Source organism: Nyctereutes procyonoides, unplaced genomic scaffold (genome assembly GCF_905146905.1).
Source record: "Nyctereutes procyonoides isolate TBG_1078 unplaced genomic scaffold, NYPRO_anot_genome, whole genome shotgun sequence".
Classification (NCBI taxonomy): Eukaryota; Metazoa; Chordata; class Mammalia; order Carnivora; family Canidae; genus Nyctereutes; species Nyctereutes procyonoides.
In genome coordinates, this window is record NW_026575139.1 from 8,138,560 (window position 1) to 8,280,802 (window position 142,243).

The following is a 142,243-nucleotide window of genomic DNA, read 5'->3' on the forward strand; positions in this document are numbered from 1 at the left end:
ATAGTAGGTGCTCAGGAAATGTCTGAATAGCTGTATACCAGAATCTGGTATATAGCTGGTCGTGATCGCGCTCTGCCCAGAACAGCTCACGTGAGCGGGGTGCTCACGCTACCAGGCGCAAAACCATTTAAGATGGACTCTTACGATGAGGCCCCCTTAACAGAAGAGGAAACCAAGGATTAGTAATGAGCAGAAAGTCGCCAACTCGGGCAGTTTGGCGCCAGAGCTCGAGCTCTTTACCCCAACTGTGCCAAACCATCTCACTCCAGGAAGTGGACTTCTGGTGGCCCGCTTCTCCATCTTTCCAGCAGTGCCAAAGGGACCATCTGAATCCTTGAGCCAAGCACCTGACCTGTGTGCCTTAGTTTCCATCCTAAGACAGAACTAATTAAACTTTTCCTAACCAGCTGGAAAACCTTGGCAGAGAGGTAATGAGGAGATCCTTGTGAAAGCGTCTGGAAAGGCAAAGAGCATTATCCAAGTGCCAAGTATCATAATGGTTCATTGCTGTCTGTACCTTCAGCTTGGCTAATGTGACCCCTGCGACAGGTGACCCCTGCGACAGCCCCTCAGATGGAGTCTGGGTGATAATGAGAAACACAATAGGACATATAGAACAGGTCAAGGGGAAGCATGGGAAAGGCCCTTTGTGGGCCTCTCCTATGACCCTGTGAATAATTATAGCTTAATGAACAGAGAGTTCTGAGTTAGGGGGTGTGGCTGACACTGGCATTCTAGCCCCAGCTAGGTCTACAGTGTGACTTCTGGGCTGTGGCTGCTTCTGCTTTGCTCTCAGCTGGGAAAAGACACACACACACACCTCCACACCTCAACCGCCCCCCCCATGCACACCCCAGTACTATCTGGCCCTGTTTGACAATTTAATCTTTGTCTTAGGACACTGATTGATTCCACAAATATGGGTGGAGCACCTGCCAACAGCTCTAAGAAACAAAAGCGGAAGACTCCCCCTTGGAAGCAGTAGATCTGGGCCAGCTCCCTAATTCCTCAAGCTCAGCCTCCATGGTCTCATCTGCAAAATGGGTGAAACCACGCCTGAACTGCGAAGCCTGGAGTCCCCGCAGGTACACAGCTCCACGAACTGTGTCCTTAGCGGCTCTCATCGCCGTTCAAAGGAGACAACCAATCAGGCAAACCTGTAATTACTCTGACAAAGATCAGGGCTGGGGTGGAGGGACAGTTCAAAGGGCCCCAGTCCGCTGGGAGCCAAAGGCACGTTCGCAGATAAGATTCAGACATTCTGCTGCAAGGTTTAAGAGTTGGTGGAGCCTCGGATCAGGGTGAGAAGGAGAAGGGTGAGAAGATGCGTCTTTTGGGTGGGAGTGTGGCGCTGGGAGACTTTCCTGGGCCTTGCGTTGGTGGGAGGTCCAGATGATGCTTAGAATTCACGTTGCTTGTGGCTCACGTACCCTGGCATCCTGGGAGGTGGGGGGTGGGGGGCTCCCACCTGAGCCCGGCCCGGAGATGGCGTGGCGGCTGCAGCACTGTGGGGTGGGAGGGACCGGATGGGGCGCCCCCACTGTCAGGCCAGCTGATAGGTGTCACTTCCTTCTTGGATTTCGCGCCTCCGGGAGGAGCGCCCTTGCATTTGGCCCCACCTTGGCTCTCCAGGGGGGGCAAGACCTGGGGCCCCCCCTAGCCTTCTCCCCAAGTCCGGACGCCAGAGAAACTCGCTCCAGACCCAGCTTTCCCCGCGGAGGGGGGGAGGCAGCTCTGCGCCATCCCCAAGGATGAGACCCAGGCGGAGGCGGGCAGGGGTCCGGGGATCCGGGCGCTCCCGGGGGGCGGGGGGGAGAGGGCAGCGGTGGGCGCGGGGCCGCGGGGAGGAGGGGCAGCCCCAGGGCACCCCGTCCTCCCCGGGAGGGGTCTGCGATGGGCGCCCCGCGGGGCGGGAGGGGCGCGCCGGGAACCTCGGGGGCGCGCGGAGCAGGGCGCGTCCTCCTCCGGCCCCGGGGGCAGGGCTCCGGGGCGGGACCCCGAGGGGACTGGGCGGGGCTGGGGGCGAGTGTCCGGCCCCGCCCCGGAGCCGCCCGGGACGCAGGGAGGAGGGAGCGGGGCCGAGCTGCCCGCGGCGCCGAGCTCCTGCACGCTCCGGGCCGGTGAGTGGCGCGGGGCCGGGCCGGGGCCGGGGCCGGGGCCGGGGCCGGGGGCAGGGCCGGGGGCAGGGCCGGGGGCAGGGCCGGGGCCGGGAGGCTCGGGGTCGCCGAGAGTCGGGGGGCCCCGGGGAGGCGCGCCCGGCGCGGGGCGGGGGCCCTGGCTGACAGCTGCGGGCGGGCGGGTATTTTTAGTTTAAACCCAACGGTTCCCTGCAGCCCGCGAAGTCCTCGAACCTTTCGGGTCCCCGAGCCTGGAGGCCCCCTAGAGAAAGCCCCTAAATCCCGGGCAGCGTGTCCCCTCCAGGCGTGGCTCCGCCTGCAGCCTCCGCTGGGGGCCGGCGACCTGTCACCGCGGGCCGGGGCCCAGGACGGTCCTCCCGGGCCGGGGCACCCCCACCCCCCCGCCCTGGCCCCGCGGTGCCTGGGACAGCCCGGAGCCTCCCGCTGTGCAGCTTTGGGCAAACCCCTCGGCCTCTCTGAGCCTCATCCCTCTAGGCGGCTGTAGGGGGCCAAAGATCTCTTGCAGGGCCCACCAGCGAGCCCCAAATGATTGCCCACTCCCCTTAGGGCCTTCAGATCTTGACTCCAGGCAGCAGACCCGGTGGGTGTAACCCGATGGTCAACTCAGAAGTAGTGAGTGTGCCCGGCGCAGGGCCGCTGACCTCTGCCTCAGAACTATAGGGCTGCTGCTGCCCGGTGATGATGAGTCTTGTTATTTGGTCACCTTGGCCCCCGAGCTCTGGCCCAAGGCTGCCCTGGGACCCTCTCCTAGGTTCCTGGTCTCTTTCACCTCTGAAGGGTCAACTTCCCCCTGGCACCAATGAGGGACCTGCTACAGCTCAGGGATGCCAGTGGGGAAGCCTGCCCCATCCCAGGTGAGTGAGGGCAGGAGGAGGCAGTGGGGCAAAGGGGCTGTCCTCCTGGGAAAGGGAGCCTGTCACAAAATCACTGCCCTCCTGAGCTTGGCGGGACAGCCTCCTTCATCCACCACAAAAAGAGAAAACAGGCCCAGAGGTGGGGAGGGACTTGCCCGGAGCTGGACGAGAACAGAAGCTGGCTCTCTCAAAGGGTCGGGCCCTGCCTCCTGCTGCACAGCCAGCAGCCCGCCCCCCCCCCCCAGGGGTCAGGAGCTGGGAGGCGGGAGGGCAGAGTTGATGCCAATGGGTTGTTTTGCTCTGTTTCCTGTAACCGTGCCCCAGCGGGGCTCCCTGACACGTGTGGGTCTGCACATTCCTCAGGCAGGGACCAGGCTGGGCTGCCCGACAGCCACAGCTGTGCCAAGCCTGCTGGCCCCCGGGCGCTGTTTTCAGCTAGAGAGGCCCCTCTGAGGGCAGCTGGAGGGGGAGTGGGCTGGGAAGGCTTATTTCTGGAACTCCTGTCTTGCTGGGGGTCCTGAGGAGGCCTGAGGATTTGCCGACGGCACTGAGGGGAGGGGAGAGAATCCAGGCTCTGGTTTCTGCTTCAGGGTGCAGGCTGGCCCCCTGCAGGCACCCTTCAGGGTGAGGCTGAGCTCCTGTCTCCATGGGAACAACCCTCTAGGACAGCTGCTTTGCATGTTCTATAGCTGCCGTGAACCTGTCCATGCCTGGGTGGCCGCTGCGCCTTGTAATGCCAAAACCTGGGGCCTGGACAGCTGGGGGATCCTGGCTTGGCTGCAGGGTGACTTCCGCTCTGGGGAGGTAAGACTGGACAGGTCCAACACAACCCCCTAAACTCCCGGGGGCCCCCGAGAGCCAAGAAGGCGGCGGGGCCTTCCGTGTTGCCCAGCTGTTAAGAATGGGGGTGAGCATGTTAGACCACCTGGGTCCAGTCCAGCCTTGGCCATGAAAAAGTCACTGCACCTTTCTGAGCTTGGATTTTCTTCTCCAGGAGACAGGGGTAGTGTCCCCATCTGGGGGGCTGTGAGCATTCAATGAGGTGCTCCATGAACAGCGTTTTGTATGGAGCCAGACACAGCATATACAAGCGGCTGTCACAGTTTATGATGATGGGGCCTGGCAGGGACACCTGAGTACCCCCTGCCCACCTCAGCTCTGCCCTTTCCTCTCCACCTTGAATCCCCATGTCTGTCCAGTGGCACGTGGCTGTGCACTCCTGAAAGCTGGTCTTTGACCCAGGCAGAGAGATTTGAGAGGGGCCTGCCATGGGACCCCATGTGTCTGTGGGCTCTTAGAAAGCATTTCCTGTCTCTCCTATGGCCCTGACAGCAGCCAAGGCCACCACTGCTGGCCCATTTACAGATGAGACAGATTCAGAGGCCAGGAGTTGAACTCTGGGCTCTTGACTTGGTGCTCTTGCTTACACCCCGCAAGCGTGTCTCAGACAATAGCAGCATCATGATCATTAGGAGAACAGTATTGACGAGGCAAGATTTTGGTCACCAATAAGACATTGGTATTTGCTGGGAAAGAGTGGATTTTGAACTTTTTCTCTCCGTAATGTTGAATAAGTAGCTCAACAGGGTCACCAAGAGAGGACCCTGGGAAGAGGAGATGGAGGTTTTGGAATTGTCAGCTGACCCTCTCCACCCCCAGGGAATCATTGCCTCTGGATGTGGGGAGGGCGTTCTGGGGGCTGAGCAGCTAATGAGCAGGTAAAAAGGGGTGGGCGTGGGGGATGACAGTCCCAGCAGCTAAAACCTCAGTTTTGTCATCTCTAAAATAGAGAGAAGAGGCCCCAATGCCTCCGTGTGGGGTTGCTGTGGGGATAAATGAGACAATTGGGGGCAAGGCTCAGCAGAATGCCCTACAGGGTGGGAACACATCATAGGAGGAGTCACCCTGGTTTTATTATTAGTAATCCTCCTAATGTAACTCTAACAATGTACTGCCGCCTGCACCTCTTGCCTGGATTTCTAGGCTGCAGCCTCTGGCTGGGCAGGGAATCCCAGCATCTCCGAAAGGCTTTGAAAGGCCGGGCAGAGAGGTGCTAATTACGAAGCTCAAAACACAAACACTAACTGCGAGTTGTTTAGCGATGAGTACACGAGAAGTAAAGCAGTGGCAAAATGTGAGAAGTGATCACCTTTAATGAGTCAAAGATGACCACTGAGCGGGGTGGTAAGAGGAGACTGGGGGGGGGGGGGCATGGATCTGTGACAAAGGATTCTCCTTGTAACTATTTGTCAGGACACGTGTGTTTTATGTACAGTTCTCTATGTAGATCCTGTTCCATAGATTTAAGTAGTTTTTTTTTTAATTTTTATTTATTTATGATAGTCACACAGAGAGAGAGAGAGAGAGAGAGAGAGGGGGGGGCAGAGACACAGGCAGAGGGAGAAGCAGGCTCCATGCACTGGGAGCCCGACGTGGGATTCGATCCCGGGTCTCCAGGATCGCGCCCTGGGCCAAAGGCAGGCGCCAAACCGCTGCGCCACCCAGGGATCCCAATTTAAGTAGTTTTTATAAAAGGCAGGGGAATAGTGACCCCAAGTCAGGGTGGTTATCTTTGATGGGGAAGAGGGCACAGGGTCAGGAAGGAGCCAGCTCCACCCTTGGTGGCATCCATTATGCTGTTTCTTCTGTCGAGTGGCACGCTCGTGGGTGCTATTTAAAAATATTTTTTATGCTTCATCATTTACAAATAAATATTTGTTTCTATATACACATACACACACATACATATATTCCATTGTCTATATCAAATCTTACACGCAAATAAAATTAGACGTAGCGTGAAACATTTCACAAAGCCCTCTTAGGAAATCACACTCTTCCCATGGATTCAAATATGAATCCACCTGGATTTAGAAAATAAAACACAAATCCTATTGTGTGACAGACACCTGACTTCTAATTCTGGAGAAATGACTCCCTCTTCTGAAGTCACACAGCTGGAAGACGGTGTGAATACGGCAATCTCAGATTATCAACAGGAGTTTCTAAAGTCTTGGGGTGATGATTTATGCTGATGAATCAGAAAATCCTGAAATGTTTGAGCTGGGAGGAACCTCGGGTCACCTGGACCAACCTGCTGGTTTTACAGCTAATGGAAGTGCCCCGGCCAAGGTCAACATTAGGCACATGGGCAGGAAGGACAGCTCACTCTGGGCTGCCACACCTGTGTGACTCTCACGGACACCACCTGCCACACCCAGGCCACCACTGTGACAAGGGCCATGGCCTCTTACAGGTGTCATATCTGAGATTATACACGTGTGATCATTTTAATTTTGAAGAGTCAGAAGAAAGCTACGATGTGCCGTGACCCCACACTTCTAGAACTTAACACCAACACAAGCATCATCAAAGGACATCCGTAAGCAGTGCCCACACTTTCCTTTTGCTGGAAAACTCTCTTAGGACAGCCACTCACATCCTTCCTGTTCTCTGTGGGGCACACTTGATATATTCATCAGTTATCAGAACAACCTACTGCCGTGGGTATGGCTCCTTGCATTTTTTTCAGTTGGGGAAACAGGTTCAGAGAGGTTGAAAGCCTTGCCCCAAATCCTGGGGCAGGTAAGTGATGGAGCGTGAGTCCCACCAGAGGAAGAACTGAAAAGATGAGACACTTTCGCGTGTGCTGTGTCACGAACGCATCCTTCACTCCCCAGAAGCTGCAATCCCCGGTGGCCCAGCCCAGCTGGCAGGTCGTGGGGACATGCCCTCTGCGAGCTTGGTTGGGTGGCGTCCGCCAACCGTCAGATCACAGAAGGCTCTGGAGGCTGATGGCTCTCACTGCCAGGCCTTCCTCCTTCTGATCGAGCAGGGCAGCAGTGTGCTGGGATTTGGGGAATCCATCCCACTTTTGGCCCTGGTGCTTTGAACGCTCACTTCAGTTCCGGGCCACCTTCCTTCTGCACAAATCTAAAGTCTTCTTCGGGCCTTCCTGGTGCAGAGCGATCTATCATGACCAGTGGGGCTCAGGACGCCAGGGGCCCCAGGACTGACATGTTAGGTGGTGGTTCTCCTGATGTGCAGCGGGTGTAGAGGCAGCTGTTGTGTCAGCACATGTGCCCACCTGCGCAGTGGAGACCTGGGGCCGTACCCCCCTCCCCTGCTCTGTGTCCTGGGGCCAGTTGCAGCACTGTGACCCCATTCATCATGGGCCTGGCAGGGCTGGTGGTGCCTGCCCACAGGGCAGGGCTGATGTGAGACGGAACTACGCAAGTCAGGCAGCTTTCAGAGGCTGGGGAACAAGCCCTCCCTGTATGTGCCTGCGGAGATTGTGTGTGTTTAGAAGTGACAGCTGCAGTGGAGAATGAGAGACTGCCACAGCCAGCCAGAGCCTTGGGTTCATCTCCCCCGAGCCTCTAACATTACCCATGGGGAAACAGTCTCTGCGAGTGGAAGTGACTGGCCAAGTCCCTCTGGTGCCTTGGGGCCGATCCAGGATCTGAGATGGTGTCTTCTGGCCCCTGGACACCCTTCCCAGCTCCCGTGAACATCTTTTTGTCTGCATTCTTGCTGTAACCCAACGTGGGCTGGTCGTGCGATGTAAACAGGGAGGCTTGTCTTTGGGCTTAGGCCCTCCGGCTCATCACCGAGGCCTGCACAGAATAGGTGGGCTCCTGGGCTCACTGGCTGGACTCTAATTAAGCCAAGAGTTTTATTTGAGGGTCTGAAAAGGGCTGAGCCCCTCCCAAGTGACATTTGCTGAAATAATACAGCAGGCTGACTCACTGGGGTCACCTTTTCCCTTGTTTCAAAGCGCTGGCCCTACTCTGATGATGGGTGGCACCGGCCGGACCCCAGGCACGTTGACCTTCACTTGGGCCAGTTCTTCGAAGGGCCCTTCCTGCCCTTCGGAATGGGAGGCTGAAGTTAGGAGAGCTCGAAGGGGCCTTGAAGTCTGGCTGTCCTCTCATCCAAGGATCGCGCCCCCCCCCATTGGGTGTCGGGGGACTCGAAGTCATATCACAATCTGCCACCTATTCCCTGCCAGTGGCACCCCTTGCTCGGAGGACTAAGTCCCAGGCCTCCAGGCTGCCCGGCTGGCATTTCAGGCTTTCTACCATCTGGGCTACCTCCTAGTCCCCCAAGGCTGAAAACCCATCCTAGACTTTCCCACCTCCTGACTTGCACTCCCCCTGTGACCTCTGCCCCCACCCTGCCCCCTCGGGGTCCTCCCCATCAACACTTGCTAGATACCTCCTCCTCCTCCTGGAAGCCTTCTTCAGGCCACCCAGTGGGGTTGGTGATTTTGTTCACCTGTTCCCAGTGCACTTTCCATTTGGTATTTAAATTTCAGCTCCCGTGTTCATTCCCTGAGGATTGTGACCTCCTTGAGGGCAGAGATATAGGGGTTTTTCCTTGGCTCGTTATTATGATTTAATTAAGAGACTTTACACTTTAAAATCAGATCTTTTTTTTTTTTAAATCAGATCTTTCAAACTGTAGGCGGGCTGATGCCACCCTAATGAGCACCCCCAAATGAAGTGGACGGGGCAGATCCTAGTGATTTCCAGAGCACTTAAGAGAATGGTGGGCTCCAGGGTCCACACCTGCCTTTGTGGCCCTGTTTGGAGATTGGCCACTTGGAGAGCTGTCCATTTTCCTGGGCTCTCCGGGGCCGGCGCTGGACCTGGAGCCTATCTGGGATCTGACATCTCTTGGCCCCTCTGGAACTCACGTCTGACGTCCATTCCTTCTCTGAGTATCTTGCACTTGCACTTATCACTACCTGAAATCATCTTTCATATTTGCTCTTGGGCTTATCGTCCATCTCCTCTGCTAGCACATCAACTGCATGAGGGCAAGGATTTTTTTTTTCTGTCCCCAGGGCCTAGGCATAGGAGTAGCTGCTCAATCCCTATTTATGAAATGGAAGAAGGAATGAATGGAAATACAAACTGACAAGGGGCGCTGGCTGCCAACCCGAGGGGCCTTGCACTCTTGATCCTGATGGCTGGCATCTGCCCAACACTTCAGAGTGGCCACGTAGCTCTGAGTGCTCTCTGCCTTTTCCCCCTCTCTATCCTCCCAGCAGCCCAAGAGGCAGGCTCTGAGGGTCCCATTTTACAGAGACGTTAGAGGACCTGCCCTCAGCTGCTTTGCAGCGGAGTTAGAATTTAGGTCCAATTATCAGACCCCACGGCTCATGCAGGTAACCCCCAGCCTTCACTGGCCTTTCCATGTTCCCTGCTGGGAGTGCCCTGGGCAGGACGTGGTGAGTCACATCTAGAACTTGGGGCCTCCTCCCGGAGCATCTAGTTCTTTCTCTGCAACCCGCAGTGGCTCGCACGCTGACTGGCCATTCCTCAGAGGAAATCCTTTCTGTGTGGCCAGTATCACGTGGGTTCAGGAATGCCACAGGTTTTCCAGAGTGGGGGCCCACCCTGGAGCACCCCACCCTGACCACCCCGACCACACCCTTTCTCCCTTGGTCCCAGGGAGCTCCGCCTGAGGCTTGCTCACTCGCTGTTGAGAACTTGGTGACCACAAGCCGGCGGTTGTAGGTTGGACATGAGCCAGGTGGGGGTGCCAGGTTAAATTCCTTTATTAGGGACTGGGTGGCGGTGGAGTCTGGCTTATGTAATTTGCCTGCTGATTTCAAATTAAAGTTGGCTCAGAAATAATTTTAGAAAATAGATTTATAAAAGTTCCATTGGTGGCATCTCTTGTCCCCACTTCCTTCTGGGTAAAACCACCTGATGGGGTTGGGGGGTGGGGAGCAGATGCTCCCAGCAGGCTTTGCTTATTGATGTGCTCCTTTGGCGAGGTGAGAGGGTGGGCCCGTACATCCCCACATACATCCTGTCCCCTATAGGTAGCAGCGGGGTTGGTCATGCAGCTCCTCGCTGGAGCCACTTTGGTTTGGGAGCCAGAGAGGCACAGGTTTGTGGCTGGGATGTAGCCCCTTTGCTCTGGAAGCCATGTGCCTTGGGAACCGCCTTCCTTCAACATGCTGATGTCAACTGAGCTGGACGGGGAAGGAGTGCTCCAGAGGCACATCTGTGCCCTGTGGTTGGAAGCAATGTGGTGGGTAAGGTGGGCCCTTAAACAGAATGTTCAATCCTGGAGTGGGGGGGTGGGCACAGCTCAGAGACAGGGAAGCCCTGGAGCTGCAGGTGCACCAGCAGGGACCCTTTTATTTTGTTGGAGGGCAAGGTCATTTGAGACCTCAGCTCCCTTCTTTGTGAGGTCTGGGGACACACGCTATACTCTTCGCCATGCTGAGTATGTCTGGGCATGTGTTGCAAACTGAAACCCCCCACTTGGAGTAACGGGTCATTAATATTGCCAGTTTAGACCACAGATCAAAATGTCACTGTCGTCTGCGCCCAAAGACAGACCTCCTGCTTAGACCTCGTATACGAGGAATTACTTCCCAGCTCCCAGGGAGTGCTTGGTCCCAGCGGCTCTGGCTCTTCCATTTCCAGCTTCTCTGTGCACTCCCTGTTTCCTGGGGTGCTCACTAGCTGGGGAAGTGACTTTGGTGGCAGTGTGGATCACGTGCGAGGGAGCTGGCCACTTCCGCCTGCCTCTGGCCCGGCACTCACGGTGGTTGGATCCGCACAGCTGCTGGTGAGTCAGCCCTTGGCTCAGGTGTCCTTGGCGGAGGCCCTTGCTCTGGCTGGTCCCAGGGGTGTGCTGGGCAGAGCCTGCCCCACGTTGGAAGACTCTTCTTGGGGCATACCAGGTGCAGGCCACATATGTACCTTGATCACTCATTTCCCTCCCAGGGTCCCCGCCATCCCTAATGGCCAGTGTGACATCTTTCTTTTATAGAACCGACTATAGGAAAAAAGTCACCTCACTAGGCCCTCTAGTCTCATCCCAGCGCTGAGCCTCGAGGTCCTCAGTACAGTACAGGTGTGTAAACCAGGTCTGAGCTTGGACTGAGTTTGGACGGGTCACAGAGAGGATGAATGTGGTGGCATGTCCTCAGAGCAGAGTGACAATAATTCCCTTCTTATCTTCCTCTCTCAATACTCTTTGATTTTTTCCTTTTATCCTTCTGATTATGCAATGTTTTTCTAATCACCTGGGCTTCACAGTAGGCCAAGGTACAAATCTCTGGACCCAGGGCTACTTATCTCTGTTTTTTAAAGGCTCCCTGGGTGATCTTGCTGCGAGGGGCTGGTTGAGAACCACTGGATTTTGGGTGGTGCCAGTCTGGCTCTAATGCTTGCCCATCCCTAACTACAAACAGGCCTCAGGCACAAGCCAGCAACAGCTTCAGATGGAGTTAAAGAAATGGTGTTGATGTGCACTGTATTTATCCCTTAGGATGTTCTGTACGTGGTGACCGATCCTCATTCTGGTTTTCTATTTGATGTCAAGATAAACAATTCTCCTTTTGAAAGAAATTTAACTTTAAATGGGTAGAATTAAAAAAAAAAACTAATGAGAAAAAAAATAATGAGAGCGGGCATCCCTAGCTGTGGCCAAAATCATAGGTGTGATGCACAGGTGGCCGAAGAATGTAAAAGCTGTAACTGGGTGACCTCAAAGGGCCCCTCCGGACCCCACATCCTGATGGATCTGAGGGGTGCTCACTGTGGACGGCCTGATAAAATGGACAGGTAGCCCAGACTGTTCACACCAGCTGCCTGGACCCAGGGGAGCCCTGGTTAGCAGATTCAGGGTTGATTGCGTATAAGGTCTCTCCATCTCGCTTTACGCAGTGACCGCCCCACCAAACAGGCCAGCTGGTTCTCTCCATTGCAGTGGGTCTCTACCCCTCCTGCATCGTAGTGGCATCTCGGGAATCCTCTTGTGCAGCACTTGGGGCTTCCCCCAACCCCTCCGGAGACATTGCTGCATAAACCTGGTGAAGGCAGAGTCACCAAGATGTGACTGCACAGGGCCCTGGCACCCCCATTGGCACACGGGTGAACCAGGTCATGGAGCAAAGTGAGCAATCCACTGCCCCAGCAATGCTGACCCCAGGCCCTGACTTTGCAGATGGAGAAGGGCTCTCACTCCTGCCCCCCACTGCTTAAACTATCCAGGAGGGACGTAGCAACCCAACTTCAGGTGAACCAACCTAGCCTGGCCCCAGCCCGTGTTTTCTGCTTGTGTCTGGTGGCAGCCACCTGTTACTACTGGCAAACTGGCCTGAGTGCCTTTCTTTTAGGATTGCATGAAGTTCTTGTTGTCTTTTAACTGGTCAGCCCATTCTGGATATCGTGGATTGCATACTTGTTGCTGAAAGGAATGGTATGGAGTCTTCTAGATTTCCAGACGTCTCAGGAATGCTCTGCTGATAGGTGGGGGTGGGTGAAGTATTTCTCTTGAGCGGATAAGTAGCATCGGCAAACCTTTTCTGTGAAGGCACAGATCCGAACTCTCTTTGCCTTGTGGGCCACACCGACTCTTGTCATTATTCAGTTCTTCTGTTGTAGCTAATGCTGCCGTGGCTGTGTGCCTATAAAACTTCGCTTAGGCACACTGGAATTAGAATTTCAGGTCATTTTTACCTATCATGAAGTATTGCTCTTTCAATTTTCTTTTTTTCCCCAACCATTTAAAAACAGAAACATCGTTCTTAGCCGGAAAGCTGTATACTGAAACCGGCAATAGGTCACGGTTTGCAGGCACCTGTTCTAGAAGCCCCCTCTGCAAGGCTGAGCGGGTCTTGCAGATTTGAGCTAAGTCACTGTTCTAATCATTTCAGTTCTGAAAACTAGTTCGGAAACAGGTCTCGATCTTTTAAGCCTACTGGTTAGTAGGAACTAAGCCATGACTTAGGTCCGGCACTCAGCTAAACCTTAAGCCTAGTGGCGAGGAGGAGAGGCAACTGGAGGGAGAACATTTGTCCTCTGCTGGCTGTGCAACCTTAGGCAGGTGGCTCAGCCTCTCTGAGCCTCCCTTCTTCCATCTTGAGAGGCAAGAATAATGGGGCCTGCCACATCAGTGAAATGATCAAGGCATTTGATCACGTACCAGGGACCCTCTCCAGGAAGGCCAGCTATGTCCTCTCTCCTCCTTCAGGAGTGCAGGTGGATGGGAGTACCTTTTCCCTGCAGCCAGCAGCTCGGCACAGCAGCACTTTACAGAGAAGGAGGCCCAGAGAAGTTACAGAGTTTGTCCAAGGTCACAGCTGATAATACATAGTAGATCTAGAGGGCTGTGTAACTTGAAGGACCTAGCTCTTTCCATGCAATGCCCTTGCAGGGCACCAGAGTGGGGATTAAATCTAATTTAGCTGGGGTGCCTGGGTGGCTCTGTCGGTTAAGCATCTGCCTTCAGCTCAGGTCATGATCCCAGGGTTCTGGGATTCAGCCCTATATCGGGCTGCCCACTCAGCAGAGAGCCTGCTTCTCTCTCTCTCTCTCTCTCTCTCTCAAATAAGTAAATAAAATCTTTAAGAAAAAAAATAGGATTCAGCTATATACTTGCTAAGGGGTTAATGTAGTCAGCATCTTTCCCTTTACAGCCAGGCTCTTGTAACTCCTCTATAGTCTGCCTTAAATTCTTTGGGGGAGGAGCATCATTTGGGGGACCTCACAGACTTCCAGCAGTTATAGGGGGCTCCAGGCTGAGGGTTTTTGTAAATATCTTAAGGAGAACTTTGTCACTCTACAGGGAGCCCTGGTATAGAAGCCCCAGCCTGGAAGCAGGCATCTGGGGAAGTCTTTTAAGTTTACCTGGCTCCCCATGAGTGAGAACATCTGTGGTGTCTGAGTCTCTGCGGGGTTTGTGGGGAAGGCTCTAGAAGATTCTAGAAGACTAGATTCAGGGTAGCTGCATGTGAAGAATGGAATCATCAGGGTCTTAGGAAACAAATACCGGCAGTGAGTTCCTAATTGGTGTTAGGCCTTGGCTTTCCCTTCTGTAAAGTGGGGATGGAAATGTCATAATTAGTGGCCTGTAGCCTGAGCACGTGTTTGTCAGGCACCCGCAGTGGGCCTTGCTCTGAATGCACAGAGGAGGGCTGGGGAGGAAGCCTGGCCTTGGACTGTGGAGGCCTCTGGAGATAAAGCCCAGACAAGGGAAGCAGAGAAGAGATGGGTGCAGTGGGCCAGCTGCCATCAGGCTCCGAGATGGCGAAGGAGGGCCGAGCCAGGGTCTCCTGCACCCCTTGCACTTGTCTGAAGGTTTCATCAGAGAAGTGAGGACGCACTGACGTTAGACTCGCCAATCAGCTGGCCTGTCTGTAACCTGGAGCATCTCCCTCTCCCTTGTGGTTACCTGAAGACGAGGGGCCTGGACCTGGACGCGGGCTGCTGGGAACTCAGCCCCCCACCTGTGAATGGCTGAGAGGTTGGGGTGGGGACAGCGGTGTCAGGAGTTGGAGGGGGTGGCCTTGGGAGAGAAAAAAAGGTGGATGCACTTTGCCCTGGATTGAAGGATTTTCTGGGATACACGACTTTCAGGGCAAAGGCAGGGAAAGTCCTGGGCAAACCAGGATGCTTGGTCTCCCTGGATCAGCCAGTCACGCAGCCCTGACTGTGGCCTGGGGCAGTCTGCGTCTCGGTGGGGCAGTGAAAGAGGCGTCTACCCTCCCCTGAGCCCCATGTCTGCTCAGAGCCCATGCATGCGGGGAATCCCTGGCTCTGCTGTGCCCTGGGCTGTGGGTGCAGGATGGGAGAAACCAGCCCTGTGGGTCCTCTGTGGGTCCCGGGCACACAGCATTTTGTAAATGCTGGAGGGTGAATGGCGGAGGGCTGAGGGTCTCCACCACACTGCGACACGGGACTCAGTGCTCATTCATGCTTTGCCACCCTGCGTGTGCTGTTCCCCGTCCCTTGGCCACCTCCTCTGTGACACATCCCTTGCCTTCTCACCACAAGCCCTGTCTGCCACCCACACCATGTCCCTCTGAGCTAAACCCTACCCAGCTCCCTACCTGGGCTCCTGTATTTCTGCATCTTTCTCCCCATACACTGTGAGTCCCTCAAGGGGAGGTCCCCCCCACCGTAGTGTGTCCTCTGCTGCACTTGGCACCTGTAAGTCCTGTAAAGGTTTCTTGAAGGAATGAATGGCACTGAACACGCAGAGCAGAGAGTCATTCACTCCTTGCTGAGGACCTACTGTGTGCCAGGCACTGTGCCAGGGAGTGGGATGGGAGCAGTGGCAGGTCCTCTGCTCTGATGGAACTTCCTTTCTAGAAGGCTCTAGGATCCTCTAGTTTCAACAAGCAGGTAGTAACTGCACAGACCATATTAGAAGGTCACGTAGGTTCAGAAGAAAATGCAAAGGAGGAGGGAGGTCACGGAGCCCCTGTCGATTGCCAACAGGCTGGGGACAGAGGCCACTGCTCAGTGTGGGGAGGTGGGAGGTGGGTGTTGGCTCAGGCCTGGCCCACGCGGCGCCTTCCCACGGAGGCAGCAAGAAGGCACCTTCCCCTGGGGGTGGAGGCAGCCCTGCTGTTCAGTGTGGTCAGCTCGGGGTTGGTGGCATGCAGGCCATTGGCCCCTTCAAGGGAATCTGTGAAAGCCACCATTGTGTGAGGGGGGTGGCGGGAAACACAGTTTGGAAAGTCAGATGGTGTCCTGTGCCTCGCGTGGGAGCTGAGGGTGTGTCTGTCCCTCCCGAGAGAGAACAAAGTACCAGGTCACGTGCTGGCCGCCCTTCTCCGCCCGCGCTGGGTGGTGGCCTTGCCAGGGCAACGGCGAGAAGGGACCCGGGCTTGTGAAGGCTCTGGGGGCAAGAGCCCGGGAGCCCAGGCTTGTCCACTAGGAAAGGGGTTGGACTCGCTCCAGCCCCAGGCAGGGCGCTGCCGGGGAGAGGGCCAAGGGGGATCACGAGGGTGGCTGACAGCTTCATCACCTTCCGTGGGTTGCATGTGACAGTGGAGTATGTCCCCTGGGACTGATGGGGAGCTCAAGCCCAGACACAGGTCCCCCTCCAGGAGGGGCGCAGGGCCACAGCACCCTGAGATTGGGAAACATACCGCTCGCCTGCGATGGCTTCCCAGGGGATGGCTTCCACCTGCTGCCTGGTGTGGGAAGCCCCTGGTGCTGAGGTCCGGGTAATTCGGGTGGCACCTCAGAGTCCACGAGGATGTCACTCACCTCTGTGGGTGGCACCCTCATGCTGAGAGGTAAGAGAGGAACAGAAGCCAGTCCACAAGCAGGGGCCCTTGGCCTCCCAAAGACACATCTTCAACCTGGCGTCTTGAAGTCCTGGCAGGAACAGGCATGTGCTAATTATAATCTGCACAGCCTGTTAACAGTTGACCTTGGACTCCAGGGAGGTGAAGGTTCCCCCGGGGGAATGTCTCCAGGGTGCTGTGAGGCTTGCAGATATCAGGCCGGGGTTAGGGAAACAAGGGTGGGCTCTTCTGGATAGCCCAGTGGGTTTCACCTTGCAGCCTCAGCAGAACGTAAAACCTCTTGGGCTCTGCCAAGAGGAGAGAGGAAGACAGCGGGATTGCTTGCTCTGTGACCTTGGGCAGGTTATGTAACCCCTCTGAATCTTGATTTCTTTATAAAAAAGCAGTCATTCCTATTCAACGGTGGCGGGGAGACCCCACCGAGCTGGTGTGCATAAACACCAAATACAGTGCCTGGCACGGGTAGGTGTTTACCAATGGTAGTTCCCAGCCCTCTGCCCCTGAAAACTCCTGGAGGGCTTCCTGGAGGCAGCAATGGGTATGGTAGGGTAGCCAGGGAAAGAAGAGCATCGAGGGGAGAAGCCCCAGGGAGCTCCTGCTGCAGGGAGAGGAAGTGGGAAGTAGTGGGAGGTAAGGCTGCAGAGGTACGTGGAGAAGGACCTCAGCTGTGCTGTTAAGCCTTGAGGATTTTCTCAGCTGGGGGCTATGGAGCTCTGGAGGTTTTAGTCAAAAAGGCCTTGACCGTGAGCCCTTAAATGCCCCTTTTTGCCAAGGAGAGAGGAGTCTGGTCCCTCTGCCTCCTGCAAGCCTGGCAGGCTTCTGGTGCAGGAGTGGAAGCACCCTGATGCCTAACGCTCAGGGACCGGGCATGGCTTTGGCTCTGCAGGGCTGTGGGTCTCCCCAGGGTTCACTGAGCACAGCCTCCAGGGCTCCCTCCCTCCGAGAACTCCCATCTGGAATGAACAATTCAAGTTATCCTGTTTTCTTTTTCTTTCTTTTTTTTTTTTCTTGTTTTTTAAGATTTTATTTGTTAATGAGAGAGAGAGAGAGGCAGAGACACAGGCAGAGGGAAAAGCAGGCTCCCTGCAGGGAGCCTGATGTGGGACTGGATCCTGGGACTCCAGGATCACACCCTGGACTGAAGGCAGGCGCTAAACCGCTGAGCCACCCAGGGATCCCCATTATTAGGGATCCCCATTATTCTGTTTCCTAAATGAAACCTGAAGACCATGGGAGAGCATCTTTTCTTACCTTGAAAGAATGCTGGGCTTTCTCATCTGCCTTGTTCTTGGTGATGCCACAGGCCCGGGCAGCAGGATCTGGCCCATGTGGGTCCCTGTGGGTCTGAGAGGCAAGCCCTGCTGTGCCCCACGCTCAGTTTCAGGCTGTTGTGTGCTTGTTGGTACCCTTGCCATCCTCGCTTTTCAAACAAGGAAACTGAGGAACAGAGAGGTCAATAAACTTGCCCAAGGTCACACGATAACAGCTGGAAACAGCCTGATTCAGTCCGATACTGGCTTTACTTCAAAGTCTCTATCTTTTCTGTGCAGCCTAACGTGACTGCTGGGCTTAATATTTATCTGAACTTATTTGGAAAATCTAACAGAACAGCAAAATTTCTTATTATGTTGTTACAATATGTTACTTTAAATAAAGCCCTTTAATATATATATATTTTTAAGCAGTAAAGAAATTGGAATTTCAACAACGTACCCATGATTCCACTGCTCTAAGAGAACCTCTTGTCTTTTTCCGTATCCCTTTTTATCTTTCTCTTTTTTTTTGACACAGCTTTTGCAAAATTTACCAGCAGGAGTTGGCAAGCGACACAGCCCACTGGCCAGATGCCACTTGTTTTTATAAACAAAGCTGCTGGAACTGAGCCATGCTCGTGGTTTGCATATTGCCCCTGACTGTTTTTCACACCACAACAGATCTGAGTAGTTGTGACAGGCACCATCTGGCCTGCAAAACCTGGGATACTCCCGATCCTTTCCAGAAAAAAGTTTGCCGACCCCTGGTCTAGAATGCATGGAGTCTTTTTTTTTTTTTTGTTAGCTGCAACCTCATGCCAACGTGTTAGCCGTCACATTTTTTTCATCGTAAATGGCCCAGAATATTCCATGAAATGATCTCACAAACTTTTCCTGATCATTGCCTTTTTCCTGGACGGTTATTTCACATCTTTGCTTTTGTTTTGTGTTTTTCCCTCTTTGTAAACTTATTATTTATTTAGGGCACTTACGTAACACCTGCTGCTTCCCTGCGCTGTTCTAAGCACTTTGCCAATAGAACTGCCTTTCTTCTCAGGTCAGTGATAGGAAGATCGTATTATTATGATCCCCATTTTAAAGCTTTTATTGGGGGAAGTCCGGGGGGCTCAGCGGTTTAGTGCCATCTTCAGCCCAGGGTATGATCCTGGAGACTCAGGATCGAGTCCCACGTCGGGCTCCCTGCATGGAGCCTGCTTCTCCCTCTGCCTGTGTCTGCCTCTCTCTCTCTCTCTCTCTCTCTCTCTCTCTGTCTCTCATGAATAAATAAATAAAAATTTTTAAAAAATGTTATTGATTTATTTGAGAGAGAGAGACAAGCAGGGGGAGGAGGAGAGGGGTACAGGGTTAGCAGAGTCTGTGCTGAGTGCAGAGCGCATCGCCAGGCTCGATCTCATGACCCTGAGACCATGACCTGAGATGAAATCAAGAGTCAGGGGCTTAACCGACTGAGCCACCCAGGTTGCCCCTATTACTCCCATTTTACAGACGAGAAAGTAAAGTCAGAGGAGTTAACTTGATTTAGGTCTCAATCTGCTAAGCAGGCTAGCTCTGGAGGCTTAGCAGCTTTTAGGAAGTTTCCAGAAGAGGCGGGCCTTTGTGACCGGCTGTGAGGGGCTCCAGGGCACTGACTCACCAGGATGAACCCTGCCCTGTACTCCCCTGCCCTGCCTCCACACATCACCCAGATTTGGCTATTCTATGGTCTTCCTTGTCCCCAGCCAGGCAGCTAGGGCCCTGTGACCACAAACTTTGTTTCTTTGTAGAAAAGAGGGTTGGCCGCCGATGCTGAAGAGAAAGAATGTGAAGGGCCAAGAAAATGATGTGTCCTGGTCAGAAAAATACCATGTGGGTGGAACCAGCAAGAGTTGATCGGGGGTCTGGGCTTGCTTTGTGGCCAGAGGGGTCTGGGCTTTGTGGCCAGAGGGGTCTGGGCTTGCTCACTTGTTCAATTAAGCGATAAATTTGCAAATTCTCTAGTCACACCGAGAACAACGACGACAAAAACGCCATGTGAAATGTCCAGCAACACAGAAATGGTCGAGGATGGTTCCACCCGTGGGTCACTTATTCTGGGTCACTTATAACTGTTGATGGTTAATACCATGGGTGGCATGTGACAGGCTCAGTGTTAGTCTTTCCCGAGTCAGGGGGCCTCGTGACACCTGCAGACCTCACCAGGAGGACCAGGCGACCCAAAATGCAGCAGAAGATTCCAGGCTCAAGGAGCCCTTGTGGCCCATCCAGGGGCCCTCCCACAGGGCCACGGGGGACAGATGAAAATCCCTGGTCCATAGAGATGTTCTGAAAGGTGGATTCAGTGAGTGCTTCCCACAGGACACGTGAACTGGTGGATTATAGAAGGTCTCCGGTTGAGAAGGGCCGTGCTTTGGAGATCGGGCTGGGAGGGAGGCCGTGGGAACGCTGATCGCCGTGCCCATCTTCCAGAAAAGGGAGACTGGGCTGTCAGGCCACCCCGAGGTGCAGGACACGGTCAGTTCTCTTCCCCTCTGTGATCTTCACACCCACCGACCACCACGCAGAGTAGGAGTTGAAACAAGATTTGCCATTAAAGGCACCAGGCCTCTCCCCACCTTTGGAACGAGGGAAACCAGGCCCCATGTGGTTCTCGCTTAGAGGATGAGGTGAGCCCCACCCAAGCCTCTGCCTTCTTGCTCGGGGTCCTTTGAGAGCATCCCCTTCATCTTTCCCTGGCCTGTCTGGGTGGAATGAGAAGTTGCAAAGAGCGAGAAGGAAGAGCTGGGTTTTTCTCAGCCTCCAGCTTCTGGAACCAACCCTAGGCCCGAGGCCCCTGCAGCTGGGATTGGTGTCCCCCTCCGGCCTGGTTCGTTTTGAGCCACACACCCAGGAGGCCCCCTGGCAAGGCGTCACCAGGCCTCATCAGTGGTGACCTCAAGCCTGTCTCGGGCTTGTCCCCATCTCAGCCACGCTCGCTGTGCTGGGCGCCTAGTCGGTCTCAGCCGCCGGGGTTCGCCCCCCAGCTCGTCTGCCTCTGCAGGCAGCCTGGTGTGTGATGGGAAATCCTGTTCTGACTCAAAAAAAGGAACTCCCCTTTTTTTGCCTTTCTGACTCACTTCCTCAGTTTGCTGACCATTTTTGCAGCCTGGCATGGGGGCTGGAGCCAGACAGGCGTGTGCCTCAGCGGCTCTCTGATCCGAGCAGGATGGTTGGCCCTACTGAGCCTCAGTTTCCCCATCTGTAAAGTGGCGTAGTCATTCCTGCCTTGATGTCTGTGGGTCACGGATGCACGGCGTCTGTCCGGCGCCTGGCACACAGCAGGTGGCCTCCCATGTAGGAACTTTTGCTCACATTCTCCCCAACCCACATGAGCCCCCTCTGGCATCCAAAGGTCAAGATCCATGGTGAACTTGACAACCACCCAGGGCATTTGTAGGTGACAGATGAGCCCGGGGTGGGGACAGTAGAGGAGGCGGGACACCTGTTACCCACCAAACAGCCTTGGCCACAGTGCGTTGCCGGGTGCGTCGCTGGCTGAGGGCCCAGCTATGAGGACAGGCTTCAGGCACAGACACTGGTGGGGGGCTGGAGGCTGCTCTCCACAGCTCGTCAGATGTTCACACCTTCAGCCAGTTGTCCAGAAGAGATCTGTAGACTTGAACCCTTGCCCTTGTGTTGGAAGAGCAGGTTTGTGATGAGAAGGCTGCCTTAGGGAAATGACACTTTACGAGGCATTTCCCAGCATGTGGCCCGAGGTGCCAGGTTGCAAGGAGCCCGTTCGCTCCCACGTTGTTTTCAGATGACTGGGCGGATGCTGTCTGGCCGCTTGTAGGTCTCTCACTGATCAGACGATGCTACTCCCTTGCTCACGGACCCTCACTGGCTCCCTTTTGCCTGCAGACGGAAGTCCGTGCACCCCTTTGAATCCCCTGCCATTCAGACCCCACTTCCTTCTGTCACCCTTCCAGTGACCCAAGCCCACTCTGCAGCCAGAACTTGGCCTTGCATTTTTTCACCTCCCGGCTTTTGCTCACACTGGTCCATCCACTTGTCATGCTCTTGGCCGCTTTGCATCTTATCCAGATCCTGCTTATCCTCCACGTCTCAGCCAGGGTGTCCCTTTCTCTGCAGACCCCTCCCTGGGTCTCCTGGTCAGCCTCATGACTTCTGGTGTGCTTCTCCACTTGGGCACCTGGAACACCTTCATTGAGAGTTCGTGGTCACGCAGACCATGAGCCTTGTAACCTGCAGGCCGCACCAGGCTCCCTCTGCTGACATCTGGATGCTAAAGTCACATGATCTTGGATTTGACTCCTCATCTTCCAGCTACTAGCTCTGGGACCCTGGGCAGGCCATGCAACTTTCCCATCTCAATGTCTTCATCTATAAGGTGGAACTGAATATTGAGACCTGACTGTCGAGTACAACAAAATATTTTTATGATTAACTCAGCAAAAGCTGTTGAATCGGGTAGCTTCTCCCAGGGAGGGTTTGCTCCTCATGGGAATTCCCAGTACCAGATGATGCATCCTTGAGTTGAAAACCCTGGCAAACTCATTGGAACATTTCCCAGGGCTTCATTTTGCTCCTCTGAGACTGCGCAGTGTCAGCGGGCTTGTCATGGTGATACGGTCCTGGCCACTGGCCCCACCTCCTGCTCCCAGGCTAGCACTTTGCTCAGCCCATTGGGCTGCCTCCAGCCCCTCTTTGGAGTGTCAGAGTTTGCTTTCTGTTTGTTCCAGTGTGTGATTTGAAAGCTTTAGGCCACTCATATAATGCCTGCAAGCCTGGTGTGGATGCTGACATGGTGTCAGGCTCTCAGAAGCAGTCTGGCCCAAGTGGCTGGCTGGGCTGCAGCTCTCGAGTCCAACAGACCCAGGTTCAAATCGCAGATGTGCCTCTTAGGCGACAATTGCGACCAGTTCTGAGATTTATTTTATTTTATTTTATTTTATTTTATTTTATTTTATTTTATTTTATTGAGAGAGATTGCAGGAGAGCTAGTTGGGGGAGGGGCAGAGGGAGAGAGAAAATCTTAACCAGGCTCCATGCTTAGCAGGGAGCCCAACGTGGGGCCCTATCTCCCGACCCTGAGATCATGACCTGAACCAAAATCAAGTCAGATGCTTAACTGACTGAGCCACCCAGGCGCCCCTAAGATTTTAAAGTGAAGTTATTTCAACTCTCAGAGACTCAGTTTCCTTATCTTTAAAGAAGGGACTATCATAACAACCTTCAAAGTTATCTTAAGGGTCGGGTGAGGTGATGCATGCCTACAGAGGGAGGAGTATGTTGGCTGGCACTTAATACATGCCCAGTGGATGGAAGGTACAGGTTCATCATTTTGAAAAAGATCTCAACTAGCCCCTTAGCTCCTTATATATGGGCACACCACTGGTAAGATGCAGGGTTTGGATCCCCAGAGGGAAGAACTTCCTTATCCCCTGAGTTATGTAAAAAGAAGATGGGCTGCCTGGAAAAGGTAGTGAGCCCCACCCATCACTAGAGGTGTGCAAGGGTCTTGGAGGCCTTTTGGTGGGTGTATATATATACATATATGTGTGTATATATGGGTATATTTTTAAGGAAATTCAAGCAAAGATGAGTACTTAATCTAGGTCTTTTTGAATGACCCTCTTAGTTTTCAAATTCTGATTGTTTCTTTAAAAAACAGCTTTATTCGGAGAAAAGGGAACACTCTTACACTGTTGGTGGGAATGTGAACTGGTGCAGCCACTCTGGAAAACTGTGTGGAGGTTCCTCAAAGAATTAAAAATAGACCTGCCCTACGACCCAGCAATTGCACTGTTAGGGATTTACCCCGAAGATTCAGATGCAATGAAACCCCGGGGCACCTGCACCCCGATGTTTCTAGCAGCCATGTCCACAATAGCCAAACTGTGGAAGGAGCCTCGGTGTCCATCGAAAGATGAATGGATAAAGAAGATGTGGTTTATGTATACAATGGAATATTCCTCAGCCATTAGAAATGACAAATACCCACCATTTGCTTCAACGTGGATGGAACTGGAGGGTATTATGCTGAGTGAAGTAAGTCAATCGGAGAAGGACAAACAGTGTATGTTCTCACTCATTTGGGGAATATGAATAATAAATAGTGAAGGGGAATATAAGGGAAGGGAGAAGAAATGTGTGGGAGATATCAGAAAGGGACACAGAACATAAAGACTCCTAACTCTGGGAAACGAACTAGGGGTGGTGGAAGGGGAGGAGGGCGGGGGGTGGGGGTGAATGGGTGACGGGCACGGAGGGGGACACTTGACGGGATGAGCACTGGGTGTTATTCTGTATGTTGGTAAGTTGAACACCAATAAAAATTAATTTATTAAAAAAACAGCTTTATTGAGATATAATTCATATCATATAATTCACCCATTTAAAGTATACGGTTTGATGCCTTTTAGTATGTTCACAGAGTCGTACAAGCATTACTGTGATCATTTTTAAAAGATTTTTATTACCCCAAGGGGAAAACTGTACCACCCACATCCTCCCCCCAATCCTCCCCTTAGGCAGCACTAACCTACTTTCCATATATTTTTTTTAAGATTTTATTTATTTATTTATTTATTTATTTATTTATTTGAGACACAGAAAGAGACAGAGGCAGAGACACAGGCAGAAGGAGAAACAGGCTCCAGGCAGGGAGCCTGGATGTGGGACTCGATCCCGGGATTCCAGGGTCACTCCCTGGGCCGAAAGCAGGCACTCAACCGCTGAGCAACCCAGGGATCCCACGTACTTTCCATTTCTATAGATTTGCCTGTTCTACACGTTTCACGTAAGTGGAATCATGCAGTATGTGGCCCTTTGGGATTGGCGTCTTTCATTAGCATCATATTTCAGGGGCATTTATATCATGGCATCATGGATCGCTTCATTCCTTTTTCTTACTGAATAATATTCCATGGTAAGGATATAACATTTTACTTACCCATTCATAAGTTGGGTAAATTGGTTGTTTCCACTTTTTCGGCTATCATGAACATTTGTGTACAAGTTTTCGTGTGGGGACATATTGTAATTTCTCGAGTAGATACCTAGGGATTGCTGGATCCTCTGGTAACAGCTATATGTTCAGTCATTTGAGGAATTGCCAGGCTGTTTTTCAAAGTGGCTGCACCATCATATATTCTCACCCGCAGTTTATGAGGTTTCCACTTTTTCGACATCTTTGCACATACTTTGTTATTGTTTGTCTTTTTCATTCTAAGCATCCTAATGAGTATGAAGTGGTATCTTATTTTGGTTTTAATTTCCATTTCCCCGATAGCTAATGATGTTGAACATCCTTTGATGTACTTATTGGCTATTTGTACGCACATCTTCTTTGAAGAAATGCCGTTCAGATCCTTTGCCCATTGTATAATTGGGTTTTTGTCTTTCTAGATAGAAGTACCTTATCAGGTAAATAATTAGCAAAATTTCTTTCATTCACTGGGTTTTCCCTTCACTTTCTTGATGGTGCCCTTTGAAGCACAAAAGTTTATAAGTTTGATAAAGTCCAATTTTTCTAGTTTTCCTTTGTTGCTTGTGCTTTTGGTGTCACATCTAAGATATCAGTGCCTAGTCCTAGGCCAGGAAGATTTATGGTCATGTTTCCCTCTAAGAGTTTTATAGTCTGGCTTTTTATAACTTGACCTTTGATCTATTTTGAGTTACTCTTAAAGAATTTTTTTTTAAAGATTGTATTTATTTATTTGACAGAGAAAGAGAGAGACAAGCAGGGGAGGGGCAGAGGGAGAGGGAGAAACAGATTCTCTGCTGATCAGGAAGTCTAATCTGGGACTTGATCCCAGAACCCCAGGATCATGACCTGAGCCAGAGGCACATGTTTAACTGACTGAGCCACCCAGTCTCCCCTATTTTGAGTTACTTTTTGTCTATGGTGTGAGGTAGGGGTCCAAGTTCTATCTTTTGCATGGGATTATCAAGTTGTCCCAACAACATTTGTTGAAAAGACTCTTCTTATTGAATTTTCTTGGCACCCTTGTTGAAATTTAACTGTCTGTTAATATGATTGCTCATTGTTTCTTTATCAGTGGGTCAATTTGAAATGTGCATTACATAGGATGTATTTATACCAAGATAAATCCTGGTCATAGCTCTACCACTGAGCGAGATCTTGGGTGGGTCTCTTTCTTTCTGTAAGCCTCAGTCTTCCCATTCATAAAATGGCACAGCTAGCTAAGAGGATTCCTCAGAAGTGGCCCGATTGTTATATGCTGAGACTCAGGGAGGTCTCTGCAGAATCTTTCATTGGCTCCTTGGGGTATCCCATCATCCTGTGAGACCGGCCCTGCAGCCTGAGATCTGGAGCCATTCTCAAATCTGGAGGCAGTGTTGGTGACTCCCTAGCCCAGACTGGCCCCATGAAAGCCAGCCCTGTTTTTCCAAGAACAGCGACATTGCGCTCAATTAGTAAGCAGCACCGCTGACCTCTTCCATGCCACATATGCTCTGTGTATACAGAGCAGATGAGACATGGCCTCCGCCCTCAAGGGTGACAGTCTATTGGGAAGGTAGACACATCCACCAGCAGTCATGGAGCTAAGTGGGGCATGTTGATTGGTGCACCAGGAGCTTTAGGTGCAAGGGGGGAATGGCAAAACATAGCTTTGCTGATAAGGCCATAGGCCTGGCCCAAATGCTCTAGGAAGTATCTGGAGAACGTTAGTTGAGCTGTACCAGACCTTCACAGATCTTTCACCCACCACCTACCTGTGGCTGTTACTTAACTGACACCTTTGGCTTTCCAGCCATCCCTAACACGCCAACCAGGTAGTACTGACCACTTGCCACAGGTAAAGTGATAAGGGGATAAGGAGAAGAAGCCTCTGGAGCCAGACTGTCAAAGTTTCAATTCTAGCTTTGCATGCTTGGAGGAAAGTCATTTAAGATCTCTGTGATTTGTTGCCTTATCTGTAACATGGAGCTAATAAAACACCTCCTTTGTAGGGTATGGCACAGAGAGCTAGTATGAAGGTCTCCAGCTGTGACAGGTTGGAGTTGTGGGTTAGAGCAGTGTAGCATTTCCTCCAGCATTTACTCCCACCTGCTTCACAATGGCTGGTGATAGCCCATGGCCATTGGGGGCTGTGACCTGGTAACACAGTAGTTAGTCTTTCTGCCCCCAGCAGAGAAGATGATCATTACAGTCCTGGGCATTTGGATAGAGTGGGGCTTCTTGGCCACATAGAATTCCCTTACTAAGAGTGACTGTGTTAGAAAAAGTCCCGAGGTGAATTGGATATGCTCTTTCCCTGCGAGACAACTTTCCGATTTAAATCTCAGAGAGGGGACACCTGGCTGGGTCAGGGGTTGAGCATCTGCCTTCGGCTCAGGGTGTGATCTTGGGGTCCCAGGATCGAGTCCTGCATTGGGCTCCCCATGGGGAGCCTGCTTCTTCCTCTGCTCGTGTCTCTGCCTCTTTCTCTGTGTCTCTCATGAATAAATAAAATCTTTAACACAAATAAAATAAAGTTCAGAGAGGATGGAAGTCAGGTGGCAACTCTTGCTTCCACTTTACCAACCAGGAGACATCGGAGCCAGTGTTCCCTAATCCCATGCCGGGGCCCACATGCCCTGCAGGAAGGCTCTGATACTGGGTTAGCAGAGTTGCTGTTGTCTATCCTTCCCATCCCTGCCTTTCTCCGGTTTTTCCCTGAACCCACAGCCTGTGTATATCAAGGACCAGTAAGACCAGAGAGATGCAAAAAAAAAAAAAAAGACCAGAGAGATGCTCCTTCTGGTTCCATACTTCTTCCTTTTAGTAAAAAAAAAAAAAAAAAAGCATCAAGCTAATAATTATCAAGTACCTACTACTAAGTGCCAATGGGAGTAAATATTATTCGTTTTTTTTTTAAAGACTTTATATATTTATTCATGAGAGGCACATAGAGAGAGGCAGAGACACAGGCAGAGGGAGAAGCAGGCTCACAATGGGGAGCCTGATGTGGGAATTGATCCCAGGACCTCAGGATCATGACCTGAGCCAAAGGCAGGTGCTCAACCACTGAGCCACCCAGGCATCCCCGTAAATATTATTCTTCCATCCAAGTACTAACCAGGCCCGACCCTGCTTAGCTTCCGAGATCAGACGAGATCCGGTGCATTACAGGGGTGTGGCCATAGACAGTAAATATTATTCTGTATAATTTCCAGATTTACCTATCTCTTGGCAAGTATTTGTAGTACCTACTATATGTCAGTTCTGTCCCAGGCACCTTGATCAAGACAGGCAAGGGCCGGGTTCAGGTGCAAGTTTGAGTTCAAACAAGAATAGGCCGAGATCAGCACAGTTGGGGAAATTGTTGATCTCCACCCCTGGTGCGAGGAGACCCTGTGGCAGACATTGAATTGTTAATTCAGTTCAATTAATTCAGTGCAATTATTTAGTTAATTAATTATTGTGCAGCCATGCACGTCGCTTTCGAACCCTGGGAGCTGAGGGAGCACAGAATAGGACCCCTGCAGAAGCCCTGTTTTAGAGCTTAGAGAGACCAATGCACATTACATGCTTCTGGCTGTTGGTTCAAGGGTTTTGGCCTCAGAGAACCACCTGTTCAAGGAGCCGGCTGGCAGGCCCTTGGAATTGGAGCGGATTCCTGTTGGCTGTGTATCCCTGTCACTCAGCTACTCACTCCTCTGGCCTTCAGCCCTTGGGGCCAGGAGATGAGCCACCTGCACCCTTCAAGGACGGGGTGGGGGGGGGGGCTGGGAAGTGCTCTTCAAAGCTCGGCAGCTTAGTAAGGCAGCTCTAGGTACCGTGGCAAGTCCATCAGGTGGTTGGCCTTGGGGACTGCAGATTAAAACCGTGTTGAGCCCTCGCTGCCCACCTGTTAGAAGAGCTAAGATTGGAACACCTCGCCTTGGGAGGATGTGCGGGAACCAGAACCCTCGCACCCTGCTGGTGGGAACAGACGGGGGTGCGGCCGCTTTGGAGAACAGTCTAGCAGTTTCTAAAAAATGTAAACATAACACCTACCGTGTGAGCCAGCCACTCCACGCCGAGGTGTTTCTGCAAGAGAAAGGAAAGCAAATGCCTGCGCACAAGTGTTCAGAAAAGCTGAAGACTGCCCCTCCGGGGGAGGGCTGCAGAAACAACCTACGGTCTGCACAGACCGGGGGATATTATTACTCAGCACGGAGAGGAATGAGCCATCCATACCAGGCATCGGCAGGGAGGTATCTCAGAGTAGTTGTGCCGGGTGAACGGAGCCAGGCCCAAAATACGTACGTACATATATACATAGTGCATCATTCACTTTATGTGAAATCCTCCGGAAAAAGGCAAAGTCATCTCTATGGACGGTGCACATGTCAGCGGTTGCCTGGGACGGGGTGTGGGCAGAGGGGGGAAGGAATCGGGAACCTGGGATGGACGTGTTCTTTATCTTGAATGGGGTGATGGTTTTATGGCTGTACCTGCCCGGACCTACAAATGGTACAACGTGACCATGTGTTTATTCATCAATTATGCTCCCAGGAAAGCTATTAAAAAGGAAGGCAACCCCACCTCCAGTCAGTGGGTCAACCAGAGGAGTCCGACCCTGGCCTTCTTCAGAGAAGTCTAGAAACAGGAACGGTGAAACACCAACAGCGCAGTCCAGCTGCGGGCTCCCATGCTGGGTCGGTGGCTTACTAGCCAGGCCGTGCCTCCCAAAGGCCCAGTTTTCTTTCCGTGAGATGGAACCAGTAGGGATCGTAACTGCCTCCCAGGTCGGGAGGAGAATGTGGGGAAAATCCATGGAAAGTGCTTACTAAACCTGCAATAAATGGCAGCATGCACAGGGTCCCTGGGCTCCAGGGTTAGGACAGGGCCGTCGTGTGGGGTAGGTGGGGAGAGAGCCTGGAAGGTCTCCCCCTCTGGGTGGCTGTTAAGGGGATCTTGGAAAAGAGAACAGGGAAGAGTCTGTGGGAAGCAGGTGTGGAGGGGTGTGGCAGGGGAGGGCTTCCCTGTGCAGAACCAAGCTGGAGGGAGAGGGAGGGGGAGCACCCAGGCTCTAAGCTTCTGGAAACATTCCCCGTGTGGTGCAGCGAGGTGGGACTCTGGTTAGGTGGGAGCTCCATCCTTGAGGGTGGAGAGGAGCTCTCATTTCATCAGCCCATGCAGGGTTTCTCAAACTGGGATCTGAGGAAGACGTCTTTCCAGAGGCCACAGGTTCTATGAGAAGTTTTACAACTTGTCCCCTAAGAACAAATAAAAAGTTAAAAACTGTACACATCGGTGCGATGCTTTCGAACTGCAAGACATTTTCATCTAGCAGAAAGCTCTCATGTCTTTAGGATTTTATTTATTTATTCATGAGAGACACAGAGAGAGAGGCAGAGACGCAGGCAGAGAGAGAAGCAGGCTCCATGCAGGGAGCCTGATGTGGGACTTGACCCCAGGACCTGGGATCATGACCTGAGCCAAAGGCAGACGCTCAACCACTGAGCCACCCAGGGGCCCCAGAAAGCTCTCGTTTCTAAAGTCCGAGTTGCTCAGAGTGGGTTCTGAGAATGTGTTACTGTGCAGCCCTGATTTTTCCTTTGAAGCGGTTTGCCTACGTGTTCTTGGATCCGGGAGCTGCAGGAGGTGTGTGGCAAGGTGTGCGCAGTGGCTGTGGCCAAACTGGCCCCCATGGGCTACCATGTGGATAATCCAGTCTAAAGAGGGGGCGTTGGTGGGGGGGGTGCCAAGGAAGGTCAGGCTGGAAGGCCAGGCAGGTCTGGTGGGTTCAGGAGCGACTACTGGAATAGCCCCTCTCTGGAGAAGATTCCTCCCTGAGAGAAGTTGTGAGGCCTGGAGGAGGGGCAGGGGACCGACCTCTGTCACTGCCATTGCTGTCACAGATGCTGCCTGCCGTAGATCACGTGGGGAGGGAAGGAGGTCAGGGCAGCTGCAGGGACTAAGAAGGGCTGACATCCCATCCTGGCTTCCATCCTGTTGGGCTAGATCTTAGGGAGGGGCCTTGGGGCCTGGGCAGTGACGGAGCACTGTCCTCCAGGCCCAGAGCCTTGGTGATGTCATCCCCGGGGTCCTTGGGAGTGCGAGTAGGTTTTTACTGACCAGGCAGGGGATTGAGTCACGGCCCATTGTGTGAAAAACCAACACCCGCCTAATGTTCTCTCCTGAATCAGAGGCCAAGAGGACCGCATCGACTGGCCTGGGCAACTTCATGCCTGTGGTGTGAGGCCCTGTGTGGTGTGAGGGCAGGTTGGACTGGTGCTCTGACGCCCTGCCCAGCACTCTCTGACCTGCGCCTGATGGCCAGTCCCTGCCTCCTTGACCTTTGACCGTCCTGCCCACACTGCCAGCAGCTGGCTGGGACCCTGGGGCCGGGGTGCCTCTCAGGACCCCCCTCAGGATCCCTACAGGGAGCCCTCCCCTTCGAGGCCTCTGATTGGCTGCCCTCCCTGCACACCTGCGCCCGAGGAGCCGTGGCCCCACACCTCGGAGCCACCTGCCCCACCCCAGGGACGTGTTCTGCTGCCCCCCACCCCGCATTCTCTTTTCCTTGCCCTGTACATTCTCTACCCTCCCAGAGAGTCATATTTGACCTTTGACCAGGCTTGCCAAGGTCAGTGTCCTCTGGGTAGAAATCTAGGCATCCTCTGCACTGTGCCTTTTGATGGAGAGCTTGGCTTTGGTCAGTTTAGAGAAATCAGAAATGCTGTTTTACGGTCAGTGTCGGGGGCACGAACTGGGCCAGAGAACAGCTGGTTTTCCCTGCCAGACACCATTTATCCGTGTTGGGCGGCTGTTTGAAAATCGTTCTCGGAGCCCTTGCTGTGAAAGCCATCCCTGGCCCGTCCTCTTTGTGGCTGGAATTGTCACGTGGACCCTACAACCCTGTTATGACACGGGGTGTCTGGTGTGAGCATTCACAAGGCGGCGGGCAGAGGGGGGCCGTGGCGTCCTGTCGGTGTGGCTCTGGGCCCATCCCTCAGCCTCTCTGAGCCTGTGCTTCCCTCCAAAACGGGACAAAGCCCAGCAATTGTTCCCAGCTCTGGATTCAGACACCTTAGCGGCTGTTACAAGATGAAACAAGGTGGTGTGAAGCTCTGTCCCCGCCTTTCACGCTTTGCTCTCAGAATCACCTTCTCCTCATGCCACGCGAGAGAGGATCCCCCAGGAGCATCCTGGTGCTCCGAACGGTGGCCTCGCCACATCATCGTCTGCCCTCCGTGAACAAAAGAGCGCGTTCCCAGAATCCACTCGGAATAAGCTTTGGGATTAAACCCAGCTGCATGCTCAGTTCCTGAAATTCCATCCGCGTGCGTGAGAGCAGTGGGAATGAGTCGGTGGAAACTGTGGCAGGGCAGGGATGAGTCACCGAAGGGGAGCGCATCCCATTCCCCGGGCTCTGGGTCAGTGCGTGGCGGGGGCCCCTGGCCAGGCTGGCGGAACAGGCACACTGGGCTGTCACTGCCCGTAGAGCCTGCCATCGGGGCCCGGGTTTACTCAGGTCTGCATCCTGAAGCCTTCTGGGTCCCAGAACAAATGCCAGTGACCAGGCGCTGCATGACAGGCTGCGTGGCAGCAGGGACCAGCTTTCTGAGCAGAGGCCCAGATTTACCCTGGAACTTAGATGTTCATCACAGAGGATCTGCCGAGGGCTGGCCGCCCCAGGCTCCCTGGGCTGCATGGGCAACCCTCGGGGGGTGGGGGTACGCAGGCAAGGGCGTGGAAGCTGCATAGAGCCATGGTGTCTAAGAGCAAATTTGGACTCTGTCCTGAATTCAAATCCTGCCCATTCTGCTACATCCCTCTGGCTTTGGGCAGTGTTCTTAGTATCACTGATCCCCAATTTTCTCAGCAATAATGGAGGGGTAATAACAAGTCTCTCACTGGGGCCTTGTGGGATAAATGAGCTAATAGCTCTAAGTCCTTCATCCCAGAGTCAGGCACACAGAATGCCAGACACTTGTTGGTTATCACGATTATTATCCTTGATCCTGCATCCACCGCTTTTGGCAGGCCTTTTTGCCTTTCTGAGCCTGTCTCCGTCTTTGTAAATTGGTACCAATAGTGGCCAGCCACGTAACTGCCACTCTGTGGCCCTGACTGTGGCCCTCCCTCTGGCTAGGTCCTAAAAGGATGCTTACAGCACCCAGATCACCAAAGGGCGAGCTGAGTTGGAGTGTTGGCGCATTCCCAGAGAATGTGGGATTGAAGCAGGGGACTGCCCCCGCCTGGTCCTTATGGTGTCTGCCCCTTACAGGTGGCCCCTCACCCCACCCTCCGGCTTCAGCTCTGCAGCATCCTGGGAGGAGAAGGGATGGGGACGGAGGGGCCTGTGCTCACCCTGTGCTCACTGAGCCTTCAGGAGACAGGGTTTTGAGCCCCGGTGGGCAGTCAGCGTCCGGCGATACCCAGCTCCTGCTGCCCAGCAGCTCCCAGCCCTTCGTCCCTCCAGTATAGTGGAGAAGGTGGGGACACCCCGGCCTCTGAACACCTGCCTTCCTGATGAGTCCCCCCTACCTTCTAAGAGGAAGGCACAGGCGGAGAGGAGGAGGCTGGGTGAGCTCCCCCCGCCGTGAAGCCGCAGCACACAGCACGAGGGGGAGCCCCACTTCTACTCAGTGGCCCCCTATGTCACCTCCCTCGCAGGTCAGGGGTGCCTGAGTCAGAGGACTCAAGGCCAAGCCTAGCACAGTGTAGGCCCTTTATTATGGCAGCCCTGTTGGTGCCCTTCTCTTCCCTTTAGGCTACATCATGTTTCCAGCACTTTCTGCACACAGCACATGTACTGACCATGCTTCTGCCCCCATTTTTTCCTGAACTTTCCCCCTCAGGCTCTGGTTAAGCTCTCCCCTTGTGATCTGGAGGAAGCCTACCAGTCTCACCAGCCTCCTGCTAGCATGTGGGTCTTGCACACCTCTGGCTCTTGACCCAGGTTCCCTCTGAACACGTGATGTGACCCAACTTGGCTTTATTCTGTGCCCTGGCTTGGCTCGTCTGTTGTCAAGGCAAAAATATCCTGTCCTTCCCCACTGTCATTTGTGACAACAGGACGCTGGAAACTGGGGCAGTTTGGCTGTGTCTCTCTCCCCTCCGGTAGACCAGTAGCAGCCCGAGCTGCAGAGGGCCTCGTCCTCCTGCCCGGCCCTGTCACCGACGCCTCAGAATAGCCCAGACCCACTCCTGGAGGCCCAGCTTCCTGCCACCTGCAGCCGCACCCCAGGGCTGCTGCTTGGACTTGGAAATGGAAACTTTTTTTTTTTAAGCCCTGAGTACTCTTTCTTTCTTTCTTCTCTTCCAAATAGTTTGGAAAATACATAGTCCCCTTTTTAATACTATGTCCATTCAACCAATCCAAGAAGGACAAACAAACTTGCCAAGGATGCTGGTGCTCCTCCGGAGAGGCATGCGTACCACCATGCTCACTCGCACAGCCTTCCTTCCCAGTCCGTGGCCTCCTGCAGCTGCCCCCCCCCACCCCCGTGGGTGCTGCCCCTCTCTACCCTCCCTGGTCAGGGGCACCTGCTGGAAGCTCAGAGATAGTCATGCCCTCCCTCGACTTGAGCCCTCACTGGCTCTTGTCCCCAGAGGCCAGCCCCGCCTCCTGGACGTGGCTCTGAAGGCTCTGATCTGGCCCTTGCCACCCCAACCCCTGTCCAGAGTCCCCTGGTCACCATCTGCCTGTTCCCACGCTCCAGCCTCACCCCCCCCGCCCCCTCCCCAGTGCAGGAGCCTTCCACTTATCCCACCTGCTCCAGGCCAGGTGACAGGAAGGCCCTCCTAGGCTGTTTCTCAAAGCTCACGTGGTCTGTCCCCCCATCCCCAACCCAGGGCTGTACCTCTGCCCCTGGCTTCCACTCGGGGAAGTCCACGAGGCTCCCAGTAAACTCAATTGAGGGATGCTTACAAGGACCAGCAGTCCTGCTCCTTAAATCAATTGTGGATGGGCTTGGCTTTTCTCCTGCCCATTTGGTTTTTAGCTGAAAATTTTCCACCCTGTGGAACAAAATAGGCTCTCCTTCCTCCTGGCTGTGAGAAGGCATAGAGCAGAAATCCCCAACCGCCCCCCCCCCCGCCCCAAGATCTGGGGACGGAGAGATGGAATTTAGGGGTGAAGACCTTAGTCTTACTGCTGCGAACCTCTACCTGTGAGCAGTTCCTGCCATCGTGCCGGGGGCAGAACCAAAGCAAAGCCCCCTCTCGCGTGACCAGCTCGGGTAACGTTGTCACATACGCTTTGATGCTGCATTGCAGTTGGAGATACCTTGAAATGTTGTCCCTCCCCATCACTACTTCAAAATTAGGGTAGTAATAAACCCCACTCTTAGCTCTTTTGATTTAGTGTGTTAATAAAAAAGCGTGTGCTTTATCTCATTAATTTAGTCTTTTGATAACTATGAGTTTTTAAAAAGATTTTATTTATTTATTTAGAGAGTGAGCTGGGGGCGGGCGGGGAAGGGGCAGAGCAGGAGGGAGACAGAATCCCAAGCAAGCTCCCCTCTGAGCTTGGAGCGCAACCCAGGGCTCGATCCCAGGACCCTGGGATCATGACCTGAGCCGAGACCAAGAGTGGGATGCTCAACCAACCAAGGCACCCTGGCCTCCCGATAACTGTGTTTTAATATGATTGATTTCCTTTGTAATTCTTTGCATTTTATGGTTGGCATTTCAAGCCTCTGCTCAGAGAAAGAACCCACAGAAGTGCAAGAGCGGTCCCACATGCCTCAAAACCCGCACCCTGGCCTGCAGCTCATCCACCTGCTGCCCACACATGCGTTCAGTGCACAGCCTTTCCCCCGTGGGCCTCTGCAGGCAGGCCTGGCTGGGAGCACGTGCTTCATTCCTGTGCAGGACTCTGAATGGGAACAAAACGGTTGGCAAAACAGGCCAAGAGGCCCCGGTGTCTTGAACGCCACCTGCAAGCTCACAGGCCTTGGACGTTTCCAGCCTGAAGGGCCCTCCCAGGCCTCCCTGCTGTTGTGATTAAGGCTGTCCTGCCATCAGAGGCATGGGGAGACTCCTTTCTGCCCCTCCCATTCCTTTTGCTTTGTAAAGTTACGTAAAAGCTGAGCTTTTGGAAGCCAATCAAGTCCCAAGCTAGACAAGAGATTAAAGACACAATGAACCAATTTAACCGCCCGCGCATCCTAATGTGCTTTACAAACGAAGCTTTCAAAGACAGGGAGTGGCTTCAGGGAACATATTAAACTGTTAGGAAAAAAAAAATCAAAACAGCTCTGAAAGGAAAACAGGACCGGCCACTGAGCTCTGAACTGCAGCCCCGGATCCCACCCCCGCGCGTGGATAGCATCCTCCAGCCTGGAAGGCCTAGCCCGGCGCCCACCTGGCGGGGGTGCTCAGAGTCTCAGTTTCTCAATCAATGCTTGTTGAGCGACCAGCTGCTGAACCAGAAGGAAGGGCCGGCGCACAGTTCAACCATGTGAAGAAACTGGGTTTGTTTGTTGTTGCTTTTAATTTTTCTTTGTAAAGTGATGCTTGCTCTCTAGAAAAATCACAAAGCATCTGTGGAAAAACAAGGAAACAAAAACCCCCAGCTGCAGGTTTCCACCATCCACAGTCGAATCACCTTTGACCAACTGGCCTCCAAGGACACTCTGCCAGGAAAAGAGAGGCCTGAGGTCACATGGGCCCCGGCTCGAGCCACTTCAGCCCACACCCCCCTCTGCTCTAGTTAAGTCACGGGGACACGTCATGGCAGGACTGCCTGACCTCTTCCCATGAACGCAGTTGCTTGTGGTTTTGTTTGCTTTTATTAGTTGTAGAGTCGTACCTACTAAATATACAGTTTTGCCTAGTTTTTGGGTATCATCGTGTTGTAAGAATTCCCCGTCATCGATTCATTTTCTTTTTTTAATTTTTATTTATTTATGATAGTCACAGAGAGAGAGAGAGAGGCAGAGACACAGGCAGAGGGAGAAGCAGGCTCCATGCACCGGGAGCCTGATGTGGGATTCGATCCCGGGTCTCCAGGATCGCGCCCTGGGCCAAAGGCAGGCGCCAAACCGCTGCGCCACCCAGGGATCCCATCGATTGATTTTCAATGTACTTTTTGTGGGCCGCTTGATATCCTGAAATGCAGTGTGCCTTACTTTCCTTACCTAATCCCCCCCCACTGTTGGGCGTGTGCGTATTTCTCGTTTTGCTCTGTTTTCCATGGTGCATTAAACTTTATACCAATTCCGGGCTGTTTCGACATCTACAGAGCGCTTCCTCTGTGCAAGGCGTTGTGGGAGGTTGGGGATAAGCTACACACAATCCCTTCACCCAAGATGCGGATATAAATAACTTTAATCCAAAGCAGGTTATAGTTGCCATAAGCAGACAGCTAGAACTGGAGTACAGAATGGTTTTGCCTGGGCTTCATGGGACTCCAAGAAAGTTAAGTGCGAAAATCTGAGCTTCTGTGTCTGCAGCTAAAAGGTGAGGGTCAGGGAGCAGAGGGCAGCGTCGTGGAGGGCTGGTTTACCTGGGGGGGGGGGGTCCATGCTGGCAGGCAGGTGGCCCCTAAAACGCCAGAGCAGGTGGGGCTCATCTCAAGCGTAAGGTCAGTTGGTTGTCCGTGGCTGCCACAAGCCAGGTGGTGTGTGGCTCGGTGGAAAAACACCAGTGATGGTCTGCGGTGGACCCAAGCTGGTGGCAAACTAGCAACAAGACACCTGGCTACATGGTTGGCCCTGGCCCTGGGACCTTTTTATTCCGGTGAGTTTCCGGGGCCGGCGTCAGCTTGGTCGATGCCAAAAATCGTTTCTTAGGTTGAGGCTTCTGGGTCCATGCAGATCGTGATTCATTATGCCGTGGCCATCTCAGACCACATGTGTTTGGGGATTCTCTTTTGGAGGGGCGCCAACCCGCAGAGACCGAAGAGGGTTGGCCCTGAGTCCCAAGGTAGGGTGAGGGGGGCCAGGGAAGCTGAGAGGCCCGAGAGAATCTTCGCCAGCCCGGTGCCCTGGGCCCCCTCTCCCTGCTTGGCCACAGCAGAGGCCTGCTTTCCTCCCTGGTCCTTTGGCCTTTTGACACACACAATTGCCGCCGTGCATCCTCCTCAGATGTGCAGCTGTCCCCAGCATCGGTCCCCCACCCCCGCTGCCCTACCCCTGCCCCGCCGGCCTGATCTCATGTGGTCTTGTCTTCAACCCCTGCAGGTGCCATGACTCAGCTGGCCCAGGAGAGCTTCGACAGGAGCGTGGAGGACGCCTGGGAGTGGATGAGGGCTGTGCAGGATCGGCTGCAGGTCAACGACAACACCCAGGGGCCCCGGGCGGCCCTGGAGGCCAGGCTGCGGGAGACCGAGGTAGGTAGAGGCCGTGGCCTCCATAGCCCCATGGCCTTGGCCACGTCCCTCCCTCTCGGGCCCCACCTTCCTGGGCTGTTAAATGGCAGGGTGGACTTGACTCTCTCAAACTTTGATGTGTTTGAATCTTCTGGGGATTTGGGTTTGAGGGCGGGTTCTGATCTAGAAGGTCACAGTGGATGCCACCCACGGCATTGCTAACCTGCTCCGGGTGAGGCGTCGCTGTTGGTCCTGGGACCGTATGCTGCCAGGTGCCCTCTGGTTCTCCTGTCCCAGCAGAAGCACCGTGTGGCTAGGTGGGCCCCCAGCCAGCCCAGGTGGGCCAGGCCTGGCGCCCTGCAGCTCCCCTGCTTCCCTGGGCCTCAGGTCCCTGCCAGGTCTCGGTGGGCCCAGATCGGCCTTCAGGAAGGTGCAGAAGGGGCTCTATCCAGTTGGAAGTGACCCCCCAGCTTCCCCAAGCAGGGCTCAGAGCGTGTGGGGCTACACACCTGTTGGAAGTGCTGGTGCCCAGTGCCTGGCCTGGTATTATGGTGCCCCCATCCGACAGCATCTGCTCCAGGCTCGGGGCCAAGGGGAAGAATGAATGAATGAATCAGAGACCTAGGTCATAGTGTCCATGCCGATGCTAAAGTGCTCTGTGGCCTTTGGCAAGTCCCCGTCCCTCTCTGGGCCTCACTTTCCGATCTATAAGCAAAGCCATGACATAGGCGTCTCTTGGGTCACATCCACTGGGATATTGCACAATTCTAACTTGTCACATCACCATGGTCACTTTTGAGGGAGGCTAACCTTTTCCTACACAAACTGGTCTCCCGACCAGGCTAGAAATGGGGCTGACCCCACACTGTTTGCTTTCTTTCTTTTGTGCCTCTTACTGAAAATATCTAACGCTCTTTTTTAGAAATGGACACTCAAAATTAAGACATTTATATCACATTGGTAGGGCTCATCATTTGAGGTTCAACACAACATCGTGAAGGAGGAGCCATTGTCCGTGTATTTCCATATGGGGAAAATGGGTCTCAGGTCATGTGACTTGTCGAAGGTGGAAAGGTCTCTGGATGGGATATTCCATCCTGGAATTTGAATCTTCTGAGTCCTTGTCAGATGAGCTTTCTGCTTCCCTGCAGCGTCATGTGCTTCTCAGATGATCAGAGACGGGGTATTCACAATAAAACCATGCCTGGCAGGGCAGAGAGCAGGGCATTCTAGTTTCTTGGGTGTTCTGTTTGATAGAACAGCTCACTGGACTTGAGAGAGGACAGACTTTGGAGTCTGGACATCTTGGGTTCAACTCCCAGCTCTCTTCTTGCTGGCTGTGTGAGCCCCTGCAAGTCATTTGACCCTACTGGGCCTCAGTTTGCTTCCTTTCTAGAAAGGGATAGGGCTAAGTATCTCAGAATGGTGCTTCTCATGCCTTCATTGGCCTGGCTCTGGTGGACCAGAGACCTGCCACTTTGAGTCACATTTTTTCACTAGCCTCCCCTGTGTCAGGTGTCAAACTGTGGCCGCAGGACCACCAGGTGATAGATTCATCCCTGGTCCCTGCCCTCAGGTTGCTCCCGGCGCAGCCCCTTGCCACACACCTTAATTAAATACAGCCCTGCTCTTCCTGTGAGGTAGGTGTGGAGGGGCCTGCCTCTCTCCATGGCTTACGTTGCCTGCCTCCTGGTGTAGCGCCATCTGAGTCCTTGCCATCCTGAGCCACATGTCCTTCTATGGCAACCAAGACCAGGTGCTTGATGGGCCTGGTAAACGCCCCCCCCCGCCCCCACCAAGTGACCATCATGGCCACGTAAAAGTGTCATGGTCATAGGCTTCCCAGTTGGACAGTGAAGTGAGCAGAGAACCCAGGGCTCTTGGAAAGCCCAAGTGAGGTTACGTCCCCCAGCCTGATCAAGGGAGGCCTCTGGGGACAAGTGACTTTGCTGTTGAAGCTCAAACATAGAGGAGGTAATCAGCTTGGGGGATGCAGGGGTGAGGGGGGTGAGGAGGGAGCTCCAGGCAGGGACAATTGTGTAGGAAAGGCCCAGAGGTGGGCACAGTCTGTAGCATATGCTCAGAACATCAACAAGGCTATAGGGGAGCACCAGCCATCAGGCGGAAGCAGGGGACAGGGCCAGAGGGGTGGTCAGGGCTCAGAGGGTGACAGCTTGGAACAGCGAACCTGGGAGCTTGGACATCTCTTCTGCAACAGGGGAATGGTGGATTGGAAACTTGGATGGCAGGGATTGAAGGGACGGGCGAGCCTGGAGTGGGGAGAGGAGTTGGCAACCCAAAGCCCCTTCCCTTGTCAGACTTGGCCTTTATCACCATCAGCACTGTTATTGTCACCAGCAGGCATTTATCAAACAATGAGTCCTCCCGGATCACTGGGAGTGGGGACCTGACACTCATTCAACACCTGTTCTGTGCTTGGGGCCGCGCTATTTCATGTTTAATTTTACAAAAGCCTGGTGAATGTGGTTTTATTGTCCCAAATTTTCAATAATAAAATGTGGTTCTGAGACACAGCGATGAGCCAAAACTCCAGAAATTGATCTTGGGGGCACTGGAATGGCTCAGCGAGGGAGCATCTGCCTTTGGCTCAGGGTGTGATCCCCGGGTCCTGGGATCGAGTCCCACATCGGGCTCCCCTCTGCCCGTGTCTCTGCCTCTCTCTCTGGGTCTCTCGTGAATAAATATATAAAATCTTAAAAAAAAAGAAAGGAAAAGAAATTGATCTTGTCAGGGCCTGAACCCAGGGTTGAGTCTGGAGTGTCACTGGCCATCCATGTGCGGGCACCTGGAGCAGGGAGGCAGGTGAAGGGCGCCTTACTCAGGGGCTCACCGCATAGAAGGGGACAGGTATGCACATAATCCACGCCACACGAGGGTCCCATGACGTCATTGATGTTATTCCCCTCCTCTAAAGCCTTCCATGGCTCCCCATTGCCCACCAAGAAAAAAAACCAAACTCCACCTGGCATCAGAGTCTCCCACTGTCTACACGACTCTGTTTGCTGGCCTTGGCTTCTCCAGCCTGCTGATCCCATCCCATCTTCCCCTGTTAGCAGAGAGCCTCGAGGTCCTCTCAGCAAGCCTCTGGCCTGTGCCGTTGCCTCTACTTGGAATGCCCGTTCGCGTGGGTGTGGTCGTGTTTGTGAAATGGAGCACTCCTAGCCCCAGCCCCATCTCCTGATGTCTGTCCTGGAACACCGCAGCCCTGCGCGCGTACTTCGTGTCTTGGGAACTAATCCCTTTGGGCCTCACACCCTTACCCTGGCAGCTCGTTGCCCTGGGTGTGGGTCAGGCATAAGCCAAGGCGAGGGTGGTCCTTAGGACTTGGAACCTAGGTGGAGGGGTCACGTCCTGGGTGCTCCCCCGCAGGCTCTCCCACGGGGCTCAGGCGTCCTATTTTCTGAGCTTTGACATGTCAAAACCAATTTCGCAATAAGAAAGAAAACATTTGGGCAGCCCGGGTGGCTCAGTGGTTTAGTGCCACCTTCAGCCCAGGGCCTGATCCTGGGGACCGGGGATCGAGTCCGGCATCGGGCTCCCTACAGGGAGGCTGCTTCTCCCTCTGCCTGTGTCTCTGCCTTTCTCTTTGTCTCTCATGAATAAATAAATTTAAAAATCTTTAAAAAAAAGAAAAAAAAAACATTTCGCTTCGGCCTTCTGGTGAAGGGAGCAACTGGTGCACCACTTTCCTACCTCCCCAGTCCATGGGACCTCTCTCTGGGGCCTGGTGGGGGGCACCCCAGCAGCTCAGTGATGTGCACTCCTGGTAATTGTCTGCCTCAGTGCCAGGATGTGAGTTCCAATCCAGCTCTGATGCCTCATAGCCACGGGGCCAGGAGCACGTCCCACGCCGTCCTGCCCTCCCTGCCTTCTGCACGAGGGGTGTCGGCAGCTCTAGGACCCTCATGGTGGTGGAAGCCTTCTGCAAAGGGAGACTGGAGAGATTGTTGCTCCTGGGAAATAGGACTGGCCAGCTGGGGTTCGAATCCCCACTGTGGCCGTGGCACCTCGGGAGCTTCAGCTTGTTGGGGTGGAAGTGGGGGTGCTGGTTGTCACTTTGCAGGAGGGAGGGACCCTGGAGTCGAATGACTTACTGGTGCCTTTGGCAAAGTGCAGGCACCCTGGCAGAGCCAGCCCCATGGGTGAGGTGGTTTCGATGCCAGGATCACGTGTGTGCCGACCCTTCCTGCCCATGCCCAGCCTCCAGGAGCTGGTCCCCCGAGTCCCAGCGTCCTGTCTCTCTGCCCACTGGTTCCCAGCCTCCGTGGCCCTGCACTCGGGGCCTAGCCTCAGCCGGGCTGCTTCCTAGCTGCCTTCCAGGCTCCTGTGTGGTCTGACACAGGCTGCATTTCCCAGAACTTGGCTTCCAGATGTTGGACACACTGTGCCTGAACACATCGTGCTTCTCTGCCTCTGCTCAAGCCCCCATCACAGATGTTTGCGTGTCACTAAGACTCGGTGCCAATGCCACCTACGCACGGAGCCTCCTTGGGTTTCCCCACACCCCTCATTGAGCTCCGATCATTATTTTGTGGTATCTGTGGCTCATTGACAGTCATCTGTGCTCTCAGCTGTAGACCCCACCACAGCCTGCAAGCATCAGGCCTTATTTGTTCATCTGGGACCCCAGTGCCCAACACAGTACCCAGCAGAGTATGGAGAATAGTACCTAGTATAGCACCTAGTGCCGTGCCCAGCACAGTGCTTAACTTGGTACCCCATGTAGTACAAAGCATAGGACCCAGCATAGTACTCAACTCAATGCCAAGCGTAGTACTCAACACAGTGCCCAGCACATGCCCAGCATAATATCCAGCACAGTACCCAACTCAGTATCCAGCACAGTACTGCACATAGTGCCCCGCATAGTACTCAGTGTAGTACTGAGCATAGTACCCAGCACAGCGCCTGCCTGGTCTTGGCTGCATTGAGGACAAGCCCTGACTAACCTCGTTCCTCCAGCTTTCCTTATCTATTTGTTCTTCTCTCCTCTGAGGCCTTCTCTCCTCCAACCCCCACCAGTCTGGTCCTCACTGCTCCTTCCAATCAGGGTCATTCTGTGGCTGCAGTTCAAGAACCCCTTCCCAGCCGGCCATTCCCTCCTGCCACACACTCCTGGATCTTGCTGCTAATCAGCTAGAAAAGAGCCTCCCACCGACCGAAGAGCATGATCACAACAGTAGTGAAGAAAGGCAGAATCTGCTTCTTAGAAGCTTAGGCCCGGCCTCCAAACTCCTGGTCCCGGGCCCACGACAAATATCCCATTGGTTGATGTTTCAGCTTGCGGGCAGATGTGTCAGCTTCGGGCCAGATGGGGCTTGGTGTTCCGCCTGCCTTGGGCCTGGCCGGCTCTTCTCTCTTTGGCAGGGAAGCCACAGAGCACTCCCTGCCAAGGGCAGGGGACCTAGGGGTCCAGCCTACGCCCCTCTGAGCAGGGAGTCAGGAACGCAAAGGGCGAGAGGCCTAGGGGAGGTCACACAGGATGTGGGAAAGGGGCTCTAGTCCTCATGGGGACTTTCCAGGCCCGGCTGTCTCTGTCTCTGGGGGTGACGGAGAGACAGAACTTAGCTTCTTCCCCCATGGCTTTTGGCTCCCTGGTTTATGGAGCTGGATTCTGCTGGGGCCTCATCTGGGCAGCAGGGATAGAAGAGGCCGCTTCAACCTCCACAGAGAACTGGCCCGCAAAGCTCCAGGCTTCTGTGGCTTCCCAGCACCCCTGTTTGTAAAACTGCAGTTCCCGTGGCACCCTTCCTGCGAATTCGGGGTGTGGGCATTACGTCTGCTCCTCAACGCTGGGAGTCAGAAATACCAGGTCCTTAAATTAAATCCCAGGGGATGGCAAGTAATTCATTCTGAGCTCACTGTGGGACCCCTGCTCCTGAGTGGTGTGAAGTTCTGTGCAGGGGGTGGGTAATCTCACTCGGCCCAGAACATTCCGCAGTGGCCCTCAGATCTTTAGTCCACGCTAACCACTATAGTATCTTTGTCGCCTACGTTGCAGCCTGCTGCTGAGCAGGACTTGGCATCTCTGTTGGGTTCTTGCTGCAGCCATGATCCTCTGGCATCCTGCTGCGTCCTGACGCTTGGCCGGGATCAACGAGCCAACAGAACCTCTTTCCCCCTCTTGGGGTAGCTCCCCGCTCCCCATTTTCCCTGCCTGCCAACCCCCACCCCCGACCACCTAGACCACAGAGGCAGCCTGTGGAAGGAGCTTGTTTAATGCCACTCTTTGATGGCACAGGTAGGAGGCGAAGTGCCTCTCTATCATCATCATCACAGTAGGCCATTCTCATAGGAAGTAACAAAAAGGATAGACACCATTGCCCCTTTGCACATGTTGGAAAAGGATCTACATCATAGCTCAGCCTTTTACAAAGTATACTAACACATCAATGTTTTAAGTAACTATTTTTAAAAAATATTTAATTTATTTATTCATGAGAGACACAGAGAGAGAAAGGCAGAGTCATAGGCAGAGGGAGAAGCAGGCTCCCTGTAGGGAACCTGATGCGGGACTTGATCCCAGGACCCTGGGATCATGCCCTGAGCCCAAGGCAGATGCTCAACCCCTGAGCCACTCAGGTGTCCCAGTAACTGTATTTGAAAAAATTAATGGTATAACCCTATGACGTAGACAAAGTGGGAATTGTTATCACTATCTCATGGTGCCAAAGGGAGACCCAGAGCGACCCAGGGGCCTGCTGGGGGCACACAGCTATCAGTGAAGCAGCATCTGGCTCCCCCAACCTGGCCCCGGCCTAGTGCCATCCACAGAGAAGAGTCAGAGACAGCCAGCCCACTGGGACTTCATTCTGAGAAGGCTGGCTGCCAGGCCGAGGGAGACAGGCTGGGCAACAGAGCTTGAGCTATCAGCAAATTGCTGTTCAGTAAATAGGGATCAAGGGTGGGAAAAGACAGTACTAGCAGTGAACAGTCAGTAGCTGACAGTGGAGCGTGGGCCAGGCAATGTGCCCAGGGCTCTCCCAGCATCAGGAAATGTGACCATGACCCTGGGTGGTGTCAGTGTCCTCTTCCCCCATTTCACAGGCCCGGAGCATCTAAGTACCATGAGGAAGGTCTCGCAGGTCGGGGGAAAGGCTCTGGAATTGGAATCCAATTGTACTTTCACTACAGAGACCATACTTTAGTTGCCAAAGAAATAAATAATGGCAATAAGGACCAGAGCTGATGTTAATCAGAGGTGTACTACTTGACAGACATTGTGTATTCGTCTGGGCCCTCCAAGAGGCCAACGCCAAGATGAGTTTAAAAGCTCAAGATGTTTTAGTACTGGAAGTCCTGCCCTCAGCATCAGATAGCAAAAAGAAACAAAAGGCATCCAAACTGGCAAAGAAGAAATCAAACTTTTATTCTTCGCAGACGACATGATACTCTATGTCGAAAACCCAAAAGCCTCCAGCAAAATAAATTGGTAGATTTTTTTGATATAGGAATTCAGCAAAATCGCAGAATATAAAATCAAAGCACAGAAGTCAATTGCATTTCTATACACTGACCAATAAAGCAGGAGAAAGAGAAATCAAGGAATCGATCCCATTTACAGTTGCACCGAAAGCCATAAGATACCTAGGAATAAAAAGCTTTTGTGCAGCAAAGGAAAACAGGCCACAAAACTAAAAAGCAACCTATGCAATGGGAGAAGATATTTGCAAATGTCTTATCTGGTAGAGGGTTAATGTCCAAAACCTAAGCACAACTCATCAAACTCAACACCCCCAAAAAACAAAAAATCCTATCAACAAATGGGCAGAAGACATGACCAGACATCTCTCCCAAGAAGACATACACATGACCAACAGACACATGAAAAAAAAATGCTCCACATCAGTGGGCATCAGGGAAATACAAATCAAAAACCACAATGAGATACAACCTCATATCAATCAGAATGGCTAAAATTAACAAGACAGGGAACAACAGGTGTTGGCGAGGATGTGGACAAAGGGGAACCCTCTTAAACTGTTGGTGCGGACGCAAACTGGTGCAGCCACCTGGAAAACAGTGTGGAGGGTCCTCACGAAGTTAAAAATAGAGCTACCCTATGACCCAGCAATTGGTATTTATCCAAGGGATACCATCATAGTGACTTGAAGGAGCTCCTGTACCCCAATGTTTATAGCAGCAAGGTCCACAATAGCCAATAGTTTTTCCATCTATGGAAAGATCCTAGATGTCCACTGACAGATGCATGGATAAAGAAGATGTGGTCTATATATTTGTGTACACACACACACACAGTGGAATATTACTCAGCCACCAGAAACAATGAAATCTTGCCATTTACAATGACCTGGGTGGAATTAGAGTGTATTATGCTAAGTGAAATAAGTCAATCAGAGAAAGACAAATACCATATGATTTCACTCATATGTGGAATTTAAGAAGTAGAACAGGTGAACAGAGGGGAGGGGAAGGAGAAATCAAATCAGATGAAAACAGAGAAGGGGGCAAACCATAAAGACTCTTAATTCTGGGAAATAAACTGAAGGTTGCTGGAGGGGAGGGAGGTGGGGGATGGGGTAACTGGGTGATGGGCACGAAGGAGGGCACGTGATGGAATGAACACTGTTATATGCAACTGATGAATCACTGATCTCTACCTTTGAAACTAATAATACACTATGTGTTAATTAAATTGAATTTAAAATTTTTTTTTTTTTAAAAAAAGCTCAAGACAGGGCAGCCCGGATGGCTCAGCAGTTTAGCGCCTGCCTTTGGCCCAGGGCGCGATCCTGGAGACCCGGGATCGAATCCCACATCGGGCTCCCGGTGCATGGAGCCTGCTTCTCCCTCTGCCTGTGTCTCTGCCTCTCTCTCTCTCTCTCTGTGTCTCTATGAATAAATAAATAAAATCTTAAAAAAAAAAGCTCAAGACATTTGATAGGGAAATGTCTATGAAAGAAACCAGGTTGGGAACCCAATGAGGTTCGGAATGGGGAGATATGTCCAATGCAGGTCTGCCCCCCCAATCCAGGAGACCAGGAAGTGTCTGGGATTGTGATGTGATTCTAAGGGAGTCTGGCCAGGCCTTGGGGCCTCCGGGACCAGTCACCCATCAGAGGAGCCCAAAGCCCCACAGGAACAGGCCTGCCTTGGTGTTCTTGCCTCATCACTGGTGGGAGCAGCCGAGGGGCCCTGGCTCAAGCCCACTCCCTACAGTAGATCCGAGAGGCAGATCCTCACAGCCCCCTACACTGCGACATACACCTCACATTTTCTCATTTCATATTGAAAAAAAAAATATCTGGGAGCTAGGTACTAAGAATGATCCCATTTTACAAATGAGAAAATCGAGTCCGGGACAATGATGAAACTTGCCTGAGTTCACACAGCTGGAAGTGGCCAAGTAGGGAAGGGAAGGGAGTTAGATCATCAGACGGCCCTGAAGGTGGTCGCTCATCTCCCTGGCTCCCCGCTTCCAGCCTCAGGGCCGTTAGCTAACTGCCCACCGTCACAGGAGAAGGTGCAGGGGCCTCTGATTTGAACCCCAGCTCCTCTGGCCTCAGAGTCCTGGCTCTTTCCATCAAGTCACTGTCTTGCCAAAGCTCTGGCTGCTTGTATTTTGTCTAATTCCTGGAAACTGGTATTTGTGTCCACAACAGAAAATATGCCAGCTGGAGCCGGAGGGGCGCGTGAAGGTGGACCTGGTGCTGCGGGCGGCTGAAGCCCTCCTGGTGTGCTGTCATGAGGACCAGAAGCCCGCGATCCTGGCCCAGCTGAAGGACCTCAAAGCCCAGTGGGAGGAGACGGTCACTTACATGACTCACTGTCACAGGTAGGGTGGCTGGGGACCCTGCCAGGCCTTTGTAGCTGCCACGGACCCTCCTCGTCCGCCACCACACTGTCCTGGGGCCTCCACCCAAGGGACGTTTCTCCAGGCCTGGGATGGCTGGGAACAGGATGTTCTCTTGGGATTTGGGCCAGCCCCACCCACCTCTTTCTAATTATAATCAAGCTTAATGATGATAATGGACGGTGGGAGCCCATCGTGTTTTGCCAACAATGAAGTCTTAGTAGACTTCCCATGTGTTCATCCTCCAGCACGATGGCAGAGTGGCTCTGGAGTGAAAAGGCTCTTGCCTTGCTAGCAATTTAGCCTAGATTCTCTGCCTATACCTGGGGACCGGGGGGGAGGGGAGGTTACACAGACCTGAGGTTGCCTCTTGCTCTGCTGGTTATTTGCTGTGTGGTCTTGGGAAAGTTACTTGGCTTCTCTGAGCCTCAGGCTCCTCATCTGGACAATGGGTATAATCAAGCATTGCTTGGCGGCTGTCAGCAAGATGGAAGAGGATAACAAATGTCAAGGGCAAGGCATAGTAGGCCTGCAGCAGACAGGAGCTGCTGACATCCCCTCCATCTTTATAAAACCAGAACGTTGCGTAGCCGGGGTGACTGCACGGTGCTGTTTGCTTTTTGAACCCTTTCACTTGGAATTCCAAAGTGGTTTGATGTTGGCTGGATAGATGAGGCCATCTCCATATAACAGATGGGGAAACTGAGGTGGGCAAGGAGGCAGGGAGATGCAGCAAGCTCCGGGCCCCTCTGGGACCCACTCACGGGCCCCTAGCTTTCGGCCCTGCTGAGCGGTGACAAGCCCCCAGATACTGCCGCCCAGGTGACTGTGAGGCCCCGAGACGGTGTCATTGTGCCCCTGGCACCGGGGCCAGGTGGGCAGGGGGCTCACGGCCCGTGCTCTCTGTCCACAGCCGCATCGAGTGGGTGTGGCTGCACTGGAGCGAGTATCTGCTGGCTCGGGATGAGTTCTACCGCTGGTTCCAGAAGATGCTGGAGGTGCTGGAGGTCCCCGCGGAGCTGCAGCTGGGCCTGAAAGAGAAGCAGTGGCAGCTGAGCCACGCCCAGGTGCTGCTGCACAACGTGGGCAACGAGGCGGTGCTCCTTGACCGGCTGCTGGAGGAGGCGGCTTCCCTGTTCAACAGGATCGGGGACCCCAGTGTGGACGAGGATGCCCAGAAGAGGATGAAGGCTGAGTACAGTGCCGTGAAGGCCAAAGCTCAGGTGCGTGAGATGCGGTGGCGGACTCATTCCTCACCCCTGCGCCCACTTACCTGCCTCTGTCTCCCCATGCAGCCACCCTTTTGCTCCCTAGACATCGATCCCCTGGGTACTCGCCATCGACTCCCCGAACTCCTGCTGACCCACCGGCCACCACCACGTGTCCACCTGCCCACCCTCCTCCCCACTCACCTGTCTTCCCCCCAAACGGCCCAGTCTGCCATTCGCTATTCCCCACCCCCACCCTTTGTTACCCCCCCAGCCCTCTCTCTGTGTACCCACCCTCCCATCCCTCTGTCATCCTACTCATCCAGCCTAGCCAGCCTCACATTCGTCTACACAACCACTTAATCTCCCTCTCCTGCATCCACATGCTCCTCCAACTACCCATCAACCCACCGCCTGCTCGTTCAGGTGACTGTCTGCAGTCTGCTACCTATCCCCTGTCCCCCCTTCACCACCTGCTCACTCCCTATCTGCCTGTCACCACTGTCCATGCACGCACCCACCCACCGCCTAACTGCCACATCCCTGCCTTCCATCTACTCAGCCACCCACCCCTCTGCCTCCACCCACCCAACAGCCTGTGATGTACCATCCATACACCCAGTGCCACCCAGGGCCGCGTACACGTGTGGTGCTTAGCATATGTACGCTGTGTACACTGCCTGACGCACTAGGATGCTCGGCCTTGCCATGACGCTTGGCTCATCTCCTCTTCCCCGGTCCCTCCCTCCTACCGCCCTCCACCCTTCCTCCTCTGCTCTCTTTCGACCTTCCTCCAATCCTTCTGCCCATTCTTTGTCTCCATCCCCACACCTTGATTTTTTAAAGACTTTGTTTATTTACTTATTTACTTACTTATTTGTTGAGAGCCTGGAAGCAGGGGGAGAGGCAGAAGGAGAGGGAGAGAGAGAGAGAATCTTAAGTAGACTTCCCACTGAGTGCAGAGTCCAGATAGCCTTGAGTTTTAACCAGTCCATAGATTTACCAATTTCAATTATTAGTATAGATTTATTTTTTTTAAGATTTTATGTATTTATTTGAGAGAGAGGGAGATAGAATGATCAGAGGGAAGGATAGAGGGAGAAGCAGGCTCCCCGCCTGAGCAGAGAGCCTGATGTGGGGCTTGAACATGGGACCCTGGGATCATGACCTGAGCCAAAGGCAGACACTGAACTGGCTGAGCTGCCCCAGTCATTAGTAAATTTATTTATTTAAAGATTATATTTATTTATTCATGAGAGACACAGAGAGGCAGAGACGCAGGTAGGGGGAGAAGCAGGCTCCCTGTGGGGAGCCCGATATGGGACTCGATCCCAGGACCCCAGGATCAGGCCCTGAGCCAGAGGCAGGTGCTCAACCACTGAGCCACCGAGGCGTCCCTAGAGTCCTGTTCTTCTGATGCATTCCCATATCCCTGTGCATTTTAGGATTGTTGTCCTTAAATTGTAATCAGAAAGGACCTGGCAATATGACAGGCTAGAAAGCCCGAATACCCTTCCATTTCAGACAACCAAAAATACTGCACAGAATTTAACAGGCGTTGCTTAAATGCAGACCCGTGTGTGCAGACACCAAGGTAGGAGACACCGTGTGGACCACAAGCAAAGATGTTCTAGATTGCTAAACTCACAGGTGCGCCTGAGGTTTTCCTGGGGTTAAGTGCTCAGGCTGGAGAAGGAAGTAAGACTTTGGGCCCAGAGGAAGCAGAGGCAGCAGCAAAATGTGAGAACCCTTGAGAGTGAACTAGAAAAATCTCCCCATGTGCAAACACAAGAAAGGAAGCCCGGGTTTCAGCTGGGGCTCTGGGATAAAACAAAACCCAAACAAATGAAAACATAATCACCCTTCAGAGTACGGGGCCAGGGGCCTCTCACATAATTTTGGCTTGGGGTTCAAGTTTGGACGTGGGAACTCCTGAGCCCACACACTGACATGACTGTGAAGCCAAGCAGGTGAATTCCGGGGTGGGGAGGCTGGCTGAAGCAGGCTCAGGCCCCTCAGAGGTTCAGGCCCCAATCACGGGGGTGGGGGGAGGTGGTGGTCTGCAGATAGAGTCCTGCTTGGGGCCAGCTCACAGCTCAAAACTACAGAGGCCCCAGGGAAACGATCCACCACGCCAGGAGACCCAGCGGACGGCAGTGTCAGACTCTGGAACTTCAGCTGCCCGAATAATCTGATGGAGACTGTAAATGATGTGTATACTCAGAATGCTTGAGGACAGAGCCCAAATCTGGGAGGAGGGAAACATTGACACAAGGAAAGAAAAAAAATTAGAGTCTCTTTAAAATATACTAATAGGGACGCCTGGGTGGCTCAGTGGTTGAGCGTCTGCCTTTGGCTCAGGTCGTGATCCCGGGTCCTGGGATGGAGCCTGACATAGGGCTCCCCACAGGGAGCCTGCTTCTCCCTCTGCCTGTGTCTCTGCCTCTCTCTGTGTCTCTCATGAATAAATTAAATCCTAATAAAAGAAGGGGGAAAAAAAAAAGAACAGGACTCCGGTCCCTGCATGCTTGTGAAGGGACCTGGGTTTAAGCCAGGCTCCGCTGCTTCCTAGCAGTGTGACCTTGGGGCAGCGCACCCTACCTGCGAGCAGGTTGAGGACTGAATGGGTTCACAGGTGAGCCCCTTGGAGCCTGGCAGGCAGCCTCCCTACCTAAAGAACCTCTCTACTCTCAATAGCAGGGGGAATAAATAGCAACCCCAGTGAAGTTTAACACACAGCAGGTGCTCGGAGCTGTGTATTGAATAAATGAGGGCCTCACCTTTGAGCTTGGAGGCATTCAATTCCTGAGGCCCCAGAGGGCAGGGACAGGGGGTTGTGGGGTAGCTGTGCAAGGGCCAGGATGGACAAGCAAGGAGAGCAGGGAGTGTGGCTCTTGCATGTGTAGCCAGTTGGCCCTCACCAAGTCCCGAGTGGCAAGGGCGGTGGTTCTCTCTCTTTCCCTAGAGCTGTCTCTGGGGCCCCGGCAGAGGAGGTGTCTGCCCCCGTGGCCTCCCAGTTGTGACTTTACAGGAAACAGGTGCTCATGTCAATCAGCAGAGAGCCTTCCGTGCGGCGTGCAGAGGACAGGAAATGGAAAGTAGTTAGACCTGTGTATATTTGCATGTGTGTACACGCGTGTGTGCATACGTGTGTGTGTGTGTGTGTGGAGGGGACATGCCTGGGGCACTGGGGCACTGGGTGAGTGCCCGTCCTGGCCTACATGTGGACATGCTCACCTCAGAGATTCTCAGGGTCACTCCGGGGACTCTTCTCTCACTGGATCCCAAAAACCCCACAAATCATAGAAATCACAATTCTTCTTGGCAGCTTCTATCTTTCCTTAGTCTCTCTGTGTCTTTGACCTCACTGGGTCCTCCCAGCCTTCCCCTGGGGTAGATAGAGAAGATTTGACGGGCCCATTTTGCAGACTTAAAACATCTAAGTGGCAGACACCACTGTCCCAGTAGAAAGATCCAGAAGTTCTACGTGACTCTCCAGGTAGAGAGACTCTATCCTCACTGGTGCTTCAGGTCCCACCCCTGTGCTTCTGCAGGTCGTGCTGAGAAGGAGGAAGGCAATTGTAAGTGGGAGGCTTGGAGCCCCTGGAGGAGGGAGCACGGTGCTCCCAGGAGTTCCCAGGGGGCAGAGGTTAGCGAGCAGGGTCTGGGGTGCAGGAGCGCGGGGGCTCGGGCATGGCAGGACGGGGTGGGGCAGGAAGCCGTCTCCCCCTGGGTGGAGGCCCTTGGAGTCGCCAGGCGTGCGGGTCAGTTCAGAAATGGGCGCTGGTGTTTGCAGGGTGACCTGATCCTGCCTGGAGGAGTAAATTCCGTTTGGCTTTTCCAGCTTGTGGCCGAAGCTCACGGACACTTGGATTTTCTCTTCCTGGCCACCAGAGGTTTGGGACTCTGTCGCTACTCACAGGGAGTCTTGTCTGCCCGTGGACGGGGAGGGCCTGGGGAGCCCCAGAGCTGCTTCTTGTCTCCCCCAGGAGGGTTGTGGCAGACCAGAGGTGCCGGCCGGAGAGGGGCCGGGCAGGGCTGCAAGTCCTCTGAAATCGTATGCAAGCTTGTATGAGTGCCTTTTCCCGGGGACAGGAGCCATAGCTTCCATCAGATTCCAGAGGGAGGCATGGCCTTCAGAAGGACTGAGAAGCAACTGAGAAAATCCAACTTTGGTGTTGTCCTTAGTAAGATATTTAACTCCTAACCCCAGGGTCCTCATTGGTAAAATGGGATATAGCCCCTGCCCCCCAAGGAACCCCCAGGGGCACAGCCCAGCCTTCCAGCCCTAGACAACAGGAAACTGCCCCAGCTCTAGCCTAAGCAAGGTGCGGATGCTGCATGTCCCGTGGTCCGCATGCCTCCTGGTCCCCTGCCTTGGACATTCGACCAAGGCCTCACCTGGCATGAGAGGCTCTGTGAGGCAGGTAAGAGAGGCATCCTGAGGCGGGCCGCTGAAGTGCCCCCAGCCCAGGGACAGGATGAGGGCCGCGTAGGAATCCCCAGGGATCCAGGCCTGTTCTCAGGGTGGGTCTCTGTGGTGCTGCCTCGGTCGGCTCCGCCTGCCATAACCGATCACCCTGGACGGGACAGAGGGCTTGCACGGCAGAAACGTATTTCTCACCATTTCGTAGGCTGGGAAGTCCAAGATCAAGGTGCTGACAGATTCAGCTCCTGGTGAGGGGCCTTCCCTTGGCTTGTTGCCGGCTGCCTTCTTGCTCTCGTAGCGGAGAGAGGGGAACAGGGGGCTCTCTGCTGACTCTCTTTATAAGGGCACCGATCCCATCATGGGGACCCCACTCTCATGACCTCACGTGACCCTAATGACCTCTCCAAGGCCCCACCTCCAAATACCATCAATCTATGGATCCGGGGCATACCACTCAGTCTGCAGCAGATATTATCTGTGTCAGTACCTTGACTTTCACCAATGAGAGTCCACTTCGGCGTCTCTCAAGCTAGTGAGCAGGCCAGTGTTTCCACCCTCTGAAAATCCATTTTTGACTTCCGATATGTTCATTAGCAAAGCCCCTGGTGTTGAGGGGGACGAGCAGGGAGGCACTGTGGAGGCCACCTCTGGACTGTGGCCTTTGCGACCACCCCACCTCCCCCTAACCCTGTAGGGAGGGAGGTCCTGGGACCAGGCCCGGGAGCGAGCAATAGCACGCCGTCCACTCCAGATCTTGAGACACAAGAACAGAGCAGGCTGGTTGCCAGCGGGGTCCTGCTTGTTTATTATGAGTTTTTTAAGTCGCATTTTGTGGAGGGCCAGGCACACAGCAGCCTCCTCCTCCTCCCCGGGCGGCGTGTCTGTCTGGCATCTGGGCCATGGATCCAGGCCGTTGGCGCAGGCTTGCAGAGGCGTAAATCCTCGCCGCCCTTGTTAATTGGTTGGGTTTTGACATTCCTGACGGCTCTGCCCGCCACAGACGGTTTAATTGTTTGGTCTGATGAGGGAAGGTGGAGGACTCCCCCATTTGTCACTGCTGTCATCCTGCACCGTGGCCGCCCGGCCGTGGCTGAATTGTGCTCTGTGCTCGTTATGCCTGGCCCGGAGCTCGCCTGGACGCCTGCCCTGCTCGGCCGCGCTGCACTCCGAGCGCCTGCATCGTGGATCGTGGAGGCTTTTACTGACTCTGGCTTCGTCCAGGGCCAGCACCTCATCGCTCACACACAGGGCCTCCGGCCAGCACGTTCAGGGGAGAGACTTCGCCTCGCTATGACATTTATCACCATCAGCGTCTACCCGGGGCCCAGCTCGTATTCTCTGCTTGTTATTCCTGACCCACTTTATTTCATAAATGAGGCTGGCCTGTGGACGGGGGGAGCTCTGGGAGGGTTTTGGTGGATGCGGGGAGGGGGGGCCAGCAGGCGAAGCGTGAAGGAGGCGGCCCCTGTCTCCTGGTCCACGTTTCAAATTCGGGCACCTGCTGTGTGCTGCTGTTGCTGCTCCGAGCCTCAATCCCTTAGGCAGCCAGCTCTTTGCCAAAAGACTTGGTCCTGTGCCTTGGTTTCCCCATCTCTCACGTGAGGATATTTTCTCCTCCTTGTCATGGTTGTTGCAAAGGTCTAAAAGAATGCATTGGTATTTTCGGGTTTGTTGAGGACTTTCTCACCAGCCGGGGAAGGCACATTGACATAGGGAAGTTTTGTGAATCCATGTATCTGTCCCTACTTCCCATTTGAGAACTTTTGACTTGGTTTTGTTGAGGGTCAGCACCCTCCCAGACATGGCCTGCTCCAGGCTAAGAGCCGAGGCCAGCAAACTAGGGCCTGGGGGCCCCATCCACCCCATCTCCTGATGTCATATGGCTTAAAGGTAGGAAAATAAACAGAATCTTTCAGGACATGTGGAAACGTTGCAAAATTCACATTTCAGTGTCCACGTTTGAGTTTTACCAGAATGCAAGCTTGCTTTACATGTTTGCTTCTGGCAGCTGTGAACCACCATGTAGTAGCACGGAGCCAGCTGCCACCACAGATACCACAAGGCGGATAAAAAGTCCAAATCATTCACTGTCTAGTCAGCCCACCTCTGGATTAGGGCAGTGACTTTGGGAGCCAGGCACTTGCCATTTACATCTTGCCTATAAGCCCTTGAAGAGTTACGTGACCTCCCAACATCAGCCTGGACATCTGCATAACGGGGCAGGCTTGGCATCATCGTGATGGCAAAGTACGATCGTGCTCGTCACGTTCCAGGCGAGTGGTGGGTGCTTATGAAAAGGAAATCCCCTCTTTCCATCTTGTTGACTTTCCTTAAGAACTTCCCTCTGTTGGCCACTCTCCATGTGATTTCTTCCTGCCATTTAGGGCCGCCTTCATTCATAGAGCCACCCTGCGGGCCCTGGGGAGGAAGTCGACCAGGGGCAGCATGGTGTGTAGGGAGCCCTTGGCTCTCCCAGCGGATGACAAGGTGTGAGCAAGGCCTGGAGGGAAGCACAGGACAGAGGGAAGGCCGTTCATTGAGCCTGGGGCAGCAGGCTGGGTCAGAGAGGAGGCAGGGTCAGTGTATCCAGGCCGAGCTGCCCGCTTGCCCTGTCCTGCTTGGTTGGATATGCCAGGAGCACAGGAGAGAGCGAGCGAGGATAATCAAAGGCTCACAGGGATCAATTGCTGAATAGCTGCCCAGTGTGGTTCTGGGGTTGTGTGAGCTCTGACTGATTGGATCTCACTGCACCCCAAAGAGGCGGGAATGACTATTAACGACATGGATAGATGGGGAGACTCAGGCATGAGGCAGACCAGGGTTCAGGTCATGGGCTGTGGGCTTCCAAGCCCAGGGTGTTGACCGCAGGGCCACAGCCACATCGTGGGGTCCTGCCCTGGACACTGAGATCTGGGCCTATGGGCAGTGGGGAGCCATGGAAGGCTTTAGAGAAATGGGGCTGTGATCAGGGGTGTGTTTGAGACACGGAGTCTCTGGGCACAGAGGTCTTATAGCAGGGACACTGCTATTTCCCAGATGACAGCCGCCCTCAGGACACCATCTTGCCCCTGCTTGGTTAGGACAAGAGTGGGATTGTCTAAAAAGTGAGGTGACTGCAGCCTACACTGGCAACAGCGCTGTCCCTGTGAGGAGATGGGGGCCGCCTGCTGTTTATTTGCATGCCCTGAAGACACTGCTGGAGTCTTGGGCCACTAATGTTGCTGGCCCAATCTGGCCTTCTGGGTTTGAATCTCAGTGCTTTCCTACCCACGAGATCTTGGGCCACTGCTTGGTGCCTCAGTTTCCCTATCTGTCAAACCAGGATAAGAATGGTGTCAGCTGATGGGGTGGTCAGGAGAGCTCCATGAGATGATCATGCACATGAAGTTCCTCGAGCAGTCCTGGCACTGTGGTGAGTGCTCCAGTGATAGTGTTGCGTAGCAGGAATTGTTACAACGCCCCTGTCTTGAGTGCCATTCTCAGGACGTGGCAGGAAAAAAAGCCAGCCGTATAGTTGACAAGCCCAGTGTGGACAAGCTTTGACCAAGAGTCTCTTGGTTTACTGCTAATAAGGTAGAGAAGGGCATCTGGGACTTCTTAATCTTCAGCAAAAGGACAGAGGGTTGACCTCAGCTCACACCCCATAAACACACACACACACACACACACACACACACACACACACACACACAGAGGCAGGCCTTCCTTGAAGCAGCCTGGGCTGGGGACCTGCATAAGTGATGACTCTCTTCCCCTCCCACAGGCCAGAGTGGATTTGCTGGAACAGGTGACGCGGGAGCACGAGGATTTCCAGGCGGGTGTGGACGAGTTCCAGCTCTGGCTGAAAGCCGTGATGGAGAAGGTGAGCAGCTGCCTGGGGCGGAGCTGCAAACTGTCCACCAAGCACCGTCTCTGCATGCTGCAGGTAAACTCGGCTGCTTCTCCATCACGGGGGCCCACTGAGGAAACGCTCGAATATGGGCGTTCTGTGTTGTTGCTTATCTAATAGGATGTGCTGGGAGCCCCGGGAGACACAAAATCCATGGCACATGGACCCCACATATGGAGAAGCATGGGATCTGGGGCGATATGTTTGGGGCCTTGGCTGCTTTCTGGAAGTCTCTGAGCCAGCAAGGCATTTGGAAACCCAAGGCCACAGCAGCATGGTCTGGACCAAGGGGTCTCAAATAGGGGACTTCTGGAAATGTCTGGAGGCATCTTTTGGTCGTTACAGTTGGGGGGTGGAGATGCAACTGGCATCTAATGGATGGGGGCCAGAGACCCACAGGACAGCTCCCTCCAGTGTTATCCGATTACAGATGTCAGTAGTGCTGTGGGTAAGGAGCCCTGGTGCAGGCATCAGGTCTACAGTGGGGAGAAGCGTGGTCCGCCCTGGCCTTCCTAAATGCCTGTAACCTCCAATGAGCTTCTGACTTCCTCTATAAAGGGAATGTTAGGTTACCTTCAGTAATTCTAGGACCACTTTATAAGTTTTGCCACAGATATACGGCACCTGTACCATTTATTTAATATTTGTACTTAAGGTGATTTATTTTTTTTTAAAAAAAACCAGTGAACAATGAGCAAAAAAATCTTACATGACTAGTATAATAATGTTCATCAGACCTTCTTTGTGATAGTCCCAAACTGAAGGCAGCTCAGACTTTAATTAGCAGAGTACTGGATAAACATATCGTGGAACAGGAGAGATGGATGGATGGATGGATGGATGGATGGATGGATGGATAAATTCTGACAAAAAAGGGACAAAGTACTGCTATCTATGACAGCATGGAAAAATCTAAAGGATGTTACGCTGAAAGAAACCAGTTTCAAAAGCGAATATATTTTATGATTTCAGACGTGGAGTTCTAGAAGCTTTTGGGATATTAGAAATCCTCTACATTTTGATAACAATGTGGACTGTATATGCATGAATATTTCTCAAAACCATTTGGACAGTAATGTTTAAGATCTATGTACTTCACTCCATGCAGTGACACTTTGATAAAATAGTAAAATATTTTGAAGGCATTTGCAAATAAAATAGTTTCAAAGGCGTTTATATGAATTTGTTTGTAATTAAAAGCAAATTGAGTGTTTTCTTTGAAGGGAAAATTGATGTCATTGTCATGAATGCAAAACCAGCACTCACTCATAATTAGAAGATAACCTTCCAAATAAATATAATGAAACCGGGCAGCCCCAGTGGCTCAGCGGTTTAGTGCTGCCTTCAGCTCAGGGCGTGATCCTGGAGACCAGGGATCGAGTCCCATGTCGGGCTCCCTGCATGGAGCCTGCTTCTCCCTCTGCCTGTGTCTCTGCGCCTCTCTCTCTCTATGTCTCCCATGCATAAATAAATAAAATCTTGTGAAAGGGAATAAAGGGGAAAGGAGAAAAAATGAGTGGGGAATATCAGAAAGGGAGACAGACATGAAAGACTTCTAACTCTGGGAAACGAACTAGGGGTGATGGAAGGGGAGGTGGGTGGGGGGTGGGGGTGAATGGGTGACGGGCACTGAGGTGGGCACTTGATGGGATGAGCACTGGGTGTTATTCTGTGTGTTGGCAAATTGAACACCAATAAAAAATAAATTTAAAAAATTAAAAAAATTAAAAATAAAAAAATATAATGGAACCAAACAGAATCAGTAGGTTCTATCTGGCTCCATACTTCTGTGAGCCAAAGGCTCCAAGCCTGAGGCCACCTCTTTCTTTGTTAAAAAAGGAAGATCAACAAATATCAGAGGGGGTTAAAGCCAGAGATTTTTCTCCTTGACTTAATCAAATGGGCATAAATGACCCGGGAAAAGGAATTCTGTCCTTGTGTTGCGAGTGAACGCTACCAAGGCAGACAGTCCACCCCTTGGAAGGGCACCTTGGACCCTAACCATGGAATCTGGGTGAGTGGAAGGCTATGACATCCCCAGGAGCTCTGGAAAAGGCAGCACACGTTTTCTCTCTCCCCTCCCGTGTCTCTCCATCCCCCCTCTGCCCCCTTTAGGACATCGCCGAGGATTTTCCCTGGGGTGAGAAGTCCTTGAGGAGGTTGGAGGAACAGGCTGTGGGTGTGCTCCAGAACACCTCTCCTTTGGGTGCGGAGAAGATCACCAAGGAGCTGGAGGACATGCGGAGAGTTCTGGAGAAGCTGCGGGTCCTCTGGGAGGAGGAGGAGGGGCGGCTGCAGGGCCTGCTCAGGTCCATGGGTGCCTGTGAGCAGCAGCGGCAGCAGCTGGAGGCCGAGCTCACGGAGTTCAAGAAGGACCTCCAGAGGCTGGCCGAGGAGGGCCTGGAGCCCGCAGAGAAGGCGGGGACAGAGGAAGAGCTGGTGGCCCGCTGGAGGCTCTACTCGGTAAGCAGGCCTTGCCTAAGACGTGGACCTTCCGGGTGCCGTGGGGCCTCGGGGCATCGCCACGTGGAGCTCCTTTGGCTGTGGGGAGAACCAAGCTGAGCCTTAGGCACACTCCCTCTGGTTTTCCTGGATCTTTGGTAACCTGAGTTCCCTGGGTGTAGTATACAAACTGGGGGTTTGTTCCCATTTTCCAGATGAGGAGACTGAGACCTGGAGAGATTTCACCATCCCCCTGCCTCCTCACCCCACAACAACATCCCCAGGATCACACGATGAGTCAGTGGGTAAATAAGACCAGAGGTGGATTGGCTTGGACCCTGCCATTCCCTTGCCCAGTGGTGGGATGTGGGGTGGACTTCCTGAGCCCAGAGCAAGAAGAGTTAGGTCAGAGGGAAAGTTGTATAGTGTAGAGATGATGGGGTTCTGGGGAGAGCAAGCGGACCATGCCCACCCTGCGAGGGTGGGGTGGGTTCCCACCCAGACACCATGTGTGGTCGGAGTATATTCGCCTTCCTCCCACCCACGTGTATGCTCAGGAGATCTGACCTCTGGACAGAGAGATTTTTAAATAAGGATTGACACCCTCCCCCACTCCTATCTTTACTCATTAACTCAGCGGGGTAGCTCTATGTCCGTACCATTAGGGGAAATGTCTAAAAGAAACGCTGCCCAGATCCCACCTCCACTCTGCATTGTTGTTCTATTTTTTGTCTTCCTTCTAATGCTTGCCCAGATGCAAAAATATTTTCGTGTGGGTCGAAACAAGGCGCATAGTCCTTAGGGCTCCCTGAGCCTCCTAGTAGACCAGATTCCACTGCAGCGACCAACTTTGCGCACAGGGACCTGCTACCTCTTTAGGACTGTCCGCCTCGGCACAGGTGGAGGTGGGGAGTGCAGGGGTCAAGGGTGGGGGCTTTCCGGTCAGGCTGCCTGGGTGCAGGTCCTGCTTTCTCTCCTCGCTTGGGAGAAGGGCTTTAAACCTCAGTTGTGTGCAGAGCAGGAATGAACAGGTGGGAGCTTCAGATGTGCTCAGCATGGCACCTGCCAAGGTTGGGGCTCCCAGAGTATTGGCTTTTCCCACAAGATATGGGATAAAGGTCAAAGAATAAACTCGGGGTGGGGGACGGGGCCTGGCCGAGGAAGCCCTGCCACTGCCCCATCACACCAGCCACCTGCCTGTGGCCAGCTGCGTTTCAGGAAGCCTCTCCTGAGGCAGGAGGCCAACCACATTCCTGAGAACTCTCTGCCCCACCCGATTCCAGTGTGGCCTCAATGACCAGCAAGTCATGACTAAATGAAGTCAATGAAAGGGAAGTCTGGAATTTATCACTATAGACTTTTGTTCTGAAAGCAGCATTCACACTGGGGCTGTTTGCACCGATTACATGTTCTATAGTAAGAACAGGCAGGCCTGACCTGCTGCCACCCGGCCTCGGAGTGGGACGAGGCCTGGGACGAGGCCAGGTGTGTGGCTGCGAGGCAGCCTGACCGGCTTTGGCCCTGCAGAGCAACGGAAGGGTAGAGTGCACTAATCCTCGCTTGCACCGAGAAGGAGATTTGGACTGTTCCCTCTTTGAAAAAACAGGCCAGCCCCACAGAAGCAGGTTGTGCGAGGACCCCAGCTGAAAGAGCAACGTGTTCATCTTCAAAACTGACACGGGAACGTGCTGAGAGCTGTGCAAACCTATGCCAAGGGCAGCAGGGGGTGGGGGGGCACCGCCTTTTACAGATGGGGAAACTGAGGCACTCAAGAGTTTGAGACCCGCCTGTGGTTATGCACCCTCCAGGTGGAGCCAGGGACTTGAACTCGAACCGAGGCAGCCTGACTCAAGAGCACGTGCTTCTGCGCCAGCTCAGGCTCCCAGTTTTAGAAAACTAGCGCAGTGAGAGGCGAGGACCAGGAACAAGGGCGCTGGAGCTCAGTCTGGCTGTGACCTTCTCATCCCAAACCCTCCCTCACTGAGAACGGGGGCCGGGAGTGAGGGGTGGCGTCCCCACGTGGAGCAGGGCAGCGCCATTCATCCACGTCAGGGAGACTTCTAGTGGCGCGGGTTGAGATCAGAGTGGTTTCGTGGCTAACCCAGAGTCGGCCACAGCCACTGCCCACGGTCCCCTCCCGGGCATCCCAGCAATCCAGAAACTAAAGATGCCCACGTCATGGGTATGGAGTGCACAGCAGGGCCAGGAGCGCCCCCTCTTATTTCGGGGTGAAGGCAGCTGTATCCAGAGAGGGGCAGCTCTTAGCCAGGCCGGCACTCGGGCAGCAGCCTCCCATGCTGGTCCCTCCCTGCTCCCCTGACGTTTCTGTGACCTGTCTGGCCCCATAGTGACTCTTGACCGTCCTGTGGGCCTGACAGGCCTTTCTCCCGAGGCAGCCCACGAGGCTGCTCCTCGCTGCAGACCCCGGCCCTGCGCCGGCCAAGTCTCTCCTGCCTGCAGGCTGGCCAGCCTCCCTGGGGCTTCTTCCTGAATGGTGTGGAAACTGCCGATTCATACACCCCAATTGTGTCTTCTTCATCTTCTACAAAAACTTGTGCAGATTTCGTTGCATGTACTTAACGATTAAGTATGGACAAGAGTAGTTTATGAGGATGAATAAGGCTGCCCAGGGAAGATTCCACGTCCTGCTGCCTATACAGTGTTCCCTCCTTCCCCCAGCTGCTGCCTACAGTCCCTCTATCTGAGCCTGCTCCTTTGAGCCCAACCCTGGTCCCAGGTCACTTGTGGTTCACCCAAGACTGAGCCTGGCTGGAGCTGCCTCTGGTCCCTGTGGATGGAGGATCTGGCCCAAGGCATGAGGTTGCATGTGGGGCACTTGGGGAGGGGCACAGCTGGGCTCCTGCTCTGTGCCCAGTACCTGGGTATGGGGGTGGCCCCCCTTTGCCAATGAGGGAACAGCCCAAGGTTGCCCAGCGGTGAAGGGGTCGAGAAGGTTTCCAGAGCCCAGCACTTTCTGCTACCCCATCTCTTCTACCGAACATGAGCCCATCGAGAGTCAAGGTCAAAGTCAAACCCCCACACTTCCCAGCACAGCAGGAGAAGGCCGTGTCTGGCACCAAGACGTGCAGCCCAGTGAGTGGAGGAGTTCCAGAGGGCTCAGGGGAACTAAATGCCCTCGTCCTGCCAGGACGCTAACCGGCTTCACGGGGCCTCTTTAGACTGTCGTTTCCCTTTAGTGCTGCAGTGTTAGAGCCAGAAGGCCCTGCTCCCACGTCAGGTCCACTGTTCACTTGCTCCGCAACCGTCAGATAACTCCTAGCCGGAGCTTCCTTGGGTATGCGGTGGGGACACGGAGAGTTACTTCTTAGGGTCTCTGTGCAACTTCAATGAATGGGACCCCAGAGCATTCAGTGAGGTGTCATGAGGACTCATGACTCTTAACGCTGAGGTCAGTGGTGATACCTAAAAACCCAGCTTGGTGGCAGCAAATGCCAAGTTCGGGGCACAGAGCAGGAGAGCAGGGGCTGAGCTTCCGGGGACTCCGACCCCTGCCCTGGGTGAGTCTTCTCCCAGGCTCGTGCACCCTGCTGTGCTCATCGCCCCGTCACTGAACCTCCCGCGCCCCTCTGGTTTGGTCTGTGTGCCACAGGCGACGCGGACAGCCCTGGCTGCTGAAGAGCCCCGGGTGGCCCGGCTGCAGGCGCAGCTGAAGGAGCTCGTCGCCTTCCCCCATGACCTGCAGCCGCTCTCCGACAGCGTGGTCGCTGCCCTCCAGGAGTTCCAGAGGTACCCGGGCTGGCTGAGGGAGGGGAGCCCCTGGGCGTGCCTCGGACCTCACGCTCGAGGGGTCTTCTGACCTCATCGAGGGTGCCACCACCAGGTGTGCTGGCTTTCTCTTGCAACCTGGTCACTCTTGCACTCCTCAGCCACTGGCATTCTGTTTCCAGAAAGAGGACTAGACTTGGCTTGTTCCGTGCTGAGTGGCTCATTCACCCATTTCCATCCAGTCTCTATGTGGCCTAGCACGGGGGAGGCGTCCACCAAGCAATGGCCCAAAGGGAGGGCTTTTCAACAGACAGACACCGTCCCCCTCCCTGCAGATGGTGCCCACACAGCGTCTGAGCCTGTCTTCAGAGCAACCTCTCTGTCCCCCTCCGCCCATGGGCTCAGCAGAACAGGGGCTCCAGTTCCTAGCCCTGCAAATGTCAGTAGATCAAATGTCTGCCCTCCCTGGAGCTGAACACTGTATCTTTGCAGTCTGGAGCAACTTGTGCTACGTGAGCCTCAGAGGTGCTGGGAACACAGCACAAATGTCCCCGTATCCAGAGCACCTCTCATCCCTCTGCTTGATGCAGAGGTTCCTTTAGGATGAACTCAGAGCCCCGCCTCCCCCTTGCTTGTGCATCTGTACCAGAGAGCAGGGACCTGGATCCCCTGCAGGGGTGCTAAGGTGGTAGCAGGGCCGTGACCTTCTGTGCACGGGGAGCCGAGGGGCTCCCCCCTTCCCTCTAGCTTCTCCTATTGAGCTTTTATGTGCTCGCTCGCTCTGACTGGCTATTGTATTTGGAAGATTATTTCTAGAAATGATTTGGGCCTAGGATGATGGTCTCTTACTCAGGAAGGGATTTTGTGTTAGCTTCTGCGAGGTGCCTGGGGGTAGGCAGTACCAGGCTAGGGGCTGCATGATTCCTTCTCCAAGGTTCGAGGCTCTCTGGTCGTGAGGCTGGGCTGCTTCCAGTGTACTTTTCTCCAGAGGTGTAGACCTCTGAGACCCCATAGCCACTCCCAGCAGCCCAAGGACGGGGGAGAGTCCACCGTGGGAACAATGTAGGCTGGGATCCCCCCGGGGTCCCGGGAGAGACCTCTGTTCTGGACTGACGCCACGCTTTCCTGTCTCGGTTTCTCCTCTCCATGGCCCTCGCAGCATGAAGGGGAAGAGCACCAGGCTGCGCAATGCCACGGGGGTGGAGCTGTGGCAGTGCTTCCAGCGGCCTCTGCAGGACCTGCAGATATGGAGGACCCTGGCCCAGAGGCTCTTGGATGTCACTGCCAGCCTGCCAGACCTGCCCTCCATCCACACCTTCCTGCCCCAGATCGAGGTAACCGTGGTCCTGCCAGGAGGACTGACCAGTGTGCAGGGGGGAGGAGGGAGGCCACCAGCCAGGCATGACATGGTAGTCGGGCTTCTAGGGAAAGTCCCTTCTAGGGAAGGGCCTCCAGGTACGTGGGTAGAGCTCATTGCACCCTACCTGGAAAGTCCCAAGTCTGCCCAGTAAATGTTATCAGTGACAAAGGTCATCCTCAATTCTTGGGAACTGATACCCGGTGTGACCCCAGGACTGTGTACTGACCCTCCCACACCGCTTCCCTTCAAGATCCTCCTGCAGTTGGGCCTCTGGTGGAAGCACCAGCAGACCTGAGGGAGAGCATGTGAGGCCATTCCCTTTCCTGTGTGTGTATCAATTAGGATGCAGGTGACAAGTGACGGAAATTCTGACCAATGGTAGCTTAAAACCCAGAGGCTTTTAGGTGGTTCCAGGGATGGCTTGATAGCTCAACAGTATCTTCTAGAACCCAGACTCTTCCAAGCCCTAAGCTATATCTCCCTTCATGGCCCTAAGATGGCTTGCCACACAGCAAGCTTGCATCTTCACCTGAGGAACATCTTGTTCCAGAAGGAACAGCAAGGGGGCAAAAGGGTTTCTCTAGTCATCATTTCCAACAGGGAGGCAGACCCTCTTTCCCAGAAGCCCCAGTGGACTCTCCTTGCATTTTTTCTGCTCAGCTGGGCACGTGACTGTCCCTGGACCAATCACTGGCTGAGGATGATGGGACTGCCAGGACTGGTTTTACCAATTTCAGACATAACCCTATATTAAAATGTGTTTATTTTTTATTTTTTAAAAAAGATTTTATTTTATTCATGAGAGACACAGAGAGAGGCAGAGACACAGGCAGAGGGAGAAGCAGGCTCTATGTGGGGAGCCTGATGCCGGACTCAATCCCAGGACTCCAGGATCACACCCTGGGCCGAAGGCAGATGCTCAACTGCTGAGCCACCTGGGCATCCCCTTAAAATGTGTTTAAAGAAGACAATGTATTTTTTTTATTTTTTAAATAGTTTATTAACTTATTCATGAGAGACACACAGAGAGAGGGAGGCAGAGACACAGGCAGAGGGAGAAGCAGGCTCCCTCAGTGCAAGCTCAGTGCAGAACTTGATCCCAGGACCCGGGATCACACCCTGAGCCAAAGGCAGAGGCTCAACCACTGAGCCACCCAGGCGTCCCAAAGAAGACAATTTAGATGATACAAACAAACGTTATTTAACACTTCACGAGTGGACAGCCTCCTTTTGGAGAACTGCAAAATGGGGCAGATGGCAGGAAGGTTTAATAAGATAAAGAATAAAGAACAAGGAAAGACAGAAAATATCTGATTGGCTGTTGGTCAGTCAGCCTTGTTTGGGGGGAGAAGGTCCAGAGCTGGCTTGACATTTGGGGATCGCAGACTAGATATACTGTGTTTCTGGTCAAGCAGAGCATTTACGGGAACTCAAAACTTATCTGGGAGTTTCACTTTGCTGCCTTGGCATCCGGGGTGAAAGAGCCCCACCTTGAGCCTAGAAATGTATTTCAACACCACTAACTGGGAGGCCATCTAAACACAGTGCTGGGTTTGGTGACCAGGAAGGAGGAATGCGTGTTGGGTGAATGGACAGTGGTGTCTACCACAAATGTCCATCAGCGTGGCAGCTCTGATTAGCCCATCAACACTGCCTTATGGTATTTGAAGCCAGAAAATACTTTCAGGTCCAGGGATTCTAAGACACCCTGAATGGGAGGAGGCACAAAGAGTATGAGATATAAGCCTTGTTCTGTATTAATTTTCGCTCTGGTTATAAAGGTCATGCCTGCTTGGAGATGTAAAGATTTGTGGAGAAGGAAACAAAATGCGTCCATTATGCCACAAGCCGTAGGACTTGTTAACATGTCAGGGGACACATCATATTTTCTATCTGACTTGGTTAACTGTTAACATGTCAGGGGACACATCATATTTTCTACCTGACTTGGTATTTCTTGGGGGTCCTCACCCTTAAACACGCTACTGAGCCACAGAGTGGTGCCTGCATTTTGGAGCATCTGTTCTCATGATTTTCCACTTGGGGCTCATGCTGGCATAAGAATTGGTTTTCTCTGTCCAGTTCTTCAACTGTGGGGCATAGCTTTTCTTTCTGAGGGTCCTGGGGGCTTCTTTCTTCCATGTTCTGAAAGATGACTGTCCATCCTTCTGAGGGACTCCTCAGGGCTCCCAAAAGTGACTTTTCTGTGTGTCACGAAAATCACTGTTAGGTCAGACAATCCAAAATATATACCCTTTAGGTCTGATGAAAATCCATCTAGTCATTTCTGTGCAATATGGTCACCAATAGACAGAAGCCTTCATTCATTAACAACTTTCGCGTATTTGGGATCATGCTATACTGTTGAGCATTAGGATACTTTTAGTTGGTGCATCTGAGCTTTTTCTTGGCATCATTTAAAATGGTTCAGAGAGATGGTCCAGGATGACAGCATAGAAAGATCCTGAACTTCCCCTCCTCCCGTGGACATGCTGAATCTACAGCTACACATGGAATAACCTCCGTTTGAAAATGCCCTGAAAACTCACTGTGCAGCTGCTTCATATCTGATGGTCAAAGGGCATCACTGACATGAGTAGGAGAGGCAGAGACAACATCTGGCCAAAAACCTCAACTCCTAGTGCAGCAACCCACAGTCAGGAAGGATCTCCAACCTGGAGCTTCTGCTGGAGGAACAAGGAGTTTGTGTCCCACATCAAGCACCCCAACCCCTGAGGCGTACGTGGGGGAAGGTAAATCCCCAAAACATCTCATTTGGAAAACCAATGGGGCTTGTGTCCAGGAAACCCAAAGGGCTGTAGGGCACTGAGATACTTTTCCTAAAGTCTTGCGCACAAACACACTTGCTCCAGGGACCAGGGTGATAGCAGCAGTTCGAAAAGCCCCCGGACTATATATGAAGGAGATTCATTTGCTAATCTTAGGGGCAGGTGCCATTTGCACTCTCCTTCTGCCTCACTAGCACCAGTGCATACACCCCAGCCCTGTGCTTTCCTGCCACCTTGTAAAGCTTGTGAGTGCTTGCCGTACACACAAGGGAAGCCCCTTGATCTCCTAGTTGGGGTGGCTGGGGGTAGGGGTGAGGGCTTACGTTCCTGGGTCCCCCAGGACTCTAACAATCAGAGAGGCAGATTGTGGGAGGCAGATCCTGGGGCCCTGCCCAGACAGCAGATTGAGACATACCTTTAGTCTTTCAGTGAAAAAAAATCCTCTTTGCTTATCCTGGAGCTTCAGCCTCAGGAGCAGACTTCAGTTTTTTGCCACCTACTGAGGGGCCTGTAGAGGTGCAGTCAGAGAACATAGGGTGGGATACAACATCTTTGCACTATCCCTTGGCCTTGCTATGGCTTGCTGACATCTCCCAGAGATGACCTTAGACACTCCTCTGGGGCCCCAATGTTTGCACCTGTTGTGCAGAGAATGCCTCCAAATCACCTGGCCTGGAGACCAGCAAGGTTTACAATTGTGATTCTGCAGAACTATATATATTTGCATAAAAGTTGTTGCCTGAGGGTCTGGCTTCTAATCAGCCTGAAACTGGGAGCCAATGGATCCCTTCATCTGGCATGCTGGGAGGTCTTTGTATTCCCTTAACAACTGGAGCTATTACAAATAAATCAGGCTGGTGGTGCCTGGCTGACTCATTCAGCAGAGCATGCCACACTTGAGCTCAGGATCATGAGTTTGAGCCCCACATTGAGCACAAAGCTTACTTAAACAAACAAACAAACAAACAAACAGACAAAAAATAAAACAGAACAAAACAGCCTGCTTAGACCATCACAAAGTTTCCAGAGACAATCAAGAGCAAGGGCAGGGTTGAACAATAAGCTTTATGTCCCACACAAGGCCACTCCTTCAAGACTTAGAGAGATGACTGCTTTGCCTAAAACATAGAAACGTATGAAGGGATCCAAGCAAAATGAGGAAGCAGAAGAATATGTTCCAAATGAAAGAGCAAGATAAAACCTCAGAAATGAAATGGAAATAAGCCATATACCCAATAAAGAGTCCCAAGTCATGGTCCTAAAGATGCTCACTGATCTTGGGAGATGAAGGAGTGAACACAGCAAGAACTTCAACCAAAAATATAAAATACAAGAAAGTACCAAACAGAAATCACAGAACTGGAGAATACAAGGACTGAAATGAAAAAAAAATACATGAGAGGGTTCAAAAGCAGACTAGATGCAGCAGAAGAAGGGATCACTGATCTGGAAGACTGGGCAGTGGAACATACTTGAGTGTCAAAAAGAAAAAATAAATTTATTTAAAAAATTTTATTTTATTTTATTTTTTTAATTTTTATTTATTTATGATAGTCACAGAGAGAGAGAGAGAGAGAGAGAGAGAGAGAGAGAGAGAGACAGAGGGAGAAGCAGGCTCCATGCACCGGCAGCCCGACGTGGGACTTGATCCCGGGTCTCCAGGATAGTGCCCTGGGCCAAAGGCAGGCGCTAAACCACTGCGCCACCCAGGGATCCCTATTTAAAAAATTTTAAACTATTTTATTCATTTATTCATGAGAGACACAGAGAAAGGCAGAGGGAGAAGCAGGCTCCCCACGGGGAACCCGATGAGGGACTCCATCCCGGGACCCCGTGATCATGACCCGAGCTGAAGGCAGACGCTCAACCACTGAGCCACAGAGGTGCCCCCCAAAAAGAATTAATTTTAAAAATGAAAATAGCTTAAGGCCCCTAGGAGACAACCTCAAACAGAATAACGTTTGCATGATAGATGTCCCAGGAGAAGAGAGAGAAAGCGTGGCAGAAAACGTACCTGAAGAATAAAGACTGAACACTTCCCTAACCTGGGGGAGGAAACCGACATCCAGGTCCAGGAAGCACAGAGAGTCCAAATAAGATGAACCCCAGGTGGCCCATACCAAGACACATTATCATTCAAATGTCAAAAGTTAAAAATAAAGAATCTTAAAAGTAACAAGAGAAAGATAATGTGTTACATAGAAGGGAACCTCCATGAGGCTCTAGGCAGATTTTTCAGCAGAAACTTTCGGCAGAGGATCTGGATAGATGTTTTTCCAAAGAAAACATCCAGATGGCCAACTGGCACGCGAAAAGATGCTCAATGTCGCTCATCATCTGGGAAGTGCAAATGGAAACCACAATGAGATATGACCTCGCACCTGTCACAACTGTCAGAATGGCTAGCATCAAATGACAAGAAATAGCAAGCATCGGTGAGGATGTGGAGAAAAGGGAACCCTGGTGCACTGTTGGTGGGGATATAAACTGGTGTGGCCACTGTGGAAAGCCAGTATGAAAGTTCTTCAAAAAATTTAAAAATAGAGCTATGTATGATTCAGCAAGTCTGCTTCCGGGTACTTATCCAAAGAAAACAAGAATATTCATTTGAAAAGCTATTGGCACCTCCACGTTCATTGCATCAATATTTACAATAGCCAAGGCCTGGAAACAACCCAAGGCCTTTCCCTGATGAGAAACAACCCATCAGGTGTCCACTGATGGATGAATGGATAAAAGAGGATAATATATATATATATATATATAAAACACATCATATGTATATAATGGAATGCTACTCAACCACAAAAAAACCCCCCAAAACAATGGAATCTTGCCACTTACAGTAACATGGGGGGACCTCGAGGGCATTATATCAAATGAGATAATATCAAACGGAGAAAGAGATCCTGCCTACACGGTCCCGCCTTTATGTGGAATCTAAAACAATAATCTCATAGATAACAGAGAACAGAATGGAGGTGGCCAATGGGATGACCCATTGGGGTCATTGGGGTGGGTAAAATGGGTATAGGGGTTGCAGGGATACAGACTTCAGTTCTAGAATAAATAAGTCCTGGGGATGTCAGGTCCAGCATGGTGACTACAGTCAATATCATAGGACGTATTGAAAGTTGCCAGGAAAGTAAATCTTAAAAGTTCTCATTGTCATAAGGAAAAAAAGTCTAACTTTGTATGGTGACAGATGGTACTAGATTTATAGTGGTGATCACATCGCGGTGCATACAAGTATTGAATCTTAAACTAACGTAGTGTTATATGTCTATTACACTTCAACTAAACAAATTTTAAAGAAAAAGGGTAAAATGTTTCCAAAAAGTCATCAGTGTAAGCGGATGCATAATATTGTTTTCCATTCTTGCAATAGTTAGGTTGTTTCCAGATTTTTTTTTGTCATAATTTGTATGCATTGAATACCCGTGTACACAGATTTTGGTCTCCATTTCCATCATTTTCCTCCTCGTTTTGCTGAAAAGGGACCAGAGCCAGAGAGAAGTTAGGGTGTTTGTTCAAATTCAGGCCACTTGAGAGGCAGAGCTGAGGCCAGAATGGTGGGCTCTAGACTCTCATCTTATGCTCTTATTCCTGATGTCACATTGGGTCCTGGGAACAGGTTTGGGAAGCAGGCTGAAAAATTTTATTTTCATCAATTGACGGCTAAGGAAACGGTGTCTCAGAGAGGAAGGCATTGCTCAAGGTAACACAGGAACTCGATGTCAGGGCTGGCTTTGACCCAAGTCTCTTTGACTCCATGGCAAGTGCTTTTCCCACTGGATCCCGATTGCATTTCCGCCCTGTCCTTCTCGCTGGGACAGAAAGCTAACCAGCACCTTGGCCTTTCTATTTTTTAAAATTTTTTAAAAATTTTTATTTATTTATGATAGTCGCAGAGAGAGAGAGAGAGAGAGAGAGGCAGAGACATAGAGGGAGAAGCAGGCTCCATGCACCGGGAGCCCAATGTGGGATTCAATCCCGGGTCTCCAGGATCATGCCCTGGGCCAAAGGCAGGCGCCAAACCGCTGCGCCACCCAGGGATCCCCACCTGGGCCTTTCTAGAGCATGACTCAGGACTCCCAGGGCAGGAGTTTTGTGGATTCGTGTGTTAGAAAAGTGGGCAGGACTGTGGTTTGCCCGTGTTTAAATGCCGTTTGCTGCCCAGGATCCTGTCTTACGTTACACTCACCAGCCTTTCCCAGGAAGGATGGATTTCACGGGCCAGGCTCAAGCTGCCAGCCCTGTTTGTCTTGGCTCAGCATCTACACCCAGCCTCAGAGTAGCCTCTGGACCTGCAAATTTCCTCTAGAACGGAGGCACCGGGCCCCAAAGTGGGGCATGGCTGAAATAGCTGCTTCCAGGGATGACTGTGACAAAGGACTCAAACTGGGTGGCTTAGAGCAACAGAACCTGGTTCTGGAGACTGGAAGTCCACAATCAGGCTGCCGGGGGGCCGTGCTGTCTCTGAAGCCTCTAGGGGAGGATGCTTCCCTTCCTCTTCCAGCTCCTGGGGTTTGCGGTGCTTGTTGGTGTTCACTGGCCTGTAGACCCGCCACTCCAACCTCGGCCTCTGCAGTCACAGGGACAGCTTCCCCCCTTGTGCCTTCACACTGTCTTCCCCCCACGCTTGTGTGTCTGGGTCCAGATTCCCCCCTTCATTTATTTTTTAAGATTTTCTTTATTTATTCATGAGACACACAGAGAGAGGCAGAGACACAGGCAGAGGGAGAAGCAGCCTTGCTGCGGGGAGCCCGATGCGGGACTCGATCCCGGGACCCTGGGATCACAACCTGAGCTGAAGGCAGATGCTCAACCGCTGAGCCTCCCAGGTGTCCCCAGATTTCCTTCTTTAATAAGCGCCCAGGGTGGTGCAGCGGTTTGGCACCTGCCTTTGGCCCAGGGAGTGATCCTGGAGACCCGTGTCGAATCCCACGTCAGGCTCCCTGCATGGAGCCTGCTTCTCCCTCTGCCTGTGTCTCTGCCTCTCTCTCTCTCTCTCTCTCTCTGTGACTATCATAAATAAATAAAAATTAAAAAAAAATAAAAATAAAAATAAAAAAGTGCCCAGGTCGCCATGGATTAGGGTCCACCCTAATGACCTCATTTCAACTTGACTACCTCTGTGAAGACCCTGTCTCCAAAGTCACATTCTGAGGTAGTTGGCAGGGGTGGGTGGCCAAGACTTCGCATCTTTTTGCAGGGAGCACAATTCAACCCATAAGAGCTGGTGGCGTGGCCCTAGCTGAGGGGGCCGCGGGTCATGGACCACGTTAAATGCTGTTTAGGCCTCACCTCATTTCAGCCTCATACAGCCCTGTGAGTTGAGTGTGACTACGCCTATTTTATGGTTGGGGAAACTGAGTCTCGGAACTACCCAAGGCTTCCCAACTAGTATGGAATTCACACTCACCATGGCAACTTCTCAGCCCGAACTCTTAAACCCTGTGGTATCGTGTCCAGATTTGCTGAAAAGGGAGCACAGGTCACCCTCTCCATAAGGAGGCTTGTCCTCTCTGCGGCGATCACACACCACGTGCCCTTGCGGGGAGGTGACACCGGTCCAGCCGTGTCAGCTGTGATTATGCCACCCTTCCCCTGGGGACTCTCTCTGCCGTCCCAGCTGTTGGCAAAGCTGCCTCCTCTGGGGAGCCTTCTCGGATTTCCCCAACTGGGAGTGTTGAGCTCTGCTTCGAACGCCCACAGGGCTCTGTGGAGACTTTAAGGGAAATGATCACTTTCTGCCTCGGATCGCGGTTCCCTACCTGGCGGGGGTCTCTGCTCTCCCTTCCCAGCCCCATGGCTAGCTCAGCGTCTCAGTAACATCACAGGTGTAAACGGAAGGACTCTGGCCAGCTAAAGACAAGACCCTTGGCCCCCGGGACCTGGGCCCTCAGAGCAGCAAGAGGTGCTGACCCCAATGGCAGGACCCTGAGGCTTGGCCCAGGGCTTGGGGGCGGGAAGAGTGAGTGTAGGCTGGGGATGTGGTCAGGGCAGGCTTCCTGCGGGAGGTGGGGCCTGGGCTGTGCAGAGTTCCGGCTGCGCGGGAGCCTGCCACTCATCCCATAAGTCTCCTTTAGGTCCCTCCTTCACCTGCGCAGCTCCCACACAACACGACTCCATCGCTGTCACCTCCTCTGGGGAGCCTTCCTGGATTCCCACTGCTCCTGCTCCCATAAGCCCCTAGCCCCTTCAGTGTGTCCTAAACAGCACTGGGAGGTGGTCCCACTGCTGTCGGGTGTGGGGATCACCAAGTAAAGGGTCGCCAGGCGGTGGCCATGGCTGGAGGGGAGGTGGGGCTCTTGCCCAGGCTTCGGGGGGGAGATGGGAGTGGGGGGCAAGAGAGGAATCGGGCCGGCCCCGAAACGCAGGGCCTCCCGGCGTGCTGTGCCCCCCCCCCCCCATCCAGGCAGGTGCAGGGACGCGTGTGCACCAGCAGCCAGGCTCACGGGGCCCTGCTCCTCCTAGGCCGCCCTGGCCGAGAGCTCGCGCTTGAAGGAGCAGCTGACCGCGCTGCAGCTGAAGAGAGACGTGCTGAGGAGCCTCTTCGGCCCCGACAGGGCCACGGCGCTCCTGGAGCAGGTGGCCGGCTCCGTGCGGGACAGGGACCTGCTGCACAACAGCCTCCTGCAGAGGAAGAGCAAGCTGCAGGTGTGTGCCTGGGGTGGGGGACGGGGGGCGGGGGGGGGGCTCGCCACTGGGTCCCCTGGCCAGCCCTCGGGCCCCGGGCCTCGCGCCTCACCACTAGGCTGGGTGCCACGGACGTACCAGCCTCCCAACTGCTGTCCTGCACACCAGCTGCCCCGCCCCTGCCTCCCCACCCCTGTCCCCCACCTCTGCCTCCCCCACCAGCTCCCCCTACCCCTGCCTCCCCATCCCTGCCTCCCTGACCCCTGCCTCCCTGAGCCCTGCCCCCCGCCCCTGCCTCTCCCACCAGCTCCCCCACCCCTGCCTCTCCACCCCTGCCTCCCTGGCCCCTGCCCCCCACCCCTGCCTCCCCCACCAACTCCCCCACCTCTTGCCCCCCCAAACCCCGTCTACACTGCTGTCAAACACAACCGTCTTCTCCAGAGGGGTTGGTAGGGAGGGGAGTCAAAGCAGAAAATGCAGAGAAAATCGCCTGTAGAACGTAAAGCACCCTAGAACCGAAAGCCAGTACTATTAGGAGCACGTTTCTGGACGAGGAGCCTGAATCCGGGGCGCAAGGCGGCACGTGTGCGGAGTGTACTCTTTCGCGTGCCAAACGTGTGCTGAGCATCTGCTAACGTGACAACGTAGCTGTTGGCGGCGGGACCCTGAGAGGGGCCGGGCACTGGCCGAGAGCCTCCTTCCCGTCCAGGATCCCGTCCCCCCGCACAGCAGACGGTCAGCAAACATCTTAGGGTTCGTGGGGCGGACGGTGTCGGCTGCAGCTCCACAGCCCGGCCTCTGTAGCCGGGAAGCAGCCATAAATGAGTGGCTGTGGCCGTGTCCCGAAAAAGCTCTACAGAAACAGCCCTCTGGTGGGATCTGGTGCGTCTGTTAGGAGACGTCTGTTCTGTACCAGAGAGCAGAGCAACTGTCCCGTGAGGACAGCACGGAGATTCCAAGGAGGGCTCCAGGAAGGCTTCCCGGAGGAGGTGATGCCCGAGTGGGTATGAGCTGGCCAGGACAAGGCTGGGGAAAGAGCAGTGTGACTGTGAGTGGCCGGTTGTACAGGTGCCTGCGAGGAGACTTCTTCATTTCTATGCTGCCCATTCTGTGTCTCCGCAGAGCTTGCTGGCTCAGCACAGAGACTTTGGGGACGCTTTCCACCCCCTCCAGAAGAAGCTCTCGGACCTCCAAGCCAGGGTCCAAGCCGAGAACGGGTTTCGGCACGACCTTCCTGGGAAACAGGCCCAGCTCCTGAGGTTGCAGGTAAGGGCTTGGTGGGGCCCGGGTGGCCCTGCTCCGGGCTCCGCTGCGCCCAGAAGCAGCTCCCCTCCTGCGGCAGGGACTTGCAGCACAGCAGCCACCGGGCCCCTCACCTGAGCTCTGACCTTTCCTCCGAATCTCTGCTGATTTATCTGGTGGTTTCTTTCTGGCCTCTGCGGGACCTATAGTACCTACACACTGCTGATTCTCGAGCCCAGCAAAATGATGTTTACTCTGTGATTCCAAAGTCTAACGTTGGTATTTGGTATTCATTTTTTTTTTTTTTAAATTGCTTTGCCAAGGGTTCCTAATGAGTACAGAGGCCTTCGGTTAAATCGTCGGATTTCGAAAGTGAGAATGAATGTTTTAAAACACAGGCGGGCTATACACAGGCTGACTTGTCAGTACTTATCGGCTTGATAAGGAACTTGCGGGATTTTAAATGCGTGTGACACAAGTATCCTTTTAAGACTCGAGCGAAGCTCATGCATACATTGAGAGGGTGTGTCCCAATAAAACTGTATTTACAAATTTATTTTTTTAAATGGTGCATTTGGGGCCTTTGAAACTAAAGCTGGGGTGTGGTTCTTCATAGTGAGAGGTGGTCATGAAGTAAGAATTCAGATGGGAGTTTGACCCCCAGAGATACGTCCCAGGCTGGTGTCCTAGAATATTTATGTTTCCTTTTAAAAATCTGAGAGGATGCCCATCAGACAGCCATATAGGGCAGCCACTGGGGTTAGGGAGCCTCATCATGAAGGGATCCTCCCCAGCTCACCCACTCAGAGGACCCCCTGCCCCACCACCACCCGATCAGCTCCCATGACAAGAGGCAAACAGGACAGCCTCACTCGCTCCTTTTCCTGCAGGGGCTGCAGGAAGAGGGCCTGGACCTGGGGGCACAGATGGAGGCCATGAGGCCTCTCATCCAGGGGAACCCCAGCCACCAGCACAAAATGGACCAGCTTTCCACCGACTACCAGGCCCTGCAGGGGTGTCTGGAGGTAAGCGGGGCGCCCGGGATCCTACACACAGCGGGTCTCTCTCTGCTTATTCTTCTTCCTTTAGTCCTTCAAACCTTTCTATTTGTCTTTTTCCCTTCCTCTCTTCTCTCCCTCATTCATTCAGCCCATCATTATGCCCGGCAGTGTTCTGGGTCCTGAGGATGAAGGCAGCGCAGGGCCGGTCAGCCAAAGCCCCTGCTCCCCCGGGGGGTTATATTCTAGAGGGTAGACGAGTCATGAGTCAGCAAAACAAGTTCGGATACAATTCCAGGTGTGCCAGGAGGCCAAGGAACAGAACAGGCTGCTCTGAGCACCCCGCACCCCAGCAGCTCCGGGGTGCAGCGGGCAGGTTCAAAGTTGCAGCGCGGCCTCGGGGAGCCTCCCCTGCAGTGCCCTCTAGCGGCCGCCCTGGGAGGGCCCTGGAGCCCTGGGAAGGGAACAGGGTGCAGGCGGCTCCCACACTGGCCCAGGACAGGTTTCCACGACCCATTCACACCGGGGCCGGGTCTGCATTTGCAACAAGTGCCCTGGGCTTGTAGGGCCGGCCCTCCGTAGCCTTGCCTCCAGAAGACTTAGCCTAACGGGGTTCTCCACCCTACGGGGACCCGGCCTATTTTAACAACAAATATTCCCATGCCACCCCGAAATTCATGGGTAGCGTGAGTTCCCCGCACAACTTAAAATTTAACGTAACGCCCTTCCTGCGATTGAGAAGAGAAAAGGAAAGTTAGACTAAAATGCTGTCTTTTCATACTTGCAAGTAACTTGATAGTAACTTGGTTTTCCACGTGACTGCTTCTGGGAAGAGCACGCACCGCTCATGCTGGTGCAGGCACACCAGTCTGCTTGGTGAAAAGTTACCCGACTTACGACAAAATAATAAACTGGCTGGTTTGTAATGTGAAAAATAGAATAAAATAAAGTGCTGTCTTTCAACACGTGAGTTCTGAAAGCAGCCACAGGGAAGACGCGCCCCCTCTGGGTGACAGCCACAAATGCCCCTGTTTTATGCAATTTTTTGAAATGTGAACAATCTTTGGTGAAGTTTCAATGAAACCAAAGCACAGCCTTCCATCCGTTGACGGAGTAGAGATGTTCCTGGGAAGATCAGTGTGTTTATTAGAACTGCAGAAAACCTCTATGTTTGTCCTTGAGCCGGGGAACGTCTCTGAGCTGGGGTCACGATCAGCAGGGGTTTCAGCACCGTGGATACCCGTAGGGCTCTGGGAAACCTTGTCGGCCATGGGGGGGGACCTCCCGCCGGAGGCAGCACCTGCGCCTCTCACTGTATCTGCAGGTGTCACCCCTGCGCCATCATCGTCACAGCAACCACAGCAGCTCCACCTGCACAAGCCCGTTGGTCTAAGTGAGGCATCAGGTCTAGATGAACTGATTTAACTCCCCTTAATAAATTAGCCACTAGCGGTCTCAGGGTCAAGGTGGGTGCCTAGAGAAATAAGAATCACTGTCCCTGCTGCGTGGGAGCCCATGGAGCCCAGAGAAACACCAAACATCAGCTTTAATGCCTGCATCAAATGATGCATGAGATCGATCGTGATAATAAGTAGAAGCAGCATTAACTGAGCATGATTAGCAGTTGCGGGATGTTGATATTCAAATTCTCTCGTGCCTCTTCATTTATTGTCTAAATATATATTTCCTTTTTTAATAAATTCATTTTTTATTGGTGTTCAATTTGCCAACACACAGAATAACACCCAGTGCTCATCCCATCAAGTGCCCACCTCAGTGCCCGCCACCCAGTCACCCCCACCCCCCGCCCACCTCCCCTCCCACCACCCCTAGTTCGTTTCCCAGAGTTAGGAGTCTTTCATGTTCAGAACGGGAGACAGAACATGAACATAAATATATATTTCTTCAAAGAAGTATTGCCCCTCCTTTTATTACTGCGGTACTTAGGGCTTTTTAAATCTAAGAAATTCTAATAAGTCCTCCCACAGCCCAGGCGATCCTCCTGTCTCCCCCTGGGGGGGTGGCACATACCCCACTATGCAACCCAAGGCCATTGAAGGCACACAGGACAGGAGGGGTGGTGGTAGCGAGAGTGCGGAGAAGTGGAGTCTTAGGCAATTGCTGAGGCTCCCATCCCTGGTTTTTTTTTTTTTTTGTTTGTTTTTTTTTTTTTTTTTTTTTTTTATGATAGTCACACACACACAGAGAGAGAAAGAGAGGCAGAGACATAGGCAGAGGGAGAGGCAGGCTCCATGCACCAGGAGCCCAATGTGGGATTCGATCCCGGGTCTCCAGGATCGCGCCCTGGGCCAAAGGCAGGCGCTAAATCGCTGCGCCACCCAGGGATCCCCCCATCCCTGGTTTGTTGCAGAAAGATGGGACGCACCGTCTCTGTGTCTCCAGCTCTAGTGGGCCTGGCGTCCAGTGGTGTCAGCCAGTGTCTGGAATGCAGGAGGGCAGGGCCTGTGGTGGCCTGGGGAGGGATCACAGAGAGCCCCTGAGGTCTGGTCTGCGGTGGGCTGAGAGGGAGGCCTCGGAGGGCCCCAGGTTGGGTGACCAGGAGGACAGGCGCCCTCCTTTCCTGAATACAGAGAAGAAGATAGGCCCCAGCCTCAGAGAGCTGAGTGGCTGACCCAGAGGAGAGGGGGAAAAAAAAGCAAGACCATTTTCAAACACTGTCAACGTATAAACTTATACAGAAAAAGCAAACATCTAAGTGGGCAATTTGATGGATTTTAAATAAATGAACCCGTCCGCATTACCGGCACCCGGATCATGACACAGAATACTGCTGGCTCCCCCAGGCCCCCAGAGCCCCTCCTGCCCCCGGCAATCACTGCCCACCACTCCTGGTCCCTGAAAGTAACCCTGACTTTCAACGTGGAACACCATGCATTGGGTTTGCCTGATTTTATACGTTATTTTAATGTTTTCTTTTGTGTCTGGCTTCTAGCTGTCCACATGTTGGCTGGAAAGTCATTCATAATGTTGTATTAGATTACTGCATAGATTGCTCGTTCTTGCTGCTGTAAAATATTCCATTGTCTGAATATACGTCAGCGTATTTATCCATACTTCTGTTGACGGGCACTTGGGTAGTTTCCAGTTTGGGGCTATTATGAGCAGCACCACACGCATGCCCTTGGGTGACAGTATGTTTGTGTCTGTTACGTATACACTCAGAGGTGAAATGGTTGTGTCAGAGGGATGTCTGTGCTCAGTTTTAGTAGATACTGACCTATGGTTTTCCCAAAAGGTGTATGATTTATTCTCACAGCAGTGGTGGACAGGGGCTCCGGTGGCCCACACCCTCATCCAGGCAGGGAACTGTCTATAAAAGATAAGACAGGCTCAGAGATACTTTCCACCAGAGCTGGTCTTTCCAGAATAAATTCCCTGTACTGTGCAGAAGAGGACTAGCCTCTTGTGTTCCTGCTGGGTGGGGGGCCATGGGGCACAGCTTGCCCCGGGGCAGGTCCGGGGGTCCTGCAGGATGGAGTGGTGCCCACAGCACTCAGGGTGCTGCCCCGGGGGCTGTGCTACAGGACCTCACGGACAGGTGCCAGCAGAGCGTGCAGGAACATTGTGTCTTCAGCCACGAGCTGCTGGAGCTGCAGCAGTGGATCACCAGGGTCACCCAGAAGCTAGAGTCACACCAGGAGGAGGCAGGCCCGTGGGACGCCCAATCCCGAGAGGTGCAAGTCGAGGTAAGGTGTCTTTCCCCAGGGAGATGCCGGTTGCAGCTCACTTGCAGCTCAGAAAGCAGGCTTGGGAGGCCAAAGATGCCGTACTGGGGAGCAGAGACCCCTGCCCCGAGAGCTCACTGTGTGTGTGCGTGTGTGCACACATGTGTGTCCTTTAGAGGCTGCTGGCTGAATTCCCGGAGAAGGAGGCCCAGCTGCCCCTGGTGGAAGCCCACGGCCAGCTGGTGATGAAGAAGTCTTCTCCAGAAGGGGCCGCTGTGGTCCAGGAGGAGCTGAAGGAACTGGCGGCATCGTGGCAGGCCCTGAGGCTGCTGGAGGAAAGCCTGCTGAGGTGAGGGTCCCTGGCTCTGAGCCTGCTCTCCGGTGACAGCCCTTTCCATCCAGAGGATAGCTCAGCGGTCCCCGTGGAACAGGTGCCTGGCGTTCTGCTGTGTGCCAAGCGCGGTACCAGGCGCCTCCGTGCGTCTCCGGTCTGGCCCAAGGCTGATTCTAGCAGGAGCAGTAGGAGCAGGGAAGTGTCCCACTTGGGGATTAGCCTGCAGCCCTCCCCGCATCAATGGGTACATGCACTTTAATGACAGGGTCACGTAGGTCTCAAGTAGGAAGCTGGAAATATATGTGCCCAGGGAACGTTCTAGCAAACCCAAAGGATTGACTCCTACCCCGTGATGCCCCAGTTCTGTTACCTCTGTGACCTGACGAGTCCCCATCACATCACCGCGGGGCCTGGGCCGTTTGTCTCTTCAGCCTCATCAGAAACCAGCAGCTGCAGAGGACGGAAGTGGATTCGGGGAAGAAGATGATTTTCACCAACAACATCCCAAAGGCCGGGTTTGTCATCGATCCCACGAATCCTGTTTCCAGGCATCCCCGTCAGGTGCGTCTACCTGGGGGGGCTTCCAGGGGGAGACCGGGGCCCGCGTCAGTGACGGGGGGTGGTCTTCAGCAAAGCCTCCCTCCCTGCCTGGGGCCACACACACAGCTCAGGACTCAGCGGCCGCGTCCCCTCCCGGGTGAACCTGCCCCTGTTCCTTGTATCACTGCGCAGAGGGCCACAGAGACCCCAGCCCCAGCCATGGGGAAGGTCGGGGCGTCCCTTGGGTGGACAGGCCCTCACCCCTCAGAAACAGTAGCAGGTGGTCCCGCAGGGTGAGAGCTTCCAGCTGGCCCCAGATTGCAAACTGAAATCTTGCAGGGTGGGTACATTTTTTTTTTTTTATGCCATAAGCTGTATTTTGTTCAAATACGCCTTGTGTCCCTCCCTCTTCCTGATGGCTTTTAAAGAAAGGAACCACAATGAAAAGATGTTCCTTTCTCGTGCTTCAAAAACCACACGCCGGCTCTCATCCTGCCCCTTATTCTTCTATTACCCCAAATCACCGGCCAGGGTCGCTGTGCTCTGAGATCTGCGCTCAGGGCCGGGGTACAGCTGTGAGTGGAGCGGAAGCGCTTCGAACCCGCAGGAACTTGCACTCCAGCGCAGAGCCTTTCACACTGCAGGGCGCCCCAGGTGCAGGAAAATGCAGATTCTGCTTCGGCAGGGCCCAGGACTCTGCATTTCCCGGAGCTCACGGTGGTGCCCATGCGGCCCACGCTGTGAGGAGCGAGGAAGTAGGAACCACAGGCAGTGAAGCGAGGGTCCGCAGAGAGCGCGGTGGGCAAGGGCAGAGGGGCAGACGCCGTAGGAGCGGCTGCGGAGGGATCGGGACCCAGTTCTGGGCCAGCAAAGTCCTCCTGGGACAAAACCAACGGTCAGGGCAATCGTCGTGGCAGAGCAGAAGTCAAGGAGAAGGGAGGAGGGCTGTGTGCCGTGCAGAGGAGACAGCGAGTGTGCAGAGACGCAGAGGGAGACCACACGAGCGCCAGGGGCCAAGGCTTGTCTGCGGCTCAGGCTTGGGGTGAGGCAGGGCCGGAATCTGGGCCCTCCGACCACACCGAGGACTCAGCTGAACGGCCCTGCATTTTGGACAGCTCATTCTGGCCACAGAGCCCGGGGGTGGGGGACACGCAGAGCAGAAGGGTGACCACCGTTATAGCCATCCCGGTTAGGAATGGGGGTGGCTGCCCCCAGGAGACCAGCAGGTGACCGCGATGATCCCTAGTCGCAGCTCCTGCAGCTTGGGGCTGAAAGCACAGTGTCCCTGCGTGTCTGCTGGCACCTGTGTCCTGCGGCACAGCCCCGGGGGCCCTGAGTATGGGCTGAGGCAGAGACCCTGGACCACCCCAACCCCACAGGACCCCCAGAGCCAAATCAGAATGCAACTCCTAACGTGGCCACACTGAATGGAGAGACGAGCCTCCTCCCCCCAGGCCTCTCGCACCTCCTTTGAGCATCCTGGGCTCCCTGCGTCACCGCAGGACCCCAGGACGCGGGGCCGTGGGGCCAGTAGGCTGTTTTCACCTCTGATGCGTTGGTCCTGCTGTGCGTGTCTGCAGGGGAATCTGCTCCAGGGAGAGGGCGGCCCTGAAGGTTTCTCCCGGCTCCTGAGGAACTTTGAGCAGTGGCTGGAGGTGGAAAACACTAAGCTGGTTAGAATCATCGCAATGAGAATGGCCACAGCCAAGGATCTGAAGACCAGGGAAACGAAGCTACGGGTATGTTCCCACAGAAAGGCCCTTCTTCCACAGTTTGCCTCCCGGGTTATGTTTGCTACCAGAGAGTTCTTAAAAAAAAAAAAACAAAAATAAAACAAACAAACAAACAAAAAAAAAAAAACAATCACACACGTGGCTTATGAGCCATTTTCCCGTGTGTATAAATAATAGTTCCTTTTTTTAAAAGATGTTATTTATGTATTCATAAGAGACACACAGAGGGAGGCAGAGACACAGGTAGAGGGAGAAGCAGGCTCCTCGCAGGGAGCCCGATGTGGGAATCGATCCCGGGTCTCCGGGATCAGGCCCCAAGCCAAAGGCAGACGCTCAACCTCGGAGCCACCCAGCTGCCCCTAAATAATAGCTCTTAAACTTTTTTGGTTCACATATTTTAGAAAAGCTTTAGAAGAACCATTCATTCATCGAGCCTACTTCTGTATTCCCCAACTTGAAACATATCACTACTAACGGCCGCTCTGATACCAGCTAGCTATTGCTGCGTAACAAACCATTACAACAGTTGGTGGCTTCACACAGCACATGTTTATTTAATTCATGATTCTGAGGGTTGCCAGTTTAGGCTGAGCCCGTGTGGGCAATGCTTCTGGTCTTGGCTGGGCTCCCTGATTTGCCATCAGTTATAGGTCGGCTGGGTGGGCTCTACTTCTGGGAGTTGGCGGGCTGCTGGGGATGGGCATGAGATGGACCACACATCTCTCATTGTCTTGTGGGGCAGCTCAAGGCTTCTGAGGCCTAGAGGATGAACTGGCACATTACTTCCCCTGTATTCTGTTGGACAAAGAAGATCACAAGGCCAAGCCAGATTCACAGGGAGGGAAAACAGACTCCACCTCTTTATGGGAAGGACTCAAGGTCATATTGCAAAGGGCATATATATGGGAGGGGAGAGGCGGGATGGGGGCATTGTGGCCATTTTTGCAATCCTTCTACCCCAACTCTTCTTCCTCCTTCACTCCCACATCTAATTGGTCCTCCAGCCCTCCTGAATGCCACCTCTGGGATGTTTTTGTTCTGTGCCCTCTTGCTACCACTATTAATCTAGATACTTAACCATTTCTGACCTTGATTATGGCAATCAGCTCCAGCTGGCCTCCTTTCTTCCTGTTGGGCTCTCATCCAGGTCACTGTTCACTCTGCAGCCAGAGTGCCCTTCAGCATCATAAACCTGACTCTGTCCTTCCCCTGATAAAACCTTTCAGGATAGAGTCCAACCCCCGGCCCCCAAACCTGAGCATATTACATGAGGCCATTCTCAACCAGGCCTCAGCTTACCTCCCTTTTTTTCTTATTTCTCTACAGTTTTACTATGAAATGTTAGGGTTTAGATTTCTTTTCATTTCTCTTATTTGGGATTCATCTGAATTCTGGAATGTGTGGTCTAGAGTCTTTCGGGAAAATTCTCTGATATTGTCTCTTTCCTATTCCCTCTTCCTTGTCCCCCCTCTCCTCTCCTTCCATGATGCTGCTTAAACGTGATATTCTTTCTCCCTGTGGGCTCTATGTCTCCTACTTTCTCTTGTGTCTTGTTAGTCCTCTGGTCTCTTCCCGTTGGCATTTTCTTTTTTTTTTCTTTTTATTAAAATATTATTTCAAAGAAAAGGTTTATTAAATTAGACATGTACTTATAAGGCTACGATTTTTTTACCTTGTTATATATTTTTTTATCAACTATTTTTTTTGCTACAATTAAAAGAAGTTCAAATATTTTTGTTTCTCTGATCCCAAAGTCACTCCCAGTCCATTCAATGTTTGGCAAAACAAAATTTGTCTACACAATTTCAACATAGTATTTGCAAACTACCCTGTTATATTTTAAATATCGTTTTAGCACTTCACTGTATTCCTAATTGCATAAAATGCATATTCCAGTATATATTCCTTTAGGGAGATTTTGTTAGCCAAAGCAAAATGATGAGAGGCATGATGATGTAGATAAATTGGTAATGACAGATACATTTTTTCTGAATTAATTCTCATGAAAAAGAGACCATAAATAAGACTCTAGGGAATGGTAAGCATTATGCGTAAATCATCTTTCTTAGTCCTTTTTTCCATAAGTTTTATAAAGCTAGGTAATATTTCTTCAATACACCAGTCTATAACTGAGTTCGGGCTTAAGGAAAATACCCAAACCTCTATCAGAACTACAGTGCTACCTATAGTTTTCGTCAGTGGGAAGCTATTGTGTCAATTTTAATCTGTATTTATTTATATTGGATTTTTTAAAAAAATAAAAGATTATCCCTTTTGTTTCTTTTGGATTAAATGACTTAGCCCTTTTTTGTGTATGTTTTCTAGATGTTCATGTTTATGTGAGTAAATGCCAATAGTATAATTTAAATGAGAGAACATGCACTCTTATATGTCATATTTTTCATATAATTGAAAATTACCATTCTTGAACTGAAAAATGTCTTCCAGTTCATTAACAAATGGTAAGCTGAAATTTATATGTAATACATTTTTTTTTACATAGATTGTTGGCATTTTCTACTGTACCTTCCAGTTTACTAATTCTCTCTGTAGCTGTGTCTCATTCACTATTACATGCGTCTGTTACGCCTTTAACTTTTGATACTGTATTCCCCAGTTCTAAAATTTCTACCCAATTTTCTTGAAATACCACTGTGTTATTTTGTGTAGCTTCCAGTTCCCTACTGAACTTTTTAAGCCTGGCTTTTAATTCTTCAAGCACGGTAAACAGAGCTGTTCTACTGAGTGTGTGTAATAATTCTAATAGTTTGAGTCATTTTAGGAGCATTTCTTCTGTGTGTTATTTCTGCCTGTTCTTGTTGTTGGAGTCTTGCTTGTTTGGAGCTGCTTTTGATTGTGTGCCAGGCATTGTGTTTGACAAACTAGATATAGGGTTAATTTGAGATTAAGGATCATCTCTTCTCCAGAGAGGATTTTGTTTGTGGCTGCCAGGCAAGGAGGCCTTTATTGTTCTGAAACCAGCGGATCCAAGTTCAGAGTTGAAGGCTCCCAGCACCCCTGATGACTTGGAGCTGGACTGCAGTGCACATAGGGTGTGAGCTTATTTCTGATTCACCTTTAAGAGTCTCAGCCACAGGGGAAGTGGGTTATGAGAGTCTCCACCTCTGCAGAGCCCAGACCTTGACCTTTGTCTCCATAGCCCTGTGGGGCTGGCAAAAGCATGATCTGTTGCACAACTGTTTCTTCCAGATTGGCAATAGCAGGCCTGAACACTGGCTTTACTTCCTTTCCTGGATTTTAGTCTGAGGTGCCTCTCTCTCTTGCTCTTTGATGCCCTTTAAGTGTTTTTAATACTTTGTCCTCAGTGACAGGTTTGGTCCAATTACCTAGGGGACTATGACCAGAAGGTCCTCCCTACATACCTCCTACCTCACATTCGGCCACAGCTCACTTCTTGCCACCACCGCCAACTCCAACCATATCAGAGGTGACTTGCAATTGCCCCAGGTTAAGCTCCTTTACTCTTGTAGAGCTCACATTCTAGTGGGTTCTGTGAAGCTAAGCAAACTGCCCATATCATATTATGAGTAGGATGGGGTGAAAGTAGGCTACAAAGCCAGAATTCAGACCCACATGCTCAGTAAGAGCTCCACTCATAACCCCACATCACTACCCCTTGGGACTCCTGATGATGAAAGGTGCCATCCTGGGGTGACATGTACTATATTTGGGTAGAAACATCTGTCCAATCCCAATAGCACTCTGTCAGGCTTAAACATGCCAACAGAAAAGCATGTTCATCAATGGTAGCTTTTATAATGATGGCAACTCTTATGTCAAGCCCTTCGGAGGACTTGGTTCTAGAACGTCAGAAACGGAGTGACCGTGGAGGTCAGCGGTGGAGCTGTGCCTTTTCCCCACAGGAGCTGGAGACTCGGGTACCAGAAGGTCAGCAACTCTTCGAGGACCTCCTTCATCACGGGCCAGCAAGTGGGACCTCAGACGAACTGGAAGACCTGCGTTACCGGTGGATGCTGTACAAGTCCAAACTCAAGGACTCTGGCTACCTGCTGGTAGGTGCTGAGGAAGCCCAGGTCCTGGGCTCCAGGGTTGGGACTCTGGCTGAGCCTGGGCTCATCTGGGGAGACTTCGCTGGGCCACACGCACTCTGCCCTGTGCCTCCACTCACCAGACTGAGGTGACCACTCCAAGAGAGGCGACAGAGGCTCACAGGTCCTAGGTGCTTGGCTTGTGAGGTGTCATGTGGCCATCCTGCCACCCCTTGTGGCCGATGCTCCAGGAGTGACGGCAGTAGCCATCATGTTAATGTTCGGGGAGCACTTCGCCATCTAGCAAGCTGAAACCTTCAGGACCTCGTTCAGTCCTTACGGCAGAGTCACCATCTCCAGTCTCTAAAGGGAGAGCCGAGACTCTGAGAATCCCAACTCCTGGGGTCACGGAGTAGAGCCAGCACTGAGCACGCCCCGCTGTGGAAGGCGCGATAGAGGAGAGTGCTCCCCCGGGGCCTGGGGCCCTGGGGTCCAGCCCTGCTCCTCCACTCGTTTGCTCTAGATGCAGAACAAGTGTCTTCCCCTTTTGTGTCCCCGTGTCCGCCCCAAGCAAAACAATAGCAATAGCCATGAGAAGCTTTGCGATATGCGATGTCCTCATAAGAACCCTATAAAGGAGGTCCTCTTGTTATTCCCTAAGAAGCAATGGGGGAAACTGAGGCTCAAGGGTTAGCTCGAGATGGGGGGCTGTTTGAGATGGCCTCCAAGGGCCCCTTGGGCCCTCAGACCCCAGATGCCTAGCGTCCAAGCCAGCTCAGCGGTCCCCGCAGCAGCCGTACTGGCCACTAGGTGTCAGCGCAGCCCCGGCCAGGTGGCCCCGGCCCAGGCCTTCCCAGACTGGAATCCCACCTGGGCCTGCAGTGCGTTAAAAAGCTCATTAAATCGAATCACCTGCTGGTTCAGCCTATCCAGATGACCAGAAGTTTTAAAGAAACATTCCCCTGACAGAACGAATATTCCATTACAGGCTCTGTTGGGATTTGAGTTTCACTCACTTAACGTCTTTTTTCCCCTTTTCCTCTCCTTCCCGAAAATAACAGACACAGAGTTCTCCAGGGGAGCCGGCCGGATTCCAAAAGGTACGGTGTCTGCCATCTGTTCCACACGCTAGAGGGCAGGGCGTCTGGAGGTTGGTGGGCCTGCGATGCTGAAGCCGAACTCCTGGGCTTTCTGGAAGGTTCCATGAGGCCCGAGGAACATTTCTAGGGAATGAGCTCTGGGCTACTCTGTGCTGGGAGCCCAGGGTCCTTAGGAAGCCCCAGGAACATGCAGAATGTACTCAGCTGTGACACCCCCGTGGTAGAAGAGGGACCCTAGAGTTTTTCAGGCAAAACCAGGATGTGGTGGGAATGGACCAGGACAGTAGTGATAGTTATGTTGTGACAACAGGTATAAACCCGGACTGTCTCAGGAAACCCAGACCATTCCAGGCACCCTGGATCGTGTGGCCACTGAGCAGTGGGTGGGCATACGGGGCTCAGTGGAGGACAAAAGAGCAGGCATGGCTGTGCCTGTCCTGTTCCACCAGCAGGTGTTTCCATGTAGGCCCGCCAAGAAGTGCTCAGAGCCCCTCCCGTGTGCTTGCAGGCCGAAGCAGTCACAGTAGCAGCAGTAATAATAATAATCATAACGAGGAACAATTACTGTTACTCTAGATGCTACGTGGTGACTGTCCACTGTGTGCCAGGAATTGTGCTGAGTCGTGGTTAGGGCATCTCATGTAACCGTCCCATCAACACTCCAAGAGGCATTATTCCCTCCACTTGAGCATAGGGAAACTGAGGCATGACAGGATTGGAATGGTTCGTTCAGCGCAGGCGTGCAGCTTCTGGGTGGTCTCTGGCCTCGGCCTCCAAAGCCCACATCTTGACTTTCCACACTGTGCTTTGGAGACCGCATCCCTGGTGGGTGTCCCCACTTCAGGGAAAACCCAGTGTAAATTGACGTCACCTTTTCCAAGGGAACACACTGGTTTTTCTGCCGAGCACTGGCCCATAATGAAGGGAGCCTTCAGTACGCTCTGCTCCAAAGAGCTCTGGGTTCCTCAAGATCCTTAATGCCATGGCATCTGTTTCCAGGTGCTTTGAGGATTTCTTCTTGGTCTCGGCTGCTGTTTTTTTTTTTTTTTTAATTTTTTTAGGATTTTATTTATTTATTCATGAGAGACACAGAGAGAGACAGAGACACAGGCAGAGGGAGAAACAGGCTCCCTGCAGGGAACCCAATGCAGGACTTGATCCTAGGACCCCAGGATCATGCCCTGAGCTGAAAGCAGATGCTCAACCACTGAGCCACCCAGGAACCCCCCACCCCAGCTGCTGTTCATGTCTCCCACATGCAAGAGAGTGGGTGTCCCCTGGACTGCGTGGGGCAGTCGCAAGACCAATGCCGTGCTTTGGGCCTAGCGCATCATCTAACTTTATGGCTTTGGGCAAGTTGCTTTGCCTCTTGGGGCTTACTTTCCCCACCTGTGAAATGGAATTATCAACGCTGCCGTTACTGACTTCATGAATGAATTCTGTAGGTGGTGTGAACTGTTGTTTGTAGAATTCTTCAGAGAGACCAAAGTCCTGGTCTCCTCCCTGCCCCCTCCATTTGGAATAACAGAGAGTCTCCTCAAGAAATGGACAAGAGCATCAGGAAGGATGGGGGGGCTCACACAGTGCAGCCTCGTGGCTCCTGGAGGCCTCCACACCTTAAGGCCCTCACTGGGGAGCCCCCATCTGATCTGGAGCTCCCAGGCACAATCCATGGGAGTCCTGTCTGGGTCCCCTGATGCATTGCACACAGTAAGTGCTTACTGAATGCCTCTGAGTAGGGGGGACACGTGGTTGTGGACACCAGGCCTCCAGAACAGGCTCAGTTTCCTGGCAGCCTGTGATTGGCTTAATGTGGAGTATCCACAGCCCTGTGTTCATTTGTTGTCTCTCATTCATTCATTCATTCATTCATTCATTCATTCATTTCACAAGGATTTCCTGAGCACTGATTTTGTGCCAAGCACTGATTTGGGCACTTGGGATCCACCAGTGAGCATGAGAGCAGAGACCTGCCCTGGTGGACGACCCGTCCTGGCTGGGTGAGGGTACCTAGGAGGAAGGGCTTGCAGGTCCAGACTGTGGTGCTCTGCGTAGTGGCCCATCTCTGGGGCAGGTGTTCCAAAGGGCAGCAGTGGATTGGGGTCTTTATAGGGGCAGATGTTGGGCACACTTTTGTAGGGCATGCAAAGCAAGGAGGCTCTACGTGGCTAAAGAATAGGCTTATTCAGGCTATGTTTAAAATAATTGGATGTGTGAAAATTTGAGTTTGGTGCTGGCAGGCTGGCTTCTGTGAAGCCCTCTGTGAAGAGGTAAGCAGCCTGCAAACCGATGTGCAAGAGGTCATCTTGGGCTCACTTATGTGACCAAGTAAGCACAGATTTCTGGGTCCCACCCTGAGTTTTTGATTCATTGGGTCTAAGGTGGCCCAAGAACCTGCATTTCTAGTAGGGTCCCAGGTGACACTGCTACTGCTGGCCTGGGACCACACTCTGAGAACCACGGCTTGGCGAACTGGATTTGAATCTAGGATCCACCATTAGCGGGTGTGACTGTTGATGAGTCACTCGGCCACAGTTTTCTGATCAACAGAAACAGGGTCCACTGAGCTAACAGTAGGCAGAGTTCTTGTAACAGCCTGAACACAGCGGATTCATAATCGCCATGTAAGACTTCTGTAACCCTGCCCCTGCTTATCTTAATGAGAACAAAGGCAGCAATGATACTTCTAGGGGGTGGGAGGGCACCTCCCTCGTGTGGTTTTTGCTGCTCAACGTATGTGCATTCACCTATGTGCACACAAGCACGCGTGCTCACACGCACGCAGGCCTAACAGGCAAAATATAGACTCCGTCTTCAGGCCTTGTAATCTTGCCAGCTTAAAAACATTTCATATGTGATTTTTAGTCCAAAAGGAAAGGGAAAAAAAAACTGCCCCAAAGCTAATTATTTATGAGCAGTTGGTTCTCCACACTTTTTTTTTCTCTCCGTGCACCAAGTCATCGAAAGCTCCAACGACGTCAATGGCTTCAGCCTACTTGTTTGTATAAACACGATAATTAAGATTTATTAAATTTGCAGCTGCCTCCACACTTGCCAGCTCCATGGCACCGGATACACAGGCCTGCAGCATTCAGGCACATGAAATGTAATTGCTTTTTAAATTGCAATTGGGCCGTGAGTCAGCTGAATCCCTGCCTTGGCCCCGGGGAGGTGGTGCAGTCCTTCTTGAGGCAAACTTTGAGTTGAAGAACAGATTTGCCAGTGTTTCTGTTTGCCCGGGTGAAGTGGGGCAGGGCCAAGTGTGCCAGTTTGCGGGAGCGGAGAGCAAACACCTTCCTTGCATGCTGGGAGCTCTGGGGATGTCGCCCCAGACGTGGAGCGACCCAAAGCAGCATCCTATTTATTTGATCATATCTCGTAGGTCTTAAGGCTCGTGATTTTTCACATTTTCATGTTTCTGGACTATTGGGTGGCTTATTATGATTACTCCTTTCGGCGAGGATTTGGGCTTGAAAATCTTTGCTTGCGGGTGGCATTCTGTTTTGTGTTCCCTTGGCTCACGCTGCTTGTGTAAATGCAAACGCCCAGCCTCTGGGAGCTCCAGGCTGCAGTTCACATTCGCAGAGAAGAGGAATCCCCCTCGCTTCACGCAGCACCAAGATGATACCTCATATCTCCTCGTTTTTCCCTTTCCATTTCCCCTGGCGCAGAAGGCACAGCCCCCAGGTACCCCAGCTTTGTGAGGAGTCTCCGGTCAGAGGCTCCACCTCGGCTGGTTGTGTCCTTTCTGAGCGGTTTGTGATATTAATAATGACACACCTCACAACAGGCATCCCAGATGAGACGAAATACTCTGTTGCGGAGTCTCAGGAAGCCTTAGTGAGTTTCCCACGTTAGATGGTTAAGCGTCTTTCGTGATAACTGTGATTTAAAAAAAAAAAATCTCTGCTGCGTGCCAGGTACCACGCCGGAATGCTCACCTGCCTGGCCTTTGCTGCTCACAAACACCTTCTCCTTTTAGTGGGAGCAGCGCGGCCTCTTGGCACCTTCTCCATCCGTGAGAGCAGGCCCGATCGGCGTGGGGGCAGACTTGACTTGGTCGCCCTGTGATTCACTGTGTCGCTTTGGGGGCTAAGTTTGGCCAAGGGGCTGGGCTTTGCTGGGGATCTGCAGTCTCTGACCCTGAAAAGGAGACAGCCCGGGATGGGCCTCAACCTGTGTGCTGTGTTATACCAGGGCCCTGTCTGCCTGTCTGTCCCCCGAGCCCAGAAGCGACTGGCTACTGCCTGCATATGAAAGAGTCCACGCAGGGCGCCCGGGTGGCTCAGTCAGTTAACATCAGCCTTCAGCTCAGGTCGTGATCCCGGGGTCCTGGGATCGAGTTCTGCGTCAGACTCCCTGCTCGGCAGGGAGCCTGCTTCTCCCTCTGCCTGCTTGTGCTGTCTCTCTCTCATTCTCTGTCAAATAAAGAAATAAAATTAAAAAAAAGAGAGAGAGAGAGAGAGAGTCCATAGTCCATGCAAACTCTTCTGACATCAAGTTTCTGAAACCTGTCTTTGACTTCAGAAATCCAGGCAAGCTCTCTGTGCTCATCTTCCCATCACCCAGCACCCCTGCCCTGAGCACCCCCGCTCCTCTGAAATTCACCCCAGCCACGTAACAGGAGCTACTGCCTCATGACGCCCAGTGAGCGTGTCTCTGGCCTCTGGGCAGCCGGGTTGGTGACCGCGCTCCCCGCCCACAGCCGCTCCTGTTCTTCTCACTCTCGTGGGTGCCTCTCTCTTTACTTCTCCCAGTTCACATACTCGGTGTAGACAAAACCCAGTGTGGATGAAATTCCCTTACTGAAGGCAGAGCCCACATTCAAAATTTTAAAGCTGCCTCCATAGCCTTTTAAAAAATTAATAGACATTTTTTGGGGGGGAGCAGTTTTAGGTTCATAGAAAAATCGAGTGGATCATACGGAGGGTTCCTCCCTTATTATTAACATCTTGCGTTTCTGTGGTCTGTGGGTTACAATCACTGAGCCAATATTGCCGCATCGCTATTAACTGAAATTCGTAGTTTACGTCAGGGGTTGCTTTTTGTGTTGTGTATTCTATGGATTTTGATAAATGTGTAATAGCACGTTTCTTCCATCCTCCTACCCTACAGAGCAGCCTCACCGCCCTAAAAATCCCCATGTGCCACCTATCATGCCTCCCCCAGCCCAGCCCCTGGAAACCACTGTCTGTTTTATGGTTTTGTCTTTGCCAGAACATCATAGAGCTGGCATCAGACGGAATGGAGCCTTCTGAGATTGGCTTCTTTCACTTGATAATATGCATTTAAGGCTCCTGTCTGGTTTTTGGCTTGCTTGATAACTCATTTCTTTCTGTCACCGAGTAATATTCCATCATATTAATATTCCACTTATGGCCTTTTAATAGGCTTCTCTCCTCCGTGCTGGGTCCAGTCCAGGGCCACCCATTGCATTCAGCTGGGAGATCTCTTTGGTTTCCTCAAGGCTAGAACTAGTCTTCCATCTTTCTTGACCTTTACCTTGAGTCCAGGTCAGAGATTTTATAAGATGTCCCTCAAGGCACATTTCCCTGATAACTCCTTGCAGTTGGAATCGGGCTGTGCATTTCTGGCAGGAATGTCGTAGAAGGGATGCTGTGTTCTTCGCGCATCTTCCTGGGAGACACACGATGTTACTATGGCCCCAACATCACTGATGCTAACTCTGACCACGTGACTAAGGGGGTGCCTGCCAGGCTTCTCCCCTGTACAGTGCTATCCTTTGGTTTGTAATTAATAAGTCATCTGTGGGGCACTGCTTAGAGACGCTGGAAATATAGGGCCTCTTTCTTCAGTGGTTGGATCTATGGGGCTTTCTGCAGCCTCTTTCTTCCCATGACTCATCTGGGCAGTTGCATCTGCTGCTGACTCCAGGCCTCCCACTCTCTTGGGTCCATCTGTCCAGTCCAGGTCTCCCTTCTGGCTTCAGTCCCAAAGGCCTGACCATCTGCTGGATGCCTACTTGGGAGTCCCATAGACCCTTGGACTCAGCATGTCCAAAGCTGATCTCCTTGTATTCCCTGCACCCAACCAAAGCCTGGTCTCTGTATCAGTGAAAAACATCATGACCACTCACATTCCCAAGCTGGATGTCTCCAGGTCATCCTAGACCTTCACCAACTTTGGTCCTAATCTCAGAGCTTGGCCATGGATGGAACTCAGATGAGAGATATGAGGGAAGGAAGGGAGGGGATGGGGTAGGAGAGAAGCCATATGCATATACATCTGCTCCCAAATGAGTCTCTGTCCCTGCCTGAGTAATGACAAGATCTCTCCTCACTCCGGTCACTCCATCCAGAGGTCCTCACCACTGATTAACTAAACCACCTCCTAAAGGCCAGCTCAGATGGTGTTACCTCCCATCTCCCTCCAAAACCAACTCAAGGTTCTGGAAAAATACTATCTGTGGCCTGACCATCATGTGCAGAGCCTCCCGGGGAGGAGATAAAATGAACTTAGCCCCACCCCAGCCATTGCCATCCTGTCCCTGCCTGGCAACTGTCCAGAACCCCCCAGGTCTCACGGGAGGTGAATCTGGGGCTACCTCGGTGCTTTGGCAGTGAGCAGTTAGTGAAGAAATGATCACAGGCATGGTGAGCAGGCCCCAGCCCAGGAAACCCTGGCCGCCCTGAGACCCACTGGCACAGATGGGGAGGGGCAGTGGGCCCCAGACAAGGTCCCCTTCTGAGGGAAACCCAGGGAGAGGAAGCCAGTCTGCATGTGGAGCACCAGAGGGACCCTCAGGGACCAGACAAATTGCTAGTGAGAGCATCACGGAGGCCTGGGGGCTGGCCCATCTTGAGTTAACAGAGGAAAGCTGGCCCCTGCCCATCACTCTTGGCGGTGGCCTGGAAGCACCTTTGTGGTGGTGAAGGAGCACCAGCCTGCACCCAGGAAAGCCCCTGTGAGCCCCAGGGGTGATGCAGTGTGACTCCCATACTCGGAGCCCCGGCTCGGGATGGGACCAGATTCAACAGCCCGAGGCTGACTGGCAACCCCGGGCCTGGGCTGACCCTCATTGTTGGTGGTGTGGCTAAGTTGTTCCCTGTGAGAATGCCACGCAGGGTGGCGGGCAGAGCCTGGGCATGGAACGATACTGGTGCTGTGAGCCTGTCTGTGTGACCTCGCAGGGAGGCCGGGGCAGGGTGGGGGGCAGAACAAAAGCCGCTGGGCCTGGGGCTTGGGCTGGGCTGGGCTCGGGGTGTCCATCAATGGCAGAGCCTCTGAGCAGTGAGAACAGCCACAGCCAGTGGTCAGTGCCTACCTGCGTGGTGACACGATGGGCACCAAGGGAGCAACAGGTGGTCAGATGCCCAGGAAGGGAGGAGGGACTCTTTCATTCACTGTTTCATTCATTCAGCACATATTTGTTGAGCAAAATTAAGGTCAAGGGGAGTGAAGGGGACCACAGACTTTAATCAGTCATCCAAAGGAAAGGTACTGGGGCTATGAAAATGTGTAATGGGGCTATGGTGGTCTACAGCAGGGACGGTCCCCCCGAGGACGCCGCTCACAGGCTGAAATTCGAGTGATCAGTAGAAACTCACCAGGTGCATTAGACAAAGGAGGGAGATTAGTATTCCAGACAGAAGGGATAGCCTGTGCAAAGGCCCAGTGGCAGGAGGGCCCTTGAGGGACTGTTGAGATGGCATTTAAGGAAGCCAGTGCTTTACTCTCCGAGGGGCCTGGGTCCTTGATCCCTGGCTCCACCAGGTGAAGGGGGAAGCTTGTAGGGCCATAGGAGTGGCCTATCTGCCCCTGTCTCCACCAGTTGGAGGAGAAAGGGGGTGGACATTTACTGAGCATAGCATGCATTGCCTCATTTATCCTTCTGACTTTGGCAGGCAGGCCTCATTCTCTGACTTCTCCCCAACAGATGACGGAACTGTGGCTCAGGGAGGCTGGACGACCTGTCCTAGGTTACACAGCTAGGGAGTGACAGAGCCAGGGGAGACCTCAGAACTTGAAACCCTTTCTTTTCCCCCACATCGCCTCTCATCAAGGGTAGAAGATTAGGTCAGAGTTACTGTGATAAACTCGTCTTGCCTGAACCCCTCAAAATTCCATAGAGTCTCCAGTCTGCATGAGATCTTGAAGGACCCCCAAGCATGTAGTTACCCTGTATAACGTCTCCTAGTTCCTCCCTACCACCACGTGCTGTCGAGCCTCCACTTCTATATCCTAAGGGTCTGGGAGTTTATTGCTTCCCTTCTGTCTTGGGGTAGTTCTGACTGGGTGGGACACTGGTAGTACTTTCTGTGGGGAGACTGAGGCACGGAGCAGCTCCCAGATCTGGGAAGAGCTGAGATTATCAACTTCTTCGCTGGCGTCTAGGAAGGTAAAGGTAGCTCATGCCTCTGTGTGTGTGTTGTGTGTTCTAAGTGTTCAAGGCTCATACGAAAGTGCATTTTTTATTTCAAAGAGCATTTTAGAATACAGGTCCCTCACAACAAAGATGTGAGCTCCAAGCGAAGAGCCGCTGGGCACTGTGGGAGTCTTCTGAAAAAGACCACCTCTTGTTAACACTTGTAAATGCAAACACACTTTGGAAACTTCAGAGATGTTTTCCCCAGAGGATCAGGGCCGAGGCACCTCTCCTCACTTAAATAAGCAAAGTGTTAGCTCCGGGAATGTAGGTGCAAACAAACAGGACACTGTAAACAGATTTTCCATTTGAAAAACTGTTAATATTAGGTTTTTAGTTTGCTGTAAAGCCAGGCTACCATGGGCCTGCAGCATGTTGCTCTCTTTTTCTTTCTCCTGGGTGGGTCAGAGATTTGGAATCAGACAGTCAGTGTGAAATGTCAAGGAGTCAAGTTAGAGTCCGCGCAGGCTAAGACAGCCCCACGTGAGCCAAGCCTGTGCCAGTGAACAGAGCACATGCCAGCCAGGTCTAAGCCAGCCCGGCAGCCGTGGGAACTCGTGCGCACTCAGCTGCTCCGGCGACCTACCTCCCCCCCGCTCCTGGGAGTCACTGCAGTGCAGCCAGGAGGGTCTCTCTGCCCTGTGGGTTGTAAGAAGTCTGTTTTTGCAAAATCAGCGTCAAAGGGCTTCAGCAAGTGAGAACATTTGAAGCTGGAGTGATAGGGTCAAGGGTTAGCAACCCGGAGGAGACTGTTGGGGCAGGAGAGCAGGTGAGGTGACTCGGGTGTGAGAGCTAGAGAGTCAGAAGTGCCCAGGTCAGAACCTCCCAGGAACACTCCCATTCAGCAATGCTTTTTCATCCGCATCAGCACCACCACCATCATCATCCTCACCATCACCATCACCACATTATCATCACTGTCACCATCACTACCACTATCGCCGTCATCATTCTCCCCATGATCATCACCACCTTCCCCATCCCCATCACCACCAACACCACCATCACCATCATTATCCTCACCATCATCACTACTATTGCCGTCACCGTCACCACTGTCATTGTCACCATCATAATCATGCTATCATCATTATTACCAGCATCATCATCACATCATCGTCATGATCCTCACCATCACCCTCACCATCCTTACCATCACCCTCACCATCACGTGACTGTAGGCTTTAGTGTCCTGGAGAGTGACCCTTTGGTTCTTCAGGGAGCCAACAGATCCATTCTATAACAGTCCTACTAATAGAAGCGAATATACTTTTAAATTGGCATGTAAATATAGTTTGCTTTGAGTCCTCACCACAACCTGGCAGATGAGGGTAGATATTTTATCCCCATCTTGCAGAGAAGGAAATGGCTCAAAGAGGTTACTGACTGTCCTAAGGTCACACAGATACTGTGTGACAAGTCTGCTCTGGAACCTAGTCAGCCAGGTTCCTGACAGTTAGGCCCCTGCCCTGCATCATGCTATATTTTGGCCATGAGACCTCTACTTCCGTGAGTAACCAGCTCTTGGGCCTGTAGTCTTTGGCAGTGAGGACATCCCATGAAGCCACAACCCAACTAGTTTCTCTAGAATTTAGGAAATGTCTTTTGATCACTTTCATGTTGCAGCAAGGAAGTTCACTAGGCATTCCGACCTGTGTGTCTGACCTTCAGGTGATATTGGTGGTGTTGATGGTGCAGGTGGTGACGAAGAAGGTAGAGGAAGAGGAGGAAATGATGATGAGCATGGTAGTAATGACCATGATTTAGATAGTGATCGTATTAATGAGGCATACTAATCATGACAGCAGCTTTGAGTACCTGCTATGTGCCAGGCTCTGTCTCATGAACCCTCACGGCGACTCTGTCACGTGGGTACCATTTTTATCCGTATTTATGGATGAGAAATTTGAAGTTTGGAGAAGTTGAGCCACCTTCTCAAGGTTTACAACCAGGGCTCTTACCACCAGGCAAAGATTTCTATAATAGCCAACCAAAGCCTGCAACTTTGCATTTTTTTTCTACCTTTCATACCTGGAATGGTTGGAGAAAACCAGAGATCTTCGTTTCTGGGAGAACTGACGTTAGCCCCATTTCACAGTTGGAAAAACTGAGGCCTGTAGGGTCCGCCGGTTAGCCCAGAGCCACCGCTGGCCCAGCGGCCTCTTCACCCTCTCCTCCTGCTCGGGGGCGCGGGGTCGGGGGGTCCCTGAGCCCACTCACGCCTGCTTTTGTTCTGCAGACTCCACGGTGGCGGTGGCAGTGGCGGTGGCGAGGACTCTGCTCCCTCTTCCGGAAGGCGTGCTGCGTGGCGCTGCCCTTGCAGCTGCTGCTGCTCCTTCTCCTGCTGCTGCTCCTACTGCTCCCCGTCGGGGAGGAGAACCGCAGCTGCTCCTTGGCCAACAACTTCGCCCGCTCCTTCCGGCTCATGCTCCGCTACAGCGGCCCGCCGCCCACCTAAGCCGCCCGGGCAGCAGGTGACTTTCTTCTCCGACCGTCCGCCAGCCCCGGAGGTGTAAATACTCTATTGATGTTCCCACAACAAAACCACTTTTTATACGGTGTCGTCTTAGTCTATTTATACGAAAGGCGTACTTCTGTGTGCCTCGGAAAGAATGTATAGAATTTTTATAGCCTCTGTATGTGGATGCTCGGCGTGTCTAGTTTCATATACGACGTCTATCTGTAGGTGGGAGGATGTCCAGCAGTTGGTGTGTCCAGCGGGATTTCGGGGGCACGTTTGCACACACACCCACCCCGCCCCCCATCATAGGAGCAATCATAATGTGTCGCTTTTAGGGCAACCGCTTGCCCGGGAAGCCAAGCGCCAAGCCCAGATGTTGGTGAGAAGGCCCCTGAGCTGCGGACATAGCAGAGCAACACAGGCCCTCGCTCGGCCCCCAGTTACTCTTGTTTTGTGCACAGTGAGGACAGAGGACGCTCTCTGGGTTTGAAGCAGAAATGGTGACTATCGATGGCGGCCCTGGTGACCGCAGTGAAAAGTGCCAAGTGGTAGAGTGATGTCAAGGGAGGAGGAGAAGAACTATAGTGAGCAGACCTGGCACAAAAACAGCATACATGATCGGGGCTCCGTGCGTGGGGTGGGGGGGGGGGCGGGAGCGCTGGCCCCCACCTCGCAGCCTTGGACCCCAGCACCCAGCGATGGTGGAGGCTGGCTCCTAACTGCCTTAGAACTGGATCGTGCTTTCCCTAAATCAACACTAAGTGTCCTTGTAGTAAATGCCTCGCGCTCACTCTTTCCAAACTGACTTCGTCTGTTCTCCTCTCGTAGGAGACCAAGAGGGGGTCCTGCAGGCCTGTGGGTTTGGCAGGTGTCGAGCCGTGGAAAGGGCCTGTAAAGGGAGGGAAACCGAGGACCGGGGAGGATCCTGGCCGCCCGTGTCGAGCCCTGCCCGCCGCGCCCCTGCACCCACGGGCCCACCCTCCCCAGCCCCGAGGGCCCTAACTGCTTAGCCCTGACCGCACAGGCCCGGGAGGAGCTGGGCACCCCCACCCGGAGCCCCGAGCCCCGAGCCCCGAGCCCAGGCCCACTGTGGTGCGACCTCCCTCCCCACCCAGCAGGCGCTCAGGCCCAGGCAGCTGTGTCCCATGAGCCCGCGCCGGGGAGGGAGAGGCCGTGGGTGGGCTGGCCGGGGGCAACGTCCCTGCGTGTTTTTTAAACTTTGATAATGAGGCCGCAGAGCCTGCTTGTTTGCATAACTGTTTTAAAGAGAGAATTGCTATTTTCATTACTTTCCTACAAATACAGTTGTGAAGTAACAACAGCACTTGCTGGTGCTTCTCAAGTGTCATCTCTTCTGCTTAAAGTGGATGCTGACAGTTAGGCTGTTTATGACTTCCTAGTTCCCTGAACAACCACCGCCAAGAGCTTTCAGGTGCCTTTCCAGAACGGGGGCCAGAGGGGGACCTGCGTGTGTTTGTTTACTCTGTCCCCAGAGTGACAGTGGAGAGAAATGGAAATATCTACACCCAGCCCAGCTGTGTGTGTGTGTGTGTGTGTGTCTGTGTGTGTGTGTGTGTGAGAGAGAGAGAGAAAGAGGGAGAGAGAGAGAGACAGGGAGAAGTTAAGAGGGAGAGAAGGAAGAAGAGGGGAAGAAGAGGGGGAAGCAGAGGGAGAGGGGAGGAGGGAGGAGTATGGAGGAGGACAGGAGGAGGAGGGGAGGAGGAGGATGGGACAGGAGGAGGAAGGGGGGAGGGAATAGGAGGAAGAGTGGAGGAGGGGAAGGGAGGAGGAGGAGGGAGGGGATAGAAAGGGGGAGGAGGAGGCACAGGAGGAGGAGGGGAGGAGTGGAAGGAGGAGGAGGAGGGAGGGGATAAGAGGGAGGACAGGAGGAGGAAGAAAAGGGAGGAGTGGAGGGAGGAGGTGAAGGAAGAGGGAGAAGGGGAGAACAGGGGAGGGGAGAGGAGGGGAGGATGGGGAGGGCAGGGGAGGAGGAGGGGGAGGAAGGGATAGGAGGAGGGGGGGAGGAGGGGGAGGGGATAGGAGGAGGAAGAGGAGTATGATCAAAGGCGTGGGTCCCCTCCTCAGCTGCCTCCCCTCCTCCCTCCCCCCCCACCTCAGTTGGGCCTCCACAGGAGAGATGCAGGCAGGACCCAAGGGTGAGGGGTGGGATGCGCGGAAGCGGCGGCAGAGGAGGCTCGAGGGGCCCCACATGGGCCCGAGGCGGCATGCCCCTAACGCAGAGCACCTTGCACCTGGCGCAGGCAGGACCCGGCCCCTCGGTAGGCGCCTGGGGAGCCAGCGTTCACCGAACCCCGCGACAGCGCCCGGGGGCGGCATCACCTTCACCTGCTTTCTCTGAGACAGGAAAGCTGACACGTCAAGACAGACACACCAGCCGTGCGGAGCTGGGATCTGAACCCGGGGTGGCCCCGTGCAAAGCCCAGGCCCCTCAGCGAGCCCACTGGACTGGACGGGGTGCTTCCCTGCAGGCCCGGCCCTGGGCTCTGCGCGGGGGCGCCCGGGGGGCACAGTCACGGGGTCCTCTGCGGACACCTCACACCAGTCGCTTCCCGCGGCAGGGGAAGCTCGGCAAAACTTTTTCCCCTGGGGGGGCTGAGTACCTCTCTGTCCTGTGCACCCCAGACGTGGCTGACCCCAGTGGGAGGAAGCCCAGTGCCCAGCACTGGGTGGGGACTTCAGCTGTGGTAGTTGATTGGTGTGAAGAACCCCAGGAGCGGATGCATTAGGTGACCCCAACCCTCTCCCCCAGGATACAGAGGAAGTGGCTCCCCATGGACTCACTCGCCTCTCTCACCACCTCTCACCTCCTGGCATCTGGCTGGAGTTCCCAGGAAGGACCCAATGTCCAAGGATGCATGTCCCCGGGCAGCACCAGGGGACAGCAGGTCTGCACCTGGGCAGCTTGTGCCACCGGCGGTTCGGGCCACCCTGCCTCGCGGGGCCCTGGCTCAGGCTGCTGGGCAGCACAGGGTTCAGGGGTGATGGCATCTCCCGGGAGGAGCCTGAACCAGGGCCTGACCCCCGAGGGGGCACTGAGCAGCCCCACGTGGCTTTGGGGACTGCCGGGAAGCTGTCCCGGTTAGAGACGGCAGACAGAGCCAATGGAGGAAGGGATGGCGAATGGGTGTCGAAGGCAGGAGGGGACAGCCACTCGATGTCACCAAACTGTACACTTAAAACTGGTGAAGACGGTAAATTTCAGTTTTGCTACAATTAGAGAGAGAGAGAGAGAGGAGGGAGGGAGGGAGGGAGGGAGGGAGGGAGGGAGGGAGGGAGACCAAGCTGTATGTGTTTACTTCTCAACTTTTATCTGAGAAACAAGGACTAGTGGCAAAGTTTTCACTGACCGAAGACAAAATGAAAATAATAGTCATAATAAGGACAAAAGCCTGGAGGTTTGCTCTACGTTTCATCTAAGCGACAACCCTTTGTTCTGGAGCATCCTTCCTCCTGTGGGCGTTGGGCGGCCTGGAGGAATGCGGTGCGGGTGAGCTGCAGCCTCCTCTGGGTATGCTTTCAGGGGCCTTAGAGGACAAAATTAAAAGCTGCCAACTCAATGTTGGTTTTCCCCAAAGTCACTGTTCTTTCTGGAAGGCCAGGCGATCCCTGCCGGAGAAGGCCAGGAGATGTGAGGGGGCAGCTCGAGAAATGCTTTGTGCTGGACTCTCAGGGTGGGAGGAAAGAGCCCTGAGAAGTGGACAGAGTGCGAGTCCGGTGGAGTTTGTGACAACGGGGCCAGGCGGGGTGCCCTGTGCCTTTGTCTTTAAGCCAACGCAGCAGGCGTTCTCAGGTCCTTTGTGCCAGGCTCGTGCTGGAGAATTCAGGGGAATAAAAGCCCTGCCAGGGGCTGCAGGCCCTGCCCTCTGGGAGCTCACAGCCCAGGAGAAGGGTTTGTGCCACAGAAGACGCCAAACCAAACTGAGTCCTTGCGCTTGACTTTGCCCATTGCCCTCCTGGAGGTGGCACAGCCACCATCACAGAAGCTGGAAGGAGGACATGCTGGGATGGCCCAGGCCGTGGCCTGCATGTGTCTTGCTTCCCCTGGAAGCTCCCTTGGCTAAGTCCTCAGGAGCAAAGCTCTGCCATCGTTGCCCCCAAAGACCTGGTGACACTAACCTGATATGTCTGTCCCTTGGAGGTCACCATGCAGCTGTGAGGCAAGCCGTGCAGAGGACAGATCAGGGCCTGGGCATGGCAGCAGGAGCCGGGACGGGCTGCGCTCAGTCAAGAGGTGGTTCCTCGAGGTGTGCTGTGTCTTGGAAAAGGTTTCTGGAAGCTTCTGGCAAGGCCTAAGGCGGAAGCCATGGATGTGCAAGCCCTCAAACGCTGCATGTTTATTGTCATTTCTATTCCTGGCACAATGATTCATCCGCAATCATGGGTCATGGTAAAAAATTTGTGGTTGGAAATACCAAACCGAGAAGCCCACTTTTCCACCCTGGAGATTTTCTGGGTTGGAAGTGTATATTCCCTTGATCAATTTGGCCAAGAATTAGGATTGTCTCCTGCCCCTCCCCACCTCCTGCCCACTGTTAGTCTCCAGAGCAGGGGCACCAGGGGACCCCCTCGAGAGGCAGAGGGGGTTAAGGAGGGGTGCAGGGTGTTCTGTGGATCCTAAGGAGCAGCTCTCGTGGGCTGTAGCACAGTGACGTCCAGTAAGCCTCTTGTGTCCCTGGCCTAGCTGGACTTGGGCCCTAATTCCCTCTCTCATGGCAACTCAGCTACTCCAGTGGGCCTCCCCCGACCCCACTCTTTTCACCCAGTCTGATTGTCACCAATCCTGGGCAGCAGCACAGGAGAGGGATGAAGCCATGACCTTTAAGCTCAGCACAGCCCCAGCACAAAATACGCCCGGCAGGTACTTCTATTACTGTGTCCACGGCAGACATTGGTAATGGATTACCGAGCTCTTCCCCTGCCTCTCTCCAGCCGGACTGGACCTCACAGCCCTTCTCAAAACCATTGGCAGCTGCTGCCAATCCATTTGTCATGCCAGAAAAACCTGTTTGACCTTGTACCTGATACTACCCATCCCCTCAGAACTCTCATTTCTGGCCTCTTCCTCATTTTTGTTTTTTTTTGTTTTTTTGGTTTTTTTTTTTTTTTTTAGTTTTAAAATTAGGATGTTCCCAATCAAAAATCACTTTCCTTAGTTTTGTAGGTGAGTGATACAAGCTAAGCCCAGAAAGCAGATAATCGATGAATTATCAGATAATCGATGAATCGATAGTACTTCCAGGGGAAGCAAAATGGAGTAGGAAATGCTAAATTACGTGGTTTTCCAGGCTGTTGGTAGTAGGGACTTATATAGACTTGTCCTGTTCCAACCTGTGCCCATTTTACAGGTGAGCCAACTGAGGTCCCGACAGTTCTTGCTCATCCAGTGAGGCAGGGAGTTAGTTCCAGAGCTGGGGACAGGTCTCAATGCATCAGGTGACAGAGTGACAGCAGTGAGCAGTGCTGGATGGGGCGCAGTTGGAGCTCTGCCATTAACAGCTGGGTGACCTCGGGTGAGCTTCCCCACAACCATAAAAGGGGAAGTGAGTCCTGGAATCCCCATGCTGCCTGAGATGTTAGAGATTCCCAGAAGATGGTGGTGGGAAATCCCCAGATTCAGCCCTGAGTCTCAGAATCCCTCCTCCCACCAGCTGTGGGTTAACCAGGAACTTTGCTTTTACCTCATCCTGAGAAATCGAGCCAGGTAGTCGTTGGCATCCTCCGCTCAGCTCAGGGATGTCAGAGCCAAGGATTCTGTAGCTCTCTTTCCCGCTCCTCCTGGTTACCTCGTGGCCCTAGGTGCTTGCTCTACCTCCGATTTTTCATCTGGGTTCCAGGTAGGAAGAGCCAGGATGAGCAAGCTGAACTGCAAGGAACCCAGGAAACAGGCATCTCAAGAAAGTGGGTAGGGTGGATTCAGGTGGCACTAAGGTGTCTCTGCCTCTGATACCTGCATCTTCCATGTCTTGGTCTCACGCTCCGCCACTGGGGCTCGGAGGTGCTCATCACTGGAGCAAGAGCAGGACCGCCTCTGCCCACCACCTGCGCCACCAGCTGGCAGGGCTCCCTGGGTCCGTTGGGTCCTTACCCTCCCCAAGGTATTACGGGCATTCCTTCCGCCTTCAGGGCACTTCCAGGCCCACCTGTTGGTAAGACTTGGGGACAGGCAGATATGTCACGAGCCCCTGCTTGCCCAGGGTCTGCAGAGGCAGCTCCTCCCCTGTCCTGCCCCTGACACCCTGGGCCAAGCTTATTAACCCTGCCATGTCTGGAAGTAGCCCAGGAAATTCATATTTGCTTTGATTACTTCTGGAACATGAATCACTCCTGGGTGCAAATCCCAGAAAGAGGCACTCTCTGAGCTTTTCCAAGCCGGTTCCCCACTTTCTGGCAGATCAGAACGGCGGGTGCAGGGACACATCCACAGGTGGCTTCCACAGACGGGCTGGCAGCCCCGGGCACCCCCAGCAGAGGGCCAGATTCAAAGGACTTAACCAGCCATCAGTTCTCCCCCAGTTTCAATTACAAGAGAAATGCCTTCTGTCTGTCAAGGTGAGAAGAAGGAGGAACTTGTTTTGAAAAGGGAATGAAAAAACAAAATTTACAGCCTAAAAACAGATCTTCCTGCACAGCTCCCAGAGCCTTAGAGAATAGTCAGCCAATGTGGCATCCGCCACCCCCACCCCACCCCCGCCTCGTGCTGCCTGCTGGTTGTCATGGGAACATACCCGTGCTCACTGGTTGGTACCCAACCACCTTGCCCAGATGGGACAGCGATTGTACGGAGGGGTCTGTTTCCCCAAAGGGCCCGGGCTTCCTTTCAGGGTTGCAGACTCCTAAGGTCAGCAATCAGGGCTGCAGGCCCCCCTCACCCCCACTTCCTGTTCTGATGAGAAGAAGAGGGAAGAAACATCCATTGAGGGCTTACAAGAAACATCCATTGAGGCCCTGACTCCTTCTAAAAGCTTGCATCATGGGTCATGATCTCGTGGAAACTGGAGCACAGGGAGGGTTAGCCGCTTGCCTAAAAGCAACCAGGGAGTCAGCAAGTGGCCCGATTGGGACTTGAACACAGAGACTGTGAGCTCTAGGCCTCTCCATGGAACTTCAGCCTTAGCTGCATTTCTGTTCTTGGTAGCCACAGGCTGTGGCTGCTTCAGCCACTTAGCTCGCGGAGGTTGACACTTGGCCTAGGGGCTGCAGGGCTTTCCCCCATACCCACTCCCTCTAGGGAATTCTTCACCTCTTACTGGCATCAGGACAAGTTATACCGAGGTGAGGGCCAGAGGTTGGGGGCAGGTGCTTGTCTTCCCTGGAAGAACAGGGACAAACCACCTCTCACAGGGCAGGTGGCAGAGTGGGTTTTGTGACATTGCTGCCTCTAAAGCTTCTCCAATTTCTTCTCTTAGGGGAAAAAGAGTCACTTTCTCTCTAGGGGACGAGGCCACACATGGTCTAGAAGTCTTATTGGCAAGGAAGAAGTGGACAGAGGAAGTGTGTGTGTGTGTGTGTGTGTGTGTGTGTGTGTGTGTGTGTGTGTATGAGTGTGAATGTGGTGTGTCTGTGTGAATGTGGTATCATGTACACGATACACGTATCTGCCCAGAAGCAGACGTGCAGCCTGGTTCCCAGCCCTGGGCTTCTGGAAAACAGACATACCATGGTCTCTGGCAACCTCAGGATGACTGTGCCAGACCCAGGACATTTCCCCTGATAACAGCATCTTGTACGTCTAATGGGAGCACCTGTTTGTCCCCTGTCGTTCACACTGAGGGGAATGTCAGTTGACCCCTGAGATTGTTTGCCATCTGGAAATTTCCTAAAGCTGGTCTGGAGGTGATACTCTCTCTTTCTCTCGGGATAGCTTGTGAAAGAGCACTTCGCTTGATGGGTCCTAGGTTCACCCACGTCTCTCTTGCCCTGTGTGTCTGTCTGTGTCTTTGTGTTTTAGAAGCCACTGGTGTTCATAGAATTTGTTAAGTGCCTTAGGTGCCAGAGGCAGGAAAAAATGACAAGTTTCGGGATCCCTGGGTGGCGCAGCGGTTTGGCGCCTGCCTTTGGCCCAGGGCGCGATCCTGGAGACCCGGGATCGAATCCCGCGTCGGGCTCCCGATGCATGGAGCCTGCTTCTCTCTCTGCCTCTCTCTCTCTCTCTGTGTGACTATCATAAATAAATAAAAATTTAAAAAAGTATATATTTAAAAAAAAATAAAATAAAGCTCTGGTTGTTAAAAAAAAAATGACAAGTTTCTAGGACCAGACTTGGAGGAATGAATACTTTCCCCCTCCATTTCAAGTCCAAGAGACCAACCCTCTTGTTCCAAAGCATGTGAGCTTTATGGATTCATTAGTATGTCTTGTCCCCGCTCCCACGGGAGGGTCCAGGCCTCTACAAAACCCCACCTGGAGGCATCGGCCAGGGCTCTCTCTGGGCTCTCTGTACCCTCAGCCAAGTCATCAGGAGCAAAGCTCTGCCATCGTTGCCCCCAAAGATCTGGTGACACTAACCTGATATTGACCAGCTGTTTACACCACTGGGCTGGTCTGGTTAACGCAGTGTAGACCAGGCAACTGGCCTGGTGGAATGTGTGTGTGTGTGTGTGTGTGTGTGTGTGTGTGTGTGTATGTGTAGATGCCACATAAGTGGGTTTTGGCATCAAAAGGAAACTAACTTCACTGTTTAGAATGTTCTACTATGTAAACAGTCTTCATGGGGACCATATCCATTCTCATCATATTATTTGTGATTGTAAAACACGCATTTGCAATAAATTAAGCTTTCTGGGAAAGCAAGCAGTATCAGAGCCAAACGAGTGTCCTGGAACATATGTGTTTTATCTCGGTTCATATCAAGTCCACAACCAGCCTAGAGCCTTCCCTGCTCCAGAGGGAGGGACGCGGGGCTCTTCTAGTCTCTTCTCAGTACTGTGTTTCAAAGTCACACTGAAGCTTTCGGCCCCTTTCTGTTGTTCAGGTTGGAAGTAGCTGTGTTCTCAAAGACAGCTTGGTGTTTCTGTTGTTGCTTTATGTGTTTAAAAAATGTATCTGCTTTATGTTGGGAAATAAAAATCTCTATTTTGGTCTATGAAGCATTGTATGGTTTGGAAAATCTTTTTCTGAAGTCGAGGGGTTTTGTCTGAAGAGGTTATGAGGAGAAAGAGGGCATATGGTTGGGGCTGGCTGATTTGTAAAATCTGATTTCCGGGCAGAGTCAGTGCCTGGTTTGGGCAGAGTCAGTGCCTTGTTTATGCAGAGGTTGACCCCAGGGTGATAGCGGCTCTCAGCCCAATGGGAACATCAGTATCTTCACAAATACTGCCAGCATCTCCCCAGACCTCGTGGGCTGCAATGCAGGGGGGGTGGGGGGGCAGGTAAGCCAAGTGGATTTTGAAAATCCCAAATGCATTGAGTAGAGAGAAGACCCAAAACAGAGACAGGCACCAGGCAGATAATGGAAGGCCCTTCTAACACTTTGGTCCCACCCCTTGGATCAAAGCCCCACGTTGATGGTTTAACAACGAGTTCTTAGGTCAGGGGATCTAGCTTCTGGACCCACGATGCACCGGAGGCTGTACCCAGAGAGGGTGCAGATGAGGAGAAGGGAAGATGCTGTCCCTGCTTTCAAGGAGAGGTCTAAGAAACCAGCGATGAACCCCAGATCCACTACCTGTTAATGAAGCCTCCTGGCAATGGCCACGGCTTGTCAAGAAAAGGGGAATTTGCGTCCAGAATCTTCTGTTTACAAAGCATACACTTCAGTTTAGAACACTTTCCATGAGAAGGCTTTCTTTTTTTTTTTTCTTTTTAATTAAAACAAATTTTTTTTCATGAGGAGGCTTTCAAACAGAACGGCTTTGCCTCTTGCATTATTTATCCACCCCCGCCAACCCCAAATTTTAAAAATCTGCTGTTACTTCAAACAAAGCTTGTAATACTTTTCCCGCTCTGTTATCTGAAGAGACTCCCGTCATGTATCGAGAGGAGAGAGAGAAGATCTCTCAATTGAGAAAAGTGTGTCTAATCCCTCACTCCTTAAGTGGCTGGTGAAAGACTGAGGCAAGGTTTCAGATTCCATGGTGTCCAGATTGGTGAGTGAGAAGGACTTGGAATCTTCTTGATGCAGGATCCGGTTCCATGGCACATGCCCTGGAGTTCAACACCATTCCCATCGCTCTCTGAGTCTCTGAGGTGGATGGGAGAGTCTGTTCTGCTAGAAAGGGGTCCTTGGTTATTTAAATATAATAAATAGTAAGGTCGGCCTTACTAGCAAGCGAACCAAGGAGGATCCCAGTGCCCCAGCTGGTAGCTGCTGGTGTCGAAGGACGGAATGACTTTCCACCACCAGACTACAGCAAAAACAGTGTTTGTGTTTGTTCACTACAAGAAATTTCCTGAAACTTGTGAGTCCATCACATATCCTGGGACCCACTGGCTATCGCCTTTGAGTAGCACCCAAGGCCCTCGTAGAAACCCTCCTGAATCTTGGGTTAAGGGGGCTCCTCAACTTCTAATTAGCTGTCCCCCAAAACATATGCTATTCAGAAAGACAGAACTTTATTCCTCGGGATACTCTGCCCTTTAGGTGTTTGTAGGTCATGACATTGGCCTGTTGAGCTGATTCTAAAGAAGCCTTCATCTGCAGAACATGAAAGTGTGCGGTGCATCGTTTATACTAACTGTGGGCTGTACGTGTTTGTTTCCACAACAGGCATTAAACCCTGGGTGAGAAACTTCAGTGTTAAAACATGATCTCAGTGGGAAAATCATAGTTTCTAAATCTTTATGGAGTTCTTATACTTCTGGCTAAGAGAGAGAGAGAGAGAGAGAGAGAGCAAGAGGAAGCAAAAAAGAGAGACAGATGGAGAAGCAGAGAGAGAATCTCAAGCAGACTCCACACCTGGCACAGAGCCCAATGCGGGGCTTGATCTCACAACCCTGAGATCGCAACCTGAGCTGAAACCAAGAGTTAGACACTCAACCGAATGAGTCACCAGGCTCCCCAAGTCATTTTTATGAGTATGTGATTTTTTTTTTCACAACCAGCCCTGCTATGGAAGTAATTATCTTCCCTCTGTTTTCATCTGTGGCTTCCAAGCCCAGCCGTGACACGTCTAATTGGAGAGATTCATCATCTTTCGTGGAAACCCCTGGGTGAGAACGTTATTCAGCTACTTGGCCTTGGCCTCATCTGTCACCATCTTGCCAGCCCTGGCTCCCACTGCTCCTGCGGTGACCTTTCTCCACCCTGCTTCCTTCGATCAGGCTTCAGGGGGAGCGACCCCAGCCTGCTCGGGGCTTCCGTGGCGGGGATTCCGGAGTGCAGTTGTGCTTTGGCATGCATCCTGCTCGGCCACTGCTTCCAGCTCCCACTGGGTCTTCACCGTGGCCTTCTGCTGCCAATTTCCAACAGGAGGGCTCCGCTACCAGTGGACGTCAAAGGAAATTGCTCCAAATTGTCCTGCGACAGCCTTTCTCACGGCAAGTGTGGGGAGTGTGGGTTTCCTGTCCTGGAGCATGTGCAAATAATTGAGGCCCGTTTGCTTTGGAATAAGGTGATGGGATGACAAAAAAAAAAAAAAAGAAGCTAAATGCAATTCAGTATCCTGGATTGCATCCTGGAACCGGAAAGGGACATTATCGAAAAACTGAATGAAACGCAAATGAGGTCTGGAGTTTCCTTAATAACATTGCACTGGTGTGAATTTCTTGGTTTTGACATGTGTCCCACGGTCATATAAGATGTTAGCATTGGAGGAGACCAGCCGAGTGCCATATGGGAACTGGGTGCTACGGTTGCACCTTTTCTAAAATTATTCCAAATAAAAGAAAACATTTTTAAATATAGATTTTTATGGCCTTGGGGGGAAAACGTGAGGGTTCTCTTTTACCCATAAACTACTCCCTTAAAAATGGGGTTGGATCTGTTCTAGGAGTGGGCTTGGAGACAGCCCGATCTATGTTTGGCTCCCAGTAACCACATCTGCAAGGTAGTGAACTTGGGGAAACTCTTCAGTGGTCTGGAATGATATTCGGCACGAAGGGATGCGGTTGGGAGTTTGTTCAGCGAGACAGTGTGTGCAAAGAGCTTGCACAGCGCTTGGGAGCTGTGCATTCAACTCCATCCCAGTCGCCTCCTCCATCACGCTGGGCGGGTTCAGAAGATACATCTTGTTTTAGCCATCTGAACTTGGAGCTTGTAGGATACCTAGTTTGATCCCAAAGTGCTGTCTCGAAACTGCTCCTAGGGGTCCGGGGTGTCCCCTCTGCACTTACAAGGGTCCCGGGAATTCCTTGCTGCAGAGGGGGCTTCTAGAATCAGCCAGGATTCCACTGCAGACAACAGAATGCACTCTAACTAGTTTAAGGAGAAAAAGGTAAATTACGGGGTATTTGACTCACAGCATTGTTGGAAGGATTGAAGGAGTAGAGTCTAGTCTGAGATTCCAGGAATATCTCTGGCCCTAGGACCACTCTGCAAAAAGCTGCCAAACCGGGAAGCCAAGGCTGCTGCTGCCTGAAGAGTCTCGTCTCCACTGCCACCCACCGCGGCCACACAGGGGCCCCACGCCAGGCTGTCTCCGCGTGTCCCTCTCTTCCATACTGCACACCGTGCGGGAGAATCTGAGCGGGCTACTCCTAGGTCACATCAGCAACTTGGCAGCAAAGGAGTCGGGAAGTGTCATTTTAGCTTTATCCTCTGCATGACAGGAGGGCATCTTGAAAGGAGCTTAGTGGGTGGTGGAGGAGCACCCAACAGTCCACACCGTTAAATACGTAATATCGGGGCACACCTCTAGTCCCATATTGAAGCTTCCAAATGAAAACAGTAGCAGCCCCCACTCCGTGGAATGCATCTACCTCTCGCATAAACAGGTGCACACCTAGCAGCGTGTCTCACTAGCCGGTGCTCCATTTCCATGCTCCATCCATTTCTGCGCTCTCTGTTTCCCTCGGCTTCATTCACAGCCTTGACTTGATGTCCTGAAGTCTGCAAAGTAAATTATAAGGTTAACCACCCAGTCCCTGACACCTTTCAGTGTTGGCCATGAAAAGGCACTGGGGTGGCTGGGGAAAGAGGCTGTGGGATTGCCCATCCGACTCTTAGGAGCCTCTTCTGTATAGACGGGCTGAGAGCCCACACATACCCTCGCGCATGAGATCTCCTCCAAAAGGGCTACCCACACACCTCATCCTCGAACCTCCTTGTTATCCATCCCCAAAGTTGAGCTTTTCAAGCCCTTGACCATCCTCGAGTCAAGAATATTTAAGTGAAGAATATTATTGAGCTCCTACTCTATGCCAGGTATAGATAAAACGGTGAACAAAACACAAACCCAAGCTCCTGCCTTCATGGAGCTTAGTCCCCAGTGCTGACCACTGCCTACCATCCACGTAGATATGTATTCCCAGTCCCTTGTTCTTCCAGGAAAAATGGTTTACCAATGACCAGGTCTCAGTTGGTCCCTGGGTAGGGGACGACTTCCCTTCCCAGCTCAAGAAGATTAACATGATTTTTATTTTTTTTATTTTTTTTAAAAATATTTTATCCATTTATTCATGAGAGACACAGAGAGAGGCAGAAATACAAGCAGAGGGAGAAGCAGGCTCCCTGCAGGGAGCCCGATGTGGGACTCGATTCCAGGTCTCTAGGATCACACCCTGGGCTGAAGGCAGGCACTAAACCACTGAGCCACCCAGGCTGCCCTAATATGATTTTTAAATTTTTAAATGGTTCTATGTTTAAATGGTCATATGTGGAGTGGTTATATAAGTACCTACATAGCATCTTTAATTTTGCCTCTGAGCTTAAGGCCTAAAATATCTCCTATTTGACCCTATAGAGAAGCATCTGTCAACCTCTGATTAAGGATGCTGATTATGTAACTCTCACCCCCTACCCAGCCCCTCCTTGTATCTAAGCTGTTCACCCCTGGATCCCAGCCAGATCCTTCTGGAAGACCAACTCCCTGTCGGCTGGCCCTGACCCCCCTGAAGGAGACCAGGGAGAAAGCACACTGGACTAGATGTCAGGAGAAATTGCTTCCAGCCCCAGCAGTGGCCACCAACTCCGTGTCTCCAGAGAACTCAAGTGCCTGCTCTGCTGTCAAGTGGGGGCTTGGATGTGAATTGCTCTGGAGAATTCCTACAGGTTGTCAATCCTCCTTATGCTGTCACTCACCTAACCAGCAACAGCACGCAGGCGGTGCCAGGGAAGCTCAGGGTAGAGCCTCTGGTTAATCTTTCCTGCTGGGGCCACGCGTGATGAGCCATGTAGGTACCTGTGCACACTCACTTGGATGCACACCCTACGCAGCATAGACACACACTTGTACACACATCCCCCACACACCTGCATGCGTGCATGCTCACATCAGATACAAACCCACGTACTCTCCACACAGACCACACTGTGTGCATAGCTGCACACACCACAGACATAGAGACACCTGCACACACACACAGATGCACGCGTATAGACATGCACAGGACACACGGACACACAGACACACACCACACCCAGTTACCTTCCCTGCAAACCATGCACAGAGGCACACACCAACACAGACACATGCACATGGCCCTCCGTCCGGCCTTTGTGACTGTGTTTGCTGGGGCGTTAGGCTGGGAGCCCCACCAGAGTTCTGGGGCACATCCCTGGGGATTCCCTCTGGACTTCTGGCCTGATTAAGTCTCTTCAGAAACCAGAAAATTAAATTTGGGGCCATTTTTCTGTTCCGGATATTGTGCATAATTTGAGGATTACTGCGGGAAAGGAAAAGAGAATGGACATTTCTTTCTTTCTCTCTCTCTCTCTCTCTCTCACGTTCTCTCTCTCTCTCTCTCTCTCTTAACTGAGCTTGAAAAGAAAAAGGCTGTTGTGTGGGTTAATGAGCCTTTTGGTGGGTGAGGTCAGGAGGAGTTGGGGCCCGGAGCAATCAGAGCCAGCATCTGAATACGCAGCAAGTCTTGCCTTTTGGGGTCAGGGAGGGGGTCAGTAATATGGAGGCTATAAAGAAAGAGATTGCATTTAATTAAAGAAACATCTTCTTACAATCATGTTTTTGCTGAAAGGCATGTCCGACCCAGACCAAGGGCCCAGGGGTCCAAACACAAAGTGTGTAGTCTGGGTTACCAGAACTCCTCCCACAAGCTACATTTTCACATGTAGCAAAACCCGAGTTTATCCAGGGGTGGGGGGACGTCAGGGGGAGAACCATTTATTTTATGAGTAATGCATACCGGGCTTAATAACGTGATAACGTAATCGTCACAGTTTGCTAGGCACTTATTTCATTTGGTTCCTACAATAGATGTCAAAGGCATTATTGTGTCCAACCCCCAAGACTATTGATTTATTGGGAACCGAAGAAAGAACAAAGCCTCAAGGTGAAGAATACAGCAGGATTGGAGGATGTTGGACAAAATCACTCACTCCAGAGGTGCCTGATAGGTTTACTTGAATCACTGCCCAAAGCACAGGGTTAAGAAGGACTCCGAGGCTTGGCCTCAGCAGAGCTCCGAGATCGCTTGGTGACCACAGCAGTGGTGGGGTCTCCAAACAGGTGGGGCCTGTTTGGATTCCTTCTCTTAACCTTATTTGTCTCGAAAAGCGAGAGGATTGCTCTCCGTTGGGGCTCACAAACTCACATGCCTGCAGAGCCCAGCCAGGAAACGCAAAGGAGAGACGAGACCACGTATAAAAAAATATCCTGAGAACAGGTTTGCTGTTGCCATGTGGGTGTGTGAGCTTTGGGTTATTGCGTTTGACAGTTTTGAGATCACATAAGATTTTAGATTTTAATATTAAAATTTGTTTTTCGGGGCAGCCCGGGTGGCTCAGCGGTTTAGCGCCGCCTTCAGCCCAGGGTGTGATCCTGGAGACCAGGGATCGAGTCCCACGTCAGGCTCCCTGCATGGAGCCTGCTTCTTCCTCTGCCTGTGTCTCTGCCTCTCTCTCTCTCTCTGTGTGTGTCTCTCATAAATAAATAAATAAAATCTTTAAAAAATTTTTTCTTTTTAGTGGCAAGTAATGTGAATAATTGCAAAGTGCCTGTCCAAACCCTGTGCGTGTGCACCTTTTTTAGGCTGCACGTGGCCTACGGGCCTTTGCTTTGCACCCTTTAGTCCAAATAAACCCCAAGATTCCTTTCAGTTCACAAATTCTAAAATTCTATGTGGGATGCAGATCCAGACACCGTCGCATGTGGTATGTTTCTCAGCGGACCCGTGGTTCAAACCCTGGTCGCTCCCACACTGGGCCTGAGAGCGGTTTGAGCACCTACTATGTGCCTCTCAGCAGGCTCTTACACACATTGTCTCTGTCAGGTCCCCAGTGACTTCCAGCTGGCTCTTCTCATTCTTCACAATGTTGGAGGCACAGGCTCAGAGAGGTTACAGACCTGCCCAAGACTGCACAGCACAGACCCAAATCAAAGTTTACTCCTCGGGGATTTTTCCAGCTTTCGGGTTTTAAGGGTGGAAATTCCATGATATCATCTGCACCAGAGGAAAAAGACTCTCTGAACACTTAGGACTGCATAAAGCTAAGGAGGCCTTGAACCTGATGTAGCATCTAGGTCCACTGAGGCATGCCCAGTGTTCGCAAGCTTGAAACTTGATCCCCTTTGATGAATAACCCAGTAGGTGCTGTCAGGGTCGGGCCAGTACCTGAGGCCTCTGGGCAAGCAGTCCCTTGGCTGCCTTCCAGCCCATAAATTGTCCTAAAGGGCCGCCTGGTTTTGGCTGTTGGTGGAAGGTGGGAGAGGAGAGGTCCCGGAAGGCAGTATCTTTCCCATCTGTTCCGCATTACGATGCTGTTAAATATTTCATGCTCTCCATTGTACCAACAAATAAAAGCAGAACTAATCTCTTTGTTTAAGGTTCCCTGACCGACGTTGCTGGTGATTAAGCAACATAACTTATTTTCTCACAACTGGAGGGGACTGGTTCTGCGGGAGGTTTGGAAAGAGAATGGTTCTCACCCACGAGGCCAAGTGGGAAGGGGCCTGACGCCAATGGAGAGAGAAGAAACAGCAGCTCTGGGGATGGGGGTGAGAAAGATGCTTTTCAGTTGTCCTAGCCTTGGAGATGACAGCCTGGGAGACAAGGCTTTCTGGAGTGCATCCGTCTATCCATCCATCCGTCTATCCATCCATCTGTCTATCCTTCCATTCTTTTATCCCCATTGCTGGAAGGCAGGCCACATGCCAAGGGGTCCACACAGCCTCTAGAAGCTGGAAAAGGCAAGGAATGAATCCTTTCCTTGAGCCTCCAGAAAGAACACAGCCCTGCTGACACCTCGACTTTAGCCCCATTTCAGACTTCTTGTTAATTTTTTAAGGGTTTTATTTATTTATTTGAGACAGAGAGAGAGCGCGCGCACAAGCAGGGGGTAGGACAGAGGGAGAGGGGGAAGCAGACTCCCCACTGAGTAGGGAGCCTGATGTGGGACTCGATCCCAGGACCTGAGCCAAAGGCAGACACTTAACTGATTGAGCCACCCAGGGGCCCCAGACTTCTTATTAATCTTATTAAGATAATAAATCTGTTATCTTGAGCCACCGGGGGTGTGTGGCAGCTTGTTACAGCAGCAATAGGAAACTAATACACCACCTCCTAGGGTCACTGTGGATGTTAAATGAGCTAATATTTAAAAGCACTTAGCAGGACGCCTGGGTGGTCCAGCACTTGAGCGTCTCTTTTCAGCTCAGGTCCTGGGATCAAGTCCCGTATCAGGCTCCCTGCAGGGAGCCTGCTTTTCCCTCTGCCTGTGTCTCTGCCTCTCTCTGTGTCTCTCATGAATAAATAATTAAAAAAAATAATCAGCAGAACCTTGAAAACAAATCCCCAGGCCTTCCCTTCAGCTGAGTGGAAACCTGAAGTGGTTTAGCTTCTGAAAGGCCTGCAGGTGCGTGGGGCTGGCAGGTGTGTGGGGGCAGGGTGGAGGCGGAGGCCATGTGGAGGTGAGGGAAGGCCACCAGCCAGGTAGCAAACAGGGAAGTGACACGAGTGATGGTTACATGGGCTGGTCCTTCCGTGGCGCTCACCACGTGTCAGGTGTGTGCTAACCCCCAGAGGTAACCCCTCCTTTACTGCCGTGAGGCAGGTACAGCTATTATTCCCATTACACAGATCAGGAAACTGAGGCTGCCTTGGTCCCCACCCATTTTGAAGCCAGATCTTCCACCCTTTTGGTATTTTTGTTCAGTGTCCCTACCTCTGTGGTCACCTTCCTTCCGCACCCTTTATTCCAAATAATCCCCATGCCTCTTGGGTATGTTAGCCAGGATGGAACAGTGGCGTTTGCCCCCAAAGCCCCTGGCCGGTATGGGGCCAGTCAAGGAGTGCCAGTTGCCCTCATCTGCCCCCATCCCAAACCCCTCAGCTCCCACTAACCCTCAACCAGAGACGACTCGGCCCCGCTGGCCTAGGGGCGTCTGGTGATATCTGCAGACATTGTCACATGTCACAACCGTGAGTGGAGTGTGACCGGCCTCTAGTGGGTGGAGGCTGGGGATGCTGCCGAGCACCCCATGGTGCACAGGGCAGACCCCACAAAAAATAATCAGCCCCGAATGTCAACAGTGCAAAGAGCAAGGAACTCTGCTCTGTCCCCAGGTCCTGCCCGACTTGTATCCGGCCCCCAGATAGGAGGGTCTTACCTCTGAATGCCCCCCACGTTGACTGGACCCCTGAGAACTCATTCCCGCCTCCACCTAAAGCCTACAACGCACCTTTGGGCATCCCGTGGCTCCCTGTCCATCCTGACCCCTTACCTGCTCCCCACCACCGTTGCCACATGCCATCAGCCACGTGGACATCGTGCCACCACCCACAGTGGGTCCACCCACCCACCTGCCAACCCCAGCACTCGGCCCGGACGGCCCCCAGGTCTTTGCCAAGACCAGCTACTGTAGTGCTGCCAAGACACCAAATGGGCCCTCCCGCGATGGGTCTTCTTGACCAGGACAGGGTCCAGCTCAGGCCAAACACCACCCACCCTGCCTCCGGCCACAGCCATTCGTTGCCCAGGCGCCCGGAGGCCCAATTCCCTGGGGCTCTGGTGCGGAGGCGAGCCTGGCAGTAGAATGAAAAGACTTGGTGACCCGTGCCTAAAAATAAAAATATTATTCAATTGTCATGTCTGACAGGCCGGGTGCCTGACGCAGAAAGCAAACCCATGGCAACCGGGTAAACACACTGGAAACCTTTTCACTCGGGTGGATTAAAGCAGATCTCAGTTGGGCCTTCTGGAGAGGACGAGAAGGAACAGGCGTCTACGTAGCTCTCTGGTTTCTGGGCTTGGATGGGGTTGGCTGTGGGTTCATGCCAAGGAGGAGGCCGATGGGCACCCCTGGGCTGGTTCCGTGTAGAAAGGCTTATGCTGCCTCCTTGGGCTGTCCCCTGCTCCTGCGGGGGACGCAGCTTTGGGAACAATTTCCACTAGAACGGGGGGATCCTGGAGGGTAAATATGAACACACCCCGTTTGCCTCGGATCCTCTTTCCTTTTGTGCCCACAGGAAAATTGGGCTCTGGACCAGACAGGCTGATCTACCCCTCTGTTCCCCCAAATACTTCCCAGCCTTTAGGTCTTGCTTCTGCTCCATGCCTCGTCCAAAACATCCTTCCTTCCCTGTCACCTCTGCACGACTAAATCTGACCGATCCTTCTGGGCCCAGCTGAAATGTCACTTTCTCTAGGAAGGATTTCTAGATTTTTTTTCCATCCACCAGGCCTACCCCAACCATCCGCAGGCAGCTTGGCCTCTGTCTGCCCCGGGGCTTTCCATGGCACTTCATCAACGCTTGTGTTGTGCCCTTTCACTCAGCAAGGTGGAGCTCTGAGCGGAGTGGATGTGCAGTCAGACAAACCAGTTCAGAACCCACCTCCGTTCCTAAGGAGGTGTGCGCCTTTGAGCACTTCGCCGCACTGCACCTTAAATTCCTTGTCTGTAAAATGGACCCGAGGGGCCTACCCCATAGGACTGTGGTGCATTTTAAATGGCAAAATGTAAGGCATGGTCTGCAAAAGCACCTCCCTCCTGAGAATGCCCTTCGTCATTACCAGCACCTACAGGCAGGAAGAGGGTGAGCTCTGGATTTGGGGCTGACTTCACTGCCCAGTAGGTGTTAGGGGTTGAATTGGGCCCGCCTGCCCCCAAAAGATATGTTTGAAGTCCTAATCTGGGGCTTAGGTATCTTAGAGTGTGACCTTTTTCGGAGAGAGGGTCCTGACAGATGTCCTCAGTTTAAGATGAGGTCACATTGGGAGGAGGTTGGGCTCCAACCCAGTATATCCGCCGTCCTTCCAAGATGCCACCCCCCCGCCCCGTCCTTCTAAGATGATGTGAAGACACACAAGAAGACAGCCATGTGGCCACAGAGCCAGAGGCCGGATCCAAGCATCTACAAGGTGAGGAATGCCAGTGATTTCTGGTGATGACCGGAAGCTTGGAGAGAAGCACCACATGGATTCCCCCTCACAGAGCCCAGGAGAAACTAGACCTGCTGCTACCTGATTCTGGATGGCTGGCCTTCTGAATTCTGCAGGACTGTATTTCCATGCCAGCAGCCCTAGGAAACTCAAACAGGCACTCCCCTCTCTCCACCTTGGTTCCTCAGCTGTGACCTAGCGGTCAGGGGGGGATAACAGATGGGAAAGCACTGGGCACCTAGTAGGGGCTGAATTCATATGCAGGGAATCTGAAACTCAGCCAACTTCAGAAAAAAAAGGCAAACAGAGGTGGGGAGATGTGGCTGTTCCCAGGGCAGCCGAGGGGGAGGCCACGTGGACTCCACATGAGAAATCCAGTTGGCAACATCTGCTTGTGTGTCCTGGCATGTGTTTGCATTCTAGCACCTTTCACGGAGGTGAGCAAGGTACTAGAACCTTCACCAAACAGTAAGATAGAAAAAGAACCAGCCAAAGCAAGCACTGATAGAATTTAAAAATGGCACAGCCGAGGGGCATCTGGGTGGCTCTAGCGGTTGAGCGACCTATTCTTCGTTTCAGTTCAGGCTCATGATCTCAGGGTCATGGGATTGAGCCCTGAGTCGGGCTCTTCACTCAGTGCAGAGTCAGCCGGAAATTATCTCCCTTTCCCTTTCCCTCTCCCTCTGCTCCTCCCCAGCTCTCTCTCTGTCTCTCTCGCTTACTCTCTCTAAAATAAAAATAAAAAATATTACAAAAATGATGCAATCAAACAAATAAGTCTAAGAAAGCCAGGAGTCTCGGCCTCCTACACCCCCAGACCAGGCGGTGAGGGGGTCCTCTGCTGTTTTTGTTTGCCCTGCACACCTTCCCATTGCTTCTTAAACTAGGTCCTTCCTTCCTTGAACTGCTCTGCTCTCCATCCCTGTGCTTCTCATGCAATCTGGTACCGCAGCCAAGGGGGTGGTCGCGTGACCCAAGCCTGGACAAGCAGGAGCTTCCCATCTCACTGGCCATAGTAAGGTAATCATACAGGCAATGCAGGTGACCAAGTAGGACCAATCCCCTGCTGGGACATACACTATGGAAGGTGGGAGAGAGAAGGTCTACTTTCAAGTGGCTGAGCCGGGCTGACAAACACCTGGACTCCTGCAGCTATGACACTTTCTCCCCCTTATTGCACGGAGAAAATCACCTACAGCGGGAAAAAACTAGCTCTACACACAGAGGACAGCAGTGGGGGACATTGGGGTCCACGTGTGTGTGAGTGAGTGTGACAGACAAAGGGAAACTGAGGCCCAGTGATACTATTTTAGTCCTTAGGCCAGCCCCATTCATGAACTTTCTGGTTACATCAGCCATAAACCCTCATTTTTACTGTAACCAGTTTGATTTGAGATTTTGACACCCACAGTGAAAAAGTCCTGCTCCACCCAGGAGGGTTGGTTGACATGAAGATCAAAGAGGGAAGCTCCCTGCAGAGAGTAGGCCAGTGCTCTGGATAGGTCCCGAGAAAGGGTGATTGCATGCAGGGAGGGCCTTGCTTGGAGGGGTGTTCGGTGGAGATCTCAGAGTGGGGGGCTTTCCAGGAATGCCTGTCTGGCCGTCCATCTGAGGACGCAAACCACACTCTGGACATCCTTCCCAGAACTATCGCCTTCCCCTCCCACGCTGGGCTTTCACCCACACGACCATCTTAAGTAATGTGGAGTCGAAATGCTAGTTGATTTGCTTTCTGGAGCAGACCCAGAGCACAGAGGGAGGGATTGGCCCCAGACTAGAGGAGTCATGCCTTTTCTGCTAAGACAGATGTGAGCGAGGAACGAGGGACCACTCCTGGACATAGGCTGTAGGTGTGCAGAGGTCAGCTGTGATGGCTACTTCTGTGCCAAGCGGACTGAGCCACAGGGTGCCCCAATACTCTGGGTGTGTCTGTGAGGGTGTTCCTGGGTGAGAGTAACATTTGAATCGGTAGCCTGAGTAAAGCGGATCGTCCTCCTTGCTGAGGTGGGCCTCCTCTAATCAGCTGAAGAGCTGAATAGACCAAAAGACTGAGTCAGAAGGAATTCCCCTGCCTGCCTGCTTGAGCCTCTGGCCTGAGATTGGAACGGACACCAGGCCCTCCTGGTTCCCAGGCCTTTGGATTCGGACAGGATCCCCACCACCAGCTCCCCTGGGTCTCCTGCTTGCCAACCACAGATCTCAGGACTCCTCGACTCCCTCCATAATTGCGTATAACAAATCTCATTCTCGCTCCACAGCTACATCCTTTTGGTTTGGTTTCTCTGGAGAATCTTGACTAACCCACCAGGCGGGAGGGACACTCCCAGGAGACCTTCAATTCTTTCTGTGAATAGGGTGTTGAGGCTTCTCCTGGGGTGGAGAGGCTGAAGGGGGTTTGTAGACTTCTGGAAGCTGGAAATCGCTGGTGAGGGATAATGAGCTGGGAATGACCCAGATTTGCTCAGAGGGTCACTAAGAGGGCAGGGCCCACATAACATGGAGACCTCAGGTGTTCGGTGGCATCAATCACCCTACAACAGCACTCAGCAACCGGGGCGAGGGGGTGGAGAAGACAGGGTTGTTCCAGATGGTGGCTCAGATGCCTGCAGCCAGCTGACCTTGCACTGGTTTCTTCACGGCTTGGAGTCTCAACTGTTTTATCCACACAGCGGGGCAGGAGAGGTGAAGGGGGAAGGCCCCTCTGGGTGTTGATCCAGGTAAGACCTGAATAACACAAAGGTATGAGTATCCTGAACCCTGGGGGTGAGGGTCCAGGGTAAAGCAAGCAGCTGCTCCAAGGACCCAGGACAGCCCCTCAGTGGACCTGAGGAAGAGCAAGTAGACTGTGGCCCAGGCCCTGGGTCCCCAACTCAGCCATACTCACACCCTCCCCTCACCTGAGTCTCTGCCCGACTGTCCCCTTTGTCCTCGTCCCAGAGGCCTTCCTGATGTCATCCCCATCACACGGCAGATCCCTTTACTTGGTCTGTAGGATTTCTCTTTAGGATCATGGTTTCCTTGATGTACGTTTTCAACTGTTGTTACTATCTTCCCGCCAGATAGTCCCCGGGAGGATGGGGACTTTGGTCTGTCCACTGAGTGCCCAGAGCCTGCGCAGTGCCTGGCACATACGGGACCTCCAGGACTTGTTCTTGGGGAGGCTGGCAGGAGGAGCTGTGCAGCCCTGTAGCTGCAGGAGGGGTTCAGTTCTTCCACACTCTAGGCTGGAGCTGTTGGCGGGGCTCAAGGAGGTACACATGGTGGGCTTTATGCTCTGACAAGGCCCCTCCGACTGTTGAGGGAGGTTTCAGGGCCAAGAGAAGCAGTAGGGAGCTGTTAAGAGTCCAGGCCAGAGAGGAGGGACACAGGGTGAGTTTAGACTCTGAATGCACAAGAGCCAGACTCGCAGATCCACTAAACGGGAGACTGGAGCCCCCCAAACACTCTTTCCAGGCCAGAGGCCGGGACTAGACCAGTCTCCCTTCCAACATGTACACTGGCCCAGGGCAGAGCCAGGCTCCCTGGAGGGTGGGAGGAGGGGAGGTGCTCAGGTGAAGCCAAGAAAATGTGAGAGGGGCAGGATGGGTATATGGAGCTCTGGATAAGGATAAGGGCTAAGGATAGAGGCAGGTGGAGGGAGAAGCAGGTTTTCAGGATGCAAACGGAGTCCTACTTCTGGACGCCTTAACACGCCAGGTGTCTCTCTGCCTTTTTTACAGAGCTACCCATGCTTAGCGCCAGATTCTTCTTTTGCGCCACCTCAAACTTTGGTTGATTTTAATCATATGAAAACTACTGGACTGTTCAGATTCGTTAAAGCCAGAGACCAGGGATCTGCTACTGTAAGATTTTCACTTGTCCCCAGCACTTTCGTGGACAAATGAGACTAGAGATGAGGCTGGTGGTCCCCATGCCTACGTACTTTCTAGGTGGGGTCCATGGACTCCAACGCCCTGGCCCAAGCCCTGTCTTTACCACATTTGACCTTGGACAACCCTCAAGAGCCCTCATTCCCTCACCTGTATCTCCCTGGGGTCGCTGTGAGGACTGCCGGGAGCTCCACCAGGTCCAGGGAAAGTGACCAAAAAATGTGAGTTTCCTCCCCTGCTCAGCCTGCCTTTAAAAGCTGGGACTGGGGGCGCCTGGGTGGCTCAGCTGGTTGAGCATCTACCTTTGGCTCAGGTCCTGATCTCAGGGTCCTGGGATCGAGTCCCATGTCAGGTTCCCTGCTCAGCGGCGAGTCTGCTTCTCCCTCTCCCTCTGCCCCTCTCCCCTATTCATGCTCTCACTCTCTCTCTCAAACCAATACAGAAAAAATATTTTAAATATAAATAAAAGCTGGGACTGCTGGTACAGCCTGGTGCCTGGCACATAGAGGTGTGGGGCTGAACAGCTCTGGTGAATTGAATCATCTCAGGACACAAACCTCCCAGAGAACACAATTTTATAAACTCATCCTATTTTGGAGTCTCCTGCTTCCCTAATTGTAGGGAAACCAAGATACTGAACTTCGATGACCCTCCCGTCTTCCCCAAGGGCTATAAATCCTGCCAACAAGTTCTCAGATAATAAACATTTTTGCTTGTGGAGTTTTCGCATTCTCTTCAACAGTAAAAGTGACCCTTTGGCCCCGCTTATCACGTCTCATGACAGAGTCAGGCCTCGGTGATGGGCCAGTCTGGAGGTCACAGGAACATCTGTGCAAAAGCAGAAGATAATGCCCACTCCAGATGAGGGCTTCAAAAGGAAGGGTTCCATGCAATATAAAATCCTGACTCTCCTCCCCCCACGGATAAACTTCCTTAGAAACTTGGATCTGACTTGGGCCCCAAAGGGGAAAATTAAAACCAGAAACCCAGATGCAAATGCCATACTTTGTTTGTTTGTTTTGTATGTGCATTTTAAAAGAGAGAAACCCAAATATCTTCCTGTTCTACTTTCAACAAGGTTAAACTCACTGAGTCATTGTTCCCAACGGCAGACACTGTGGCTTTAGAGGCTTGGAGATGTTTTTATTGATGTGCATAAAGTTTCAATTTTATGAGGAGAAGAGAACTGGAATTTCCCTGAGCACACACACAGTCTGTCTTGTCTGTAGCTAGGGCCCAGCCCCTGGCACAAGGCCTGCCCTAACAGATGCTCACCCAATATTTGCCTAAGAAATGAATAATCACAGAAGAAGCCATAATCACAGCGATCCTAATCAGATTGGCAAACATTTTAGAGTCACAATGCACTTTCATCCCTGTGTCAATAGGAAGCCCCAAACAGCTCCAGTCCGGTACATGTGGGCTTCAGAAGGTACATTCACCTAAAGGACAGTGCTTAGAGCACTCCATCTCCTGTGAGAGCCCAAGCCAAGTTCTGAGAACCCCATAGCTAGAAGCTGCCTCCCTAGTTGGAGGGCTAGTTGTCTTCTCATTTCTTTTTCTTTTTTTTTTAAGATTTATTTATTTATTCATGGAAGACACACACACACACAGAGAGGCAGAGACAAAGGCAGAGGGAGAAGCAGGCTCCCTGCAAGGAGCCCGACATGGGACTCGATCTTGGGTCTCCAGGATCACATCCTGGGCTGAAGCGGTGCTAAACTGCTGAGCCACCCAGGCTGCCCTCTTCTCATTTCTTATTTGAGGAATGTCACACACACACAGTGGCACAGGCGCCATCAACTTATTCTTTGTTGGTTACATCTGCAGGCAGGGGAATTAAACCTGAGTAATACTGGAACAAAGTGATGGAGAGAGAAAGGCAGAAAAAAGTCAGAGGGAGGAACAGTCAGGACACTTGGATAGTAGGACATCATTTTTAAATATGAAAACAACAGAACAGCATGCCTGGGTGGCTCAGGTCTTTTTTTTTTTTTAAGATTTATTTATTTATTTATGATAGACATAGAGAGAGGCAGAGACACAGGCAGAAAGAGAAGCAGGCTCCATGCCGGGAACCTGACGTGGGACTCGATCCCGGGTCTCCAGGATCGGGCCCTGGGCCAAAGGCAGGCACTAAACCGCTGAGCCACCCAGGGATCCCCATGGCTCAGGTCTTGATCCTGGAGTCCTGGGATCGAGCCCCGAGACAGGCTCGCTGCTCAGTGGGAAGTCTGCTTCTCTCTGTCTCTGCCCCCTCTCCTACTCATGCTCTCTTTCTCTCTCAACTAAATAAAAACAAAACCTTTTTAAAAAAGATTTTAAAAAGAAAACAGCAGAAGAAGGAGTTCTGTGAAGTTAGAAGAGTTATTTGAGCTGAAACCCCCAGAAAAAAAGTTCATGAAAACTGTATTAATATTCAAATGAACACTCAAAAATTATCAGGGACAATCCTATACTGAGTATTTATAAGAAAATAGAGAACAAGGAGAATTAGAAACCCACAGACAACGAGGTGTAACAGAAAGATGTGCTTACAAAGATAGATCAAAATGGAAACCTAATATATTTTTTAAAAAGCCAAAAAAGTCAGGCAGCCCCGGTGGTGCAGCGGTTTAGCGCCGCCTGCAGCCCACGGTGTGATCCTGGAGACCTGGGATCGAGTCGCACGTCATGCTCCCTGCATGGAGCCTGCTTCTCCTTCTGCCTGTGTCTCTGCCTCTCTCTCTCTCTCTCTCTCTCTCTCTCTCTCTGTATCTTTCATGAGTAAATAAAATAAAAAAATCTTTAAAAAAAGCCAAAAGTCATTAATATGTTACAAAGCACACAAAAAAATATAAAGTGTATCTCAAAAACCAAATTAGGAGACAGAACTCAAGAATTAGAAGTAGAAGAAAAAAAATCATTTTAGAAATGAGGACAGAACTAGAAGAAACAATTGCAAACAGCAGCATAGAAAATGTCTGAAGAAAAATAGATTAAAAGTAGATTCATTTTAAAAATAAAAATAGAGACAAAAAAAGATTTGAAAGGCAGTGACAAATACTAAAAATAAAAAGAGAAGATCCAACATATGGATAATGGGACACCTTTAAAAAGAAAACCAAAGCCAGGAAATAGGGGGAAAAGAAAGCACCAAAAACCAAAGTTCAAGACCACTTTCCTGAAAAGAAAAATATCTGGACCTTCGTATTGAAAGAGCACACTGTGTACCTAAGAACATTAACCTGATTAAGTCTCCCAAAACCACAGAATTTAAGGAAAAAAGAAAAAGTCCCTTGGGAGCTCAGGGACAAAGAGCATATGACTTACACATGCAAAGAAAATTGAATTGCTGTATAAAGATTTTAACAACAACAATTTATACCAGAAAATGTAATAACTTAGTCAAGATATGCAAGAGGAGAAAATATGAACCAAAGATTTTACATTTGAGAAAACCAATTTTCAAACACAGAGAGACACGAGCAGGGGAGGAGCAGAAGGAGAAGGAGAAGCAGACTCCCTGATGAGCAGGAAGCTCAATCTAGGACTCGATCCCAGAACCCCAGGATCATGACCTGAGCCAAAGGCAGACAATTAACCAACTGAGCCACATGGGCACCCTCTTTCTGAAGAAATTGACTAGAGAATGAGCTACTACCAAAATAGTAGGAAGGCACCCACAGTTGAACATAGTGAAGATGGAGCATATGAGTACATATAGATGTCCCGGCTGTATGTTCTGACCCCAGAGCCACAGGACAACTGCAATAGGACCTTTGGGAGAGGAGCGGGAAGCACATGTAAAAACATTCTTAACTATAGTCAGCAACCAGAATTGGTGGTGGTTGTGTGAATATTATCATGACTGACGTGCATATGAGATCATGTAAATGAATTGTGGGATATTTGAATGTGAACACCTGTGTGTCCTTGATAAGTGGGATGCTCAGTGCAGAAGAAAGAAGAGATGTGATAGAGAAGAAGTTAAGCAAACTAAACAAAACACTCTGATTGGTTTTGATTTGGTTTAGAAATATCAGTATGACTCATGAAGCATTGAGTATTACAGGTATCCTAGCCCTGTTTGCTGAGAAGACCAAGAAGCAGTACCCATCACCCTATGCAAACATTAGCTCAAATAAATCATAGACCTAAAGGTGGGAGCTAACAGTTTTGTAAAACTCTTTAAAAAATAATTAGAAAAAAAATGGAAGAAATCTTGGTGACCTTGGGGATCGGAAAGATTTCTTAGAACACAAAAAGTACTAACCATTAAAGAAAAAAATTGACCAATCAGAATTTACTACTTTAAAAACCTTCTGCTTTTCAAAAGATCCCATTGTCACAGGAGGTATATGGGAAATTTCTATACCATCTGTGAACCTAAAGCTGCTCTAATAAAATTAAGTCTATTTTTAAAAGAATTTTCAAAGAAGAGATGAAAGCTTTGTATCATTTTATAGAAAAACTATTATGACAATTTTGTATTAAAACTATAGTGAAATTTTAAGGTCTGACGAGTGCAGGAAGAGTAGTTTGGGACCATCATTTTATGGGATGTATTGTGCTTCCTTTACTGAGGAGTCCCATCTCACTGAGGAGATGTTCACTTTCAAGTAATGTCGGGTTTTATAATATTTTGGTTCCCAAAAAGGACATAAGGATATGATGCTTTTCCTAAACTTATCTAGCTAACACACTCTCTTCTACCACTAGACTGTCAGCTATTCCCCTATTTATTTAACTATTTGGAAGCTCATAGTCATTTTCATGCCTAAAACGAACAACTTTGACACATGGTCGTTGCATCACACTTATGCAAAAACAAATGCACATTTTTATTTCAACTAATTGACAACATTTCAATATATAAAGAACAAAAGAGATCTTCACTCCAGGCTTTTAGATGAAGGCCTGCTAATACTTCAAAATGAATGTTTAGCAGTTAATAAATCTGAATGCCATGCCTTGTTCATATCACTGCTCTTGTTCTGATAACGAGATATGAGACAATTACATGATTGTTGATCACATACAAGTTCAGGGATGCCAGAAATTACATTGAAGCTGGCATCAACTCTTTGACCTTTCAAAGCTAAGCCAGAGTGAAGGCCAAATATCAGATTGTGGCTCACTGCCAAAAAGCTGAAGTTGACTGAAGTTAGTGCGTCACTAACTTGTTCCTGATCACAGTGTTTGATTTTTTTTAAATAAGAAGCATGTATTTCTTTATGATTTTGAATAGACATTTCTATTAAAATCACACATTAAAAACACTAACAGAGGACACCTGGGTGGCTCAGTGGTTGAGTATCTGCCTTTGGTTCAGGCACGATCTGGGGGTCCAGGGATCAAATCTCACATGGGGAGCCTGCTTCTCCCTCTGCCTATGTCTTTGTCTCTCTCTCTCTGGGTCTCTCATGAATAAATAAGTAAAATCTTTAAAAAACAACAACAACAAACAAACACTAGCAGTCTCCCACTCCCCCAGAAAAAAATATGGGTAAGAACATTGGGTGGGATCTCTAAATAGTTCTCAACATTTTTTAATATGAAGGAGAAAAAAAACAACAAACCACTAATGTGCACCAAAGAGAAGTATACTTTGGGCAGCCTGGGTGGCTCAGCGGTTTAGAGCCACCTTCAGCCCAGGGCCTGATCCTGGAGACCCGGGGTCGAGTCCCACATTGGGCTCCCTGCATGGAGCCTGCTTCTCCCTCTGCCTGTGTCTCTGCCTCTCTCTGTGTGTGTGTCTCATGAATACAAAAATAAAATCTTAAAAAAAAAAAAAGAAAGAAACTGCAGAGGCAAAGCACAGACTGGGAGAAAATATTTGCAATGCATCAACCTGAGAAAGGACTTGTATTCAGTACACATAGAGAACACCTACAACTCAATGATAAGGAAACAAACAACTTGATTCTTAAAATAGGCAAAAGGCTCGAACAGATACCTCTCAAAAGAAGATATGAATGTATGGTACAGAGAAGATACCACTATACATCCACTCGAACAGCTACAATAAAAAATTCTGAAAATACCAAGTGCTGGAAATAGAGGGAGTGCCTGGAATTCTAGTAGATCACCAAGAGAACACTTTTGAAAGACAGTTTGGCAATTCCTTACACAGTTAAGTGTAAACCTGCCACAGTCTCAACAATCCTACCCCTAGGTCCTTAACCAAGAGAATGAAACCATAGGACTGCATAAAGACTTATCCTAAAGAATAGGATTCGGTAAAGAAAGGAAAGAAGCCAGTCTTGGAACAGAACATTCTAGATGCTTCCATACACATGAAGCTGCAACATAAGCAAACTATTCCATAGTGATTGAATTTGATTGGAAGTTGCCAGGCAGAGGTGGGTGTGGATATCTGGCTAGGACAGGGCATAAGGGAACTTTCTAGGATGATGGAAATTGTCTCTGTCTTGATTGGGATGGTGATCACTGGGGTACATAATTTGTCACAATTGGTCCAACTATACACTTTGTTATATGTAAAGGATAGATCAGTAAAGTTGATTAAAAATAAGAAAGTAAAAAAAAATAGTCTCATATTCATCCCTATGAATGGAGTTCAGGGGAATGCTAATTAATCACACCTCTCTTCCGCTTCTTTGTGTTCAGAAACAATTGAGAAGCAGATCTAGGAACCAGATAGCTCTTTTAAAAAAAAGAGCTTTGCTACTGAAATGACCAGATTAAAGAAGGCAGCTTGCCCGTGCAACCACCGCTGGGGTCCCTGATACGTCCTGTCCCTTGCCAATGCTGGTAAGGCAGATATGTTCAGGATCGTGCTACACATCCATCACACCTATGGAGGCCCAAAAGCATGGGACCCTCAGGCATCCAAAACGCCTCACAGAACTGTCTGAAGGAAGCAAAGCCAGAACATTCACCCAGGGCTCCTCCCCACACCTGTGACTGGTGACAGGACAGATCTCGACTTTCAGAAGGCAGAGTGGCTTTGCCTGGGATGGCCAGTATCTGCAAAGGAAGTGAGGCAGGGCCAGCTCTTGCCATGAGACTGAACAGCTCAGGGGCAGAGACCCCACGTTTCTCATTTTAGTATCCCCTGGTGTGTCATTAGGCACAAAGCAGGCCCTCGGCATCCACCGCACAGTGATTAGTCAAGAAATTCAGGAAGGAGGGAGGGAAAAGCTTTCCCTTAAGACGGGGCTGGTCCCCAGACAACTTCACAGCCTCAAGGGAGACAACAGGACTCACACAGAGACTCTAAGGGGCTTGGGGAAAGAGGGTCTAGAAGGATGAAGGTCCTCAGCGTGCAGAGGACTCCTGTCCCAGGGGGAGAGCACAGGGTGAGGGCTGGAGAGACAATCTGTCAGCAGATCCAAGGGTCAAGTGTGGAACCAAGGTCAGAGGTGAAGGTGGGTGTGCAAGGCAGTGGAAATGGGTCTTAGTGAGGAGCAAGGAGACTAGAGGTTCTAGGACTTTGTTCTGATCTGCAGGAAGGGAGGCCAGGGCAGTGAGAGATTGTCATGCAACCGATAAGCAGAGGCCATTGGTGCCCCCACCCCAATCCCTCAGGCCACGCTGGGAAGACATTCCTCCCCCCACCCCACCAGACCATCTTCTATGTCTCTGGCCTGGCCACCATCCATCTCCAACACCTAGAGTAGCCCTGGAGTCAATGCCCAGGGTAACTCTCGTTGAATGAGGAATGGGTGGCCCTTGGAGGGACAGTTATAAGCAGCGCTGCAGTGTCTCAGCAGGTCCCAGGATTGCATGCCCATTGCTCACAACAGTAACTCACTGGGTAGCTCACCTTTCCTTGGCTTTACGCTCAGTGTCGTGAGTTCAAGCCCTGCATTGGGCTCCACGCTGGGCAGGGAGCCTACTTTAAAAAAATTTAATTAAAAGTTCTGCCGATAACTTCCTTCCTGGTGCTAACTGGGTTTGCTGCTGGGGCTGCCGTAACAAAGCTCACAGAGTGGAGGCTTAAATAACAAAGATCCATTTCATCACAGTCTGTAGGAATCCAAGGTCAAGGTGAGGGTGGGACTGGTTTCTTCTGAGTTCCCCTCTCCGTGGCTGGTAGACAGCTGGCCCCTCCCGGCGTCCTTGCAAAGCCTCTTCTGGGTGTGTGTTTGTGTCCCAGTCTACTCTTCTTATAAGGACACTAGTCAGATTGAGTCAGGGTCATGCCCATATGGCCTCATTCTGCCTTAATGACCTCTTTGAAGACCGGTGTCTACGAACAATCACATTCTGGGGTCCAGGAGGCGCAGGACTTCAACATCAGAGTTTGGGGAAACACGATCCAGTCCATAATACCAACCTTGAATCTTTTATGTTAAGTAGGCTGGTTGTTCATTCGGTGTGGGGGCCACCAAGCTGGAAGAAGGGCCACATGGTACACAGGACCCTCTGGGAGCGGCCCATGCTCCCACCTCACTTCCTTCCTGGCTCAGCCGCCAACCACTCTCCTGCCATCTGTTGCTCCTTTTGAGCTAAGAGGGAACTGAACTCCCCCTGGAGTTTTCTTTTTAATTTAAATCTCCTTGCAGAATATATGGATCCCCTCCGCCTTTTTCCTACTCCGGGCCCCCCATTGGAGCTGGCAGTCCCTGAGACCCGGCCATTCAATCCTCTCTCACAAGCCGGCTTGGGCTCCCGAGGCGCAGGGGACGTGGAGTGGTTTTTATTTGTGTTTTAATGTCTTCCAACGCCAGAGCATTTCCCCTCCGCCCTGCAAGGGCCGGGGCTCTCGGCCTTCCACCTGCCACCCAGACACAAAGCTCCGTTTGTGTCCTGCAGCCGTGGGGGGACGGCTGCCCCGCGCCACCTCACCCACACCCCGGCCACAAAGCCCAGCACGAGGTGAGGATCTAAACAGGCCAGGCCAGGCGCTGCCAAGCCAAACACGGAGGGAACGGGGTGCGAGCCCGGCGGAGAAACCAGATTCCCCTGGAAATCGCTGCTCCCCAGCGCGTCTGGACGGCCGGCTCCAATAAAGCGGCTCCGGAAGGCATGAAGGACTCCCACGGCCCCCATCTCGACGGAGACGCCAATAAAAACCTCCGAACATCCAGGCTGCAGGCCCCCCGGTGCGGCCCGGGCCGTAAACCAGGCTACGAGCCACTGGGGAGCCCGCGGGAAGAGGCCTGCTCCCAGAAAGCCCACCAGCCGGGCCGCGGGCAGGAAGGTACCGCAGCCGCCGTCGGGGGACCGGCCAGGGCGGGCTGCGCGGGGAGCCACCGGCCCAGGCCCCGGCCCGACCAGCGCGGGGCCCTCAAAGGCCCGGGGACCCCCAACCAGTGCGGGGCCCTCAAAGGCCTGGGGACCCCCGACCAGCACGGGGCCCTCAAAAACCTGGGACCCCCAACCAGCATACAGCCCTCAAAGGCCTGGGAACCCCCGACCAGCGCGGGGCCCTCAAAGGCCTGGGGATCCATGACCAGCACGGGGCCCTCAAAGGCCTGGGGACCCATGACCAGAGCGGGGCCCTCAACGGCCTGGGGACCCCCGACCAGCGCGGGGCCCTCAACGGCCTGGGGACCCCCGACCAGCACGGGGCCCTCAAAGGCCTGGGGATCCACGACCAGCACGGGGCCCTCAAAGGCCTGGGGACCCATGACCAGCACGGGGCCCTCAAAGGCCTGGGGACTCCCGACCAGCGCGGGGCCCTCAACGGCCTGGGGACCCCCGACCAGCGCGGGGCCCTCAACGGCCTGGGGACCCCCGACCAGCACGGGGCCCTCAACGGCCTGGGGACCCCCGACCAGCGCGGGGCCCTCAAAGGCCTGGGGACCCCCGACCAGCGCGGGGCCCTCAACGGCCTGGGGACCCCCGACCAGCACGGGGCCCTCAACGGCCTGGGGACCCCCAACCAGCACAGGGCCCTCAAAGGCTTGGGGACCACTCAACAGTGCACAGACTGCCCCGCTGGGGCAGGTCTTGGAGAGCCACGGGGGCAGCCGGCCTCAGGAGGTAGCGCCAGACGTGCGGTGGGGGGGGACCTAGCTGCGCCCGGCGACATGGGAGGGCGACGGCGCCTGTAGGGAGGTCTCTGCGTGTCTGTGCACGTGCACATACGCACATGCACATCTGGAGCCACAGGCACTGCACACCCGTCTTGTGTACCCGCACACATATATGTGTACCTGTACCTGGGTCCTTGTGTGTGTGCAGGCACACACACAAACGTATATGTGTGTCCACAGGGATAACAGATTTAGCAGATAAATAGGATGCCCAGTTACATTAGAATTTTATTATTTTTTTTATTTTCTTAAAAGATTTTATTTATTTGAGAGAGCGAGCGAGCCCACAAACAAGGGGAGCAGTAGAGGGAGAAGCAGACTCCTTGCTGAGCAGGGAGCCCAATGTGGGGCTCGATACCAGGACCCTGAGATCATGACCCGGGCCGAAGGCAGACGCTTGACTGGTTGAGCCACCCTTGTGCCCCACCTTTGAATTTTAGTATTTAGTATTACTCTTTCGATAGAAGTGTTCCTAAATATTGCCTGTGGTATGCTCAGACAAAAATTAGACAGTTTATCTGAAATGCAAATACAAGTGAGTGTCCTGTATTTTATCTGGTAACTCTATGTGTGCATGAGTATCCAAATCTATAAAACAAGGCATTTGAAATTATAGAAGAGGATTTTTGGTAATGAGGCAAAAAATATTATGATTTTTTAAATTTATATTATTTGAATATGCTTATTATAGGATTTGCATATATTTATATTATTGTTTTTTATTATTATGTTATTAGTATGGCAGTCCTTAAAAGTTCTCCTAACAGGTGGTTGATCACTCTTCATGAGACGTAGGTTGCTCGCCTTATAGGATGCAGCTGTAACCTAATGCATTTAACTTGCTAATTCATCTACAGGGACTTGCAGAGAGAAGTAACACATGGAAATGGTGCATTTGTATTTCCTGCTATCCCACCCAGAGGACGGAGGTCCCGAGTGAGCCGGTTCCATGTGGGGAGACGTGAATCTGGGCTCCCCCACCATCTCAGCCCAGATGTCCCCTCCCAGCAGGAACACTGACTGTCCCTGGGTTTTCTATGGCTTAAATACATGCTTTTTTTTTTTTTTTTTTTTTTTTTTTTGCCTATCTCCTTCATTCAAGGCTTATCACAGTTATCTGTTTGAGGACAATGAAAAAAGTAGTTTGCACCTCCTGGACTCCAGAGGAACTGATCATCTAATACAAAGACTTTTTCTACAAAGACTTTTTCTCTTTGAAATGAGCTTACAGACTCCCAATCCCTAAGAGGATCCTCAGATAATGCATTCAGTGGCATTACCACTACATCCCTGCTCAATGGAGTAAACATTTCCTGAGTCCTTCCTTAGCCTATTCCTGAGTATGGGTATGAAGGATGGGCGTGCAGAAGGGTGAGGCTTCACCTGGCGCTGGGTGTCTACCCCAACTGGCGCTACAAATGCTCTAGTTGAGGGGTCTCAAACCAGCCACCTGCTGGTCAAGTCTTATTGACTGGCTAGCAGCTCACAATATCTTTTAGATGGTTGAATTTGAATGCTCACAGGCAGGGCACGCACCCCTATTTTCATGCTCTACCCTCTACCCACTATGATCTTAGGATCAGCCAATTGGCATATGGATACTACATCTGCTCCCCCTTGGGACTGACCCCTCCCCCCAAGTTAGGGCTGAAACACAGGCGCCCTGACTCCCAGGCCAGGATGATGGTGTAAGCAAGACAGCATAAGCAGGCACATGCAACCCTAAACCTGAGATGGGGGACTGACTTTGCAGAAGGTCGCATGGACAGCAGCACCTTGCAGGTGCGTAGTGGACCAGGAACAAGTGCTTTCCCCTACCCCATGCTGCTCGATTGTTACCCCGACCCAGTTGCCCAGGAGGATGGACTGTTATTTCCTTTCCATATGAAGAAGCTGAACAACTGAGCTCCAAACCCCTGCCGTTCTTGGGATGCCTGGCTGGCTTAGTCAGTGGAGCACGTAATTCTTGATCTTGGAGTAGTGAATTCAAGCCCCATGTTGGGCATAGAGCCTACTTAAATAAAATAAAATAAAATAAAATAAAATAAAATAAAATAAAATAAAATAAAATAAAATAAAATAAAATAAAATAAAAAGCTATAAAAGTGGGATGCAAACCCCAGGCATTCTCGAACACTCGTCACAAACCTGTCACTTCCATGTACCACCCATGCTGCTATTTACTGAATACTTATCTTTAAGTCCACTTGTTTATTTTTCTAAACTTCATTTTCAAAGGAAGCTTTACTTCACCACCAAAAATGGGAAACCAGCAGTGCCTGCTGTAAAAGCCACAACAAAGAACCTGAGGACCGTAAGCCCAGGGTGCCAAATTCCAGCCAGACAGGAGGTCATGGGTCCATGGCTCTGAACCTGGGGCCTGGCCGCTCTGGCTTAAGGAGGGAGATCAGTGAAAGTCAAAGAGGCGTTAGAGGCAGAGCAGCACCAAGCAGAGGTTCTGTCCTTGACTTAGCCAGACATTTGGAAGCAAATGGAAAAGGGAAAGATGACTTCATGTCATGGTCTGCTGTTAAAGCAAGTCCCTGTCCCATCAAAATCGCCTCTAGGGGCACCTGGTGGCTCAGCGGTTGAGCGTCTGCCTTTGGCTCAGGGCATGATCCTGGGGTCCTGGGATCGAGTCCCACACTGGGCTTCCTGCATGGAGCCTGCTTCTCCCTCTGCCTGTGTCTCTGTCTCTCTCTGTGTCTCTCATGAACATATATATAAAATCCTAAAAAAAAAAAAAAAAAAAAAAATCACCTCTAGGCTTCCCAAATCACCTCACTCTTGGGGAACCACTGACGTACGTGGACCTACTTAGGTCTCAGCGATGCTAAGTGGCCTGCCCGGTGGCACACAGCACAAGAGCAGAGAAGCAGCCGTCTGTGGCTGGCCTCCGACCACTGAGGCCAACTGTTCCTGCAACACCCAGAGTCTGGAAATGCTTAGGGAGAGACGCAGAGGACTTTACTTGCTCAGGAATTCTGTTTCTGGACTTGGCAGATGCAAACTTCTCTCTTAGAGATCCTCCTAGGAGCAGGGCGATCCAGAGCATTGGTGGCTTGGCCATGGCCATCACCTCCAATGGAGAGGCTCCCATTCCATGTGGCTGCTGATTTAGACCTGGGTCCCTCAACCTTGACACTAATGGCATTTGAGGCCAGATTCTGTGTTGGAAGGCTGCCCTGTGCATTGTAGGATGCTCAACAGCAGCCCTGGCCTTGACCCACCGGACGGCATAGCGTCCATCCCCCAGTGGTGGCAACAATAAATGTCTCCTGGGGAGGGGGGCAAATGACCCCCCTCGTTTGAGACTACCCCTTTTGATGCAATGAATGTGATTTTTAGTCCCCATGCAAAATTCTAATATTACTGAAGGTTTTTTTAAAAAACCTTTTAAGAGAAAGGATGAGAAATCTGCAAGTAATATTTATTTATTTAAAAACAGGCTGTCTAAAGACTGATAAGCCTTGGAAGGGGAAAGGTCATTTATTATTTATGTCACTGGAGGCAAACTGAAAGCTAATGGACCCGAGGGCAGAAGAGAGAGAGAAGGGAAGAACAGCCATTTATTGAGCAGCCACAGTGCCGGGACCTTGACACCCATTGTCCTCTTCAACTGTCTCAAAAATTCTGCAAGAGTAGGATTGCAAAGGTCAAAGTTCGTGTGCGGGTGAGAGCAGAGCTGGATCCTCGCTGCTGGGAAGCCCACGTCCCCTGCCCCAAGTGCCCCAAGTGGAGACAGAGGACGACAGCATTGGTTCCAGGGTCTGGAGCCTGGCTGGCCAAACGTCCCCAAACCCCGAGAGTGACAGGACCTCATGGGGGCCATCAGCTGTCTATGCCCACAGCCCATCCTGTCATCAGGAAGAGAGCGGAGAGGCACCTTTAGCAAATAAACACTCTACATCTCTTGAAGCTTCCCCAAAACCGATGATGCAGACTCTCTCCTGCGGTTAGGGGAAGAGGAAATCAGTGTGAACACAGAGTGGTCACCATGCCAGGAGAGGGGCCATCTCTTCACCCTCTGCTCTGTACTCGGGCTCAACCACATGGCCCTTCTCTCCATTTACACACAGGTGCAGGGAAAGTGTCAAGAGAGCAAGGGAACAATCAGATGTCCCTACCAGGGTCCCAGTCACTGCAGACCTGGGATGAGGGCGTTTGAGACCGCCAGGTCTCTCACCTGCCTCCCCCGCTCCTTTCAACTTAGCGACCCCCCCCCGTCTGGTTGCAGACAGAAGCTGGGGTCTGATGGATCAGCCCCTCGAAACTGGACAGCTAGAGAGCACACAGGTCACTCCTCGGGCCATCTAAGTACCTTCCGCCGTGCTTGGGTGATAAAGTCCGGCTCCCAGAGCGAGGGTCGCATTTGCTTGTTGCATCCGACAGCACATAAGGAGTCACGGCTCCTTCCCGACTGGCCATCCTGACATCAGAGAGTGGACAAGGAGCCCCCCTACACCCTCACCTTCTTTGGAAACCATCAGGGGACTGGAGAAGCTTATCACTTCCAGTGGAAATTCCATCTGAGTGGGTATTTGCCTTTCTTGAGGCTTCTCTGAGTCCTGGGCGCCCAGGCTCACGTCCGCTCCATGGCAACTTTATTAAATACTGGCTGCAAGAGAAAGGTGAACACTACCCCTTTCTGTGATGGAAAAGCTTCCCAGCAGAAATGGCTACTCCCATGCATGGGCCTCTCCCGAGGGGAGGTCAGCTCTCCGTTGCTCCGTCTGCTACGTGAAGCCACCCCTTACCCTCCTCGAGCCAGGAAGTCAGTGGGAGCGTTTCAGATGAAAACTCAGCTATTTTGTCCAGAGTTCCCTCTACTTTTGTGTTCCCCGAGAGGAGAGATGCTAGAGTTAAGTCAGAGAAATGGAAGAATGAACTCGGTTGAACCGAGAAAGGCAGTCCTTGGCAGGATGTGGCTCCTCCGGCTCGCACAAAAGGATTCACCTGGGAAAGGGGCCAGCTCAGGACGATCTTTGTGAGCGGCTCCTTGGCCGGAAGGATCTGGCAAGCCAGCCAGGTGCCCGGGCCCCTCCTGCAGGGGCCCCAGCCTTGTCAAGGCGACTGGGCCCCTCTCCCAGCTCTGCAGACTGTCCAGTAGTGGGCACTGTTGCCTCCACAGAGTTCAAACACCTGCCATTCTTGGGGGGCGGGGGAGGGACGGGGGCCTGCCCCAGGTGCCCCCGGAGAGAGTGGAGGGGAGAGGAGGCCTTCTCCAGCTCCAGCTCCAGCTCCAGCTCCAGCTCCAGCTCCAGCTCCAGCTCCAGCTCCAGCTCCAGTTCCGCAGCAGACTCAGGGAGCTGGTGTCTGCAGGCTGCCCAGGCCAGCCTACCTGGCAAGCCCCCTGTGACAATTACGTCTGCATCCTGAGGGATGACAGCCACAATCGTTATGGCTGCTGTTTGCTGAGCACCTACTACATGCCAGGCACTCTGTGTCACCTCGCTAACACTTCACAGGAACACCGTGGGTCAGGTGTAATGATCTCCCTCGTACAGGTATGAGAAGCAAAGCTCAGAGGCTGCCCAGTCAGTGAGCATTGGAGCTGGGGTTCTCTACACCCCAGGACTTGGGTGAGTCCCTCCCCATCCCTGACTGAGCCCCCAACCCCCCCCATCTGTAAAAATCATCTGCAAGCGTTGGGAGCCTGGGGGAGATGATGTCTGGAAGCACAGAGGAAGGCATTAACCTAGCAGGAGAATCGGATGGCTCTATGGAGGGGGTGACGCCTCACTTTGGACCCCAGGGTCCTCTAGGTTGTGGCATGGGATAGGCACCGGTGAATGCTTGCAGAATTGGTTTCTTGTGTGATTGCTTACTGACGGTTTCCGATCTGAAGATGAGGTCCTCGGGGGCAGGGTCATGCCACCTGCAGTACCCAGCAGAGCACCGAGCACACGGGAGGTGCTCAGTCTGCTCACTGGCTCAGATGGGCAAAGAATATAACCTCATCTTTCTGCTCCCGGGACATCTGGCACTGTCTGGACATAGATTTGGTTGTCACAACTGGCAGGCATGGCGGGGTGTGCCAGTGGCATCTAGTATGTGGAGACAGTGATGTGGCTGGGCGTCCTACATGCACACATCAGCCCCCCACAGCAAGGAAGTATGTGGCCTCAAATGTCAGTCATGCTAGAGGGTGAGAAGCCCACTCTAGTCCAACTTGTCTGCCCCCAAATGTTTCACCGATGGGGACACTGAGCCCCAGAGGGGGAGATGCCGATCTGGCTCTGCTGAGGCCCACCTGTATTACAGATCTGAGGGTCTCAGTGTGAGTCAACACATGTGACCTGGCAACAGCGAGGACAAAACCATGACCAGGCGCCCACGAGCCTGGCTCTGGATGGGCTGAACACATGTTATCTCACTCGATCCTCACAAGCCTGGGAGTTGGGTACTATTATAAACCAAGCACAGAGAGGTTAGACAATCTGCCCAGGGTCATGCAGCCATAGGAAACAGCAGGGCTGGGAGCCTGGGACTGTGGGGATCCAAGCCCACATTCTTGCCATTACCTGGCCTGCCTCCGGCAAAGCTCCCATGAGAAACTCATGCAACCTTGTTTTCCAAAGCAAGCAGAAGCGTCCTTCCACAATCTCCGTTATCATTGTTTTCAGGGTCACAGTGTTGCGCTCCAGTTGTTTTGGGGCTTTGCAGTCCTCAGGATCGGCGCCTTCCTGGGGCTTCGGTCTAGGCTCTGACTTCTCCAAGCCTCAGTTTACTGTCTGGGAACAAATTTCAAGACCTAGTCTGTGTGCAGGGTGGCTGCATGGAAGGGGATCCCAGGGATGTGGTCCCTCCCCAGAGGTGGCGGCCGAGCTCGGGGTCTGTCCCCCTCTCCCCAGCCCTCCTTCTCCTCTGCGATTCCAGTTCTAGTTCCAGGGTGACCGGGTGGGCCTTCTCCACAGGCAGGGTAGGAAGGCTTTGCATATTTGTGTGGGCGACCAAGCAGCCCCCACATGAGCCCCTGAACAAAGAGTCCTCATGATTCTTTGCCCTGGGCCCGTCAATGGAGCGCTTGTGACCGAGCAGCGCATTGTGCATTGTCTGGGACCAGCGCCACCGCCCCAGTGAGGGGCCTCGATCAAGGTCACGGTGTGCACAGGGCACGTGGTGCCTCCAGCAGGGCCGCAGCAGCGCTGCGGGGTTGTCCCGGGGCCCCTGAGAAAGTCATCCATCCTTAGAACTCGGATGGGCGACCCAGCCCTGCAGGGACAAAACCCCACATTCCGCAACGGAACCCTGAACTGAAATGACCCGAGACCCCAGAGTGGAACGAACCCCCAGATGAAGCCAAATGTTCATTTGTCACTGAACTGGAGCAACACTTGTGTGCTTTCCAAAACCATTCACTTGGAACACTCGTGCATTTGTTTATTCATCCAATAAACATTTATTGGCCACTGTCCTGCGGGTCAGACACAGTTCGGGGCCCTGGGGGTTATGCCAAGAGTAAGACTGCGGTCTGTCTCAAGTTGTCATAGCCATGTAAACAGAGACGATGGAACATTCGAGAAATGGAGGCTGCACCCACATTCTTAGGGCAAGCTGGGGGGGAAGGAGAGCCTCAATCTGTTGGGTGGAGGAAGTGATGGGGGGGAGGGAGGGAGGGACCAGGTGCTACAGCAGCGGAAAGGGGAGTCCTGCTGCTGCTCCTGGCAACCTGAATCTGAAGCAGACCTGAATTCCACCTACCTGGACTCCAGGAAAGTCAGTAATATGAGAACAGTAAGACGTGCAATTGAGTTTTTAAAGGTCCACAAACTGTGCTAAACAGAATGCCAGGTTGTTCATTAATTGATGCATTAATCCATTCATCATTCTTTCATTCAATGAGCCTCTGTGGAGCACCCACCCTAAGCCCGGATCTTCCTTAACCTCCAGGCGTTCCCATTCCCATGGCGACGATAAAGCATCTCCTAGGGAAGCCCACTCAGGCATGGAAGCCTGCAGACCTGAGTGCAAATCTCACAGCAAGGGACTGGAATAAAGAAATTTAATTGATTTAATTTAACCTCCCTTACAGCAATATTGGGAGAGGAGTGTACAGAAGAGAGTGGAGCTAAAACTTAGCGGTTTGGTCTGAGAGTGTTACAGAGCTTCATGATGATGCCCAGAGACGCTGAAGACTGGTATTTCCAAGAGCCATGTCTGACACCTGGGAGAGACTCAGGATCAAACACCAAGCATCTGCCACCTATTTGGGGCATGTTAGCAGCCCAAGGAATGTTCTAGGGGGATTGCCTGGTGCTACAGATCTTATTTTCCAAAGACGGCCACAGTAGATTTTCTCCTCCCATGTGGTCTTCTGTAGTGTGACTTTTCCACCCTCCCATCAGGCAAGGGAGTCTAATTCCTCTCTTCGTGTCTGGGCTGGTTTGGTGACTTGCTTGACCAAGAGAAAGTGGCATTGCTGATCATCTGGGACCTCTAGAGCTAGGTCTTAAGAGGCTGTGCAGTGGGCAGCCCGGGTGGCTCAGCAGTTTAGTGCTGCCTTCAGCCCAGGGTGTGATCCTGGAAACCTGGGATCGGGTCCCATATCGGGCTCCCTGCATGGAGCCTGCTTCTCCCTCTGCCTGTGTCTCTGTGTCTCTGCCTCTCTCTCTCTCTGTCTCTGTGTCTCTCATGAATAAATATTTTTTTTTAAAGAGGTTATGCATCATGCACTGGGGCCCCTTGGGTTGATCCAAGAATGGTCTCTCTCAGAAGTCAGTCACCATCTGTAAGAAGTCTGCATGAGACCCCATTTTTGGGTGTTCCTGTTGACAGCTGTGGCTGCTCTCCCAGCGGACAACCAGCATGCCATCATGCTCCGTGAGCCATCTTCGACATTTACAGAGTAAAGTCTTCGGATAATTCCAACCCCAGTTAAATTCTGACATGCAGACAGCATGGAAGACCATAAGCAAGAACCCACAAGCTAAGCATGGACAAATTTCATGAAATACTGATGCATCTGTATTTTAAGCTGAAAGCTCTGGGTGGTTTGTTACATACAGCAATGGAAAACTAGAACACCCTCAGGTAGCCTTCAAGGCTCTTTGGTTAGAGAGAACCCAGGATAAGAAATTAATCTGGGCCCCTTCTCTGGGCTCCCAGACCCCCCAGTGTGATCACAACCAGGGTATCCTAAACCCAAATCATTTCTTTATTTGTCTGTCCCACTTGACTGAGATCCTGGAGGGAAGAGAATATGTTAGGATTCTGGGGCTGCTAGCAACAGAAACAAACACAGGTTTACTTAAGCAAAAACAATTGATCTGGAGAATTTGGGAGAGCTTGAAGAATTCAAATAAAAAGCAAACACTGGATTCAGAAAGGAGTGAGGATCCCTAGGGATCCAGGTATCAGGGACAGATGTAGGGTCTTTTCAAGTGCTATAAATAACAAACCCCCCTTCATCTTCATGCCACTCTGCTCAATATTCCAATTCTGGGGGAGAAATTCTTGGACTACAGAAGGACAGCCCCACCTAGATGACAGCCCAATCAAGGCTATCTCCACTGGGTGGGACTGTCCCCTACACAAAATCAAGGTAG

The 142,243-nt window shown here is 52.3% G+C and overlaps 1 protein-coding gene across 5 annotated transcripts; it reads left to right on the top strand.

Moving 5' to 3' along the window:
* The first annotated feature begins 1,170 nt into the window (after positions 1 to 1,170).
* On the top strand, positions 1,171 to 98,550 carry SYNE3 (spectrin repeat containing nuclear envelope family member 3). 5 transcript variants are annotated; one of them, XM_055303636.1, is made up of 18 exons: positions 1,171 to 1,316; positions 37,448 to 37,596; positions 47,220 to 47,392; positions 48,324 to 48,633; positions 56,811 to 56,972; positions 59,052 to 59,399; positions 62,989 to 63,125; positions 64,264 to 64,438; positions 73,734 to 73,916; positions 75,018 to 75,161; positions 76,028 to 76,162; positions 79,681 to 79,842; positions 79,998 to 80,170; positions 80,587 to 80,716; positions 82,276 to 82,434; positions 86,313 to 86,462; positions 87,500 to 87,538; positions 98,164 to 98,550. In XM_055303636.1, exons 2-18 carry the CDS (start codon positions 37,453 to 37,455, stop codon positions 98,380 to 98,382), a joined length of 2,943 nt encoding a protein of 980 aa, XP_055159611.1. In that variant the 5' UTR covers positions 1,171 to 1,316; positions 37,448 to 37,452; the 3' UTR covers positions 98,383 to 98,550. The 5 variants fall into 5 exon arrangements, with proteins under 5 accessions (XP_055159611.1, XP_055159612.1, XP_055159610.1 ...); XM_055303637.1 differs by having other exon boundaries at positions 1,171 to 1,301; XM_055303635.1 differs by lacking the exon at positions 1,171 to 1,316 and adding an exon at positions 2,050 to 2,120.
* The last annotated feature ends 43,693 nt before the right edge of the window (positions 98,551 to 142,243 follow it).

Coding starts and splice junctions, on each gene's coding strand:
- SYNE3 (XM_055303634.1), top strand. CDS start 35,665: ATGCTTGTTGAGCGACCAGCTGCTGAACCAGAAGGAAGGGCCGGCGCA. Junction 56,973..59,051: donor ACCGTCTCTGCATGCTGCAG/GTAAACTCGGCT, acceptor TGCCCCCTTTAG/GACATCGCCGAGGATTTTCC. Junction 76,163..79,680: donor CCCTGCAGGGGTGTCTGGAG/GTAAGCGGGGCG, acceptor GCTGTGCTACAG/GACCTCACGGACAGGTGCCA.